General features: G+C 45.7%; 3 protein-coding genes and 1 long non-coding RNA gene across 7 annotated transcripts; 1 reads left to right on the top strand and 3 right to left on the bottom strand.

Annotated features, from left to right (window-relative positions):
* Positions 1-406: 406 nt before the first annotated feature.
* Positions 407-5,846, bottom strand: LOC122462764. The gene is made up of 2 exons (XR_006285511.1): positions 5,509-5,846; positions 407-1,349 (listed from the first exon to the last, which is right to left on the bottom strand). It is a non-coding gene; the product is annotated as an uncharacterized LOC122462764 (long non-coding RNA).
* Positions 5,847-10,821: 4,975 nt separating this feature from the next.
* On the top strand, positions 10,822-37,967 carry PKIG (cAMP-dependent protein kinase inhibitor gamma). Of its 2 annotated transcripts, none has more exons than XM_037915623.2 (4): positions 10,822-11,211; positions 16,541-16,611; positions 34,539-34,732; positions 37,018-37,967. In XM_037915623.2, the coding sequence occupies exons 3-4, from the start codon at positions 34,572-34,574 to the stop codon at positions 37,043-37,045; spliced, it is 189 nt and encodes a 62-aa protein (XP_037771551.1). In that variant the 5' UTR covers positions 10,822-11,211; positions 16,541-16,611; positions 34,539-34,571; the 3' UTR covers positions 37,046-37,967. The 2 variants fall into 2 exon arrangements, with proteins under 2 accessions (XP_037771551.1, XP_037771550.1); XM_037915622.2 differs by having other exon boundaries at positions 11,004-11,211; positions 34,539-34,719.
* Positions 37,968-40,458: 2,491 nt separating this feature from the next.
* On the bottom strand, positions 40,459-70,790 carry LOC102930882 (adenosine deaminase). Its single transcript, XM_037915620.2, has 11 exons — positions 70,651-70,790; positions 61,122-61,183; positions 57,320-57,442; positions 56,665-56,808; positions 55,358-55,473; positions 50,834-50,958; positions 46,704-46,775; positions 46,209-46,310; positions 44,052-44,119; positions 43,405-43,534; positions 40,459-42,215 (listed from the first exon to the last, which is right to left on the bottom strand). The coding sequence occupies exons 1-11, from the start codon at positions 70,696-70,698 to the stop codon at positions 42,111-42,113; spliced, it is 1,095 nt and encodes a 364-aa protein (XP_037771548.1). The 5' UTR covers positions 70,699-70,790; the 3' UTR covers positions 40,459-42,110.
* Positions 70,791-77,785: 6,995 nt separating this feature from the next.
* On the bottom strand, positions 77,786-117,882 carry LOC102931106 (adenosine deaminase). Of its 3 annotated transcripts, none has more exons than XM_043526680.1 (11): positions 117,684-117,779; positions 102,032-102,093; positions 97,321-97,443; positions 96,667-96,810; positions 93,356-93,471; positions 91,131-91,252; positions 86,857-86,928; positions 86,363-86,464; positions 84,535-84,602; positions 83,887-84,016; positions 77,786-77,871 (listed from the first exon to the last, which is right to left on the bottom strand). In XM_043526680.1, the coding sequence occupies exons 1-11, from the start codon at positions 117,729-117,731 to the stop codon at positions 77,860-77,862; spliced, it is 999 nt and encodes a 332-aa protein (XP_043382615.1). In that variant the 5' UTR covers positions 117,732-117,779; the 3' UTR covers positions 77,786-77,859. The 3 variants fall into 3 exon arrangements, with proteins under 3 accessions (XP_043382615.1, XP_037771549.1, XP_043382616.1); XM_037915621.2 differs by lacking the exon at positions 77,786-77,871 and adding an exon at positions 79,827-82,244 and having other exon boundaries at positions 117,684-117,882; XM_043526681.1 differs by lacking the exons at positions 77,786-77,871; positions 97,321-97,443 and adding an exon at positions 79,827-82,244.
* Between the last annotated feature and the right edge of the window lie 4,014 nt (positions 117,883-121,896).

The following is a 121,896-nucleotide window of genomic DNA, read 5'->3' on the forward strand; positions in this document are numbered from 1 at the left end:
CACTGGTAGTAACAGCCCTCAAGGACTGTTATTTTAGCCTGGGGTTATTGGAACACAGGGCACACCAGCCAGCCCTCTTCACATCCCAGCACATTCCCAATGCACACCAATGCCAGAGGTATTATGCTATTAGAAAGTAACATAAAGCCAGCTCTCCCACCTGGTGGTACTAATTAGAGCTGCTTTATGATCTCTTTGTGCTGCCAGAGCATTGTAAAGCATCTATGTGAGGACTGACCAGCCCTTAATTTAAAGTGACCACTTCAGACATGGGGTTGCCAATGGAATTTGGGGTCTTTAGTGTGTGCTTCTTTGTGTTCTGATATCCCTTTAGAATTAAACCAGACCAGGTAAGCTTTCAACCGGAGCAGTGTACACCCCCACCCATGAACATAACTCCAGTCACTGTTTCAAATGTTTTTCATCTTTTTTTCTGGACCTCTTTATTTTGGTTCAAATGAGGTTTTGCTGCCTCTCAGCCAATGCCCTCCCATTGGAGCCTGCACTGAAGTCATGCTGTTAAATCTATAACATCAATTATTCCTACAGCAATAGGAGAGGCAGCATGACCCTAGTGGAGTAATGTTGGGACTGGCAGACAGGAACTCCCAAGTTAATCCTGCTTCTGTAAGTGACCTGCTGTGTGGCCCTGGGTCAGTCCCTTAACCTGTTAACTGCTCTCTCATCTATAAAATGGAATAATAAAATTAATGCAGCCCAAAGGGGTGTTGGTAACCTTAATTAACTCCTCTTTGCATACAGTTTGGAAGATATAGATTACTATGCAAGTGTTTACTTTTGTATTTATTAATTGATTCTGCTGTTATATACTCACAATTATGAATGACTTTGCTCCAGGGTTTGGAAGAGGTAGCAGCAAGTCGGGGGAGGGGGGGGAGCGGGATCATAGGTCTTTATGTAAAACATAAACATACCTCAGCTGGTATCAACCGGTATAGCTATGAGAGCACTGCTGATTTACACTAGCTGGGGCCCTGGCTCAGATATCTTCAGTGATAGCATATATAACAATACAGAAAAATACAGAGCATGGCCATTTCTCTTTGTTCTTGACGTCCTCTCTCTTTCTTTCCATTGTGCTCTAGTCACAGGCTTCCGCTTTTCAAGAGGATGCTCTGAAGGCAGTGAAGGAGTTAATACTTCTCATAAGTCGTGTTAATCATGTAAATCCTCCTGGCCTCATCACTGACATTTTAGATGCTAGATTTTTGTCGCACTGCCAGGAAGTGTTTAACATGTTACAGTTGCTCATGTTGTTTTTGCAGTGGTTTAAAAAAAGAGGGGAAAACAGTCTCCTTGTGTTTCCAGTTAGGAGACTGAATACATTCCTAAAGGAAAAACACATGATCACACAGATGCCTGACATAAATCCCTGCCCACATTTTATATTTAAGTTGAATTATTATTGTGCCCAAATCTGATAGCTAGAACTGTTGCCTGGCTTGACTTTTCCAAACATCTTTCTCCTTCTGTTCAGAAACTTTAAGGGAAGAAAGCGAAAAATGAATTCCTTCAACTTCTTAAAAAGATTTACTTTCTTGACCACATTACCAACACAAACATTTCTCCCTGCAGTTTGTTTGTTTATTCAAAGCTGGCTGGAGACCCAGGCTGTAGGTTCCAGAAATATTTTCAAGATAACAAAAGTGGGCAGCAACCTCCAAAGAGGTTTCAAAAAGATTCGCATCTGTATTTAAACTCAAAAAATGCCATTTATCAGGGTTTGTAGAAGTTTGAGATTATCCAAGTCTCAGTTGATCCTGGTGCACAGTAATTATTAAAGGTGCTATGGCCAAGATCTTAATAAATGGGTGCCAAAATTAGGCTCCTAAATTCATATTCAGGCATCTAAGTAACTATATGTGCTGAGGAGCTGGCACCTTCTACTGACTTAAATAGTCAATCACTATATCTATCTACCTCAATTATGCTAGCAGAAGCACAAAAACAAAATACAAAACAAAAGAAAACAAACCCTTTCTCCCACAAACCACCAAACCAAACCATATATATATATATATTCAAACTAGCTGGTCTAGCTTTAAACTTCTAGGAGTGTTTTACAACCAGTCTTTTGCAAAGTGTCCTTGTAATTGTATTGTGCGCAGCCCACTAATTAACATAACCACAGTATTCTTGGTATACACATACATTTCAGAGTCTTTGACAGAGAACAGGATTGCAATGTTTACAGTTTTCCTTTCTATTTACTGGGAGGTTTGATCCCAAGTGAAGAGGGTTTGGCCTTTGGGACATTCTTCTTCGTGTGATGAGGATTTAGGAAACTGCTTTTCTGTCTCTCATTTCAAAACTACAGTTGGATTCTTTTTAGCACAGAAAACTCACACACAGTGTTGAGATGAGGCACTTAAGGATACAGGATGCTTCATAAATTACTATTAATAATTTGGTCTTTCTCTTCCAAGTCTTGTCGCTCAGGGTGTGTCACTGCATTCCAGCATGTGTGAGTGTTTTTTCCATCCTAGACTTTTTTTTTTTTTTTTAGTGCCCCTGGGAGTCTAATAACAAGATATCCAGCTCCAGGCCCCATCATCACCTTCAGTGGCGTCAGGAGATGCTGAATCAACTGTTCTCCCTTGGGTAATGTTGGGCAAGTTAAACGCAGATGTTTAGTGCTCATGAAATCAGTACACACTTTATGCAGAAACTGACCACAGTTTGCAATGTCTCAGGAGTGGGAAAGTGGGGGTGTTGTGACAGGCAGCTATAAAGAATAGCTGCTGCAGATCATGCCTGAGACCACTGGGCCAGTCCAGGAAATTCATTTGTTAAGACTTAAAGAATAACTTTTTTGCAGTCACATTTTTGCAGAGCTGAAAGAGCTCACTGAACACAAAAGCAGCACACCCTGCCAGATTTTGCCTTCATTAACATTTCAGTATCTGAAGTTAAGTATTTTTTCACTCGTATAAATAGCTCTATTATCAGTTTTCTGTTCTTGTGAAATACAGTCACACTTTGTTTTTCAGATTTCAGGGAAGAGTTTACATTTTTAATTAAAAGTGACCAAAATTTGCCCCTGATGTAACTATATTTGCTACTGCTTTTAGGTCACTTCACTGGGCTTTGGATCAGGCTGTAGTGGATGAACGATTTGGCACCATAAATGCTTCTAGTGGGTGTTCCTCTCCAAAGATGACGCTACTTCTTACAAACACACACTTTTCTGGGTTCTCTCATTTCTTGTGTAATTGTATGTATCACATACCATTGGAAGTCAGAATAGGGACTGATGGTACATGCATGGATTTCAGAAGTTTCCCGTTGTGCCACTAATGAAGAACTGGTTTATAGGCTGAAAAATACTAAGACTTTGCAAAAATACAGGATCCTTGGCTAGATGAAATGGTATCAAATAGACACTTTTAAAATCAAAATCTTGTTGGATTTAGCAGGGATCTCTAGGATTCTCAACTCAACTAAAAAGAAAATGGTGACCAAAATATGAAACCTCCTTGTCACGAATGGTAGCTGGCAGTGTAATCTGTGCTCAGTTACCTGTCAGCAGGTGGTGAAATTTGGTTGCCATTTTGTGCAAGGCACCTGACACTTTTAACATGAAGCTGAACAAGGGAGGATTATTGACTCAGGGTATGCCCTGAAGCATGAGGATTAAAGTTCTGTGACTCAATGACATTTTAGGAAACATGAGTTGGATGCTAAGGCCTGATTCCGATCTTGCACCAGTATACATCAGGAGTATTGCCTTTAAAGTCTGCGGCGTTACATTGTTGTGAAACCTGTCTAACAGGGAGCAGAAATCAGGACCTAAATCTCTACAGGGTTTCTTCAGATCCGCAGTGAGACTCATTATTTTAGCCATTAATAGGGAGGGGGGAGGGATCACGGCCTGTAGCCTTTAGCACCTGCTACACAGAGAGTGACGGACCTCATTTACTTGTGTTTTATTAGTGCTTCATTCCACTCTCCAAACCCGAGAAGCTCAAGTGACAATCTATCCTGCTATCTACTTTCCTGTAAGTAGCTCAGCTGGCTTTTAGGGAGGAAAGGGAAAATCAGAGCATAGCACCTGAAAGTCTCTCTGTTGTAAACAACTCAGAGCAACTCACTTACCAGATCTTCCCTGATACTACATTATGCAGGCTCTCATTTTCCGCTCCTGGTGTGTGCTTGGCCCCGGTTGGTAAACAGAAGCCTCCAATAGCTAATCCAACCTAACATTTCATAAATGCACCATATATTTTTTTCCCCGTTCTGAATTAGGCTGAGAGCTACCCATGGCAGATGCTGATACTCATGTCTGTGTCACTCAAACAAGACAGCTTTTGAAAGTAGGATTTTTTTTGATGAATAGGTAGCTGGGTGCATGACCTTTGTGGGCTTACACTGAAGAAACCTCTGGATCCCTTTGGACAAACAAACAAACAAGCAGGATTTATGCTTGTTCTCTCTGCTTTGCGCTGTTAAATGGTTGCTGCATTTCATCCCACAGGGTAAAGTGATTCCTATATCATAGATAGTATGTAAGTTAGTTTGTAACGTGCTTTGGGATCCATCTGATGAAAGGTGCTATATAGATGTATATCAGGATTCAAATTAATCCAAGATTAAAGGCTAAGAATAAAATTAATGTTAGTCACCGTGGGCTTATGGAAAATAAGTCGTTTCAAATAAACCTGACTTCATTCTTTGATGAGATTACAAGTTTGGTTGATAAAAGTCACTGAATAGATGTGATATACTTAGCTTTTCATATGGCATTTGACTTTGTACTGAATGACATTCTGATTTAAAAAATAGCACTGTACACTATCAATACAGCACACATTAAATGGATTTAGAATTGGGTAACTGACAGATTTGAAGAAGTAGTTGTCAGTAGGGAATCATCATTGAATGCGGGTTTTCTAGGAGGGTTCCATGGGGGTCAGTACTAGGCCTGACGCTATTCAATATTTTAATCATGATCTGGAAGAGTCACTGCTGATAAAATTTCTGGATGACAAAAAGATTGGTGGAATGGTAAATAATGATGAGGACAGGGCAGTCATACAAAGCGATCCGGATCACCTGGTAAACTAGGCCCATTCAAAAAAATGTGTTATAATGCAGCCAAATGCAAAGTTCTCCATCTAGGAACAAGGAATGCAGGCCATACCTACAGAATGGGGAACTGTATCCCAGAAAGCGGTGACTCCAAAAGGATCTAGGGGTCATTGTGGACAAGCAACTTAACATGAGCTCCCAGTGCAATGCTAGGGCAGGAAGGACGAATGTGATCCTTGGATGTATAAACAGGGGAGTAGTAAGTACAGCAGGGGGTGATTTTACCTCTGTACAAGAGCATTGGTGAGACCAATACTGGGAAACCGAATCTAGTTCTGGTGTCTGCATTTTAAAAAGGATATTGAAAAACTGGAGGAAAAAGCACCCCAAAAATGATTCAAGGGCTGGAGAAAATGCTGTATAGTGAGAGACTTAAAGAGCACAATCTGTTTAGCTTACCCAAAAGAAGACTGAGATGTTGGATGATAACAGTGTATAAGTACCATCATGGGGAGAAAATAGGGCACTAAAGGCCTCTTTCGTCTAGCAGAGAAAGAAAGGCATAATAAGACCCAGTAACTGGAAGCTGAAGCCAGACAAAGCCAAATTGGAAATAAGGAACAGTTTTTTAACAGTGAGGGTGACTAACCTCTGTAACAAAATCCTATCTTTTGAAGACTTCAGATCAAGAGTGGATGCCTTTCTGGGTGTGACAAGTTACTGGGCTCAATACAGGGGTAACTGGGTGAAATGTAATGGCCTATGTTACACAGGAGGACAGGCTAGATGATCTAATGCAGTGGTTCTCAACCAGGGATTTGGGGCCCCCCGGGGGGCTGCAAGCAGGTTTTGGGGGGGCGCCAAGCAGGGCCAGCATTAGACTCACTGGGGCCCAGGGCAGAAAGCTGAAGCCCCACCACGCAGGGCTGAAGCCCAGGTCCCTGAGCCCTGCCACTTGGGGCTGCAGCCAAAGCCTGAGCAACTTAGCTTCACGGCGGGGCCCTGTGGTGTGGGGCCCCAAGCAACTGCCCTGCTTGCTACCCCCTAACGCCGGCCCTGGGCTTTATAGGCATAAAATCAGTGGTTGTGGCACAGGTGGGCCATGGAGCTTTTATAGCATGCTGGGGGGGCCCCAGAAAGAAAATGGTTGAGAACCCCTGATCTAATGGATCCTTCTGCCCTTAAACTGTATGAATCATCATCATCAAGTGGTAGCATAGCTCACTATTAGATCTAAATCTGAGATCTGCTCACATATGCTGCCTCTCTCTACATACATAAAGAAAAGGAGTACTTGTGGCACCTTAGAGACTAACAAATTTATTTGAGCATAAGCTTTCGTGAGCTACAGCTCACTTCATCGGATGCATTCGAAAAGAAAAGCCTTTTTTATTTCTTAGAAAAATGCATATTCTCTGGAAAGAGGTTGCGATCAGACTCAAGCAACTAAATAGCTGGGACAAACATTTAAAGAAGTGTTTGGTTAAACAGCAGAGGAGACAAGATGCCGTGGGACCAGTGGCAGGGCTGGGGAACAGTATAACCTTGTGGAGTGAAATTGTCCAGAAGCAGCGCACCACCACTCACTTTGCAACAAAACACTTTTGTGTCTCCATGCAGATTACTGGCACTATAAATAGTTTCTGCTCAAAGTAAATATTTTTTGAGAGTACTCTGCCCTGCTGGCAATGAGATCCTCAGGCTGAGCAGCTCAGCAGCAGCTTCCCAAGTCTCTCTCTCTCTCTCTCTCTCTGCACGGCCACACATTCCCAGTGACACAAAGCTGCTAATGCCTCTCCCCTCACAAACGGCCATCAAACCCCAACCATTAATACAGACAATCCTGATGTGGCTTGTTAGTGGGTTAGGCTCTTTACAGATTCCTCAATTTCTGTATATTTCACAGCCTGGGGCTGAATATATCTGGTTTTATAACGGCTTTGAAATTGGCCTGGGAGCTCCGGGATGATTTGTATGGGGACATGTTGACGCTCCTGCATTATCTTAGGATACTGAGAAACAGGGTCCACTCTTTTAGATTTGGGGCAGAGAGAAAGAGGGTAATTTGTCACTAAAACTGCTTTCAGCCAATAGACTTTTTCTCATCTCAACACTGCCAGCTTTCAATGTTTTATTGGAAGGTTGCAGACTTCCCCACTTTCTTTAATGATCCCAGCAGCTTGTTGAAATGAGCTCTGCATTTTATAACCTAGTTTGTTTAAAGAGTGTGTGTGTATGGCGGTAGGAAGTCTGGCAAAAATCAGAGCTTGCCACATTTTTTCCAGGCCTATATTGTGCAACTCCATATTTCTTTGCCATGTTGGCCTCATGAAGTAACATTAATGGAGCCCTTACATACAGCTCAATGCTTGGGAAATGTAGTGGAAAACATAATTTATGCAAGAAACATAGATAATCCCATGTTCTTTGCAAGCCTGCTGTAAAAATGTCGGAGTTACCTTCTGTGGAGAACTAGATTCAGATGGCACTTAAGTCAGGTCAGAAGCAGGTCAGGTCTTTCTGAAAGGAGAGTCTATTTCCTTGCTGTGCAGGAATTCCTAACAGTCCTTTCTGCTGTTTGTTTTCCTTACTGGAACATTTAGTGGGTGCGCAGTTAAGCAGCACACAGCTGCTATGGCGATTGCGTCTCAGTGTTATCAGCTTTGAGGATGGGTTCACGCAGCCCCCTGAGAATGCCACTGTCCCAGTTCCCTTTGATCACATGCTAAAGACCAACAATCGGCCCCAGGACACCTCGGGGCTCCTCACTGTCACACGCTTTGTTATCCTTTGCTGCACCAGAGTCCAGTGAAGTCCATGGCTTCAAAATCACAGTCCCAGCTGCAAAGCATGAGAGTTCAGCTAATTCCTTGCAGGGCGGCTCTGAAGACTGTTCCCTGCCGCATAATACATGAGTCTCAAGAAAAAAATATTGCAATTCCTTGCAGGCCAGCTCTGGTGGCTCCATAGGAAACAACAGACATCAGCAGCATGATACAGCAAAACCAACATTCCTCTTGTCCAAAATGGCCATGTCACTTCCCACCTGGCCTGGGCCACACAGATCAAGAAGGCAAGAAACAGAAAAACAAACACTTTAGAAAGATGCAGTTGTGAACTGGTGTAAAAGTGACATGCAATGGGCCTTAAGGCTAGCTGTATCTTTTGCTGAACCAGTTTGCCCAACTTTGTGTTAATCTAGTCTATCAATTTCTTCCTGTCTCTCTAGGCATATTGATACATGTTCATCATTTTGGCCTGGAAGGTTTTTTTATTTTTTAACCCACTACTTCAGAAAGTCTGTGAACCAGAAAGTCTCTGCCCCAAAGATCTTACACTCAAATCCAATAGAACAGTGGTTTTCAACCTGTGGTCCCTGAATCCCTGGGGGTCCGCAGACTATGTCTAAGGGGTCCACAAAAGGTTGCCATTACCATAGAACCATGGTTTTCAACCTGGGGTCTGTGGACCCGTGTCTAAGATTTCCAAAGGAGTCCGTGCCTCCATCTGAAATTTTGTAGGGGTCTGCAAATGAAAAAAGGTTGAAAACCACTGGAATAGAAAAAGGCAGTACAAGGGGAGGTGGAGATGAGAACTATTAAGAAAATGGTGGGGGCAGGGGGGCGGGGGAAGTTTCCTTAGACATTTTTTTTACTTTATTCAAAATATCAAAAACTACCATTTTTTGGCCAAACCCCCAAAGTTTTCAGTTTTTGGCCACAAAGATTTGGGTTTCCAGTTTTCGATGAAAAGTCACCATTTTGCTGAATTGAAAACCCATTGAAAAAGAGCTTTGGTGGAGAATTTTTGACCAGCCCTGGTGGAGGCAGCATCGGTGAGGAGATGGCCTAGGTGTCCTCAGGGAACACGTGGGTTAGTGGGAGGAAAGGAAGAGGTTTAGGCGCGTGGGGTAGGGAGGGCTGTTCTAAACATTGGAGGCAGAGAGAAAGAAGAACCAAAGCAGAGAATGGGAGAAGGAGACAAAGGGAGCAGATAGGAGACAGGATTGGAGATCCCGAAGGAGTCATTTTATTTAAAGAGCAAATGTAGTGTGCCCATGCTCCTGCATCTCTATCATGCTTTATTATTATTATTTAATATTGGCACTGTGATGGTAGCTCGTAGGGGTCCCAGACAAGGAACCTAAAAGCCAGTCTCTGCCCCAAAGGCCTTACAATCTAACCATTTGTGTGAGGCCCCCTAGTTTTGTGGGTTTATTTAACATCCGAGTTGGAGCAAGTGCAGGAACTCCAGCCCTTGCTGGATCAGCAGAGCAATCTGTTGGTGCTGTTTCTGGATAATGTGTCTCTCAGCAGTCACGCTGCAGAGCCTCCCTCTGCCAATTATGTGTCTCTAATACAGGCATCGCTTTGTATTCAGTGGTGAATTCCTTTCAGTTATTTTCGGGTAAGTAATCGTGCGTGACTCAAAAGTACCATAGAGAGATTGGTTGATGTCAACTGATATGTCTTTGGAAATCAGACTCACTTCCTGAAGTTGGCCTCAGAACAGAAGAGAATTGAGTCAAGATGCTCAGGGATTCTAGGCTCTCCAGGTTGGTTTGGGCTCAGAAATCATAAAGAGAGAGGGAGCACCTGGCTTTGCTGACTGGCTTTTCTCCTTCTTCTATGACTTACTGGAATCACCATGGCAATTCTTTTGCTATCTGCTTTTTCTTCTGGGTACTGTTCTCTCTTCCGGCATGTGTGGCAGGGGCTAATGAGGGTCTATATCAGACTGAATGGTTTGTTCTTTTCTAATGAACATAAAAAGAGAGTCTCCCTGGAAGAGACAGAGTAAGACAGATTCACAGCGGACCCAGCTAAGCTGCCTTTTTTTGGTATGAGGGGATTTTCCCAGCTGGTGTGCAGGCTGCTAGTGAGGTTGAGGCCGGATGGCACCAATGTCCATCTGGTATCTTATGCAGGAAGCACAGGGTGGGAACATCTCCCAGCTACTAGTCTGATTTGGTTTCTATCATGTGTATCGCAAGATTGAAGCTGGAGAAACCAAGTTCACTCCTTTCTTGTTATTCTCGCCAAATTGCTCACCTTGGACCCAGTCCAAATCTATTAAAGTCAGTGGGAAAGCTCTCATTGTCTCTAGTGGGAATTGATCAGACTCTGTGAGTATGTAGCATATTTTCCATTTATGCCACACCCACTGATTATATTTTATCTTAAACTAGACTGTAAACTCTTTGGGGAGGGACTGTGGCTTGCTAATTTGTCTGTACAGAGTCTAGCACAATGGGGCCCCGATCCTGATTGCACTAATGTAATACAAATAAATAATAGTATTTATCTATCTATCTATCATATCTGGATTTTCACGCTGCTTGTCACTATGCTGTCTCTGTGCCGTCTGTCCTTAATTGTTGTATAGTGCTGTTAATAGTTGCTGCTTTTCACCCCAGAGTTGATTACATTTCAGTGGTGGTTGAAGTAAAGTGTACATGGACTTCAGATCATTTTTTAAAGTATTGTATACACTTTGGGATCTTTTGGAGCAAAAAGTGCTCTATAAAATGTACGGTTGTTACTCTATTGGGTTTTTCCTTTTGCTTTTACACCAGAACACTTAGGGAAAAGGAAAAACACCAAGGTGCAGCTGAGAAGTGAATCTGAACAATATACAAAGGGAACCTCGAACAGCTGTCCACACAAGGCACTAAACAGGTGGGATGTCTTTAGTGGTTGTTACAGTAAGTAGGAGACCTCTGTGACAAAGGCAACAGTGTTCAAAATTGAAGGAAGGATGTTAAGCCACACGCAGCTGCTGGGAGATGAGGTTTCAATGCAAATCTAAACAAAGCTTTTGCTAAAAGGAAATAGATCCTCCTGCGTGCAGGGAGGTTGAAACTGAGCAAGTAGCTGCTTGACATCATCAAGCTGAGCATTGGATTACAACAAACAGGGACTTGGAAAGAGAGGCAGGACACGCCCCCCAAACCCTTGAAGTGCAACTTCATTTAGCAGCTATTATTACAAAGAAACTGTAAGTCTGAAACTGACTGTGATAAGCTGGCCAGCTTGGCTGCTTGCCATACCAGGCAGGTATGCTGTGTGTGTGTGTTGGGGGGGGGGGGGGCATTAACTGAGCCTGGATTTGTTCATTAACGGCTTGATTTCTTAACTTGGAGAGCAGCTGGAGCTGTGTTCCGTAAGTACAGTTTTACATGCTGCTAAGAGAGAATGAGCTGCAGAGAATACAAATGTTAGCAATTTACGGTGCATCAGATATAGGAGTCGTTATTTTTACACAGTGATACGTATGCGATTACAAGGACGTGCTGATCTGGTCCAAAGCTCTCAGCATTGTTGTGTGGGAGCCAGAACTGTGACTCTGATTATTTGTCTAAAGATATATTAAGCTTTTGCCTAAACTACTGGGAATGGCAGAATCAAACTGCCCACAAACCGCAGACTAGATGGAATCCCATTTTTCTACATAGTGTTTGTAGGGTGGTTGGTAGGGATGTGGCTACCATTCCACTTGAAAGGAATGCCATTCAGTGCTTGCTCCATAGGGCAAGTGGGAGAGAGTGTATTCATTATTTAGCAATCAAAACGCAACGTGTCTCTGTGACACCAATGGGAACATCTAGTCTGATTTCTGTAGTCTGTCTGTTTATTTCCAGAAAGTGACCAGGCACTGGCACAGAATATCCTACAGCATTGCTTTAGCCTTTGGTTTACGCATGAAACAATAATACAAATCCACAAGCTGTCCTGAGGGACTCTGTGTATGGAGCATATACTGTACCAGGCACCTTGTGCTGCGATCAGGGTGGTCATGTTATAACATGAAATATCATTAAGTACTGCGAGGAATGGCATGTGTACTAACGGTTCAGTGTGCACCATTGATGTGAATGGGAGTTTTGTCACTAGCTTCAATGGAAGCAGAATCAGAGATGCTGTAGGGTCCAGCCTTATAAGCAAATGCAAAAAACTCACTGTTTTAAAATGAAGAGCCTTAAATAAAGCCACAGTGGGGAGGGATCAGCAAAACACTTTAGAAACTGGATTGAAAAATCCTCCCTTGTGGATCAGGGCTTTGTCCCCCTGAGCAACTGATATGGCTTATGGGGGCGCAGATCATATGAACCTCACAACAGGTGAAAAGGGATGAAGGAAGGGAAATGTTTCCATTTGCTCAGGAGGTGGTACTAGGTCCACAAAATGTGAACCAAATCCAGCTTGCCTTACTCACAGGAGCAGTCTCACTGGTGCCTAGATTCTCCTGGGATGGATGGATGGATGGATAGCTGAGTCTATTAAAGAGTACATCAAATAAGAGGTAGACCTAGACAGTATGTTGCACCAATGAAATAGCACTAAGGTGAGTCCTTTAGAGAGGGGAAAACTCCAAGCTCAGCCTGCAAGCCAGATGCAGCCCATGGAGTTCTGCACTAAGGATTGCCAGAACCCTCCTGTTTAATAAGGAGATGCAGCATGTAATGCAGTAAGCAGTCCATTCCACGGCTGCTGAATCCAGGCCAAGACAGACCCTGTGTGGTAACTGTGAAGCACAATCTGCATTTTCCAATCTGCGAGCTAGAGAGAGCTACAGAATTATGAGTAACCAGCATCCTGAAGACACTTCAAGCCTCTTGTTTCTAGTGAGGGACACTACGTTGGTGGCAAGGACATATGGATGGGTTGAGGCTCAACACCTGGTTTCATTACGCCGCAAATGCAGTTTCACTGAAGGTCTCTAGAGACACCAGTCATCTATCTCAGTAATACCCAGCCATCTCAACCACAACAGGAAACGCCAAGTCTCCCAGGCAAAGCTACACCTACTTCCTATACATCATTCCCAGCTACTCAGGATCATTTCTATACCTTGGTAGTAACATCATTCCAGAAATCAACCAGTCTAGGGCCAGTGATTTAAGTGTAGGGAAACTTTCCTCTACCGCCTTAAACTATTTATTCCTTGGCTGCAAACATTTCACTGTGTCTCACCCTGGGGGTGTGTATTTGTCCACTTCTCCCCCATACGGTTCCATGGCTTGTGCTATGATTTGCTAAATTCTTTATATCGCAACCCAGCATTTACATTGGAATGAGGCTTTGAGACCTTTGTGTGTCTTCTCTGTGCCCACTCTCCATTAGAAAGGTTACAAATCACAAGTCACTGCATGGGGGCATTCCCATAAGAGCTCTGTAATACTTGGATTTGTTGGTGATGGCAGTGCAGGCACAAATTATCCCTGGTGTAACTCCATTGACTTTGGCAAAGTTGCTTTTTACACAGACCATAACTAACCTGTGGAACTCATTGCCACAAGATATCACTGAGACTAAGAGTTTAGTAGATTTCAAAAACAGGTCAGGCATATGTATGGAGATGAATATTCACAGTTATAATGAATAGCATATACTTTTTGTTTCAGGACAACTACTAACTGAGGTGGGCGGGGGGATATTCTACAACTGTCCATTGCAGGATTTCTTGCACTTTTATCTAAAGCAGCTGGTGCTGACTATTGTTGGAGGCAGGATATAGGACTATCTGGGTCACTGGTCTGAGCTGATAAGGCAATTACTATGTGCCTCAGGCTGAATTCAGTCCATTGTTTGCCCATGAATCAAGAAGTGTGAGGCTGACCTTTTCCAAGCTGCTGTCACCTGGACTTAACCAAAAGGGATTTCCTCTCTAGATCAGAAGTGATACCAAAGCATCTGTTGTGCAGAATAATGCTGAATTATGCCAGAATAGTTCCAGGACTTTTGGAACATCTGTTCATTTTGAAACTGTGCTGGGATCACTGCATTAATTCCACGTGTTCAGCTACCACCCAGTAACGTCAGAGAATGGAGCACAAAAAAGATGTGTATTTGGCTGAAGGCAATGCTAGTGTGATTCATGCACAATCAGGTTCAGACAATCAGATACACTGCGATGGTCCTTCAGGTGTCCTGAAATAGTTGCCCATTAAAGTCACTAGATAAAGGTACCGGATAAAGATCTGAAATGCCAGTATTCCTGGATCAGTTACTCCAACGCCTCACACAAAGCCCAGAATGAGACTCCTATGGTTACAAGGGGAACCTACTGTGTGAAAGTCATCCCTGCCTGGAAGGCCTTTGCATCACATTAATCATAGAACTGGAAGGGACCTCAAGAAGTCATCTAGTCCCTTCCCTTGTACTCATGGCAGGACTAATTATCTAGACCATTCCTGCCAGATATTTGTCTAACTTGCTCTTAAAAATCTCCAATGATCGAGATTCCACAACCTCCTTAGGCAATTTATTCCAGTGCTTAACCACTCTGACCATTAGGAAGTTTTTAGTTTTTAGTTTCAACCTAAACCTCCCTTGCTGGAACTTTCGCCCATTGCTTCTTGTACTGTCATCAGAGGGTAAGAAGAACAATTTTTCGCCCTCCTCCTTGTAACAACCTTTTATTTACTTGAAAACTGTTATCATGTCCCCTCTCAGTCTTCTCTTTTGCAGACTAAACAAACCCAATTTTTTCAATCTTCTCTCATAGGTCATGTTTTTTAGATCGTTAATCATTTTTGTCACTCTTTTCTTCTAATCCAGCAATAGCCCTGGCTGGGAGGGTGCATGAGCCGCACAACCCCAACAGGAGGCATCTGTACTCCCACATGCTCCAGAGGGGTCTACATGCCAGGTCTATATGGCTCAGTGAGCCCTTGGGGACTGGCCCTTGCCAAACCTCACGTATGCACCTCCAATGGCCCAGAATCCTCATGTAGGGGATTGGGGTGGGACAGTGCTCACCGTTCCAGTCCACAGGCTGGAATCAAGGCTGTGGATGACTGTGGGTTGGAAAGTTGAATTCCACCCTCCAGCCAACCAATGAGTTGCCCTCTCAAAGTTGATTACTTTGGGGGGCAAAGGCAAATTTCACCCCAGAAGAGCAGGCCTGCACAATCCTACCTCTTTGCTTGCTAGTTCAGGCGAGCATGCCCTTATGGATCTTTGGTTTTAAGCTCCTCCTGGGGCAGAGCCACATCTGTATTTGCAGCAAATCTGAAGCACTGGGCTCTGGCTCTTTGGGCTGCACAGCCAGTGAGACATAGAAGAGCAGGAGGGCAAAGAAGCAAAATGGAAGAGCATGGACTTTCTAGGTGGGCATCCTTCCTTCCTAGATTCATGTGCCCGGGTGGTACCCTACTGGGGGCAATGTATTTGCCAGACATGTGGGAATGCTGATTCGTTTCCAGCCTGGCATGCCAGTGGAGCTCCTGATTGTCAAAGGAGGAAACAATGCAGTAAATGTGTGTGGTCAAATTTTCCCTTCTTTATCTGGACTCTAATAATAATGCTTAGTATTTTGCATTTATATAGCCCCTGTCATCTGACCATCTCAAAGTGCTTCCCAAACATTAAATAAGCAAGTCTCCCAACTCCCTCTGTGAGAAAAGCAAGAATTAATAATAGTGCCATTCTACTGATGAGGAAACTTAGGTACAAAGAAGCAAAGTGACTTGCCCAAGGTCGCACATGAATCAGTGGCAGAGCCAGCGATGGACCTCATGAGTCTTGCCTCCTGCTCCAATCACTCAATAATTCAGTGGAAAGCCAAAGAAAAAAAAGAAAGGGCCCAGATCTGTACGATGGTTGCAGCTGGGGAAGGATTATGCCTGTCGTAGCAGTACATTGGGCTAATGAATTAAACCAGTTAAAGTTGCTGCACCAGCTAGTTCTTGCTTTCCATTCTGCTAATATTTGCCCCTGGGACAAAAGGAAAAAACAGTCCATGATGTTCCAGTTGGTCTGAAAGCTCAAACAGCTGCTAAAATAAATAAGTGCCTTGGCTGAATTTTGCAGGACCAGCAGTTGTTAGGACTACAGAGGAAATTTATTTGACTGAGGTTCAGGGACATAGGGATAACATTCAGCTGCAGGCAATGGTGAGTAAACCTAAACAAGATAAACTAAACAAATCATCTAAAAGCAGAGTACCAAATTTCCCCTTTGGTCTTAAAGCATCTAATAGGGAAGTTTCACTGATTTAAACTCCAGTTTGGCTGGAAACTGAAATGTATTTACATTCTTGAGAGAGCCAGTGAATCCTCTGACCCTGCTGGGTTCAAGCTGTCAGAAGTGGGGTTGTTGCACTTCTCCACAGCATATGCAAATCAGTTTAAAAGAGAGAGAGAGAGAGAGAGAAACCACTTTTGGAAGCAGGGCCTCTTCCTAGGCTTTGTCTGCATTGGGGCTATAGCCAATGGGGTTGCTGCACTGTTGCAAACCCCTGATGTAGATATCGTGGTTCACACGAGCGGTTAAATCCCAATGTAGATGAGTTCCCTGCCTTCGTGTCCATCAAGCCAGGCCCTGGAAAGCCAGGTCCCCAGTCTGCCGGGTAAGGCCCTTTCAGCACGTGCATTTCCTTGGCAGCTGCGGTCACAGGTAGATTTAAAGAGGGGTCCGCACAGTGAAGTTACTAATTAAAGCATAGCCAATTTTCATGATAGTTATTTTTCCTTTCTCCTGTTCCTCAGAAACATTTGTCCTGATGTGTACGCAGCTGAACATCTGAAGACATGGATAATAGGAGGGTCAATTAAATAAGGTAAGATTTTACATTCTAATTGGTTATCTGGAAAGGCAGCTGAGGTGACTTGATTTTTTCATTTACAGGGTGACTTAAATTCACACAAACTGGAAGGATTTTTCCCCCCTCCATTTTGTAAAAAGATACATGACTGCTTGCTACGTTGAGAATAACTGCTAGAAGGTAGCTGAATGAAAGCTAAAAAGAAGCTTTAGGACACACCCATACATCCTACTGACTGGACTGTGTTGGCATCTAACATAGGTCTCCTCTAACTTCTATAAAGGGTTAATTAGATAGTGAGACCCAAGCAATGGGTTGAAGGTACAGCAGTCTGGGAGCTGACCAATGAAAGGAGATAACATATAAGCCTTAGGAACTCATTCTGAATAATATGCAGAAAACCTTTGTGGAGTGGCATAGCTGGGCCATGGAATTAAGGGGAATTGTTGCAAATTCCCCATTTGTTTGTATGTGATCCTGGTGTCTGTACACAACCCCAACTCATGTGTTATTAGCAAGGGTTTTGCCCCTGAAGGTCTGAACCTTAAAGTTTGCGTGATCCCTCCTAGACTCCAGACAGGACTCATTGCTGGATGTGTAGATATTGCACCCACCTTTATGGTTAACATCTACTGTACCGTTGTACATGACTTTCTTACAGTAGGCCTATACTTACAACATATGCCATGGTACGGTACTTTACCAAACCATGGTGAAATGCTGGCTGCCAGGGCACATGCTAATGCAAACCATGGTCTGCTGTCTCTCAGTTTGCATGGCATGGGTCACTTGCTGGAGAATTCTCTGCACCTTGAAGTCTTTAAACCACGAGTTGAGGACTTCAATAGCTCAGACATAGGTCAGGGGTTTGTTACAGGAGTGGGTGGGTGGGATTCTGTGGCCTGCGTTGCGCAGGAGGTCAGACTAGATGATCATAATGGTCCCTTCTGACCTTAAAGTCTATGAGTCGTTGATGTATTTTGTGCAGCATTTGGGGTATATTTTGAAAACATTGAGATACACACACCCTGCCCTTTGTTACACGTTGCACTTACACATTCATTAAACATTTCTTGCCTATACAAATGCATGTCAGAGACCCTAACTCTGTGTTTAGATTATATCTAAAAATCCCTGGTGAGCCCCAAATCCTCACCCTTTTGCAAAGCCTGAATAATGCACAAAGGGGTTAAGAGATCCAGTGGACAGAGTCCTCTGGCTCTGTAGCCACTGCTTCCCCATTGTGGAGGATAGGTGTTAACGGATAAATCCATGCAATCAGAGTGCCGCTGGCTATGCCCTCTAGGCTTCCCAGATTCAATCCCCCGCTCTCTGGGCGAGCGATTTAGGCATCAGCTATGCTGGGTTTTGGTACTATTGGCTGGTAATGTGGACCTCTCTGCCATCACAATTGCACTGTTTGTAACTTTGGTTATAAAGGACCATAATCCGAAAGGATTCTCTGGTGCATCCAGCCTCATTTTTCCTGCAAATCCTCTCAATGGTTTGCCATGCACCTGCTGTGCACAGCACTCTGCCCCTCAGGTGTTTGAGACAGTGTATGTACAGCCATCCCAGCCTAGTGGGAGATCGGGGGCGGAGGTGGAATCCCAGTGGAGGCATAAAATATGACTCTTCTACATGCTTGGGCGCTTTCTCTGTTTTGCTGATTAAATCAGTCAAGTCCACGTGGGGGAAGACTGCTGCCCCAACTCTGTAGCATCTGCATGTGTATCTGGCTCTAGTGCTGCAATTTACACAGAGCAGGATTTAACCTGTCTATAGAGAGAAGCTGCTGTTGCTTAATGCATGTCTGCGAAGGAATTCTCCACCTTTCTTTTCCTAAGCACACAGAGGAAGAGTTGTTTCAGCCCAGCCTGGCCATCTCACTTTGGGCGGGAAGTTTTAAGGCGTTTCAGTGAGTCAGCATAGCAGGTGAAGATGACAATTCTAGGCAGATAACAAAAGCATTTGGACTGGGCTTGTGAGTCCCCTTGCTCCACAGCAGGACTGATTCTATTATGCCTAAATTGTCTCTAATACATGGATGTCTAGTCTAGTCTTGCCTGAAAGCCACTGATGACAACTTTGCAACTGCCCCTGGGAGACTAATTCCACAGTCTCGGTTTTTCTTATAACCCCAAAGGTAGGGATTTTCCTTCATCATTCAAGGCAAACATTACAACTGCCCTATTATGGATCATATAAGATGTTTTCTTTTAATGGGAGGGAAGAATATATAAGATGCTACTTTGGGAGCAGACTGGAGCCAGTGTTGCTAATCAGACAGGCTTTTTCCTTAGTAACGTTCTCTAGCGTCATCTGCTTTCTTTTTGTGCTCTTACCGAGAGCTGCTGGGGACGTGACCCACGAGTCAGCTTGCTGCCTACTCCCCTGGGCCAGACCCTTCAGATCATTCCTATTCAAAAAGAAATATTTCTTTGGAAAGCTGAATGTGACTCTCCTAGGCTAGTGGAGGTTTGAATAGGAGGAGAACGATAGAGGTGCCCTGGGTTCTGTGCATGTTGTGCTCACATAGTCTACCTGAACTCTTTTAGGCTGAGAATTGTATACCCTAGCCTGCAAGACAGGTGTCTGGGCTCTCCCTTCTTAGTGAGAAAACCAGCATTCTCACAAAACAAGAGAACTCTAGTTTCTCCCCTTCTCAGGATATAAACAGAGGTCACATCAAATTCATTTCCTTTCCTCTCTGGGTACAAAGCACTTCCCCAAACAGCAGGGCCCTCAGTCTTCCTGAATTACTGCTTACTTCCCACTCCCATTACCCACACCTTATGTCTTCCTGCTTCCTTTTATACATGGCAACAGCCACTGGCCCTTGTTGAAAATGAGCCCCAGCTGTATCTGCTCCCCAGCCATTTAACCCTTCCATGCCTGGTTCCACACCCCTACAGCCCTGCCAGGGGACATGGAAGCACAGTCTTGAATGGAATGCCCTAAACCAGTGGGATTAGAAGAAGGGAACTGATGTAGTCCGTATCCTGACAGGTCACTCGGCATTCAGCAGCCTGGGGAGAATCGCATTGCCCTAATGCGCTGTGGGAGTATGGGGTAGTTTTCACCCTTTGAGTGGACACACACCAGTGATCAGAGTCTGTTTTCTGTAGACCCTCCTTTCAGTCTTTTCCATACTCATTGTTTTATTAATATCTTCCATACAAACAAATAAAAAATCCCAGGGAAAAATAAAAATAAAAAATATGCCACCATAATACTCCCTGCTGCTCAGTGATATTCCCCCCTTCCAGCGCTCTATGAAGGGCACACAGACATAGGTTAGAATCAGCAAGTAGGGGCTAACCGCCATGGAACAGCTCACCCCAGAAATACAAGGCTCCATGTGTTACATCTGTTTGGTGGGTAGCAAGTATAGTGCCCTGGATTCTTCTCTGCCCTGGTACAAAACCTGTCACAGGATGGAGAGCAGAGGCAATGTGTCTGCCCTAGTCTGAGGCTCTTGGAAGTCGGCTAGGCCCGAGGTGCGGGTCAGATCAGGCCTGAAGGCTGCTTTACATTGCGACTGCTACAATAGCCTTCCAGGGCCATTGCAGCTCTACAGAATAGCCAGGGGATAGGCATGTTCTGACCCTACCCTGTAAATCCCTGACACCTCCCTGATATGCTACCTGTGTCCATACCTGGCAGAAAGGTGCCCTACCACTGGGGTCTCCCCCGTAGGGCCTTGTGGCTGCTTGGGTTCGTATAACCAGGCCAAAAGGCACTGATGGTTTCCCTCCAGCAGAAGTATTTTTATCTTTATCACTAATGTACTCATGTGGGTGCTGGATCATCCCAGTTCTGTGGGTTCAGCTCTTGTTCTTTTTAAGCTAGATAGTTAACTTTAATGTGCCAAGTCTTCCCTTTCCTAGAGAGGGCTCATATGTAGACTCTGGTACCCTGCAGTACTCTGTCTGCACTGACCCCTGCTTTGCAAGTGGAGCCCAGCTCTTCAGTAATGTGCTCCTTCCCTAGAGGATGTAGAAAGAAAGACCCCTCATTTATTAGCACTTAGAAACTATGGGATGCGTAAAACAAATTCAGCATGGGAACAAAGCAAAAATACAAACACTGTCATGGCAACTGGCTTATGGCTGAGTGAAGGAACCAATTATTTCCATTAATCAACATGCTGAGAAGGTTTAAAATGCAACTTTGAAAAATCAGGCTAGATCTCAGAAAAAACTTTATAAAAGCTTGGTTGCCAAGGGAGACTGTGAATCACTGTCACGGGGGATTTTTAGGACAGACACTTGTTCCTAAGGCAGAATGAAATCAACCCTGCCCTCATGCAGGTAGACAGACTGGTATAGTGTCTCTTCCATCCCCAAGCAAGGGCCAGATCCTCAGCGGGTGTCAGTTGGCTTAACTCCATTGGACAGAGCTGCAGTGACTCACACCAACTGAGGAGCTGGCCTCCCAGCTGAAAGGGAAGCTTAGCTTGGTCTGAAACTGACCTTCACAGAAGTATTCATACCACAGTGAGGATAGGCAGAATAAATGCCTATCCAGACAGACAGGTGATATTAAGGACAGAGAGAAAATGAGGAGAGAAGAGGACTGTTATGTTCAGTTGGCCTTTTTCTTCCCTCTCCCTCAATCTACATTAGCTCAGACAGGAACCATGACAGTAACTTGGAGGGGCAGTTCTGTTCTGAATGGGATAACGGTGTACAAATGTCACCATGGTCTCTATGTTAATTATTTCTCTGACTCAGGTCCAAAATGCTCCCTTTTCAAGCCAAGAGAGCTTTTCCCCCTAGCTGCCCATGTCCCAAACTCAGCCTGGGTCTTGAAAGTCAAGCTGGGTTCATTCTGGGTCAGGCATCCTCATCATCAGTAATAGAGATTCACTGTCTTCCGAGGTGTTGCACAGGGCGGAATATGGAACTGAGTAACAAAGGTTGTTGGTGTTTTGTGAGTCAGAATAGACTCCAGCTCACAGCTCCCCCTACCATAGCTTGGTTTCAATCCCTTGAGTCAGCAGCTCTGACGCCGGATACTCAGAGGGAAGAGTTTAGTGGAATAAGGTGTCACATTACCTGTATTGCCAATCCCAAACATTCAAACTAATGATCCAGGCCCGCAAGACTCGTGAGATTTTTATAAATATATAAATCTGGAGTTATTTACTTTGCCTTCTGGTTTCTGAGCCTTTAGTGGGCACTTGGGTCAGGTTTTCAGACTTTTCCCTGCTCACATAGGGGCAATGAAAGCTGCGATTCTCACTTAATCCCTGACCCTAGAGCTGGGGCTGTAAGAAAAACATTATTGCGAGCAGTGTCCCATATCACACTGGGGAGCCGAAGCACACTGTCTGGCTTAAAGCTAGCTCAGGTATGTCTACACATGTTACAGTCACACCTCCCATTGCTGTGTAGACACACCCACTGTCTCATAGTCCAGTCTCCCTTCACAGGCTGGTGTGATGCTGGTTTGTGCCCCTTGAGGCTGCAGACAAGGGAGAACAGTAAGTAACTTACGCTAGCTCCCTTTCATCACTCGATTACTCAGACATGCTTTCTGCTGCATTTATTTATTGCCATTACATGGGATTAGCCTTTTATCACCACCATAAAGTGACACTCTGGTGCTGCCAGTAACAGGTGGCGCAGGATCAGAGCTGCTACTGGGGCGCAGAGGTTAAGGCTGGCTAATGCAAATGCTATTAAGGCTGTTACCACTGACAAAAGCAGAACAATACACTCCTGAAAGCCTCGCCACAATTCCCTCTTTCAAAGGCAATGAGGAGGCACAGCCACAAACGCAGTTGTTCTATTCAACTGTCTGGGGCCTTGTTTGTTACTTTGCCATCTTCCCTGAATAAGTTATGTCTGTTGGGATCTCTGCTGGTACAATGCCCCGGAGGAACGTAGAGTGTCTTGAGTAGCTGGAGTGGCAGGAGATGTGGTGGCTCAGGAATGAGGTCTGTTGGCAGACGTGTGAGGAGCCTGGGGGACTGGACAGTTGAAGGTGCTGCAGGCCAGAACTGAGATGCACTGACAGAGTTTCTGAGGCGCATAGAGCTGGAGCAGAAGGGGATGCTGCACGCTAGGCTTGAGGTGCATTGGGAAAGCTGTATGGGTGCCCCAGAACTGCGATAACAGGAGATGCAACAGCTCAAGTCAGGATTGAAATACATGGGCAGAGCAATGCAGGAGGAACCCATGAGTGGAGCAGTGAGGGATACTACCAGGTCAGTGCGGAGGTGCACTGGCAAAGCTATGTGGGGTCCTCAGAACTGGAGCAGCAGGACGTGCACGAGGGCAGCAGGTGGGCTGAGGTGCATTGGCAGAGCAGTGTGTGGGGCCCAAACTTGAAAGAGCAGGGAGTGCAAGAAAGCAGGTGAGGACTGAGATGTTTTGATGCTATGCAGGGGAAGTTCACCAGGCCCCTATGCACAGTCGGGTTAGCTCAGGCCATTTCAGATAGTTCTTTAATTCCATGAGCACGAAATGCATTTATATTTTAAAACAAATAAAATATAAAAGCATTAATCTGTTGATGAACACAGAGGGTTAGATCCTTAGATCTCCTTCATATGTTACTCCTTTATGCCCTGTCTTTTTGGCAAATCTTAAAGAACGCTTAAATCTTTCCTCCTCTTGCAATAACCAGAAAGCTGAAGGAGGTGGCTGTGTTTAACTTGGGGTGGCTGAGCTTACTGAACTTAGCGTGAGAGCCAGAGGGTGCAGTGTTATTTACAGTGACTTCCTTCCCAGAACAGCAGTGAGCTATATACCACAGTCCAGCCTGACATCTCATTTGTCTGGGCTGCTGCTGGGAGATCCCGGAAAAGCTAGTGGAGGTTCCTGGCAAGTCTTTCCCATTAGGTTCTAGTTAATAGGAGTCACATGCATGGACGGATCCAAGACTAGAGACCCTCCCTCCGATTACTTTATTCCTTTGCCAGCCAAGGAACGTGGAGCCTTTAAGATGCTGTGCTCCCTGCCTCCCACAACATAATGGGGGGAGGGATAGCTCAGTGGTTTGCTAAACCCAGGGTTTGAGTTCAATCCTTGAGGGGGCCATTTAGGGATCTGGGGGAAAATTGGGGATTAGTCCTGCTTTGAGCAGGGGGTTGGACTAGATGACCTCCTGAAGTCCCTTCCAACCCTGATATGCTATGATTTTAAGTGCTAATAAGAGCTGGGAACATTCAGCACTTTGCAGGAGCCAAGCGTACCAGCAAAGCACATTAAGACTGTGAGCTTTTTGGGGCAGGGACTGTCTTTGCTCTGTGTTTGTCCAGTGCCATGGAGTGCCATGATGGGGGCTCGTACATGTTACGGCAATACAAATAATAAGCAAGAAGAATGACAAGTTTGAGAGAGTTATATTAGGGGTGAGGAGGCAGTTTCTTGCTCCGACCTTGTTTTCAGGGGCTTATACCCCACTGAAAACCCCCTCGCTCTTTGGGTTGAAATTTCTTCTGCTCGTTCACAGGCACAATGTCATTGGAACGGCTGCTAAAATTCCAGCTGGCTGTTGCCAGAGTCCTGGTGAAAACCCCTTGACCCTTCGTGCTGGTTCATCCTTGTGGGCGAAGACTTGCTCCCCCTCTGGCTGAGGCTGTGCCGCAAGAGTTTTCCCTGCAGACCTGAAGGAAGCACAGAAATCCTGTTGCTCCCTTTTCTGTGCTCTAGCAAGCCCCTCAGAAAGAAACCACCTCACCCTATAAATATTTTAAGAGCTCAGCGGGGCTGGTGTATGTGCTTTGCTGTTGTTATGGATCTTGCCCCAAGAGGGGAGTTCTAATAATAGATCCTGTACTGTGGCATGAGAGGGCAAGGGGCTGATTCTTAGAAGAAAGCTGTTTGTCTATATAAGAGATTGTACAAATTCACTCATGTCCCCGCAGGGTATTAAAGGGGAAATGAAGCAGGATGTAATGTAATGTAAGAGCAGCCAGGTTCAAAGTATCTCCCTTTGTAAAGGAAGGTGAGTTTTTTTTGCCTACCTCTGTGGAGAAATCTAGCGTTGTGTTTAACTTTTGAACTTCCCTCCTTCCAGTCAGCCGAGGAGTGGCCACTTGATCTGGGTGGAATGTCTAAGCCCGAGAATAGAAAAGGGAACCCTCTCAAAAAATGCCTGAAGTGCCAGGTAGAGCTGGGCAGAGCCTCCTTCAGTATGCAGGGCCTATGTCCTCGCTGCAATGCCAAGGCAGGAGAGGACCAAGAGAATCAGAAAGGCAAGAGGTAAGGAAGCAAGCTTAACAAGGGGGAAGAACGCTTGAGTGCAGTGTAGCCATTTTATCCACTGCCATCTGGCAGTGGCACCTAGGGCTGTGTTTGTATCAGCAACATTGATGTAGCCTAGACATGTATGCGGCTGTTCCCTGCCCCAAAGAGCTTCCAGTTCAACTCCTGCAAAAACAGTATCCCCGTCCATAGGCCAGGGACAGAGGCAATGGCCAAAAGATTTGGAACACAGAGGCTTTGTGAAAGCAGGGAGATTTGAAGAGGGAGGTGAAGGCTGGCTCATGGAAATGGGAGTGTGTTTAGCTACTGGCGGGCAGCCTGGAGGCAAGGGCAAAGCAGAGAGAGGGATTTGGCAAAGGGAGCAGCTGGCTGAGGGAGGACTGCAGAGGTGTGAGATGGGGTGAAGGATGAAATAATAATGTAGATTGTCAGAGCACTGGATCAACATGAACTAATTTATCCTCCCATGCCCCTGCTACGCAATGTCCCCATTTACAGAGGGGGAAGCTCAGGCACAAGGGAAGTGACTTGCCTGAGGTCACACAGCAAACCACATCAATACTGGGAGTTCCTGTCTCCTAGGGCTGTGCTTAATCCACTGGACCACGCTGCTTGGGCAAATGAAAGCAGGGAGGCAGTCAGGGCTGGAGTTGTGAAGAGCCTTGAGAGGGATGTGTGTCCAAATCCAAAGGTGGAGTCTTGCTTCTGACCAGACTGAAGGAGATGAAACGCAGTCTACGTGGACGTGGGGAAGGGCTTGCTGAGAGTGGACACCTCTGTTTTACTTTAAAGGTGTATATTGGTACAAACCAGATTTTGCTGGAGGAATCTGTACATTACTCTGTGCTGTCATCTCTTTTGGCCTGAGCAGTTAGACAGCATTCAGGGTCTTACAGGTTGTCTCTGTTAGGAGAAGAAATCAGGGACAGTCAGGTATTTCTTTATGTACGCTCTTTGTAAATAAACTGGATTAAATTGCAGCAAGGGAGGCTTAGGTTGAACATTAGGAAAAACTTCCTTTCAGGGTGGTTAAGCCCTGGAATAAATTGCCTACAGAGGTTGTGGAATCTCCATCATTGGAGATTTTTAAGAGCCAGTTAGACAAACACCTGTCAGGAATGGTCTAGATAATATTTAGTCTTGCCATGAGTGCAGGGGATTGGACTAGATGACCTCTCGGGGTACCTTCCAGTCCTATGATTCTATGATTCCCTCAAGGTCCTATTTCCCTGAATACAGCAGGAATCAAACAGGAGGTTCACAGTTCTAAGTCTCTTTCCAGCTAGCACTCTACCCAAAAAGCTGTCCCTCTTGGCTTTTTCTCAGGGCCATAATACCACTGCTTCTCTTCCTGTCTGCTTGACTTTCCTGATGCCTTCTCTGTCTGCTTCTGCTCAGAGACACATCTACCTCCATCAAATAATACACAGGGAAACCTCTCTGCCCACAGAGCTCGGTTTCTGCCTAGCTTTGCATATGATCTGCGTTTTTGTTGGTGACCCCTATGGTTTCAGCTGCCTTACTTGAAAAAGGAGCTTAGCTGCTTCTTACGTTTATCCTGACTGAAGGGCAGCCGTTAAGTCCACCCGCTTCAGTGAGGTTTCACCCAATTTCCAAGACTCTGTCCAACCCTGCAGAACTACCAGGCTGGATTCCTCTCCTAGCCAAACATCCTGTCACGGGTGAAGGCTAAGTGATGCAGGGTTGTTTGAATGGTAATTGCTATGTAAAAATTCCCGCTTAGCCAGTTCTCCTCAGGATCCAGGGGAGGGTAGTGCAAACCCAGCAATTAAAAGGCAGCTTTTCCAGTCTCATGGGGAGGGAGCTCATCCTGGAAGGGTTAGCCCACATCACTGGCGGATTTCCTGAACAGCTCATCCTGGTGCCTGCCAGGAGCAGATGAGTTATTCTCCAAGGTCTGCTCTACACTTTCCAAGGGCAAAATTTGCCCTCTGCAGAGAGCCAGCACCAGTCCTAGACATCCAGTTGCACTTTGGCCCTCTGTACAAGGGTGAATAGCACACAGAAAGCACTTCCACCAGTGCTAGGATCAGCGAGGCTGCAACAGTGCTGGACCATTGTGGGGAGAATGTCTGAAAGCCCTCAATGAGGACTGATATGTAGCCCTAGGTAGCACCCATCCACAGGTGTTAGCTGCTCTTGTCTTGGGCCGAAAGTGGCTCCAGGCTAGGGCAGACAAGATCTGCTGCCTGATAGGACCAGGTCCATCGCTGAGCATAGCTCTATCGCTTGGATCAGGAAGGCGAGTTAGACCTGGTGTCCCGGTTCAGGTCAATCTCTGAGTGTTAGCTGGTTTTACATTTACTGTGCGGACTCCCAGACTTTATGCTGAGTTTAGCCATCCCCCGCACGTTCTGTTACATCTTAATAAAATTCATTATTTGTTTGTTCTATTACTCTCCCCTGCTTAGTCCCCCTGTTCTCCATGGGATTGTCATCCATCCGCAACCCCGGACAAAGGTAAGGGGCAAAAGGGAATTAACTGCTGAGTTGCTACTCTGACTCAGAGAAGGAGAGAGGGTCAGAGTGGATCTACCTAGCAGAAATTGCCCCATTTCAGCCAGAGAAGTGGGATGCCCAAAAGAACAGGTGAGTTTGGGGTAAGGGGCTGCAGGTTCTTAGGCTGCTGTTGAATTTAGGAGTGACACTGGCTGAGGCAGAGCAATGAAACTACTCAAAATGCAGAGGCCAAGTCAGTAAAGACAGGGAATTAATTATTACTCCAGCTCTGTTGTTTCATGAGCAAGGAATAATAAGCGCATGCCAGAGAGTGTGTTTGTCAAATCAAGATGATCTCCCCAGAGCAGGTGAGTGGCAAAGGTGGAGGTCTTCCCCTCAACCCTCTGCCATTGCAAAGCTTCTGCTGTCAGCAATGAAGCCAGATTCACAGGCAGGAAATGATGTCTCAGCTCTTCAGGCAAGGGACTCTCTCACTGGTGCCCATGTCCCCTGGTGGATAACATCATCATCCCCCCAGAGCTGAACTGAAGGACTCCTCTGTCCTGGGAAGGTAGAGAGGTTTGTGAGAGGTGTTGAATGCTTAGTCTGAGAATCATCCAGACCACTTTGAGCAGGGCCTCTGGTCTTAAATTACCCCAAAGCTCTGATTCCACTGGAAAGTCTTCTGCACACACTTCCCTGTGACACACTGGTGCAGCAGCTGTTTATATGTTACTGTAAATGGCAAATGGGGAAAGAGATGCAGGCAGTGACCCTCCTGGGGCAGTCAGAGACATCTCTCTCTCTCTCAAAAGCCCAGGGATTTCTATGCACTGATGTGGTTTAATAAACTGCTACACTGCATACACACTTCCTCATGGAGTTCTTGGCAAGAGTCTGCCTCGTTTATAAATTCCCTCCTCCCCCTCGACCTGAAATGAATATTAAAAACAGACAGTAAAAGGTCAGGTTATGATGTGAGACTAGATCCCAGTGTTCTCTAGATCTCTCTAGTGTGTTGTTGTTTTCCACGTTGGTGTTTTTTCCAATCTCTGCTAGGCAGGGAAGGGAAGACCGTTCCTTCTTACGACCGACAGACGTTAAGAGACATTTTCAGTGACTGAAATTTACCAATACACTAAGTTAGAGACTCATCTGCACCCGCCCGGAGATACAACATGCACAGTTACTATGCTGCCTTTTGAAAATCAGCCCCTAAGAACAAAATTAGGGTGATGTCTCATGGCTCCCCCCGGTTCTCTGTACAGAAACAGCTTCCCAATGAGAAGAGGGGCTCAGCCTGAGGCTTTTAAAGGGCTAGAAACCATGAAAAGTTTCCAGAGGAATCGCACAGCCTTAGCAGATCTACTGGAAGCTTTCCCCAATAGTCCGTTCCCAGTCGGATCCCAAGAAGCAAGCCCTGCCATGCAATAGAAAATGAGCCAAGTGAGCCACCTGCTGGTCAAGACGGGGCATGGCCAAGGGTTCTCATTCAGGAGACAGGTTTCAGAGTAGCAGCCGTGTTAGTCTGTATCCGTAAAAAGAAACGGATGACTTGTGGCACCTTAGAGACTAACAAATAATGCATCCGATGAAGTGAGCTGTAGCTCACAAAAGCTTTATGCTCTAATAAATTTGTTAGTCTCTAAGGTGCCACAAGTACTCCTTTTCTTAGTTCAGGAGAGCCTCATCAACCCAAGCCGATGCTGCCCATGATTTGCACAGTGTCTTCCCCTTTCCCAGAAATGCTCCAAGAGCAAAGTCTCCACATGCTGACCCATGACTTTTCCAAATCGGCAGGACATTCCGGTGTACGTTATGAAGCATTGCCCCGGATAATCAGAACTGTTCTGTCAGGCGCATCAACCAACTAACGCTACAGTCTCTCGGCCTTTTTTCTCACCAGCTCCTCGATTTGTGGAATCCAGCCATTCACAACGTGCCATGCAGCCGTCAGTGCAAATGCATGAGGTTCCATGCTAAGATCAGATTTGTCTTTAGTCTCACATCATGGGCAATTTGTTGAGATCAAGATCCTTCTGTGAAGATGTCCCATCCCACCCACAGGGCCAACCCTGCATCTCCTTCCAGGAACTACTGCATAGGGCATATGCACATGGAGAAGTTGTATTGGAAAAGAGCTAAGAAACATATGGAAATGCAAATGTTTGAATGCACTGTGAGGGTGTTGCATTAGGTCCCCCCCCGGCATCATTCTGTACCTGAGCTGTTTGCATCCTGTCCCTACATTTTGGACTTTCCATGTATTTATCTGCCTGCGTGCTCTCCCGCTGCTCTTATATCCCCTCCCCCCCCGGCCCCGGCACTTTGCAAGTTAGCCCAGGATGCCTATGTGTTTGCTTCCCCTCCCCCCTTCAATTTTGGTTTCATCTGCAGATATAGCTCAGGGTTGAATTTATGCCAAAAGAAATGTGCCTGCCAAGGAAAGAAGTGAAGCTGCTGCAGAGGGGGGCAAAACAGCCCTTGGAAACCCTTCAAGAATCCTTGCCGGGGCTGCAATCACTGCTTGAACAATGACAGATACTTCCCCATCTCAAGAGAAGCCATTCTGTGCTCACCGAGAACCACTGGTCTAATGCATTTGGACTCGGTGCCTTTACAATGTAAAGCCAATACTCTGACTAGGGGCGAGGGCAATAGCTGATCATGCTTTCCCAGCAACTCTAACTGCTGGAGGCTGAAGTGGTGGAAGGAGAAAGGAAAAGAAAGATGAGAAAAGCGGCAGCTGTGATCTCTTTCCGGGGGAGCAGGAATGCAGACCGCTAACTTTCCTCTCCCTGCCTGGAGCACTGTGTTAGAATCCTTGGAACGCTGATAGCCAGGGAAATCCTGAATGGCAAGGAAGTGAGGAATCCTGATAGGAATTGACAATTGGTTTTGTGAATAGCTCTTGAATCATGTGGTTTCTTTCCGGTGCCGCCCTCCAGCTACCTGTCAAACCCTGTTACTAATGCGCAGGGAGCTCTGCCAACGATCCTGCGCATTGCTGCACAGGACAGCAGGGCTTTGCACTGTGCACTAATGAGCAAGTCACTGGCTTCTGGGGAGGTGTCATTCTCATGGTGAGGCCTGCAAACTGATAGTTATGGGATAACATCATGGCAGCATGCTAGGGAAAAGGCCAGGACTTATTCTAGCCGGAGGAGGAACTTCCTTCCCCAAATACTGACTGCAGGGAAAGCGATGCTGCTGGCGCTGGGGAAACCAGGCAAGAGGTAGAGAATAACCAGAAGCATGAACACAGTGGTTGCAGAGGCTACATCGGCTGGAGGAAGGTAATGGTGGGGAGGTTAAGAAAAGTGAGGTGAAGTTACAGAAAATCCTATTTTCTTCTCTCCCTGGAGGTGGGGGGAGGCCGCCCTTTTGGCCTCAACTACAGGATCTCTCCGTCGATGTAGTTCCAGTGGTGCAGACCAGTTGCTGGTGCTTTTTTATCTAGACCTGCTGTGAGCAGGGCTGGATGACAGGAAAGTAAAAACACACAAGTCCAGTCTACACAAGCGTCCCCTCCATGGCTAGCACCAGTGCTGGAGCAAAGGGAGAAGAATTTCAGTCTTCAGCATAAAAGCCACCATAAACATACCACTTGCCATCTTCCCTCAGGGGAGTTTTCCTTGTCTAAGGCATATTGGGGTTATGAGATTAGCCACTGCACCTCCCGTTATAAGCCATATTCCAGGGCAGGGGCAGTGGTTGTTATTTAAGGAGTAGCAGAAGAGCACATATGCTTTAGAAACACGATTCTTGCCCTGAGGAGCTTACAACCTAACCTGACACAGGACAATTGCCAAGGGAAAGAGTGGGGCAATATGACAATCCCCCTCCCAGCCAGTCCCTCTGCCTTCTGGAGCTGATAGCTGAAGAGAGACTTCCATTAGCAGCGATTTCTGTGAAATGCACAGGGAAAGGTCTGACTCGTTTCATTCCCTTCACTCACTCTCTCCTTCCTTGAGGTATCAGTGCTGCACTCCTGACTCCATGCAAGCCAGTGGGAGTTTTGCCTGATCAGGTGACCAGGGTCAGGCCCTCCCCAAAGTCCTGAGCTGCTCGGAGGGCAGTAGCTTGCATTTCCTGTTTGGAATATTTGCAGAGTCTAGGATTTTGAGAAGCAGATTCCACTGTAAAGTGTGCAAAGGCCCTTCTTCAAATCCAACATCCAGCAACTGAGCCAACCCCAGCACTTCCTAAAACGACATTAACACTCGGAGTCACATCAGCAGCTGAAACGTACCAGTTTTATAAATATTTCCCTTGAGGCTGAGCCATCCGGTTAAAACTCAGGATGAAGGAGTATTTAACCTTAATCCTCCATTTCTTCTCCATCTCTCTACCCAACTCTCCCCACCAACCATCACCTTAGCCTCCTGAGGTCACATGATAATGATTTTTATTTCTCTGTGGGTCTGACTCTCAGGTGCGGCTGGCCTGTGTTCAGGGCAGGACCCAAAGAGAAAGGAAAAGTTGGCTTTTATGCTCTCTTGGTAGCTCTGCAATTCTTTGTTCAGCCCCTGGAGTCATTTAGAGCAGCTTAGAGCTCTCCTAACTTAGGTTGGGTCACCTATGGCCCCAAGCAACTGTTCTAGCACTTGGAAATAGTCAGAAAAGAGACACTCTCCTGCCAATCCTTTTCACTGGCCACTCCCCTTCTCAGCTGGCCAGGGCTGCTGAGTTTAAGGCTTGTTTGTCAGTGGAGCAGCACAAAGGGGCCGTACCATACTGAAGAAATAGGCCTTGCATTTCCACAGCCTGAGAAAGTCACTGCTGTGGGCCCTTGGAATGAGCTTAGCAGAGTTAAACCCAGCCCTAGAGTACATAGGAGGGCTCTATTTACTTCAGTGGGGAATTTGGCCCTCAGGGGCTCCTTCAGAGCAGGTCTGTCCATTGTGGCAGCAGGCCCTGCTTTGTTTATTACAAGCAATGGGGAGCTCAATAGCTGATGGGTATTTTTCTGCTGGCAGGATACATGGGTTGGAGAGAAGAATATATCTGTACTGCTGAAGGTGAAAGTCCTTTTTGGGGCAGTCAGTTTTTAGCCCTGACTGTGTCCCCTTAAACTCATCAGTCATGAGTGTTGCAGCTGCTTTTTGGGTCACATGCCCAGGAAATTCTGTTTCATTCCTTTCTGTGGCTGGTAAGAGCTGAGGAGGGACAGGAGTAAGCACGCTGCTGCTGCTGCCAAAGCCTCCTCGAGCGGCTCATTTGCTTTAGAACTTGATACCCTGCCGAGCAGGCTGGGCACAATCCACTGCATAGGCAGAGGTCAGCTCAGTCCCTGAGAGATGGCACTCCCGGGCTCTCTTCTGAGCCAAATGCAGAATAAACAAGACATGAATGGATTTCAGTATATGGCAACTGCCAAAAAGTGAGTTAGGAACAATGAGCAGTTGCATCAGGAGGCAGTTCCTTTTCCTGGATGTCATTTCCTGGCACGGGTCCATCTGAACGTGGCATCTTTGGCAGCTCAATGCTGAGCACAGTCTGTGAGGGAACTAAATCAGTCTCCACCTCACACGGAGCTTCACCTTAGGGGCATTTAACCACGTCGCAGAAACAGGTGGGTGCTGAGGAGTTGAATTTTAGCTTACGTCAGCAAGGCACTGGTAATCAGGACCCCGCTCAGAGCATTTCCAGCGTCATCTAGGTGAAAGCTACCGCTTTCAGTGGCTCAGAATCAGAGAGAGAAATAACTGATAGTCTCTTACTTGCACGCGGATAAACCAAACAAATGCCTAGTAAGCATGAACAGGAATCAAGAGTGGCAGATTTCCAGAGCAAAGGCAGAATTCCAAGTGAATTTCACAGCGAGCTCCATGCTTAAAGACAGTGTGTCTTTTCCATGGTCTCAGAGCCTGACAAAATCTCTGAACAGGGTGTGCTGTACAAACGCTGGCAAGCTACAGTCAACTTAAATGAAAAGGAGCAACTTAAATACAAACCACACCAGCGAAGGAGCTGGCTCAGGGAGTTATTGACATGGCTGAGAGGATCTGGCCATTCAAACAGTTCTCAGAAGTTGAGCACAGAAATAAGCCCCAGCGTCAGATGGCCCAGAAAGATCATAGAAGGTTTGAATTTCACACCTTTAATTCCTTATTGCCAAGCAGTTTAAATGAACACTTCATTATATACATTTCAAAATGAAACTGACAAAACGCCAGCTGAGATCAGTATGGACTCAACGACCTAGCACTGCTTGCTCCAAGGGCCTTTCAGAGGAGATAGAAAGCAGATACCTTGACCATTTGTGGGTCCAAATTCAGCCATGGCATACAGAGGCATAACTCCACTGAGTGCAAGAACTGAATCTGGCCCATGATCAAAGATCCCATGATGTTTTTTAGGAACAGAGGAAACTTAGGGACAGGGTTCGGTAACATTGGAGCTCAAGTCATTAAAAACCAAACCAGGTTCCATTCTCTCTGCAGACGCAGGATGAAACCTGCTGTTCTCACATGCCTTGTTCTGACATTAGATCAAATCCTATCAGGGCTTTCTCTTTGCAGCTATCTGTTCCATGCCCATCAAACACAGCCGAGTTGGAGGTCTTCTGTTGTGTGGTGCACACAGGCAGGTTGTTCAGGTGAAATTCACCCCCCAGCGTGATGACTGCTGCACCACTTCAGCCCTATAAGTGGTGCATGGGTGAAGCAGTCAGGTGGTGGAGGTGGGGACTCCAGACCTGTTCCAAATAGACTTGTGTGGAAAATAGCAGGGCAGCGGCACTGTAGTGAATTTCATCCAAGGGACATCTCTGTGCACAACCCATTGCAGAAGGTCCTCCCTTCCCCCCAGCCTCCACTGACTATCCCCATAAGAACATAACAGGAAACAGCAAAGATAAAGTTATTTCTGCAGAAAGGGCACAGCCATTTCTCATGTTAACTCCTAAAGGAGAAGGCTAAAAAGGGACAGTCAAGTGCCTCATCTTCTTTGCTTCCAACTGCAGAGGGTGTAATAAAGGCCAGACACACAGGGGTGCTGATAAGAGACAGATCTTTATTGTCTGGCCCCGCTCACCAGACACAGGTCAGTGTTACAAGCAATGCCCTGTCACACGACAAAGGTTGTTCTCCTGCAAATCTAGTGGCGCTATTAGACGGCCCAAAGCAAAATTAACCAGAACTGTTTTTTTCATGCTGCAGTGAAACTCCACGTGATCATTTAACCTGAGTAGAGCTCGGAAGAGGATGTAGCAAGATTTCTCTGAGGACACCTCACCTCAGGACTGTCTCTTCCCCACAGGGATTCCTATGCATTGGAAATGCAAGTGAAGTAATGGAGATTGAGCCCTCATACACTGACTTTATTTCCTGTGATCGCACTGGGCGGAGGAACGCTATCCACGACATCCAAGGAGACTCAACCACCATCAGCATGCGGAAGCTGGCAGGCGACATAGGCAAGCTCTCCATTGAAGGAGCAGGTAAGTGTGCAAGGTGAGGAAACTGACATGGGCTCCCTAGGCCTAGCCTGAAAGGCCAAGATATTCAACTCCATGCAAATTCAGGGAGTCAGGTGTGACCTGAAAAGCTCACAGCTGGAAAACCCAAGTACATTGAAGAGGAATGGTTCATTCTTTCCTAGTGTCACTGCCTTCTTATTTAATGGGTACATTTGTCTGAACTCGTCACTGTGAGCTCCTTACAGTGAGTCTGAGGGTGATTCAGGTTTTAATTCGTAACGGGTAAAACACTAACATGCTCCTGTCAAAGCTCTTTGTGTAAACCAGTTCAAGCGCTGATGTTTCTACTGCAGGGAACGTAATGGCAAAGGGCACCGGCAGGGCAAACTGACCCCCACTGTGCCAAAGGCTTTACAATAATAGGCTCTTTGAAAACCTAAACAGTAGTTATGTTTCTATGATTTTTAATAACAATAGAATTTTTTTTTGTAATCTTTCCCCTGCAGCCATTCTGCTGCTGCTGTCACACATGCTGACCAGCAGGGAGCACTAAGGCCGGGGAGCCTAAAAGTGAAACCAACTCAAAGCAGTTTCAGAGTAGTAGCCGGGTTAGTCTGTATCCGTAAAAAGAAAAGGAGGACTTGCGGCACCTTAGAGACTAACAAATTTATTAGAGCATAAGTTCACTTCATCGGATCCTCCTTTTCTTTTTTCAAAGCAAAGTGACACTGATCAGTCTACCTGCCTGTTGTGTAAAAAGCACAAATGGGGACAGTAAAGTTTTTGTTTTTAACATTCCTTCCATTTTTATCTTCTGAGCTTTGATTTGTAACAGGGATAAAAATGTGTTTTTAAACCCTTTTTACCCTGATAATACCCCTTTAAGCATGTTACTAGTGGATTCTAATGTGATCCAGCAGCCACAGAGCAAATATATTGGCAGCCAGCTACCAGGAGTTTCAGAAGACATCCGAAAGAACTCACGTTGCTTCCTTGTGTGACCCTGTAACTGCAATGTCCCCCGCTTAGAAAGCAATCGTTGCTCTACCACTGCCCTACCTAAGCATTCCAGTATGTCATCTCAACCCCTTAAAACCCACTTTCGCACCCAGCCTCCCTTGTTCTAGAATAGCCTTTTGAAGTTTGGTGCATGTTACAGGTTGCATTCAGCAGCATACAGCCTGCTGCTTTTAGGCCAATGGTTCTCAAACCTTTGTACTGGTGAAGCCTTTCAGATAGCAAACCTCTGAGTATAACCCCCCCTTATAAATTAAAAACACTTTTTTATATATTTAACACCATTATAAATGCTGGAGGCAAAGTGAGATTTGGGGTAGAGGCTGACAGCTCACGACACTCATGTAATAACCTCGCAACCCTCTGAGGGATCCCGACCCCTAGCTTGAGAACCCCTGTTTTAGGCCCAATATCTGGCCCCAGTGAAGTCAATGGTGGCTTTGCCACTGACTTCAGTGCGATCAAGATTTAGTCATTATTGGTCACTTCTTTGAGTTTGGGTACATGGCTGTGTGTACATAAAACACAGCTGGCTATACAAGCACAGCAGAAGTAGTTTGCTGGTGGTGGTTGGGAGTGTGAGGGAAGGGGTATAAGCTTCAACCTGACTGGTGGCTTCTCTTTTAGTGGAAGTCTTATCAATGCTCCTTTTCATTCGTTAGGAAGAATAAGGGCCACAGTCTCCTGTAGAGGGGCTAAATATACATCATGCTATTTTGGATCATGAAAGAGGGAGGCTAACATTTTGAGGCATTCCATCCCCTCCTCCCGAAATGGCTTCTGAAAACAACATGCTTAACTGAAAACCATGATAGAAAACCACTCTCATTCCCTCCAGTGAAGTTCCCAAGCTCTGCAGGAGGCAAGTACAGTGGGATCAGAGCATACAGCCTGCAGCCTCTTCTACTCTATCAACAGCCAGAGAGCAAGAGCCAGCCCTGCAGTGGTTCAAAATTGCTGGTCCAAGTCTCTCCTTGAAAATAACCCAGAGGCTTGCAAATTCCATCCACTTCTCCAGGACCTGCTCTGGCGTGAGCTTGGGCCACTAAACCCAGCCGGGGGGAATGGAGGTCTCACTGCCTGAGCTCCAGCCTGTGTGGGAATGTCTACACTGCTATTTTTAACTCAGTAGGGTGAGCCCCTCACACCAAGTCAGTTGATGCAGGCTCTGAGACTTGCTGCTGCGGGTTTTGTTCTGCAGTGTAGATGTACTCTAAAAGCAGTGGCGTTACAGATGGAGCGAGTAACCTTTTGTTCTCTTAGTCACAAATTTAATCCCCCTTGCTTCCTTTCGGTTTACAGGAAACCAAGCTGCTGCTTCTGCTTCTGAGACGGAACCTGAAGTGAGACTCAAGGGGCAAGATGGCACCCCCCCATCATGAGCATCGCAAGAGTGGGGGTGGGGAAGGAAGGGTGGGAGGAGGAAAGAACTGTAAACACTAAATGGGAACGTTCCATCAAATTTCTTGACAACTGAGAACCAAACCAGAACAATGTATTCTCCCTTTAAATGCTTCTGCTGCAACCATTCTGTTCAGATACCTGTAGGAAGCTCATCAGTGAGTGGTACATCCATGGAACTCTACTCCCATCTAGAACAGCTTAGAACAACACTCACGGGTGGTAGTCACATGACCCACTCTCAAAGTGCCTCAGTAGCAATTTTCCTCTACAGGACATTTAAAATCTGCACTTCAGCCTTTACTGTATAAGGTACATTTTCTACTCTGTACATTTAGACTATTTATTTATTTCCTGTTCCCATAGATTAGAGATTTCGGTGCTTCCCTTACTTCACCTTTCTTCTGTATCCAGCTTAGAGGTGAATGGATATTTAGCACTGCCTACACAGACACCTGGAGTCATGGGGATCAGCTGGGGAGGGGTGACGGGAGTTCCTGCTGCATTAATATTGAACACTATTAACCTGTGCTGCTACTTTTTGGGAATCACAAAAGGACCAAAGCTCACAGGTGCATGGACAAACTCCACCTGCAGGCTCAGCAGCACCACACATGGGCACCATTTGGCATTGTAGGGTTTTCAGATACTGTTACAAGAAGGGCAGAAGAGGCTTTTTTGTGTGTTGTGACAGTTGATAAAATTCAGATTAATCTCTTCCAGATTCCATCTAGCTCCAAGGTATTTATTTCTGGAAAAGTTTCACATGCTCTCACTTCGGAGACATTTTTCACGGTAAAAATTGTTTGATAAACTATAAGCTTGTTGTAATAAAGAACACACAACTCTCAGATAATAAAGCTGAGTGGGGTTTTTCTGCAATTGTCTGTTCCCCCCACTTCTATCTCCTGAAACGTGGAATCGCAAGCTCATCACACTAGATCACATCTATGTTGGGAACAGAGGGAAAGGAGCTATTTCAAATGACACCAGTGCTGTCCAGCTTCATATGCTCCCAAGTGCTGGAGCAACTTCCAGCTGAGAGTGGACTGGAAGCCGGGCTCAATAAATGCAAATTAATCCACTAGTTTGACACCAATGTCCTCCTATTTGCTGGAGGCCAATTCCCCTGGCAGTGGTTATTTGATGTCTCTAGAATTTTCATTTGAACTTTGGAGCACAGCTCCTTCAGGGTCCAACTTCATATGCGAAGCACGATTGGGCGGGCTCAGGACTTGGCTGAGAGACCAAGGTGCTAGAGGAAATGCTGCTGGTGACGTAAGGTGTCCTTTCCACTCAGAAGCACTGAGCCTCCCCCCAACACACAGCGAGTGCATGACCAGAAGTCCATGTGCACTATGAAAGAAAGAGTGATCCAGTTAGGGCTCCAGAAGAGGACAAGAGCCCAGCTGGAATACGATGCTGTGTTTTCCTCTCATGTCTCCTAAAGATTAATGAATGGACCCCATGCCACCTCCAAGAAAGGAACGAGCACGTTGCACCCCCACGCCACCCCAACCTTCCCTTCCTACAAAACAGGAGCTGTAATCACTGGGCCACACTAATCCACAATGGCCTTTCTCCCACTCGGTGGACCTTGGCACTAGCACTAAAGCAGCTGTAAAGAGTGCGACTAGGCTGAGGCAGAAAAGGAGAGAGAAACATTCCCGCATGGTGACCCAACACCAAAATCTCCTTCTTGGCCAGAGGGAAATTAGAGGGGAACAATGTTACGAGTTCAAATTTTATCAGACTAAACAAGGCCATAAACGAGGTCGGAATGTGCTGCCAGACAGACCAGACACCTCCAAGGAGCCTAAGAAATGAGATGACTGCGGAGCCAGGATAGAGACTTTTATGGCTCTGAAGCACCTAGAAAACAAGGATTTAGCAGCTAGCAGGTGCAGCTTCTGCCTTTTTTTTTTTTTCTTTGACAATCCAACAACCAACCTCAGGTCAATCAGCTTCTCTGGATCATGCTGCCAACTTTGCTCCGACATGGTATGTCAGAGCCCGCTCTTGTTCCCATTGAAGTCCGCGGCAAACTGGCCACATTCTCAGTGACTCCAGTAAGAGCACAGTTGGGCTTTAAATGTCCAAGTCTCCTGTTCTCTAAAGCTCTGGCTGAGTAGAATCCATGTCTCATCCAGCCTCCCACATGCTCATAAGAATGGAGCAACCAGGAAGAGCAGAGAACAGAATAATACACTATAAACTCAAGCACTACAAGGGATGGGCAAATCTTAGGTCTCTCAGCTCACAAGAGTGTGCATTTAAGGGTTATTTTTAGCCCAAATCACCTGTTTGCAAACTACAATTGGATAGGAAAGATGGGGGCATCAGATTTCCCCTGTGAGTAAAAGACCCGTGTCAGCTGCCATCCCCAATTGTGCTGAAAGAACAAACACATCATATTATTTAGTAACATCCTGGCTTTCAGAGATGCTAGGTCCACAGAGCTCCCACTGACTTCAGTGGGAAGTGGAAGTGAAACTCTGATCACGGACATAGTGGTAGAAGACCCTTGCAAAAGTGGGCCTCCAAAAGTGAGCTGACACTAGGATCTAACTGACTGCAGAGGGAACAGTTCCAAGTTCAGCGTTGCCTCACAGCTCTGATTAATTCTGCACAGCCCGGAAGGAAAAAAACTCCAAACAAAACATTGTTTTTGGACTACATGGCAGAAAAATCACAGCCCAATGCCCAGTAATAACACTGTCACTTCTGGCAGTGACAGGTCTCTTTCTTTGAGTATAATGGGGTAAATGATGTGTGAAATTGGAACAGTTTATATCAACAGCTCTGAGGAACTTGTGAGCCTCCAATGTCTGAACAAGAGACGCGTTTGCACTTCAAACAGGAGTCTCCTCCCACACCGTGTAACTCCACTGACTGAGAGAGTTACTCCTGATTTGTACCATTATGGGGGGGCGGGGGGGGAGTCAGGCCCCAAAGTTACTGAATAACAACATTTGCCATGTGTACACCCAGGGCCTGATTCTGATCCAAGATGCATCCATTCTATAATGGTGTAACTCCTGTGATTTCAGGGATGCTATTCCCAATTTACATGTCTGCTAAATGGGAGCACAGGTCCAACCTGGCCTCTGCTTCCATCCATCCCATCTCCAATTTTTCCCTTCAAGCAACCAGAGCCCAGCTTGTGGCACTCAGGGTAACTGCACAGATTCCACCACTGGTTGTGATTGACTGCAGAGGCCCTAGGGATATGGAGGTGAGAGGAAATTTCAAAGGTTACCCATAGAACTACAGTATGGAAAAATACACGTTACTTTTTTGTAGGTCCTGTCAAAACAGCAGCTAGTGATGGTGGTCAGTAGGTAGATGTTTTATCCTTTTTATTATGTTGGCAACATGCTATTAGATACTAGATATACGTTAGATATATATAAAATCCCAGAGTCAATTATCCCCCAGGTTCTAACAATGTGGGTCACATTTGGCTAGAACTATGGTGCAGAATTTGACAGTTTCCTTTTAACTCTTTAAGCAGAAATTAGAAATAAAATTAAACCAGAACAACATTTCACTCAGGGTCTCCAAAATGCGAACAGGTGCCCCCCCCAGTCCTCCCACTCCCGATTTCTCCTGCCTGGAGCAGGGTTTACTCTGCTCAGCCTGTGGGCGAGAGAGGCGGCTTGCTGGGTCCCACTCCCTCGCTGAGGCTGGCAGGACGCTGCCTCCTGTGTCCTAGTGCCCATCGTTGCCGTCTTGTGTGTGTGCTGGGTCCTGTTTCTATACAACTGGTGAGTGCCTGTGGAGGGGCAGGGCAAGGGGGTGGGGGTAAATAGGCAGTGGGGAAGGAAGAGGGATGATATAGGGTAGGGGGGAGAGAAGGGGATGGGGAAATGGGGCAGGGGGATAGTGTGGAGAAGAAAAGGGATGGAGTGAGGAGAGGAAGAGGGAGGGGATGGGACGGGGGAATAGATGGGGATGACAGAGTGCTGCCACCAGAGGGAGCACTGCCTACTTGCTTCGCAGAAATGGCGGTGGGGGGGTGCCCTCTCTCCCCCCCCCCCACCCCAGCTACATGTCACCTTTTGGAAGGATGTGCATGCTACAGGCTGCAGCAGACAGCAACTGCCTGCCCATCCACTGCTGGCCATTTCCAGACCCTTTTTTTCAATAAATAGATTGGACTACTTTGGGGCTTGTTTTTAAGTGGCTTTGGGCCAGTGGTTCTCAACCTGCGTCCCAATCAGCCCAGAGCTGTGCCCATGTGACATCCTCAGAGCCATACTGGTAGTATTGGATGCTACAATGGTAAATAGGTTGAGAACCATCTGGCTAAAGGCTGTAAACGGGAGGTCCTCCCTGGCCTCTGCACACTAGACAAATGGCCAAATTCAAAACATTTTGAGTTAGGTCACTGACATTTTCAGTTTGTACTCAGCAAATGCAAGAGAAATCCGCGAATGGCTCTGGGGTGACTAAAGCTGCATTTTTTGGCAAATAAACTATTTGCTGAAACAATTTCACCCAGTTTGAAGCACACGAGGAAGGTGAGGAAAATACTGTCTTCTACCATGGTTTGACCACAGCCGCAGCTCAACATGATTACTTCTGTAGTGCAAAGAGGGACTAAGGTAGATCAGCAAGGGAACTAGAGCACCAAAAAGTCACATCAAAATGTTACCACCACCACCACAAAGAAAGAGGGCCTTATTTTGCTCTCATTTACACCAGGATGTAAAACTGGCATAAGCACAATGGAATTATGCCAGAAAACTCCACCTGTACATTTGTGAGTCAGAAATCTAGGAAATCAGATATCTATTTAGTATGTGGGTGCTGTATGTAGGTATATACGGTAGGAACCATGGAAATACTGCTTTATAGTGTATGCCTCGGACTGTAAAGGTCAGCAAAGTAATACCATGGCACCTCCTCCCCAAATGCTCCCACTAAAATAAAGAGGAGTCGAGCACACATGGGGAGAGGTGAATGCAACCTGCCGGCTGGTAGAAGCAGGATTAGGGTGGGTTGTTTGGGACCATCCCGTAGGCTTCATACAGCTTACTGAGAAGCTCGTTCTTTTCTTTCTCAGGCAGGAAGCTGGACTTAGCTGCGTTGATGTTCTGGGAGGAAAAGAAGAAAAAAGACTGAGATAGCTGGGTAATACCCACAAGTGTGAGTGTGGGGTTCTGCGTGCACAAATCTTTGTGCATCAGTGAGTGAGAGCGAGTTGGTGCAAGTCAAATGACACTTTTGTTAGCACTGCTACTCTTGAGCTCTTTTCAGCAGCCTCAGTTTTCAAAGGAACCTGCCCCTACTCAGGATTTGTGATGGGCTTAAAAAAAAGCAGGAGATAAACAATGTGTCTTAAATTCCTTTATCGGGTTCCAGGATGTGCAGTTCAGGGGCCTGATCCAAAGCCTATTAAAGTCAAGGGAAAGACTCTCATTGACTTCAATGAGTTTTGGATCAGGCCCTGCCTGATATGCTGCTGTTGTAACAAAGTTCACTACTGGCTTCCCTTAACAATTTACAAAAACGTCTCTCTCCCCTTAATTTATAAGCTTCCTTTCATTAAACAGAAAGGAACAGCTCGTCTTCTGCAGGAGCCTGCAGCAAAACCGCCCATGGATTTAACGGTATAAAGATCAGAACTTTCTATAGCTGGAAGGAAGAACTAACGCATAAGTCTACTCTCCAGGAAGACAGACGCTTGCTCCTTAAATGAGTCCCCTGATACAGGCCCAGTGCTTTCTCCTGCACAGCTGCATTCTGCAAATTCATCTCCAACACACAGAAAGGAAATCAACTGGTCTCCAACATATGGTAGGATGCATGAATGCCTGGACAGTACATATCTCCTTTCAACCCAGTGCACATCTAACGGTGAAACAGGAAAGCATCAGAGGTTACCCACAGAGTTTCACTTGTTTATCAGACTATTTTTCTGTCCCTTTATCTTAGGTACAAGGCAGATGAAAAACAGAATTATTAGATTTTCAGGACACTGCACATGCCAATCTGCATAAAAAAATGCAATGACGGACACCATGTGACCCTATAAGTTATGGCAAAAGGAAATGGCCACGTTGTAGTCAATTGGTTTGCATATCAGTTACACTGGGCTAACTGCATGCTCGTGTTGGAAACTGCTATTGTGCCCCCACATAATTCAGCTTTTTCTCCCCATAGTTTTAACTCCGCTGAACTCTCTTCCAGTTTCATGTTTAAAAATGAGATTTATCTCAGAAACGATGGATCACGTTCGGCTCCAACACGCGGTTTTGCACAGAACATCCCAAGACAACTTACCACTCTCTTGAACTCCTCTTCAATGAAGCCCAGGAACCGCTTAGCTATTTTGTAATCAGTCTCAATTGTACAGTTCAAAATGAGTGGGCTATCAGAGTTCAGGGAGTAATTGGCTTTATCATTCATAAACCTGGGAAAACGGAATTTAAAGTGGGACAAATATTAGAGTTCGCATAGTTTGTGTTTTTCCAAGTGTAAAATACACTAAAAAACCCCACAGCTTGCCACCCAGTTTGGCTACTTTGTATCCAGCTAGATAAACAAATTCCTATGAAAGTTATAGTTTGCATTCCAAAAGGTCATGTTGCTATTCACCATCCTATTTTTGCAACAACAAACCATTTGTTGGATATATGTTCAAAGTGCTCGGCCCCACTATCCACTCCAGAGCCAGACAGCAATGCACTGCAATCAGGAGCTTAGCCTCCTGTTTGCTCAGGGCAGGGGCCTGAGGCTGGCAGAAAGCGCTCTCATAAAAAAAAAATCTAACAGTATATTTGTTACAGAGGCTCTGAACTGATCCCTTAGCCTATACACAATACTCTGACAAATGGTTAGAACTTGCTTCTCATGTGAAATAATAAGGTAGCTATACAAAAGTGAAGTCTGAATTAATTACTTGAAAATAATATATTTAAACGTCTTACTGAATTACTGGGTGTTTCCTAAAGTCTGGATCACATGCTCCAGTGAGAACACTGCACAAAAGACACGTCTATATGTGTAGGGGGGGAAAAAAGCAGAGTCAGTCTCTTCCATAATGCTGCACACAGAGACAAGTTCTGAAGCTCTCCAGGCAGGGCTGTGCCTGAAAAGCACCATATAGATTTACAGCTCTGTGAAAACAATAATGATCATCAACTCCCAGCTTCTGCAATGAGCATTTACCCCCATGCCTGCTGGATATAAACATTTTTGAACACTTGTTTTTTGGCTACTTGTTTCTGCCCATGCATAGAAGCCCCTTGTCATTCCCACCCCATCTCTCTCTCCCACCTTAGCCCAGCCATTCTGGTAAAACAGCCCCCATCGGAGTGAGCAGTGACCTATGATATTGCCATGTGTAAATGAAACCTTGGCTAGGAAAGTGATCACAGCCATCTGCTCAGGATGGTTTTGTTAGTTAGTTTACACTAAATACTCCTGGGGGAATTCTGCACCATTGTGCAATGCAAAATTTACACAGAAATTAATGTTGTGCATGCAGAATTTCCTTTCCCCTCCCCCATGACAGAAATGGGCTGCAGAGCTGCTGGCCACCAGTAGGGTCCTCTGAACTCAGCAGAGCCCAGCTCACAAATAGAAGACGCTGCTGTGGGGAGGGGAAGGGAGCTGGAGGGTTCCCCACAGCTGCAGTTCTCAGCGGGACCGGAAGGAAGGAGGCAGTGTACAGCATCAGGTGGTTTCTCCCTCTGGATCCTTGGGCTCTGAGGCTTCGGGGACAGGCTGAACAGATAGCAAGTGTCAAAAAATCAGGACAGGAGGTGGGGTGTAATAGGTGCCTATGTGAGAAAAAGACCCAAAAATCAGGACTGTTCCTATAAAATCGGGACATCTAGTAGGGGATGTGGGCTGGACCATGGGGACGGAGGAGTGCAGGTGACTCCACTAGGGGGGCCTCGCAGCTGGATTCTGGGGGGATGCCCCGTGACTGGGCTCTGGGGGTGAAGGGGCAAAGAAACAGGAACTGGGTTGTCGTACGGATTTCTTTAATTCTCTACTCCTCAGGGAATTTTTGTGTGTGTCTGTATTGTTACAGACATACATGCTGACAGGTATTTTGAAATAAATTACTAAAGTAATTGAAACTGGCATGATGATATAGTGTTATTTTGACAAATATAGCCAAAGCCCTGGGCCCTTTAAATTGCCGCTGAAGCCTGGGTGGTCTGGCCCCAACCCTGCCTCTTCCGCCCGAGGCCCTGCCCCTTCTGGGGGCCCAAAGCCGTCCCCGCCCAACCTTGCCCAGGACCCCAGCCACCCTGTGTACCGATAAGTCCATTAAGTTCCTTTCACCCCTGCCCAACACTCTGCCCCAGCCTGGAGCCCCCTCCTGCACCCAAACTCCCTCCCAGACAGAAACTAATATAACAGCTGTTCTAGGGTAAGAAGCAGCAGGCTATTTTGAATTACCTTAACTATATTCTACATGTTTTAAGACTGAAATGTAACCACAGAATGGCTTTATGTTAATTAAAAGGCAAGTTTAGTATAGGGTTAATAGCCTCGATGCCATAATTGTGATAATTTTGTTTCAAATTAGGAAAAATACTTGTATACAGGTACCCCACAAAATCTAATAGCCCCAGGCCCACAGGAGAGTTAATCCAGCCCTGGTGACTCCTGTGAGCCTAACACCATGACCACTCACCCTCTGGCTGGGAAGGGGTAAAGGCGTCTCTCTACTCAGAGAGCCGGTGCTGCTCCAAGCATCAGCTGAAGATGGACTAGATAATACAGGCTCCCTTTCCCCAAGGCTGAGCATGACTCGACCTCTGGCACTCAGCACAGAGAGGGATCCAAACGTGTATCCCCTCACCAGCCTAGTCAGTTAAACGCTGGAGCCTTGTATGTCTGGTTTCCACCAAGAGTCTCAGCTAAATTCAAACTGTGGTGTGGCGAGTGGATTTCACTCTAAACGCTGTTAGCACTTGGACTCCAGGTAGCAACAATTTCAGCCCTATAGTAAAGGCATTTACGTCCATGTTCATTATCTAAAGTGCTGACTTGTCATACAATGCAAATGAGGGCTGATCTCTCACTCTCAGACAGAACGATCCCCACCCCGCAGAATTAGTCATTACCTCAAAATGCATCTTCCTACCCAACAGCTCCCTATAAAGGGCTGGATCTTCCAGGACATGGTAGCCATGGCCAATCCGCTCGGCCTTCAGGACATTGATTGCCTGTAGAGAATAGAAAACATGTAAAGTCTCTCTTAGCTCTGTGCAAGGGCCTGACTCCTGCTCCCCAGAGGATCAGGCAAGCTCACAGGAGCTCCTGAGCCCTCCAAGCCCCAAACCAGGACTCCAATCCACGCCTGCATGCATGACATGGGGGCCCAGTTCCTAGGAGAGCCTGCTCCTTCCAAGCATTATATGAGGCTTGATATCCGGCTCCCTCTTTGTATGATGCACAGACTCTGCTCCCTTAGAGCAATGGGGGGATTTGGCTCCAAGGGGCTACTGAGTGATGGGCCAGGATTTGGCCCTAGCTACCTTTGTCCCCTGCATTACAATACAGAGTATTTTGCAGCTCTGCTGTAACTTATTCCACTGCCTTTGGCTGGGGTTTCTTACCTCCTTGATGACAGACGGTGCCCCAGCCTCCCCAGCGTGGACAGTGCGATGAATGCCACATCTTTCAGCTTCCTGGAAAAGCCCACATGAAGCAAAGAGTGAAAACGCTGCTGTGGGTTTGGGGAGGCACAGAGGCCGGGGGGTGGGGGTGGGGAAGGGATGTGAACAAACTATCAGGACAGCAGCCCCACCACTGACTTCTCTCTCTGCCTTTAAGACAGAACGAATGCTTTCAACAGACCATTAAGCTGAGAGCTCCAACCCCAGGAGTAACGACTGTGGAGCAACACAATCAAAACAAGAAGAAAATCAATTATCAATCTCAGACAGTGTAGGAGCTGGGTAGGTGAGTGTCTGGGAAGCCCAGCCAGCACTAGGGAATGAAAGCAGTCACCAGCTGGCAGTTATTCATAGCCCACATGCAGCAAGTTCGGTGAGTCTCAGTCCAGTCCCTGGTGTCCACATCACACAAACACCCCCACAACTACAGTACAACTGTCTCTCTTGCTGGCAGTCTCAGCAGACAGGCCAAGGACTAACTGAGCCATGGAGACCGACCTGTCCTCTCCTCCCCTTGAGGCACGCTGGCTGAGGTGATGGGGCAAGGGGGAAGTTCCCACTGCTGTGGCCTCTGCCGTACCTGTTCTAGAGAGGAGGGCCTGCTGTCTCAGGAGCTCTTAGCTTGGCACCTTTCACCAGTCTCACACACACACACAGGTTGCTGCAGCTGTTTTGTATTACTGAATTTTTCAGGTGCTTTGTGAATTTTCCACTTGGTTTGCAACCACTGCATATCCAGGCTCCGCTCTAAACTACTGGGTAAGACACGGCTCCGCTTGGTATGTTAATAAGAAAAGCCCTAGATGCGTCCACTTGAAATTAAACCGAGACTCCCTGTGTCTGCAGTGATAGCTTTGTTTTAACACACTCTTGTCATATGTCCTGCACAGAACAGGGACTCAGACAGTTACCCCGAAGGCTGACCATTCAGTCAGGGCTAAGCTTACCAGTCTTTCCCTTCACACTGGCCTTTCACTCATGTGAGAAAATGCTAATTTGGGGAGTTCTGAGGATGAACAGATTAATCCAACCCCCGCTGAAATCTATGGAATGACTCCAGCGTGTTTTGGATTGGCCTCTGAACTATCAGAGCGAAATGCTTCTCCTACTGATCCCTATGATTGATTAAGTAAGAGTGAACGAAAGTTTTGCCATTGACTTTAATGAAGCATGACAGGGCCTTCAGGGCTCTGAGCAATGTGTTTCAGAGAACTCAGAGGCAACAATTTAAGACAAAGATTCTGTGCTCAGGCAAAACTCCTCCCATTCCATCAGTTCCAGTTACCTGCTCTTTCATTAAGAACCAATGTGTCTGCTCACTTTTATTGTTTATTTACTTATCCCCCTTTGGTGCCCTACGCAGATTAGAAAACAGCAAGATGGGCAGGAATTTCTGTGGGGTTGTGCACGGGGGAGGAGGGAAGCCAGGAATCTCTCTCCCACCTCCACTCTTAGAGTATGTCTACACCGCAATCACAGGCACGACTGGAGCTCGGGCAGACATATGGGAGTAGATTTAATCGAGCTAGCTCTGGTTCCAGAGCAGCGAAGCTGCAGTAGCGCACACTTCAGTGTGGGGTAGCTGCCCAAGAATGACACAGGGCTACAGATAGGTCTGTACAGTCCACACCGAAGCACGTGCACTCACACCTTCACTGCTCCACGATCTGAGATAGCTGGATTAAAGCTTAGCTCAGGTATGTCTGCATGAACTGCAATCACACCCCTCGATTGTCCCCTCCAAACAGCATCCTCTGACTCTAAATAATCCAGAACTTCCCAACCAAGGTGACTGTCCATTCCTCTCTGCATGCTTCTTTGATTTATAACATCACTTACCTTGGACTTTAGCACAAGCTAATTATCTAAAGTCACAGCTTCAAGATCTTTACATGGCTTCCCTCCATGATCTCCCCACAACCTACTGCAGGCAAGTCACTAACAGAACTCTCCCTACTACCCCCAATTGTAGTGACAGTCATTGACTTCTCCCAGCCAGAGTTTAAACGGCAACACAACTGAAAACTGGGAACATGGGTCCAAAGGCAGACATCGGATCCCTTCATCATAAGCCTCTCATTTCATAAGTCATATTATCCATGCTACTGTTGATACGTGAAGCTCCAATGTGAGGGCAATTTAGAAAAGGATGTGGCAAATTGCCGGCACGACTATGATGGGTCCCACGCTTCCTCTTCTTGGGGGGGGTTCAGGGCGCAGTTTCCTGCCCTTGAACTAGGGTATCTACTGTCCCACTAGTAACCCAGAGAAGGGTAGTGGAGAGGGAGGGACCCGGGCCCGCCCTCTACTCCGGGTCCCAGCCCAGGGGCCCTAGGGATAATGGTAAACCACTTGAACTAGTGCTTCCTTCCTCTGGACTACTTCCCTCTCCTGCTCTTCAGCTTGTGGGGCTTCCCGCCCTCTCTCTCTCTGCACAAGCCAGGTGTATCTTTACCTAGAGTCTTGGTCTTCTAGCCAGCCACGGCACTTCTCCAAATTGCTCTCTGCTCCAACTCCTTCCCCTGGCTGATTGAAGCAGGGGGGTGTTATCAGGTGACTAGCTTCAGGTGCTGTAATTGGCTTCAGGTGCTTTTAATTAATCTATAGAAACCTTTCTTCCCTCTACAGGGAATAAGGCTTCTCCTCATCCTGGGACTTACATATCTCTCCTATATCACTCTCCTGCTGCCTTGTGGCCATGCTGTAATCACAGGGAGCATTCTACTTTAATGCCGGCTGAGAAAGCCTGACAAATTGGAACTTTTGTTCCTTCCGTGTTTCTCTGAGTCTGAATGAGATGCTGGCTTTCAGACAAGAACACGTCAAATCCTTCAGGTTGAGACATTTGGACTTTGAGACTCCACGCATAGGCAAGCTAGATATCAACTGATAAACTGTTACTTTCCATCCTGTTTTATCAGCCTTTAAACTACCTGGATGTAGCATGATAAGCAACTAATTGATTCATCTTGTATAAAGCAGGTAAAACAATTGCACAAGATGAAGGTATAGTGGCTTGATTAGTGCTCATGACAAGGAACTTCAGCATGTTAGAAAGGATAAGAAACTGCTACGTAAGTAATATCTTATCAATAAGTGCTCAATGGAAAGATGATAGCAAGTGAGAAACTGCATGGATTTCAAAAATGGCACTGGGCATTTATGCAAGGAGACATCGATTGTGAAAGTACAGGTGCTCAAGGCCATGCAAAACAAAGGTATATTTCTTCCATACTCTTCCCCTCGTCCTCAAGTTTTTGCTTTCACATTAGGACATTTGTAATGATTCCCATGACAACCACAGATGGCAGTCGGACTGTTAACTATAACAGTATACCCCTGAGATATCCCTGATTCTACCTCAACCAATCACCTGACACCCACACTATTTTTAAAGCCAGTGTCCTCTCAGGCTGGGTTCCTGAGCACCCTCATTTCCCACTGACCTATGCCAATCATGTAACTTTTTAAAATACAATCACCCCTAGAGTCCTAAAATCCTGAAATATAGATGGGCGATATTTGTATGGGGCTTCCTTTTTAAGCTACAGCAACATCTAGTTAACTTTGAGGAAAGAAATCTCCTCCAATACCATCATCGTAGTTTATTACAATGGAAAAAACTTTGATTTAGTTTCTGCATTTTACTCAGCTGGAGGCAGTGAAGATGCACTAGCCGATTTCATGTTTGGTATGGAGTTCTGATCCTGCAAATCAACGTAAGCAGGCAGCCCTATGCAGTCCTTGGAGCAGTCATGCAGATTTGAATGCATGATCATTTTACCACCAATTTCACTTTGTGGTTCTGTGCACCAGCTCAACGCTGAAGAACCAAAATTGTAAATGCAGCTGGAACACATTGAAATAAACACATCTCTTTATACTTAAATCCTGTATATACTCTATAATTAATTTAAAAACCAAATTAAAAGTAATATTTCTACTATGCCAATAAAACACTTCTAGTAATTTTAAGACATGATTTTTAAGCCCTACAGGCCATTTTTGGTCTGAACTACTTGCCAGAAAGAAACTGATACAAGATTTTTCAAGAAGCTAATTGAACAAACCTCATAAGCCTTCCTATGCTCTGGGAAGGTCTCAGCCACCAACAACTCATCCCCAGCCAGGTCTATGGCTACCACCGTATTGTTCTGGTATTTCTTACACAGCTCCACCACCTCCAATGACCAGCCTGGAAAGAAGAGCAGCAGGATTCAGGAAAAACATTCCACCAGGGTCACCCCTGAGCTCTTGTCCAAACCGATGTGGTTGTTCACCAGGCATTGGACAGTATTGGAAGACAGGATTTTGGCTGGATGGACCATTGGTCTGACTCAGTATGGCCGTTCTTATGTTTTTATGAATAGAAAAATTAAGTTCATTTCCAGGATTTCCCCCAAGTTTGAAGCCCTATAAAAAGCAACAAAACCCTAGAGCCAGATTTACAGACCAGAGCCAGAGAGGAAGAACCCCACCAACAAGTGAGCTCACTGCCTGTAAAGTTGGTAGACATGACAGGTTTTAGCCCTGGTTATTAGGCCTTCCAAGGGAGAGCCCTTCGTTATCATTACAGCCCTTGACAAGAGCAAAACTCCATGAGTCAACCCCAGTAGATTGTATTATGTTGTGACTTTGCACTTTAGAATGTATGTGCCTGACTATATAGTGTGGGAAGAACTGCAAACCCCTGCTTTCTCATTATCACAGGTCAGACAAAAGGGTTGGGGATGGGGTGGGCAGAGAGATCCTGTTTAAAATGGAAGGGTCATGCACTAGATGGATCTACACCCATACTACCATCATCTGGAGTTACACTCTGGGCATTAAGTGCAATGGCAGAAACATAATAATCCTAAGAGTTAACTGCTATTTCACTCTTTTCATCCATAGATCCGATAGCGCTAAGTCTAAAAGAAGGTAAAAGTATTATCCCTGTTTTATCGATGAAAAGACCAAGGCACAGAGGAGTGAAGTGATTTGCCCAAGGTCACAGAGCAGGTCAGGACAAAAGCCAGGATTAGAACCCAGCGCTCCTGATCCCCAGTTGGGTGTGCTAGTTATTTATGTACTGAGGTTTGTACTAACGACGCAAACAAGCACCCATCCCAAGCTCTAGACACCATTTGCAAACCCTCAGAAGAACGATCCATACATTGCACTCTAGTTTTCAACTCACTGAGGGCATTAACCTGGCAGCAACGTGAACAAAAAAAAAATCAACCCAACTAAACCATTCCTCCTATACGCAGCTGGGAAGACCAAGACCTACATAAAAAACAAAACAGCATTTAGCTGGGCACAGGGCAATCATTGCTCAGAGCAGCAGGGGCATTGTGTCTTAACATGTGTAGAGAAAATGATATTTTCCATACAAAGAAGCAGCATAAGAAAAAGAGCATCAAGGGACAGGATTCTATTCCCAAGGCCACATTTGACTATGGAGGGGGGTGAGGAAGGCCTTTTCTTCCACAGCAGTGCATCTGGAGGTGCCAGATGAGATCCCTGCTTACCCCTTTGTAAATATTCCTCTCCAAGTCTAGATTTATAGGAAGCAATTAAAAAAAGATTCATCTAAACCACTTTCTAAGGACTACACAACCATCCAGATTCCCTGAGTGAAAGTGTAAGCCTATGGACAGCCTGCTGTGAGGATAAGCAAGTTTCAATGATGCCAATGGATGGAAACAAGCGGTTCTGCTTTGGAGATGGAAGAAAATGCCACTCTCTCTTAGGAGATAATGAAGGAAAAGATGAAAAGTCCAGAGGTGAAGAATTCAGGTGCTCCAGGCTCCACTGGCAGATTTAATTTGGGAATGCTGCCAACAGCATGAGGAGCACAGCAGTTCCCTCTTAAAGCCCTTACTCACTGCCCTTTGGGTTTGTTTAATTTTTCTTGGGGGAAGGGAGAAATCAGAGAAAACTTCTAAAAATATTAAACTAAAACGGGCAGAGGAGGGCAGACACAAAGGTGTGGTCAGCTCCAAGATTAAATTCAACACAGCTCAGAAACACAGAGGGTGGCAGCAACAGGAGGGCAGAAGTTATGAAAAACTATTCTAAAAAGAGAGAAGTAAAAGCAGTAACTGACTAGGAAACATGAGGCTTTTCTAGATGTGTCTCATCTCATTTAGTCTTTCTGAAGGACCTTCAGACTTAAGACAGCAGGGGACACACTTGCTGAAGGCCCCTAACAATGCACCTGCAGTACTGCCTGGCTTTCAGGGACAAGGGCTCTGTGGCATAGACACTATAGAGTTTGCATGTGGGCAAACAGATGAGCTGGCAAACCTAGTGGGCGCACATTCATTGGCCATTTAAAAGCACAGCCTGGAATGGCACCTGAAAGGTTTTTCTGTAACTATATGTGCTTCGTGGCTTGGAAGTGATGGGCTGATCACAGTTACAGGAGGGAAAAATAGAGAACGACTGCATCTGCCCAAGTAACAGCAATCCACGCTTTAACTGCTCAGAGAAGAGTCTACACACTACCACACTGAGCATGAGGTCTATGATGATAGCCAGAGGAAATTATGGAAGTGACCACTCAATACAGAAACACCTGCCGCTAGTTTGGATCTGCAAAAAGAAAAGGAATACTTGTGGCACCTTAGAGACTAACAAATTTATTTGAGCATAAGCTTTCATGAGCTACAGCTCACTTCATTGGATCACTTCATATAGGATCATTTCCCACCTTTTTAGATATAGACCTGCTAGACATTACTAGTATGCCTTTTCACCACCCATCTACTAAGTATCCCGAGGCAACTGTTCAGCAAGGATTTCAAAATGTCAGTACATGCCTTTGTTTATGAAGGGTTAAGTTACTGCAAAATTGTTTCCTAGTCTTCCTGATTGTGCTATTTCTAGAATGCAGCAGGTCAAGATAATATAGAAAATTGGCTGACTTACCATATAACCCCTGTTTTAGATAACGGTATCGGCTGTGGATAAGTATTTTATTTATAGAAGTCAATGAGTTTAAGGCCAGATTTTAAAAGATATTTAGATGCATTAAAATGCAGATAGGCACCTGGTGGGATTTTCAAAAATGTTTAGACACCTTTCGAAATCCCACTAGGCGCCAGGCTGCATTTTCAGGCACCTACATACATTTAAAATTTTGGCCTTTAGTGAACGTGGCTTAGTGTATTTCACCTGTTTTTTGGACCTGGTCCTGCATAGAGTATGGAAACAACAGGTTATTTAGTTAGCCCTCATCATAACCAGACAACGGAAGTGCAGTCATTATATAATTGTTCTCCTTGCCCATGGAATGTTTCCAACTTGAGCATCTACTCTGCAGCTTTACCTGAAGTACTGCCAGGTATCTTTGTTACTGCTTTTAAGTACTGATCATTTTTGTTCTACACTGTGCTTTGGGATGCTGGGAACAGCACTATCTGATACACATTTCCAACCCAAAGGAGTCCAGAAATTTGTTTCATTTTCAACTAGGAGCTCAAGTTTCCCCATCTTTCTCATGGAAGGGCATAATACTGAACAAGGTTCCAGTATGGACTGAAGCAGTGTATTTCAAGGGTTTGGTTTGTTTAATACCAGAATTAGAAGAAGGCATATTATACATGGTATTTCAATACATAACTAATAGTCTCTTCACAAGGAACCTGTCTGCCCTGAATCCCAGTTATAAAGAGCAATCTCCTTGAACCCCAGCTGGAGCTGTCCTGTGTCAGTCTACCCAGCTCTTGGTTTTTATTTTAAAGCTAGCTGCAGGAAATGGAAATGAATGACATCCACTCCACTTAACCTCTATTTTGCATCCACAAATTCATCTCTGCAAGGCAGGCCCAATGTTTCTCCCTTTTTCACCTTGTATCTTGTCCTAAGGGGTACTAAACACCAGGAGAGAACAGAGCCAGAGGCAGCCATGCAGTGAGCCTGAAAGGCCCCGATGGAACATTTCTCCAAGTCCACACAGCCACCACCTGCACATGGGGTCCACCGTAGACACTGCTTCCCTCCTGAGGGGCCCTCTCAACAACACACTAACAAAAGAGTGACATTCAAAGCTTCCCAATGGGAGGAGTGGGGCCATAGAACTAGAACACATTGCTCTCTTGGGTTCAAACACCTGACATGGATTGTGTGTATTTGTAAAGAGACAGAAATGCCACAAAGCATTCTTTGCTGCTCTAAGAGCTGCTGCTTCCAACTGATACGCCAGAGCATGTACCCTACCCCACAAAGTGACTTTGACTAACCTGGGCACAACTCTAAGCTGGTCAGAAATTGCTTTTTGCAGAAATAGGAAAAACTGAGCTGGCATCCTTCAATCTTGAGAGTGGGGAGATGTCAGATTTACCCCCTCCCCAGAGAGAAAAGACCTGGAAATCACTGAGTGGGTATGAAGAGTGTCTTCTCCTCCCTCCGTCTCTCTCTTCCACCAGCACCTACATGGGAAATAGCCATCACCTTCCCACGGCACTGAGACAACATTCAAACCAGAACTGAGCAACTGATGCTTCCCTAACATTTCCCCAAAGGATCGCAATTCAAGGCATTTCACACACCCTTCAAAGGGTCAGGAAAGGAGGGAGCAGAGCAGCAGGTGAACTGTAATACATTACTTGGCATATGGCGCATGCAGCACAGAATAGACCTGGCTTTGATGTTGAAATTCCTTTCTCCATCCTGTAATCCCTGATTAACAAGGTGAACCACTTCATCCGGAGTGAGGTCGCCCCTGTGGGAAGAAAACTTAGAAGTTAGCTAGCAAGCTTGTGAGGTTCGACACCCCAGCAATCCCAGAGGAAGAGAAACTGCTTCCCTAATGTAACATCACTGAGCTGGCTGTATTATTGCTGTATGCTGTAAAATACAGGAGAATCCGAACACTGCCCAACCAATGTGACCACACTGGCAAAATGCCAGAAAGCTAAGGGCCAGATTTATATAAAAAAAAGGAGTACACTGCACCCCCTCAGAGCAAGAGGGAGCACGGTCTGCCAGGAACTGTAGTTTCAGGGCCAGATTTATAAAGGTATTTAGGCCCTTAGTAGCATTTATAAAAGTGTCTAAGCAGGTTAGGCCTCTGACTCCCTTAGGTGCATCTGTGAATCTCCCTTTGCACCTATATGCAGCACTAGCCTCCTTTGTAACTGAGGTCCTCAGTGACCCACATCTGTTTGGAGGATGAGGAAGGCAGCACTGCAGAGCTGCGTGGGATGCAAGTTGGCCTGAGAGATGCACTTTCGCAAACCCCGCGCTAGATCACCGCATTTCTTTAAATAAATGAACCAGTTTGCCAGCTGGGGAAGAGGAACTTTTTTCCTTTTGGCCAAAAAGTCTTAAGATGCAGAGCTTTGCACTATCCTGGCAGCAGTGAGTGGTGTGACACAAAAAGCAGCAGACGCCTCAAACCATGTTTTGTGAGAAATCCCAGAGCTCTTCTTGCAAAGCTCGGTGCTGGTTTACTTAGCGACATGCTGTTCTAAAGAGCACAGATGACATAGAAAGATAGACTGAGAGCTACAAGGGCTGCTCCCAAAGGCTCAGCCCACTAACTTTGCTGATAGAAAAGGTTACATTGTGGTTGGGGTCGGGATGTGTATCTGAACTGTGGTGACTTCTTGAAGGGGGAGCAGCTTAAGCCAAAAATCTAACAGCTGTTTCCCACAGGCAAGACAATGCCCCTGGGGCAATTTGTCCTCAGAAGAGGGCAGCAGATGGAGCAGTTACCAGAGGAAGAACATTTTTAGGGGGGAAGGAAAAGCGTACACATAACTATTACTGAATTCCAGATAGAAATAAAAGGTGTGCTGCCTCCCTCCTGTCCTGGGAGCAAAACTGTATTCTCCATTTGCTGGTCAGTGGCTTTCGCGCAGATCTCAGCGTGCGGTGTTGACACAGTCTTACACTTTATGGATTCACTTACTCTTCTTGGCCCCATGGAACAGGATGAACTTTGCAGTTGGCTAGGAGGTGAGGGCTGTACCTGACCTCAACATAGATGACACCTTCTTTTGCTTTCATTTCTACAAACTCATAGGCTATTCTTCTCACAGCATCGCGGTCCCCCCTGTAAGGAAAAGAACAGGATTAGTCTGATTTATGAGTTCTCAGCAACTTACGGGCTGCTGATCAACAAGATAGGGGAGAGTGGACCTGCTGAGGGTCTGAATGCTTCCCAAGAGGCATCCCCGTCTCACCAGCACATGAAAATTCATCACACACTTAGAGAAATTAGAATGCAAGAGTCCTTTGGCTTGGAAGCGACCTATCTAGTGAGTCATTTAGCTTCTCTCCCTGCATGGTGCCAGGACTGACAGCATCATCTCTAAACCAGCTGGGCAAAAGCCTACTCCCCCACTTCCCAGGAACCAGTGATTTTTTTCAGATAAGCAAATAAAATACCATGATGTTATCAATCATCATTATCATAGTAAAGGGAAATGAATACATTTTGTAGCTTAGAGTCTCCCAAGCAAGCATTCTCAGGACCATTCAAGCCCCAAATTGGCAATTCTAGCTTGCAGACGCCCGAGACCGATAAGAAACTTGCAGCGGTTACCAGGCAATAAGTTACTTACGCAATGGCAGGCATGTAGAGAGCAAACTTTTCTAGAAACTGGGTGAGAGTGAGTGGCTCCATGTAACTGACATGCTGCAAGAGGTCTTCAACAGTGTCGCCAGGAAGCGGAATTCCTCTTTTCCTAGAAATAAATACACATTTCATTGACAAGGATTTGGGTTACACCTTTAAATAGAAACATAGTCCATACTGCTGAAGCCTGCTTTGAGTCTATTTCTCCACAGAACAGATACAGCACAGGCAAAAGATAGCTCAGTCTTTTAAAAAATGCCTCAAAAATATGCCTCAGGAGCCCCACCCGGATAAGAGAGGAGACTGAACTCTATCAACAATGCAGCAACAACAGACCCAGAACTATCCAAAGAAATAGAACCAAAACAGAACCTCTCTTTTCCTGGTGCCTTGGTACTTCCTGGTCCCGGAAGCATAAATGCCTAATTATTTCACGAAAGTAATTTCCCACCCCAATTATACATAGTCAAGAGCTGCCAACAAACATCGGATTACATGTCTAAACTGAGCCACGGAACCTTCTCAGGATTGCCGATTGCTAGTCTCCAAGAGCTGGTCAATCCTTAACCTTTCCGCTGAGGCTGCCAACAATAGACAACAATTGTGATGTGGTTTCTCAGATGTGGAAATCTTTACACTGTGAACCAAGGCTGACACCCAAGCCCCTTCTCAGAGAAGCCATCAAAGAGCATCCAGATAGGAAAGCCCTTCCATTGCTACCAAAAGCGGGCTGTCTCTGAGCTTGTGAGCTGGAGGGGAAAAACTCCAGATCTCATTACCGAGGACTTGGCCTTCTCCAGTTCCAACAGCCAACTACACAACCTATCTGCAGGAAAATAGCGTGACTGATATTGCTCCTCTGCTCAATGTACACACATGTTTTATTGCTCTGTGGTGTAGGAAATCTATGTTATGTTCAGAGTTCAATGGCAAAGGCAGTTACCACAGATTAAAACCCTGGCACTCAGCATACATCATTCATTACCGTTAAGGATTACTCTTTCCACATTGCCCTTTCCACTCTGATGACACATCGTTTGTCCAGTTTAAATGACAGACACCTCCAAGCCACGCCCTACATTGAACACTGCCTTTCCTGAGCCCGTGAACAGGCCCTTATCCTATCCTCATTCAAATCCTTCCTGCAGGCCTTTCTCTGTCTATGGTACACTTAACTACAGTGGGCTGGATGCAGGGTAATTTGGGATCGTCTACACATATAAAGATATAAGACTTAGACACATTAGACTGTGTGGAAGTCAACGTATGCACCATAAAAGGTGGATGAGTGCAGTCAAGCCTGACAGAATTCAAACCTGTGCTTTTAGGGAGTCTAGGCAGGGATTGCAAACACAAGACTTAGAGCACCAATGCAGAGTCTCTCTCACGTGTCACTACAACGTTGCATTATTTGGATGTAGTCAAATTGAGTCAATCACCGCCCAGGAATTTTACTTATTTGCTGTTTGATCTGTACCAAGCAGTTTTCGTGTCATGATCACAAGCAGCATTCTATGCTTGGGGCCAGATTTTCAAAGCAGACTCCTAGACTGCCCCCACAAAATGCTGTCCCTGCACAAAAACCAGCATGCATTTTTGCTCTACCCTGAACTGAGCACTATATGTTGGGAGTGGTAGTTTTTGTAGGCTCCAGCTTTACAGTAGATATAAAAATAGCTCCAGTCACCTCCATTTATACAAGCATGGGGCAGCCCTGGGCTCCTGCCAAGTTGCAAGCACAGTTCCCTCAGGTGGGTGAAGTACGGACACTCCCATTTACAAGAGTCAAGAGAATCGCCCAGGTAACCATACAACCCAATCACCCACATTGCCATAAGGAAGTAGAAGAGCTCCAGAGAGTCAGATGTGTCAATGAATCCCTCACATGCACAGGATACCTATCCATACACTGAAATCTTTAACCCACTCCTTTGATCCTACAATATGTATAGATGGGTGAAATCAAGGGGAATTCTTACACAACATACCAAAGGGGCATCCAGCAATTAATGAGAAGGATTTTCTTGATGCACCTTCTGAATATTTATCTTGGCTGCATCGCAGAAACTATTGCAAGTTCTGAAGGCACCTTAGTCCTGGCCTGAGAAGTAATTTTTTTCCCCCACACAAAAATATTTTATCAAATCCTCCAATCCATCCATTTTAGATGATGCCACATCTGTTCCATTTTTACTGGAAATTGCTTTAATGGCTAAAGCCCCCACAACTATGTTGAAGTGTTATTTGTTGGCACATGGGCAAGAACCTGCAAAGGCTGGTTGTTAGATTCAACCTAATCATGACGTTCTTGATAACAGGGATTTCCGCCATACTTTAGAAATCTGGCATTGTTTGCCAATGTCCTTTATCTTTAAATGAAACTTCTTCCAGGTGTGAAAGTTTATGTTTATCTTGTTTAAAATTATAGAGCCAGGTCCTCAAGTTGTTAATTATTTACCTTGCCACTCATCAAGTGTATGTGTCAATTAACCAGAGTTTGCCTCCCCTACAGAGCCCATCTGCTCCTTCTTGCTTAAGCCAGCAATGAAGCCATAGCACTGAAGATTTTTCTTGGCAATGGGTTACATCTAGAGTGAGGCAATTTTTTTTTGCACAGAACCCTTTTTTTCCACTCCAAAACAAAAACAAAAAACAACCCCACAGAGTCAGGTCGAATTTGGTGTTCTGGAGGAAAAAGTTTCAACTTTTCTTCATTTTGGAATTTCCCTCAAATTTAAACAGATTATAAAATTTTCAAAATCAAAACCAAATGTTATGGCTGACATGACACAAACCGTTTTTTCCAACATTTCAGTTTGGCAAAAATTTCAAAACATTTTCTTGTCAGGTCAACCCAAAACTATTTTTTTTCAGGTCTGCTCCTGAACTGAATATCCAATTATTTACACAGCCCTAATTATACCATCAGGTTTTGAGATGGCAATGCAGGATCAAACAGAAAATTTACACTGAGTGCTAAGAGAAAAAAACCCCTGCTGAAAACACAAACACTAGCATTAGTAGTGTGGCAAGTACAACTGACCCAGCCAATTGCTTTCTGCAGACCAGGGACTGGCAGTCAACTACAAGGGACAGCTGGTGGCAATGCTGGTGAGCTAGGGTTGTTTGCACTTTGCAAAACTCTATTAATGAGACAGAACACTGCGCTGTTTTATGTATATATTTAGAAATGGACTCATAACTCATTCTTTCTAAATTTGTTTGAAAGCCTGACCACAAAATCTGTTTCCTCATCTAACCTGTTCACGTTGTTGTTTATAGCTCTGTTTGGTTTGTGGCTTATGAGCATAAGGAGACGGGCACTAGGTCACTGTTTGGTTACATATTTGACACCAATTCAATCCAGTTTCCCTACTACACTACTAGAAAGTGGTCAGCTCTGTGCATCATGCACTCAGTCACAGTGCTGGTTTACACTCCGACTAGGACATGCTAGTGACAGCCATTTGTTGTTTGCACATTTCAAGCAGAGTTTCCTGGACGGATATGGACAGTGAACTTTTGAGAACTGGGTGGAGACATACAGTGCTCTATAGGACAGTTTGGCTGGCAGGGCTCAGTAAAAAAAAATCCTTATCTTTGTCAGGTAAAATCATGCTAATGGAAAGTATTATAATTGTAACTAACACATGACTAATCAGCAAGGACAGGGCCAAATTCTAGGAATTTTCTTTTTTAAACAGAGGTGCCTCTGTCCAGGAAATCTTTACAAATCAAAGCACCCAGCTAAACACACTGAAGCAAACTGATATTTTTAAACAACTCACTTGCCAAAATATAAGATTGTTTCTGGCTTAATGGCTCCATCCAGGTGGACATGAAGGTCTACCTGTAATAATAATAATAATAAAAAAAAAGACAAAGAACAATGACACATTCATAAAAGTGTGAAAGTAATCTCTGGATCAGAATATGCTACAAATATAGCCAGTGTGGTGGAGTCACAAGATGGGAGCTAAAAGAGAGAACATAGAAAGCTACTGAATATAGAAAAGAAACTAGTAAGTGTATGGGGGGTTTTTTGTTGTTTTTTTTTTTTTTAAATGTCTGAAAATTCACAGAATTGGATTCATTGTTCTTCCCAGAGGTCACATTTTTAACATTCCTTCACAAGCAAACTATTTACAGGAACCTTAACACTGCTCAGGAAATTGTCCTACTCATATTTGGTCCCATAATGAATTGGGGTGGAGGGGGGAGATTTTGTTTCTAACTTGCTCCAGCTTGATATTCATAACCTCTTAAACCAGTGGCTCTCAGCCTTTCCAAATTACTGTACTCTTTCAGGAGTATGATTTGTCTTATATACCCTCAAGTTTCTCCTCACTTGAGAACTACTTACTTACAAAATCAGATATAAAAATACAAAAAAGTGTCACAGCAGACTATTACTGAAAAATTGCTGACTTTCTCATTTTTACCATATAATTATAAAATAAATCAATTGGAATATAAATATTGTACTTACATTTCAATGTACGGTATATAGAGCAGTATAAACAAGTCATTGTATGAAATTTTAGTTTGTACTGACTTCGCTAGTGCTTTTTATGTAACCTGTTGTAAAACTAGGCAAATATCTAGATGAGTTGATGTACCCCCTGGAAGACCTCTGCGCACCCCCAGGGGTACGTGTACATTGACTTGAGAACCACTGTCTTAAATGCTGACTAATCCTGATTTCTGCTTGCTGAGAATGCCATTCCATAAGCACCTCAGTTTCTCAACCAAAAGCTACTCTTGCTTTGATCATGTTTCAAAATGTCGCTTTAGTTTAGACCCATTACACTTGAGACAATAGCCCAAATCACCTTTAATTCTAAACCTCTGCTTGCCACACACTTTCAGAGATAAATAATTTCTGCTAGGAGCAAGACCTCTTGGAAGATAAAAGACTGGTACCTTTTCAACACGCGGTGGATGTTGCAGATTATTTGCACTTGTCCTTGTTGAACCTCATCAGATTTCTTTTGGCCCAAACCTCCAATTTGTCTAGGTCACTCTGGACCTTAACCCTACCCTTCAGCGTATCTACCTCTCCCCGCATCTTAATGTCATCTGCGAACTTGTGAGGGTGCAATTAATCCCATCATCCAGATCATTAATAAGGAAGTTGAACAAAACTGGCCCCAGGACCAACCCCCGGGGCTCTCCACTTGATACGAGCTGCCAACTAGACATCGAGCCATTGATCACTACCCATTGAGCCCAACAATCTAGCCAGCTTTCTATCCACCTTACAGTCCATTCATTGAATCCATACTTTTTTAACTTGCTGGCAAGAATACTGTGGGAGACCGTTATCAAAAGCTTTGCTAAATCAAGATATATCACATCCACCGCTTTCCCCATATCCACAGAGCCAGTTATCTCATCATAGAAGGCAATCAAGTTGGTCAGGCATGACTTGCCCTTAGTGAATCCATGTTGACTGTTCCTGATCACCTTCCTCTCATCCAAGTGCTTCAAAATGGATTCTTTGAGGACCTGCTCCAGGATTTTGCCAGGGACTGAAGTGAGGCTGACTGGTCTTTAGTTCTCCAGGTTCTCTTTCTTCCTTTTTTAAATATGGGCACTGTATTTGCCTTTTTCCAATTGTCCGGGACCTCCCCCGACACGAATTTTCAAAGATAATGGCCAATGGCTCTGCAATCATATCAGCCAACTCCCTCAACACCCTCGGATGCATCAGATCTGGACCTATGGACTTATGCATGTCCAGCTTTTCTAAATAGTCCTTAACCTATTCTTTCACCACTGAGGGCTGCTCACCTCCTCCCCACACTGTGTTGCCCAGTGCAGCAGTCTGGGAGCTGACCTTGTCTGTGAAGACCGAGGCAAAAAAAGCAGTGAGTATTTCAGCTTCTTCCACATCATCTGTCACTATGTTGCCTCCCCAGTTTAGTAAGGGTCCCACACTTTCCCTGACCTTCTTGTTGCTAACATACCTGTAGAAACCCTTCTTGTTACCCTTCACATCTCTTGCTAGCTGCAACTCCAATTGTGCCTTGTCCTTCCTGATTACATCCCTGCATGCTCTAGCAATATTTTTATACTCCTCACTAGTCATCTGTCCAAATTTTCACTTCTTGTAAGCTTCCTTTTTGAGTTTAAGATCACTGAAGATTTCACTGTTAAGCCAAGCTGGTCGCCTGCCATATTTGCTATTCTTTCTGCACTTTGGGATGGTTTGTTCCTGCGCCCTCAATAAGGCTTCTTTAAAATACAGCCAGCTCTCTTGGATTCCTTGCCCCCCCATATTAGCTTCCCAGGGGATGGTGCCCATCAGTTCCCTAAGGGAGTCAAAGTCTGCTTTTCTGAAGTCGAGGGTCCATATTTTGCTACTCGCCTTTCTTCCTTTTGTCAGGATCCTGAACTCAACCGTCTCATGGTCACTGCTGCCTAGGCTGCCACCCACTTCTACTTCCCCTACCAATTCTTCCCTGTTTGTAAGTAGCAGGTCAAGAGGAGCACGGCCCCTAGTTGGTTCCTCCAGCACTTGTACCAGGCAGTTGTCCCCAACACTCTCCAAAAACTTCCTGGATTGTCTGTGCATTGCTGTATTGCTCTCCCAGCAGATGTCAGGATGATTGAAGTCCCCCATTAGAACCAGGGCCTGTGATCTGGAAACTTCAGTTAGTTGTCCGAAGAAAGCCTTGTCTACCTCATCCTTCTGATCCGGTGGTCTATAGCACACGCCCAGCATGACATCATCCTTGTTGCTCTCACCTCTAAGCTTAACCCAAAGACTCAACAGGCTTTTCTCCAGTTTCAAACTGGAGCTCTGAGCAATCATACCACTCTCTTACATACAATGCAACTCTTCCACCTTTCCTCCCGTACCTGTCCTTCCTGAACAGTTTATACTCATCCATGACAGTGCCCCAGTCATGTGAACTGCCCCACCAGGTTTCTGTTATTCCAGTCACATCATAGTTCCTTGATTGTGCCAGGACTTCCAATTCTTCCTGCTTGTTTCCCAGGCTTCTTGCGTTCGTGTACATGCACCTAAGATAACTAGCAAATTGCCCTACTTTCTCAGTATGAATCAGGAGACTTCCCAACTTGTACCCTCCTCTTTGTGTTTCCTCCCGGTATCCCACTTCCCCACTTACTTCTGGGCTTAGGTCACCATCCCCCGGTGAACCTAGTTTAAAGCCCTCCTCACTAGGTTAGCAAGCCTGCCTGCGAAGATGCTTTTCCCTCTCTTCGTTAGGTGGATCCCATCTCTTCCTAGCAATCCTCCTTCCCGGAACAGCATCCCATGGTCGAAGAATCCAAAGCCCTCTCTCAGACACCACCTGGGTAACCACGCATTCACCTCCACAATTCGACGGTCCCTACCTGGGCCTTTTCTTTTAACAGGGAGGATGGACGAGAACATGACTTTCACCTCAAAGTCCTTTATCCTTCTTCCCAGAGCCACGTAGTCTGCGGTGATCCGCTCAAGGTCATTCTTGGCAGTATCATTGGTGCCCACGTGGAGAAGTAGGAAGGGCAACTAAAATGATTCGGGGTTTGGAACGGGTCCCATATGAGGAGAGATTAAAGAGGCTAGGACTTTTCAGCTTGGAAAAGAGGAGACTAAAGGGGGATATGATAAAGGTATATAAATCATGAGTGGTGTGGAGAAAGTGAATAAGGAAAAGTTATTTACTTGTTCCCATAATATAAGAACTAGGGGCCACCAAATGAAATTAATGGGCAGCAGGTTTAAAACAAATAAAAGGAAGTTCTTCTTCACTCAGCACACAGTCAACCTGTGGAACTCCTTGCCTGAGGAGGTTGTGAAGGCTAGGACATAACAGGGTTTAAAAGAGAACTGGATAAATTCATGGAAGTTAAGTCCATTAACGGCTATTAGCCAGGATGGGTAAGGAATGGTGTCCCTAGCCTCTGTTTGTCAGAGGGTGGAGATGGATGGCAGGAGACTGATCACTTGATCATTACCTGTTAGGTTCACTCCCTCTGGGGCATCTGGCATTGGCCATTGTCAGCAGACAGGATACTGGGCTGGATGGGCCTTTGATCTGACCCAGTATGGCCATTCTTATGTTCTTATGGGTAGTGGTCGAGGTCTTCATCAGTCTTGGCAAACACTCCGTCACATCCTGGATTCTAGCTCCAGGCAAGCAGCACACTTCTCGAGTCTCCCAGTCTGGTCAGAAGATGGATGACTCCGTCCCCCTTAGAAAGGAGTCCCCGACCATCATCACCCTTGGGAGTGGTGGTCATGGAACCTCCACCCCTAGGACAATGCATCCCATGCCTTCTGGCCGATGGGGGTCTCCTTCTGATATCTTCCCTCAGAGGGCTCTTCCAAATCCTTCTCCGCAGTAGTACCTGTGCAGAGAGCCTGAAAATGGTTTCACACCTCTAGCTGCATTGGAGGTACATAGGTTCTCCTCTTTCTTCCTCTGGCGGTCACATGCTGCCAATATTCTTCCTCGCTCTGCACTGCACTCTCTGATTCTTCAGCATGTTTTGCTTCCAGAACCAAACACTGACTTTTAGCCAGAAAATCTTCATTTTCTCTGATGCAATGCAGGGTTGATACCTGGTTCTCAAGTCCTCTAACCTTCTTTTCCAATATGCATACCAGCTTGCACTTCGTACAGACGAAGTCGCCTCTGTCCTCTGGGAGAAAGACAAACATGGCACATTCTGAGCAGGTCACAACAGCTGATCACTCGCTATCTATGTCTTCCTTCGAAGAGGCTCCTCATATGTTGTATGTACTCTCTCAGGAGCCTGAAAGGCAGAAACACTCTGTGCAAACTCCCCACAGGCAAACTCCCTCTGTTTGCCTGTCCTCGGGTCACTGCTCACTTGGTTCGCAACTGGCTGCCTTTTTATAAGGCTGCTGGCTCGAAGCAGGTGGCCCGGCTCAAAGCCTTCCCTCCAATCAACCACTCAAGGCCCACCTGGAACAAAGCACTCCGAATTCACACTTTTCAATCAAACACCCACAGGGTCAAACTGTCACACTATTCAAACAAACAAGCACATGGTCAAACAAATGGTCACAGCAGACAGACACTTGAATATTCACCCCACCAGCTCACCCCACTAGCTTCACAACATTCAGGTCTAAATACAGTACAAATTATTTTTCTTCGACTGAGCTTTCCAGCAATAGGTCTCTCGTATTCTGGCACTCATGTTTCGTTCATTTACTTTTAAAAACACATACAGACAACCTCTGCCAGCGGGCTTTATTGTTTTTTATTCTAGGGAGGCATTCAGTTTCTAGGGAGATGGATGCAATACAAGAACCCAGACAGACAAGGTCAAAACCTGGTCATTCACAGGCATGAGATTTCTACCCATACATAATTATATGGTTCTAATAATTAGGACAAGGACCAGAATAGAATGAGCTGTGGGGGGCAAGATGGGGAGCAGAGGACAGGGGCAACAATAGAAGGAGAGAGGTGGCAGTAGGGAAGGAGGGATGGGAGTCAAGGTGGAAGAAGCTAGCAAGAGGGACAGGAGTGAAGGATGTGAATGGAAGAAAGTGCAGCAACAGGAGGGAGCTGTAGACCATGCAGAGCACAAAGTGATACAGATCCTGGATCCGTCCTCCTCAAAATGTAAACACCTGGCAAGTTTTGAATTATTGGGCTCCAATTCCATTCAATGACTGAGGCTTCACAGAGGCATCACTCCTTGAGCGTTTTGGTGGCCGCACAACCCTTTGATGAAATTATAGGCTTGAGGCTCACGATCCATATTTATTCCATATTGTGCCATGTACAAAATTCTAGCAACATGCATCTACATGTTCCTAGCTCATCTCAAACATTTCCTGCAAATGCAACCCACAAGTGCAGTACTTTCATGGAAGTGACAGCAACATTAAGTAACTTCCTTTAAATTGTGGGCTATCTGCCCCTACCCTCTGTTGCTATTGTAAACAAGACACTTGTAAACTGCAGCAGGAAAGTAACAAGGTTCCACTCCATGTCTCCGGAGAGGGTTCTCTGCCCCTCAAATACCTTGCAATAAAACAGGGTTAATGAAATTGGGTGAGGAGCATCTGAGCAACTCCACCCAAAGTAGCGTGCAACTTGGAAGAAAAAAGCCCAGCACCATCAGGTTCCCAGGGCTGTAAGAACTACCCAAAGCTAACTGGAGCCTTGTCTCTCCAAATGAAATGGACAAGTGGGGAACTGGATAAGCGCAGGACTTTTCTTATTGTTTATAATGGCGGGTTACTTCTTTGTTTCACTCTGCCTCCTTGGGACTGGGGAAATGTACAGGGGTTTTATTTTGGGGGATACCATTCCCTTTCCCAGAAACTCTTCTGCCAGATGCTGTTGGTTCTTGAGGAAGTGGATGACTGTTACAAAGATCTAGCTCTTCTTCCACCCTATGCAGTCCAGACATCCAGTGATGCCTCATCCACCTTCACCACTGCTGGGGAACCTGGCCCTCATCCACTGGGTCCATTGTTGGCTCTCACTCATTACCCTGAGCAGGGACCCTTATCAGGTACTACTTCAAAGTCTCCATTGTTAGGCAAAGGGGTGCACACACTGACCCCATCTGGCACCACCTGCAGGGCCACTCCAAAAATGTGTGAATTTACAGCATTGAGCCACATCTGGGAACTTTGCTACACGATGCCTGGTGCGACATCATGAACCATGACACTCTGGTTGGCACAGTGGTCCTCAGTAGACTATGTGTGTTTGATGATTTTCCCAATGTATATAGGGGACATGACCTTTCTAACCATCAGGAACATTTCTGGAACAGTGGATTGTCCCAATAGGAGTGGTGGAGGCAAACAACTTAATTAGTTTTGAGAGAGAGCTGGACAAATTTATGAGTGTGACTGTATGACGGGGTTGCTTGTGATGGTAGGAGGCAGGGCTCAACAGCCCTGGAGCTCTCTCCAGTTTATGCCACTAAATGGTCATACTTCAGGGTTTCAGCTGGCTACCTGAAGGGGTCAGGAAGGGATTCCAATTGTATTCTGAGGTGGAGGGGGGGTTAAATCTTCTTCCTTGGAAGCATCAGGGATGGCCACAACTGGAATGGGACATTGGACAGAATGGGCCGGGGCTTTGAGGTGGCACCAAGCATTCTCTCTCTGAGGTGCTTGACTACTTGGTTCTTGCTCACATGCTCAGGGTCTAACTGGTCACCACATGTGTAGACTGGAAGGAGTTTATGTTAATATAAATCATCAGTATTAGACATGTGAGATCTTAACAGCAAGTGTACAGAAAATGCTGTTGCTGAGACAGAAGCCACATACTGCAGTCTCATCTCTCCTCTGTTACTTCGTGTTGGGTGTCTGTCACCATTTAAAAAAGGTCCCTGTCTCACACGTTGAACTTTGGAGGGTTCGGAGTAACGCCCGCCCTACATTAGATGTGCCTGGGATTTATTAGGGAATGATAACTCAACTGCAATGCTACATGTCTATTGGACAGCATCTGTACTCCTGTTCCCTCCTCACATTTCTCCCCTGGATCCACCCCTGGCCACGCTGCTTGCGACTGCGAGCGCCCTGTCTGCTGTGCAGGGGGTGGGAGGGGAGCTGATGTCAGGTGTCCCCTCCCCCTGCCCAAGTACCTGGTCTCCGCTGAGCCAGGGTAACAGGTCAGAGGGGAATCTGTGCTGCTGCCTCTTTGGGTCCAGAATTGCCAGCAGCTGCTAGTGTCTGAACAAGCCTTCAGACTCCTGATCCTGAATGCTTTCTTAAAGAGACAGCTTGCTCATAAAAAGAAAAGGAGTACTTGTGGCACCTTAAAGAGACTAACAAATTTATTTGAGCATAAGCTTTCGTGAGCTACAGCTCACTTCATCGGATGCACCTGAAGTGAGCTGTAGCTCACGAAAGCTTATGCTCAAATAAATGTGTTAGTCTCTCAGGTGCCACAAGTACTCCTTTTCTTTTTGCGAATACAGACTAACACAGCTGCTACTCTGAAGCTTGCTCATATACTCACTTAGGCCCATACCCTTTCTTAATGATTTCCATCATTCTGTTCGCTTTTTTGACTGCCACAGCACATTGGGTGGATGTTTTCAGAAAACTACCCACAATGACTCCAAGATCTCTTTCTTGAGCTAATTTAGACCCCATCAGTTTATATGTATAGTTGGGATTATGTTTTCCAATGTGCATTACTTTGTGTTTCTCACACACTCTGTGACACACTCCCCTTAACATACACATACACACACTCTCTCTCACACTCCCCACACACATTGTCTCTCACACACTACCCCAAGAACCAACATGCACACTGTCTTTCACTTACACACAATCTTTCACACACATGCATTCACTCACACACGCTCTCTGCCCCAACACACACACTCTCTCTCACACACACAACGTCCCTCACACAGTCCCCCCAACACACACAAAACCAGCGCTCCCTGCATCCAGGTCATTTTCCCCACCTGGGCTGGGCTGTGAGGTGAGGAACAGGAACTGCTGCTCTCTTGCCTTCTCCTTATGCAGCCCAGGTAGGGAAAGTGACCTGGATGCAGGGAGCCCTGATGTCATTCCTCGCTCTCCGCCCTCACAGCCTCTTAGGGGTGCACGGGGCAGAGGAGCAGCAGTTGCAGGGGGAGCGAGCAACCATGCCAGCTGCTCCATGGATCCAGGTCAGTTTCCCCACGTGGGTGTAGGAGGAGGATGAAGGGATCACAATGCAGGGGTTAGGGGCGCAGAAGGGGAGGACAGGGGTTGGGATGAAGGGGGTACAGTGCAAGGGTTAGGGGCACAGGAGTTAGGCCAAAGGGGGTGTAGGGATTGGGGGCACAGGAAGGGAGTGGAGAGATTAGGGGCACAGTGTAGGGGTTAGGGCACAGGAGGGGGCAGGGGTTAGGGGTGCAGGGACTGGAGCGCAGGAGGGGGGCAGGCATAAGAGGCACAGTGCAGGGTTAGGGGTGAAGGGAGAGTGGTGAGACTGAGGAGCCCATGGAGGCCCGGGGCAATGGGGGCGCCACGCCCACGGGGGCCAGGGGCACCAAAATGCAAGTTCGCCCAGGGTGCCATTTCCCCCAAGGCCGACCCTGGGGGTGGCGGCGGCGGCCACGAATCCGGCTCCAGGCAGAGGTGCGAGGAGCAGGGGGAGAGAGAGAGCCCCCCACTGTCCCCGGGGGGGCAGGCACGTGCCGGGTGTGGGGGGCTGCCCCACCGCGGAGTCGCCCGCCCACGGAAGGGACGCAGCCCCCGGCTCGGACCCAGGAGCACCCAGCACGGGGGAGGCGCCCGGCTCAGAGCCGCAGCTCGCTGCCCGGCCCGGCGGCGCTGACCCGCTCGCTCACCTTAGGCAGGTCGAAGACGGGCGCCCCCTGCCCCGCGCCCCGCTCCATGCTGCAGCCGCGGCTCCCCTCCAGCCCGCTCTGGCGGGACAGCAGGGCTGCCCGGAGCTTGGAGCCCGGCCCCGCCCAGCGCTCGGGCCGGCCCCGCCTCGCGGACACCCGGCCGCGCCCTTTCCTGAGGCCCACCGCCCCCTGGGTGCTCCGCTAGGCGGGGAATCCCAGCAGCCTGGCCCGGCCCCCAGACCCCGCTCCCCTCTGCAGCCCGGAGGTCCCCCACGCACCTCCCTGGCAAGCAGCTTCCTCCTCTCTCCCCCAAACACCCGGGTCCCTCAGATCCCCTACAACTCCCCCGCCCGCCTCCCCGCTCCCTACTGGAGGCTTTGCGGAGGTGCCCGCTGTCCGGAGAAGCCCTGAGGTGGGCTGCAGTGAGTGAGGCTGGGGGCTGCTGGGTTGAAGGAGAGGAGATGACGCCTGCAGCCAGGGGCCACGGTGCCACCATCGCCAACCCTGTCAGACCCGTCGCACCCTGGCACAAAGCAGGGAAGAGAGAGAAAACCAGGGGTCCATTGCAGCCCAACCTCCAACAGCAGCCCGGGGAGGGTAGCCGGTCCTGGGAGACCTGTGTGCAGGTGCCAAACCACTGTGCAGAAGGAACCAGCACCATTGCAGCTACAGGAGAGCGGGAGCGTTGTGACATTTGCTGCCAACACATTATTCACTCTGTTTGTGTATTAAACTCCTTTCCCCTCCCTTTGTCTTTCCTATCTGTTTATAGTGTAAGCTCTTGGGCACAGGGCCTGGCTACTGCTCTGTACAGTGCCTAGCACAATGGGGGACACAATTTTGTTGGGCTCTAGGCTCTACTGTAATAAATGTGAATAATTTATGCATGTTCTCCATCAGAATGTTAGGAACCATTAGGAAAAGGATAGGCAATAAGACAGTAAATATAATGCCACTATAGAAATCAGTGGTACACCCAACCCTTGAATACTGCATGCAGCGCTGGTCATCCCATCTAAAAAATATGTATTAGCAATGGAAACAGTACAGAGAAGGGCAACAAAAATGGCAAAGGATATGCAACAGCTTGTATATGAGGAGAGATTAAAAAACTGGGACTACTCAGCTTGGAAAAGAGATGCCTAAGGAGGGATATGATTGAGGTCTGTAAAATCATGCATAGTGTGGAGAAAGTGAACAAGGAACTGTTATTTATCCAGGGGTCACCCAATGAAATTAATAGGCAGCAGGTTAAAACAAACATAAGAAAGTACTTCTTCACACAATGCACTGACAACCTGTGGAACTTGTTACCAGGGCTATTGTGAAGGCCAGAAGTATAACTGGATTCAAACAAGAATTAGTTAAGTTCTTGGTGGATAGGTCTATCAATGGCTATTAGCCAAGATGGTCAGTGATGCAACCGCCATGCTCTGGATGTTTCTGACAGTCAGATGCTGGAGTGGATGACGGGATGGATAACTTGATGATTGTCCTTTTCTGTCCATTCCCTTTGAAGCATCTGGCACTGGTCGCTGCCGGAAGATAGGATACTGAGTTAGATGGACCATTGGTCTGACCCAGTATGGCCGTTTTTATGTTCTTAGTAAATAACACACCAAATGTTCTGAAATCTCTCGTGCACAAGACCAGCAGTCCCGTGCTACAAACTGATCCATGTGGGTGGACCTCTGTGCTGGCACAGATTTCCACGGGTCAGTGGGGTTCCCCTACAGATGCAGAGGGCTGCTAATGTTCTAAAAACAGCAGTGTCGCGGAGGCTGCACGAGCCAGCCGGAGAGGCTAGCTTTCCCGAGTATCTACCTAAGGTTATGGAAGGGATCATATTCGGGCTGGCTAGCTAGCCCTCCTTGGCTACACTTCTATTTTTAGTGCTCAAGCTCGACCAGAGCTGGCACAAGTATGTCTCCCTTAGCTGGAAATTACATCTTCCAGCTCCAGGGTAGACTTATCCTCTGCTTTGTCTCATGGCCCTTTCAGTCCTGGGCTTCTCTGTTGGGAGACTGCTCACAAGAGAGCCCACTGTTTTCTTGCACTCTCACCATTCTCTTGTGCTCATCTGTCACCTATGTCATTAGATTTTTCCAGCTCTGCAAATCCAACACCCAGCCACTGAGTCATCCCCAGCACTAACTAAAATGACATTAACACTCGGAGTCACATCAGCAGCTAAAACATACCAGTTTTATAAATGTTTCCCCTGAGGCTGTTGCGGCTGAGCCGTCTGGTTAAAACTCAGGATGAAGGAGTATTTAACCTTTATCCTCAGTTTCTTCTCCATCTCTCTACCCAACCCACCCCACCAACCATCACCTTAGCCTCCTGAGGTCACATGATAATGATTTTGATTTCTCAGGTGTGTGGCTGGCCTGTATTCAGGACAGGACCCAAAGAGAAAGGAAAAGTTGGCTTTTATCCTCTCTTGGTAGCTCTGCAATTCTTTGTTTAGCCCCTGGAATCACTTACAGCAACCTTAGAGCTCTCCTAACTTACACTAGCTCTTCTAGCACTTGGAAATAGTCAGAGCAGAGAGATCCTCCAGCCAATCCTTTTCACTGGCCACTCCCCATTTCAGCTGGCCTGGGCTGCTGAGTTTAAGGCCTATTTGTCAGTGGAGCAGCACAAAGGGGCCGTACCATACTGAAGAAATAGGCCTTGCATTTCCACAGCTTGAGAATGTTACTGCTGTGGGCCCTTGGAATGAGCTTGGCAGAGCTAAACCCAGCCCTAGAGTACATAGGAGGGCTCCATTTACTTCAGTGGGGAATTTGGCCCTCTGCGGCTCCTTCAGAGCGGATCTGTCCATTATGGCAGAAGGCCCTGCTCTGTTTATTACAAATAAAGGCTCTCGATTAATCGCAGCGATTAACTCAAAAAAATTAATCGTGATAAAAAAATTAATCACGATTAATCGCAGTTTTAATTGCATTGTTAAACAACAGAATACCAATTGAAATTTATTAAATATTTTTGGATGTTTTTCTACATTTTCAAATATATTGATTTCAATTACAACACAGAATACAAAGTGTACAGTGCTTACTTTATCTTATTTTTATTACAAATATTTGCAGTGTAAAAATGATAAACAAAAGAAATAGTATTTTTCAATTCACCTCATACAAGTACCATAATGCAATCTCTTTTTTGTGAAAGTGCAACTTACAAATGTAGATTTTTTTTGTTATGTAACTGCACTCAAAAACAAAACAGTGTAAAACTTTAGAGCCTACAAGTCCACTCAGTCCTACTTCTTGGTCAGTCAATCACTAAGACAAACAAGTATGTTTACATTTACGGGAGATAATGCTGCCAGCTTTTTAATTATAATGTCACCTGAATGTGAGAACAGGCATTCACATGGCATTTTTGTAGTTGGCAGCACAAGGTATTTATGTGCCAGAGATGCTAAACTTTCGTATGCCCCTTCATTGTTCGGCCACCATTCCAGAGGACATGCTTCCATGCTGATGATGCTCGTTAAAAAAATAATGCATTAATTAGATTTGCGACTGAACTCCTTGGGGGAGAATAGTATGTCTCCTGCTCTGTTTTACCCACATTCTGACATATATTTTTATGTTATAGCATATCTCAGATGATGACCCAGCACATGTTGTTCATTTTAAGAACACTTTCACTGCAGATTTGACAAAACACAAAGAAAGGCACCAATGTGAGATTTCTAAAGATAGCTACAGCACTCGACCCAAGGTTAAAGAATCTAAAGTGCCTTCCAAAATCTGAGGTGTGGAGCATGCTTTCAAAAGTCTTAAAAGAGCAACACTCCAATGCGGAAACTACAGAACCCGAACCACCAAAAAAGAAAATCAACCTTCTGCTAGTGGCATCTGACTCAGCTGATGAAAGTGAACATGTGTCGGTCTGCACTGCTTTGGATTGTTATCAAGCAGAACCCCTCATCAGCACGGACACATGTCCTCTGGAATGGTGGTTGAAACGTGAAGGGACATATGAATCTTTAGTGCATCTGGCACATAAATATCTTGCAACACCGACTAAAACAGTGCCATGCGAACGCCTGTTCTCACTTTCAGGTGACATTGTAAACAAGAAGTGGGCAGCATTATCTCCTGCAAATGTAAACAAACTTGTTTGTCTAAGTGACGGGCTGAACAAGAAGTAAGACTGAGTGAACTTGTAGGCTCTAAAGTTTTACATATTTTTTTTGTATTTTTGAATGCAGTCTTTTTGTACATAATTCTACATTTGTAAGTTCAACTTTCATGATAAAGAGATTGCATTATAGTACTGATATGAGGTGAAGTGAAAAATACTATTTCATTTGTTTTTATAGCACAAATATTTGTAATAAAAATAAATATAAAGTGTGCACTGTACACTTTGTGTTCTGTGTTGTAATTGAAATCAATATATTTGACAATGTAGGAAACAGCTAAAATATTTAAATAAATGGTATTCTATTATTAACTGTGCGAGTAATCACAATTAATTTTTTTAATTGCTTGACAGCCCTGCTGTAGACACTAAAAATGGGACCATTCCATCAAATCTGCTGACAATTGAGAGCCAAACCAGAACAATGAATTCTCCCCTTAAATGCCTCTGCTGCGACCATTCTGTTCAGATACGTGAACATTCTGTTCTGTAGGAAGCTCATCAGTGAGTGGTACATCCATGGAACTCTACTCCCATCTAGAACAGCTCAGAACAACACTGCATGGGTGGTAGTCACATGACCCACTCTCAAAGTGCCTCAGTAGCAATTTTCCTCTACAGGACATTTAAAATCTACACTTCAGCCTTTACTGTATAAGGTACATTTTCTACTCTGTACATTTAGACTATTTATTTATTTCCTGTTCCCATAGATTAGAGATTTCGGTGCTTCCCTTAATTCACCTTCCTTCTGTATCCAGCTTAGAAATGAATGGATATTTAGTGCTGCCGACGGAGACATCTGGAGTCATTGGGATCAGCTGGGGAGGGGTGACGGGAGTTCCTGCTGCATTAATATTGAACACTATTAACCTGTGCTGCTACTTTTTGGGAATCACAAAAGGACCAAAGCTCACAGGTGCATGGACAAACTCCACCTGCAGGCTCAGCAGCACCACACATGGGCACCATTTGGCATTGTAGGGTTTTCAGATACTGTTACAAGAAGGGCAGAAGAGGCTTTTTTGTATGTTTTGACAGTTGATAAAATTCAGACTAATCTCTTCCAGAATCCATCTAGCTCCAAGGTATTTATTTCTGGAAAAGTTTCACACACTCTCTCTTCAGAGACATGTGTGTGTTAAAAATTGTTTGATAAACTATAAGCTTGTTGTAATAAAGAACACACAACTCTCAGATAATAAAGTTGAGTGGGGTTTTTCTGCAATTGTCTGTTCCCCCCACTTCTATCTCCTGAAACGTGGAATTGCAAGCTCATCACACTAGATTACATCTATGTTGGGAACAGAGGGAAAGGAGCTATTTCAAATGACACCAGTGCTGTCCAGCTTCATATGCTCCCAAGTGCTGGAGCAAGGAGCCCAAGAAATGAGAAAAGGAGTACTTGTGGCACAAGTACTCTTTTTTTTTTTTTTTTTTTTTTACGGATACAGACTAACACAGCTGCTACTCTGAAAGAAATGAGATGACTGCGGAGCCAGGGTAGAGATATTTATGGCTCTGAAGCGCCTAGAAAACAAGCATTTGGCAGCTAGGCAGAAGCTGCACCTGTTGTTTGTTTGTTTTTACAATCCAACAACTAACCTAGCTCAATCAGCTTCTGCTGGATCATGCTGCCAACTTTGCTCCAACATAGCATGTAAGAGCCCACTCTTGTTCCCACTGAAGTCCGCGGCAAACTGGCCATGTTCTCAGTGACTCCAGTAAGACCAGAGTTGGGCTTTAAATCTCCAAGTCTCCTGTTCTTTAAAGCTCCGGCTGAGTAGAATCCATCTCTCATCCAGCCTCCCACATGCTCACAAGAATGGAGCCGCCAGGCAGAGCAGGGGACAGAATAATACACATCTATAAACTCAAGCTCTGCCAGGGTCAGTCAAATATTAGGTCTCTCAACTCACAGGAGTGAGCATTCAAGTTTTATTTTTAGCCAAAATCAGCTGTTTGCAAACTACAATTGGACAGGAAGGACAGGGGGCATCAGGTTTCCCCTGTGAGAATAAGACCCATGTCAGTAGGGTGACCAGATGTCCCATTTTTAAAGGGACAGTCCCGTATTTAAGCCCTCCTGCAAGTGTCCCAACTTTTTCTTTAAAATGGGCAAATTGTCCCATATTTTCTGTCTCCTCCCACCCCCATCAGTAGTGGTGGGTCCACTCCTGCTGGTGGCCGGATTCTTGCTCGCCAGCCACCCATCCACGAGTGGTGAGTGGGAGGGTCCCGTGGCCGACTATGGGGATGGGTGTGCAAGGCTAATGGCGGGGTGATGATGCAGGCCGCAGGGCCAGGTGCTCCCGCACTGGTCTGTCAGCGCAGCCCCCGTAGGTGCTCCCCCACTGGTCTGTCAGCACAGCCCCGTTGTGTGCCAGCTCTCGATCAGCAGGGCCCCATCCCATTTCCAGCCGACACTGGCTGTGGGCTGCAAGCTGCGGTGGCTGGTGAGTGCAGGTGGGGTAGGCACCAGACGGGTGTGCGTGTGTGTGACTTCTCCCCCTGTATGCGTGTGGGGGGGTAGGGGTGTATGTATCTTCCCTCCTCATGTGAATTAGGGATGTAAAATATTGCTTACCAGTTAACCGGAAAGCAACAGTCTTACTGGTTAACCAACCTTAAATGTTAACCCTGTGCCAATCCCAGCAGCCCTGCGTCGGCAGGAGCAGATCCAGCCCTAGCTGGAGGGGCCACAGCCAAGCCGGCGGGATCAGCCCCCGCCCCGCCAGTGGAGTCTGCCCCAACCGCTTAATCAGTTAACCCTTTAAATGACAAATTTTAATAGTTTAAATGGTTAACTTTTAAAATGGTATTTACATCCCTAGTGTGAACCCTAAAGCCTTAAAGATAAGAAGTAAAAGAATCCAACTATACAGTATTATCTTTTTAACAGGGGCTCAGTCAACTTGATGTTAATCTGAATGTTTGTACTGCATAGTTCTGATTGATTGCCATTGAACTCACTGGAGTACGAGTAATTTTACCAGGTGTCCCATATTCAGCATTGGGAAATATGGTCACTTGACATGTCAGCTGCCATCACCAATTGTGCTGAAAGAACAAGCACATCATATTATTTAGTAACATCCTGGCTTTCAGAGATGCTAGGCCCACAGAGCTCCCACGGACTTCAATGGGAAGTGGAAGTGAAACTCTGATCACGGACACATAGTGGTAGAAGACCCTTGCAAAAGTGGGCCTCCAAAAGTGAGCTGACACTAGGATCTCACTGACTGCAGAGGGAACAGTTCCAAGTTCAGCATTGCCTCACAGCTCTGATTAATTCTGCACAGCTCAGAAGGGAAAACACACCAAACAAAACATTGTTTTCGGACTACATGGCAGAAAAATCACAGCCCAATGCCCAGTAATAACACTGTCATGTCTGGCAGTGACAGGTCTCTTTCTTTGAGCATAATGGGGTAAATGATGTGTGAAATTGGAACAGCTTATATCAACAGCTCTGAGGAACTTGTGAGCCTCCAATGTCTGAACAAGAGACGCGTTTGCACTTCAAACAGGAGTCTCCTCCCACACCGTGTAACTCCACTGACTGAGAGAGTTACTCCTGATTTGTACCATTATGGGGGGGGGGGGGAAGAGTCAGGCCCCAAAGTTACTGAATAACAACATTTGCCATGTGTACACCCAGGGCCTGATTCTGATCCAAGATGCATCCATTCTATAATGGTGTAACTCCTGTGATTTCAGGGATGCTATTCCTAATTTACATGTCTGCTAAATGAGAGAACAGGTCCAACCTGGCCTCTGCTTCCATCCATCCCATCTCCAATTTTTCCCTTCAAGCAACCAGAGCCCAGCTTGTGGCACTCAGGGTAACTGCACAGATTCCACCACTGGCTGTGATTGACTGCAGAGGCCCTAGGGATATGGAGGTGAGAGGAAATTTCAAAAGTTACCCATAGAACTACAGTAAGGAAGAATTCACAACATGTTACTTTTTTGTAGGTCCTGTCAAAATAGCAGCTTGGGATGGTGGCCAGAAGGTAGATGTTTTATCTTTAATATTTTGGCAACATGCTATTAGATACTTATATAAAAAAAAAATGCAGAGCGCATTATCCCCCAGGTTCTAACAATGTGGGTCACATTTGGCTAGAATTATGGTGCAGAATTTGACATTTTCCCTTTAGCTCTTAAGGCAGAAATTAGAAATACAATTATTTTTTTAAATATAAAGTTATTTTATTAAACCAGAACAACACTTCACTTAGAGTCTCCAGAATGCAAACAGCTGTTCCTCACAAGCTATTTCTGAAGAAAGATTTCCAAACAAAAGAAGATTGTGGATGACAATGTTAGAACCATTCTTAAAACTGACAACTTATCATTAGCTTTAAAAAAATAAAATAATTCATTTATATATTTGTGTATACACACACAAAGTATTTAAGAGAAGAGCATTTTGTATTCATTTATAAAAAAAAATAAAAAAAAAATCAAGCCCATCACTGGCTTGCTGATGTCTGAAATCAAAGGAGGAAATCCCAGCCGTCTTCCAATGTCTAGGAGAATGGTGAATGTAGCCCTTTATCAAAGGCAACTTTTTGGTGTTGGTAGCTTTGGGGTCCGGGTCTCTGCAACCCCTTGTGATACTGGAGTTCTCCCTACTCCCTGCCCCCCAGTTTCCTCAGCTCTGTTTACAAACTCTTAGGTAAAAGTATCTGAAACCTACTGTCAATCAAATATGTAATCATTTCTTTGCATAAAAAGGACAACAGTGTCATAATGCACCAAAATGGCACTGGAATTATGTTAATATTTTCTTTGTAAATTCTCAAACATACTAAAGACAGGACTTCCAGCAAGAATTCTGCTAAGTACCTTCTGAAACACTTGTGGCACCCGGGACATTTAACAATATATTGGACCTTAGCTCATTAGTTTATTCTCTTAATTCTACTAATAGTATCTGAAGGTTTCCTTAGGTCAGAAAGATTGAACATAGAAGTTAACCACATTTTAAAGAATCTTTTAAAAAAAAAAATAGACTAAAGTAAGAACAAAATTCAGCCCCTGGGAGTTTGACTCACTTGCAAAGTGCAGAATGCTGGAGGGGAGAATCTGAGAGGAGAATTTTGTCCTGAAATTGTAAAGATGTGCACTAACTTTATATGTACATGCAGCAAACCTCTGGAGGTCTCTGGGCTCCCCAAACAGACCCCCAGCTGTCCTGAAGCCGAGCTATATGCTCTCATCTGCAGTGACATTTTGAGGATTTAAGGTTTTGCGACACAGGTTTTTTTGTTTTTTAAATAAATGAAAAAAAGTACAAAATAATTGTTAAATTAAAAAAAAAAAGTTCCTATATTTCTGCAACCAGAAAGCCTAAGTGCAACCACGGCTGCATTTTCCATCTTGTTATTAGTCCCCATTCACAATACAAAATAAATTTTGTTTACATACAGTTATGGCCAAACTGTGTTTTAACGCTAGCCATACAAACAAGAATAAACTAGTTATTTAGGTATCTACCAGTGTCAGAAGCAGGTTCTCTCGTATGATTATAACATGCACACTACAACTAGGTGAATAATGGATTTTTCAGTTCACTGGCCATTCTGAGAAAATTCAAAAAAAAATTCATTTTGGGTTGAACTGAACACAAATATTTTTAAAAAAAATTTGGTGAATCAAAAAGTTGAAAAGTCAAGTTGAAGCAAAAGGTTTAATTCCAACATGACATTTTTGAATTTGGGGAATCTGTCAAAAGCAAAGAAGAAATCATGAAATGCCGGGTGGAGGTTGGGGGGAGGATGACCACCTCAATTATCTTTAGCCCAGTGGTGTGAGACCTGAGTTCAGTTCCCCCTCTGTCAAATGTGGAAAAGGAATTTGAATAGGTCTCCCTGCACTGCAGCAAAGTGCCCTACCCATCCGGATATAGAGTCATTCTCACTTACATTCAATGTCTTTATGAATGACTATGAACTGCCACTTTGAATGTCAATGAAGAGTCACTGGACTAGGAATAAAGTGAAAATGACTTGATAGTCTGGTTGTTAGTGCGCTCACCTAGCATGTTGACCCAAGCTGAAGTCCCAGCTCTAACAACTATTTAATTATTTATATACAGAACAGCTTTCACAGGCAAAACAGAGAAAGCCCCACACCAGAATATCCCCTAGCCCAGTGGGTAGGGCCGTCTCCTGCAATGTGTGAGACCCATGTTCAATTCTTTCTTCCTCATCAGGCAGAGAGCGGAACTGAACTGGAGCCTCCCATATCCCAGAAGAGTAGGTGTGTCAGGGCCAGATCTGAAAAAACCTGACCCTCTGGGTTGAGCATGCTGACAAGTTGCAATACCTCCCACTTTGCAGCACACTCAGAGCAGCGAGGTGGGGGCAGCTGGCAGAGTGGGACACGCAGGCACCACCATGGGCACGAGGTGGCCAGAGAGGAGGAGTCGGGAGTGGGAAACTCCTACCAGGCCGAGCCCTAAGAACAAGGTGGTGGCGGTGATGATGCAGGTGGGGATTGGTTCAGGAGGTCCGTTCTGAAAAAGACTTGACACTTTCAGGTCAGCTGTGCTCAGCTTGGGTTCTGGTCCAGTCAGGTCTTATCAGTAGGCCTGAGCAGCCCTCCCCAGGACAGTACCCTAACTAATGGGCTAAAGCCTGTAAAAGGGAGGTCCTCCCCGGCCTCTGCACACTAGACAAATGGCCAAATTCAAAACATTTTGAGTTAGGTCACTGGCATTTTCAGATTGTATTCAGCAAATGCAAGAGAAATTCGTGAATGGCTCTGGGGTGATTAAAGCTGCATTTTTCAGCAAATAAACTATTTGCTGAAACAATTTCACCCAGTTTGAAGCACACGAGCAAGGTGGGGAAAAAACTGTCTTCTACCATGGTTTGACCACAGCCGCAGCTCAACATGATTACTTCTGTAGTGCAAAGAGGGACTTAAGGTAGATCAGCAAGGGAACTAGAGCACCAAAAAGTCACATCAAAATGTTACCACCACCACCACAAAGAAAGAGGGCCTTATTTTGCTCTCATTTACACCAGGATGTAAAACTGGCATAAGCCACAATGGAATTATGCCAGAAAACTCCACCTGGACATTTGTGAGTCAGAAATCTAGGAAATCAGATATCTATTTAGTATGTGGGTGCTGTATGTAGGTATATAAGGTAGGAACCATGGAAATACTGCTTTATAGTGTATGCCTTGGACTGTAAAGGTCAGCAAAGTAATACCATGGCACCTCCTCCCCAAATGCTCCCACTAAAACAAAGAGGAGTCGAGCACACATGGGGAGAGGTGAACGCAACCTGCCGGCTGGTAGAAGCAGGATTAGGATGGGTTGTTTGGGACCATCCCGTAGGCTTCATACAGCTTACTGAGAAGCTCGTTCTTTTCTTTCTCAGGCAGGAAGCTGGACTTAGCTGCGTTGATGTTCTGGGAAGAAAAGAAGAAAGACTGAGATAGCTGGGTAATACCCACAAGTGTGAGTGTGGGGTTGTACGTGCACAAATCTTTGTGCATCAGTGAGTGAGAGCGAGTTGGTGTAAGTCAAATGACACTTTTGTTAGCACTGCTACTCTTGAGCTCTTTTCAGCAGCCTCAGTTTTCAAAGGAACCTGCTCCTACTCAGGATTTGTGATGGGCTTAAAAAAAAGCAGGAGATAAACAATGTGTCTTAAATTCCTTTATCGGGTTCCAGGATGTGCAGTTCAGGGGCCTGATCCAAAGCCTATTAAAGTCAAGGGAAAGACTCTCATTGACTTCAATGAGTTTTGGATCAGGCCCTGCCTGATATGCTGCTGTTGTAACAAAGTTCACTACTGGCTTCCCTTAACAATTTACAAAAACGTCTCTCTCCCCTTAATTTATAAGCTTCCTTTCATTAAACAGAAAGGAACAGCTCGTCTTCTGCAGGAGCCTGCAGCAAAACCGCCCATGGATTTAACGGTATAAAGATCAGAACTTTCTACAGCTGGAAGGAAGAACTAACGCATAAGTCTACTCTCCAGGAAGACAGACGCTTGCTCCTTAAATGAGTCCCCTGATACAGGCCCAGTGCTTTCTCCTGCACAGCTGCATTCTGCAAATTCATCTTCGACACACAGAAAGGAAATCAACTGGTTTCCAAGATATGGTAGGATGCATGAATGCCTGGACAGTACATATCTCCTTTCAACCCAGTGCACATCTAACGGTGAAACAGGAAAGCATCAGAGGTTACCCATAAAGAAGTGAAACTCTATCAGACTAGTTTCAGAGTGGTAGCCGTGTTAGTCTGTATCAGCAAAAACAATAAGGAGTCCTTAGTCTATAAGGTGCCACAAGGACCCCTCACTGTTTTTGTTCTATCAGACTATTTTTCTGTCCCTTTATCTTAGGTACAAGGCAGATGAAAAACAGAATTAGCAGCTTTTCAGGACACTGCTCATGCCAATCTGCATGCAAATATGACAGACACCATGTGACCCTATAAGTAATGGCAAAAGCAAATGGCCCCTTTGTAACCAAATGGTTTGCTGCATAACAGTTACATTGGGCTAACTGCAGGCTCCCATTGAACACACACATGTACACATTTTTGCACATGTGATCACAGTCAAATACACAGGGAAGGGCAGCGAGCGACCTGCGACCAGCATCCCCACCTTCTGTTGCTCAATTCCAGTCTGAGGAACTATTCAGGGAACAAATTTTCATCTTGACTCATCCTTAGTAAAGTTCCATGCAGCAAGCTAGTCAAGTGTGCCGCATCTTTGCAGATCATCCTGGTCTAAACACCCATAGAACTTATACTCTGTTTTCGGCATTCATTCCAGATGGCCATTTGTATGCGTCATGATGACTCAGTGCTGGCCAGCGCCCCTCCACCCCCACCAGCTGACGCGGACTCAGAAAAAACCCTATCTTCACACTGCTGTTGTGCCCCCACATAATTCAGCTTTTTCTCCCCACAGTTTTAACTCCGCTGAACTCTCTTCCGGTTTCATGTTTAAAAATGAGATTTATCTGAGAAAAAAAATGGATCATGTTAGGCTCCAACACGTGGCTTTGCACAGAACATCCCAAGACAACTTACCACTCTCTTGAACTCCTCTTCAGTGAAGTCCAGGAACTGCTTAGCTATTTTGTAATCAGTCTCAATTGCAGAATGAAAAATGAGCGGGTCATCAGAGTTCAGGGAGTAATTGGCTTTATCATTCATAAACCTGGGAAAACAGAATTTAAAGTGGGACAAATATTAGAGTTCGCATAGTTTGTGTTTTTCCAAGTGTAAAATACACTAAAAACCCCACAGCTTTCCACCAAGTTTGGCTATTTGTATCCAGCTAAATAAACAAATTCCTATCAAAGCTGTAGTTTGCATTGCAAACTTCACATTGCTATTCCCACCCTACTTTTTAAATGCAACAACAAATCATTTGTTGGACGGATGTTCAAAGTGTCTGACCCCTCTACCCACTCCAGAGCCAGACAGCAATGCACTGCAATCCAGGGCTTAGCCCCTTGTCAGCTCAAAGCAGGGGCCTGAGGCGGGCAGAAAGCTCTCTCTAAGGATAAAAATCTATCAGCATATTTGTTACAGTGCCTCTGAACTGGTCCCTTAGCTGATGCACAATACTCTGACAAGTGGTTAGGACTTGCTTCTCACGTGAAGTAATAAAGCAGTTATACATAAGTGAAGTCTGAGTTAGTTACTTGAAAATAATATATTTAAACGTCTTACTGAATTACTGGGTGTTTCCCAAAATCTGGATCACATGCTCCGGTGAGGATACTGGACCAAGGACAGGCCTATATGTGTACGGAAAAAAAAGGCAGAGTCAGTCTCTTCCATAATACTGCTGCACACAGATTCCAAAGCTCTCCAGGCAGGAGCTGGGCCTGAAAAGCACCATTTACATTTACAGCTCTGTGAAAACAATAATGATCATTAAATCTCAGTCTCCGCAACAAGTATTTACCCCCATGCCTGCTGGATATAAACATTTTTGAGCTCTTTTATTTTCCGGCTATGTGTTTCTGCCCGAGCACAGAAGCCCCTGTCATTCCCATCCCACCTCTCCCTTCCACCCCACCGCAGCCATTCTCGTAGAACAGCTCACATCAGAGGGAGCAGTGACCTATGACTGCCATATATAAAGAAAAGCCTGGCTAGGAAAGTGACCACAGCCATCTGCTCAGGACGCTTTTACAGCAGACCCTCGGAGTTACAGACACCTCAGGAATGGAGATTACCTGTAACTCTGAAATGTCCATAACTCTGAACAAGACCTTAGGGACTTCAACCACTGGTGGGGTTGGGGCTGCAGCCTCAAGGAAGGGGGTTTTAAGGCTCTGTGTGTGTGTGTGTGGGGGGGATTTGAAGGGTCAGGGCTTCTGACCCTTGGGAGCACCAGGGCTCAGAACTTTAGATTTGGGGAGAACGCTGGGGCTCCAGTTCCCTGGCTCCGCTCCCGGTTTCAGCCTTGCAGGGGGTGCCTGGGCTCAGGGCTTCAGCCCTGCAGCTCTGTTCCCGGCTTCTGCCCTGCAGGGGGTGCCAGGGCTCCCCATGGCTCCGTTCCCCATTTCAGCAGGGCAGCGGGCGCTGGGGCTCTAGCTCCAGGGGGAGTGCTGGGGCTGATGCCAGGAAAGGAGCCATGGGGCTGAAGCCCTGAGCCCTGGTGCTCCCAAGAGTCAGAAGCCCTGATACCCACCCCCTGCCTGGAGCCCTGACCCCCCCTCACCCTGCGGCTGCAGCCCTAATCATCCGCCCCCGGGCTGAAGCCCCGAGTCCTAGGGCTAAAGTGAGTCAGTAAAGTATTTGCTTTTTGTGCATGCGTGTCTCTGCTGCTGCCTGATTACTTCCGGTTCCAAAGGGTGTCCGGTTGGCCAGTGAGCCCGTAACTCTGCTGTTTGTATCTTTGAGGTTCTACTGTACTAGTTAGTATACACTAAGGGCCCAGACTGGGTTTTGTTCTTTTGCACATCTGAGGAAGACATGCTCCCAAAGCTGGGACCTTTTAGAACCACCAGGTTCTTCAACATCTCACCTGCCACCACTCTCCCGCCTGTGACTCCTGTGAGCCTAACACCATGGCCACTCATCCTCTGCCTGGGAAGGGGTAAAGGCATCCTTCTACTCAGAGAGCCGGTGCTGTTCCAAGCACCCACTGAAGATGGACTAAATAATACAGGCTCCTTTTCCCCAAGGCTGAGCATGACGTGACCTCTGGCACTCAGCACAAAGAAGGATCCAGACTTGTATCCCCTTGGTGACATCGCATTTCTGCTCAACAGCCCAGTTAGCAACATGCTGGAGCCTTGTATGTCTGGTTTCCACGAAGCACCTCAGCTAAATTCAAACTGTGGTGTGGAGAGCGGATTTCACTCTAAACGCTGTTAGCACTTGGACTCCAGGTGGCAGCAATTTCACCCCTATAGTAAAGGCATTTAAGTCCATGTTCATTGTTCAAAATGCTGACTTGTCATGCAACCCAAGAGCTGATCCCTCACTCTCAGACGGAACAAGATGATCGTTACACAACTGCCACCCCTGCAGAATTAGTCATTACCTCAAAATGCATCTTCCTACCCAACAGCTCCCTATAAAGGGCTGGGTCTTCCAGGACATGGTAGCCGTGGCCAATCCGCTCGGTCTTCAGAACATTGATTGCCTGTAGAGAATAGAAAACATGTAAAGTCTCTCTTAGCTCTGTGCAAGGGCCTGACTCCTACTCCCCAGAGGATCAGGCAAGCTCACAGGAGCTCCTGAGCCCTCCAAGCCCCAAACCAGGACTCCAATCCACTCCTGCATGCAGGACATGGGGGCCCTGTCCTAGGAGAGCCTGCTCCTTCCAAGTGCTATATGAGGCTCAATCTCTGGCTCCCTCTTTGTATGATGCACAGACTCTGCTCCCTTAGAGCAATGGGGGGATTTGGCTCCAAGGGGCTACTGAGTGATGGGCCAGGATTTGGCGCTAGCTACCTTTGTCCCCTGCATTACAATACAGAGTATTTTGCAGCTCTGCTGTAACTTATTCCACTGCCCTGCGCTGGGGTTTCTTACCTCCTTGATGACAGACGGTGCCCCAACCTCCCCAGCGTGGACAGTGCGATGAATGCCACATCTTTCAGCTTCCTGGAAAAGCCCACATGAAGCAAAGAGTGAAAACGCTGCTGTGGGTTTGGGGAGGCACAGAGGCGGGGCAGGTGGGGGAAGGGATGTGAACAAACTATTAGGACAGCAACCACACCACTGACTACTCTCTGCCTTCAAGCCAGAGCGAATGCTTTCAACAGACCATTAGGCTGAGAGCTCCAACCCCAGGAGTAACGACTGTGGAGCAACACAATCAAAATAAGAAGAAAATCAATTATCAATCTCAGACAGCGTAGGAGCTGGGTAGGTGAGTGTCTGGGAAGCCCAGCCAGCACACTAGGGAATGAAAGCAAATTCATTCCCTAGTGCTGGGTATGTGTAGCTATGAATGATGTTCTCAAATAACATTTTTTTTTTTTTTTTAAAAACAGATCATTGACTCTGAGAAGGCAACGATGTAGGAGTTAAGGCTGGGCTAGCAGGCCAGCTGCCAGTTATTCATAGCCCACATGCAGCGAGTTCGGTGAGTCTCAGTCCAGTCCCTGATGTCCACATCACACAAACACCCCAACAACTACCGTACAACTGTCTCTCTTGCTGGCAGTCTCAGCAGACAGGCCAAGGACTCACTGAGCCATGGAGATGGTCCTCCCCGCGAGGCACGCTGGCTAAGGTGACATGGCGGGGGGGGGGGGAGTTCTCACTGCTGTGACCTGTGCCTTACCTGTTCAGGGCCTGCTGTCTAGGGGGGCTCTCAGCCTGGCACCTTTCATCCGTGACAAAACAGGATTCTATGAATCTGGGAAATCCCAAACCCCAAAGTCCTGGGCATGTGAATGGGCACTGAGCAGATGTTATAGGGATCTTACCAGAGGCAGCATGCACGTGCACACACCCCCTTCAGGAGGTTGCTGTTTTGTATTACTGAATTTTTCAGGTGCTTTGTGAATTTTCCACTTAGTTTGCAGCCACTGCATATCCAGGCTCTGCTCTGAACTACTGGGTAAGACACGGTTCCGCTTGGTATGTTAATACGAAAAGCCCTAGATGAGTCTACTAAAAACTAAATCGAGACTCCCTGTGTCTGCACTGATAGCTTTGTTTTAACACACACTTGTCACATGTCCTGCACAGAATAGGGACTCAGACAGTTACCCCGAAGGCTGACCATTCAGTCAGGGCTAAGCTTACCAGTCTTTCCCTTCACACTGGCCTTTCATTTGTGTCAGAAACTGCTAATCTGGGGAGTTCCGAGGATGAACAGATTAATCCAACCCCCCTCTCCCCCCAATATCTATGGAATGATCCAGAGGGCTTTGGATTGGGCTTTGAACTGTCAGAGTGCAACTCTTCTCCTACTGATCCCGAAGACTGATTAAGTAAGAGTTAATGAGAGTTTTGCCATTGACTTCAATGAAGCATGACAAGGCCTTCAGGTTAGGGCTCCGAGCAACGAGTTTGACAGAACCCAGAGTCAACAATTTAAAAGACAGAAGATTCCAAGCTCTGGCAAAACTCCTGCTGAAGTCTATGGGAGCTTTGACTGTGTCAGAACTGCAGGAGGTGGCTCTGAAGCCAGAGGTCTTAAAGATAAACAAAGATTTGATTTAAACACTATTTTGTTTCCAACGTGTGTTAAATGCACAGGCCAGCTCTTGGGGCACTCACGCCCAGAGCGAGTCTCTCTGCCTGCCCAATTCCCATCATTTTGCCAGCTCGCTTTACCAAGGTCACGTGCATGAAGCAAATTAACCTGATCTGCAGCTTGCAGGAGGATTTTTCAGAGAAAACAACTATGTTTATTTCCTCTAACGTCTGTGATCAAAGAGTGGCACGGTATGGGGGTCAGGGGTGGCGTACTGCACAGAGACAATAGCAGAGCAACTGGTTCTGCTGCTTTCCAAGATTCTACCTCCAACCCCACATGGCACCTTCCATTCCATCAGTTCCAGTTACTAGCTCTTAATGAAAGAGCAGATGTGTCTGCTTGCTTTTATTGTTCATTTATGTATCCTTCTTTGGTGCACTATACAGATTAGAAAACAGCGAGATGGGCAGGAATTTCTGTGGGTGTGGGGGTGTGCAATGGGGAAGCCAGAAATCTCTCCCACACCTCCATTCTCAGGGTATGTCTACACCACAATCACAGGTGCAACTGGAGCTTGGGTAGACATACGGGAGTAGATTTAATCTAGCTAGCTCTGGTTCCAGAGCAGTGAAGCTGCAGCAGTGCATGCTTCAGTGTGGGGTAGCTGCCCAAGAATTACACAGGGTTACAGACAGGTCTGCACAGAAGCACGTGCTCTCACACCTTCACTGCTCTACGATCAGAGATAGCTGGATTAAAGCTTAGCTCAGGTATGTCTACATGAACTGCAATCACACCCCTCGATTGTCCCCTCCAAACAGCCTCCTCTGACTCTAAATAACCCAGAACTTCCCAACCAAGGAGATAATTCATTCCTCTCTGCATACTTCTTTGGTTTATAACATCACTCACCTAGGACTTTAGCATGAGCTAATTATCTAGAGTCACAGCTTCAAGATCTTTACATGGCTTCCCATGATCTCCCCACAACCTACTGCAGGCAAGTCACATACAGAACTCTCCCTACTACCCCCAATTGTAGTGAGAGTCATTGACTTCTCCCAGCCAGAGCTTAAATGGCAACACAACTGAAAACTGGGAACACCAGTGCAAAGGCAGACATCGAATCCCTTCATCATAAGCCTCTCATTTCATAAGTCATATTATCCATGTTACTGTTGATGTGTGAAGCTCCAGTATGAGGGCAATTTAGAAAGAGAGCATTCTACTTTCATGCTGGCTGAGAAAGCCTGACAAATTGGAGCTTTTGTTCCTTCCGTGTTTCTCTGAGTCTGAATGAGACGCTGGCTTTCAGACAAGAACAATTCAAATCCTTTTGGTTGAGAAATTTGGACTTTGAGACCCCACGCATAGGCAAGCTAGATATTAATTGGTTTTCCATCTCGTTTTATTTGCCTTTAAACTACCTGGGACGTGTAGTTTAACGTGAAAAGCAACTAATTGATTCATCTTGTATAATGCAAGTATAACAGTTGCACAAGATGAAGGTACAGCTGCTTGATTAGTGCTCATGACAAGGAACTTCAGCATGTTAGAAAGGATAAGAAACTGCTACGCAAGTAATATCTTATCAATAAGTGCTCAATGGAAAGATGATAGCAAGTGAGATACTGCATGGATTTCAAAAATGGCACTGGGCATTTATGCAAGGAGACACCGATTATGAAAGTACAGAAGTTCAGGGCCATGCAAAACAAAGTATATTTCTTCCATACTCTTCCCCTTGCTCTCAAGTTTTTGCTTTCACATTAGGACATTTGTAATGATTCCCATGACAACCACAGATGGCAGTCGGACTGTTAACTACAACAGTATACCCCTGAGATATCCCTGATTCTACCTCAACCAATCACCTGACACCCAGCACGATTTTTAAATCCAGTGTCCTCTGAGGCTGGGTTCCTGAGCACCCTCAGCTCCCACTGACCTATGCCAATCACGTAACTTCTTAAAATACAAACACCCCTAGAGTCCTAAAATCCTTATATACAGATGGGAGATATTTGCATGGGGCTTCCTTTTTAAGCTACAGTAAAGTAACACTGTCTAGTTAAAAAGAATACATTTCAGGAAAGAAATCTCCTCCAATACCATCATCTTAGTTTATTACAATGGAAAAAAAATTTGAACATATGTTTACACTGTTTATCTGATTGATTTAGTTTTTGCATTTTACTCAGCTGGAGACAGTGAAGAGGGACTAGCCAGTTTCATGTCTGGTATGGAGTTCTGATCCTGTAAAACAACGTAAGCAGGTAGCCCTATGCAGTCCTTGGAGCAGTCATGCAGATTTGAATGCATGATCATTTTACCACCAATTTCACTTTGTGGCTCTGTGCACTAGCTCAGTGCTGCAGAACCAAGGCTGTGAACGCAGCTGGGACACATTTAAATAAAAACATCTCTTTATACTTAAATTATGTATATGCTCTATTAGCAATTTAAAAACCAAATTAAAAGTAATATTTCTACTATGCCAATAAAACACTTCTAGTAATTTTAAGACATGTATAAGTCTTACAGGCCACTTTGGATCTGAACTACTTGCCAGATCCCCTTTGTACTGTGCGGTTTTCTGCACTAACCAGAAAGAATTTGATACAAGATTTTTCGAGAAGCTCATTGAACAAACCTCATAAGCCTTCCTATGCTCTGGGAAGGTCTCAGACACCAACTCATCCCCAGCCAGGTCTATGGCTACCACCGTATTGTTCTGGTATTTCTTACACAGCTCTACCACCTCCAATGACCAGCCTGGAAAGAAGAGCAGCAGGATTTAAGAAAAACATCCCTGAGCTCTTGTCTAAACAGATGTGGTTGTTCACATGAATATAAAAATTTAGTTCATTTGCCTTCTGGGATTTTTCCCTGAGTTTGAAGCCCTAAAAAAGCAACAAAACCCTAGAGCCAGATTTACAGACCAGAGTCACAGCCCCACTAACAAGTGAGCTCACTGCCTGTAAAGTTGGTAGGCATGACAGGTTTTAGCCCTGGTTATTAGGCCTTCCAAGGGGGAGCCCTTCATTATCATTACAGCCCTTGACAAGAGCAAAACTCCATGAGTCAGTCCCAGTAGATTGTATTACGTTGTGACTTTGCACTTTAGAATGTATGTGCCTGACTACATGGTATGGGAAGAACTCCCAGCTCCAAGCCCCTGCTTTCTCATTATCACAGTATCCATAGAATGCTTCGCTTCGCAGGGCAATGCTTTGTGCAGAGCTGAAAGCAGAAGGGGCTTTTCTAGTAACAGGAATCAAGAGGGGACCATGGCTGGGCTGTGGGGAGGAGGGGGTTCGGGCTGGGGGCACGGCTGGGCTCTGGATGGTGGGAGGGATTGTAGGTGTCTGGTACTCTTGATTGGGCTCTGGGGGCGGGGGGAAGGGAGCAGAGAAACAGGAACTGGGTGTCATAGGGTTTTCTTTAACTCTCTAATCCTGGGGGAATTTTTGTGTTTGTCTGTATTGTTACAGACATACTTGCTGACAGGTATTTTGAAATAAGTTACCAAAATAATTGAAACTGGTATGATTATGTAGTGTTATTTTGACAAATAAAATTTGCAGAATTTTAAAATATTGTGCACAGAATTTAATTTTTTAGTGCAGAGTGCCCCCAGGAGTATAAAATGCAGACAGGCACCTAGTGGGATTTTCAAAAATGTTCAGGCACCTTTCGAAATCCCACTAGGCACCAGGCTGCATTTTCAGGCACCTACATACATTTAAAATTTTGGCTTTTAGTGAACGTGGCTTAGCGTATTTCACCTGTTTTTTGGACCTGGTCCTGCATAGAGTATGGAAACAACAGGTTATTTAGTTAGCCCTCATCATAACCAGACAACGGAAGTGCAGTCATTATATAATTGTTCTCCTTGCCCATGGAATGTTTCCAACTTGAGCATCTACTCTGCAGCTTTACCTGAAGTACTGGCAGGTACCTTTGTTACTGCTTTTAACTGCTGATCATTTTTGTTCTGCACTGTGCTTTGGGATGCTGGGAACAGCACTAGAGGATAAACATTTCCAACGCCACCCTCCAACGGAGTCCAGAAATTAGTTTCATTCTCAACTAGGAGTTCAAGTTTCCCCGTCTTTATCATGGAAGGGAATAATACTGAATGAGGTTCTAGCATGGACTGAAGCAGTGTATTTCAAGGGTTTGGTTTGTTTAATACCAGAATTAGAAGAAGACATATTATATATGGTCTTTCAATTCATAACTAATAGTCTCTTCACAAGGAACCTGTCTGCCCTGAATCCCAGTTATAAAGAGCAATCTCTGAACCAGACCACATCTCCTCGAACCCCAGCTGGAGCTGTCCTGTGTCAGTCTACCCAGCTCTTGGTTTTTATTTTAAAGCTAGCTGCAGGAAATGGAAATGAACAACGCACACTCCACTTAACCTCTATTTTGCACCTCTAGGAGATGCTGCTATTCATCTGATACGCCAGAGCATGTACCCTACCCCATAAAGTGGCTTAGACTAACCTGAGCACAACTCTAAGCTGGTTAGAAACTGCTTTCTGCAGAAATAGGGAAAACTGAGCTGGTACCTTTCAATCTTGAGACTGGGGAGATGTCAGATTTACCCCCTCCCCAGAGAGAAAAGACCTGGAAATCACTGAGTGGGTATGAAGAGTGTCTTCTCCTCCCTCTGTCTCTCTCTTCCACCAGCACCTACATGGGAAATAGCCATCACCTTCCCACGGCACTGAGACAACATTCAAACCAGAACTGAGCAACTGATGCTTCCCTAACATTTCCCCAAAGGATCGCAATTCAAGGCATTTCACACACCCTTCAAAGGGTCAGGAAAGGAGGGAGCAGAGCAGCAGGTGAACTGTAATACATTACTTGGCATATGGCGCATGCAGCATAGAATAGACCTGGCTTTGATGTTGAAATTCCTTTCTCCATCCTGTAATCCCTGATTAACAAGGTGAACCACTTCATCCGGAGTGAGGTCGCCCCTGTGGGAAGAAAACTTAGAAGTTAGCTAGCAAGCTTGTGAGGTTCGACACCCCAGCAATCCCAGAGGAAGAGAAACTGCTTCCCTAATGTAACATCACTGAGCTGGCTGTATTATTGCTGTATGCTGTAAAATACAGGAGAATCCAAACACTGCCCAACCAATGTGACCACACTGGCAAAATGCCAGAAAGCTAAGGGCCACATTTATATATATAAAAAGGAGTACACTGCACCCCCTCAGAGCAAGAGGGAGCACGGTCTGCCAGGAACTGTAGTTTCAGGGCCAGATTTACAAAGATTTAGGCCCTTAGTAGCATTTACAAAAGTATCTAAGCAGGTTAGGCCTCTGACTCCCTTAGGTGCATCTGTGAATCTTCCTTTGCACCTACATGCAGCACTAGCCTCCTTTGTAACTGAGGTCCTCAGTGACCCACATCTGTTTGGAGGATGAGGGAGGTGGCACGGCAGGGTTGCGTGGGATGCATGTTGGTCTGAGAGATGCACTTTCAAACCACCACCACCACCCCCCACCCCCCCCCGCGCTAGAGTACCGTATTTCTTCGAGTAAATGAACCAGTTTGCCAGCTGGGGAAGAGGAACTTTTTTTTCCCTTTTCTATTTTTTGGCCAGAAAGTCTGATTAAGATGCAGAGCTTTGCACTATCCTGGCAGTAGTGAGTGGTGTGACACAAAAAGCAGCAGAAGCCTCAAACCATGTTTTGTGAGAAATCCCAGAAGTCTCCTTGCAAAGCTCAGTGCTGGTTTACTTAGTGACACACTGTTCTAAAGAGCACAGATGACATAGAAAGATAGACTGAGAGCTACTAGGGCTGCTCCCAAAGGCTCAGCCCACTAACTTTGCTGGCAGAAAATGTTACATTTTGGATGGGGGGTTGGGGAGGGGATGTGTATCTGAACTCCGGTGACTTCTTTAAGGGGGAGCAGCTTAAGCCAAAAATCTAACAGCTATTTCCCCACACAAAGACAAGACAATGCCCCTGGGGCAAGTTGTCCTCAGGAGAGGGCAGCAGATGGAGCGGTTACCAAAAGAACAACATTTTTAGGGGGGGGGCGGGGGAAGGAAAAGCGTATACATGACTATTACTGCATTCCAGATAGAAATAAAAGGTGTGCTGCCCCCCTCTGGTCCTATATAAACAGGGATTGGATTATACATTAACTAACTGAGGTCCGTGCTAGGCTTCTCCTTGCCTGAGCTGAAAACAAAAGTGGGACCTCACTGATTTGTACAGATGGGGAGATTCATTGCAAATTTCAATGAACTCAGTAAGAAAAGGAGTACTTGTGGCACCTTAGAGACTAACCAATTTATCTGAGCATAAGCTTTCGTGAGCTACAGCTCACTTCATCGGATGCATACTGTGGAAAGTATAGAAGATCTTTTATACACACAAAGCATGAAAAAATGGGTGTTTACTACTACAAAAGGTTTTCTCTCCGCCCACTCCACTCTCCTGCTGGTAATAGCTTACCTAAAGTGATCACCCTCCTTACAATGTGTATGATAATCAAGGTGGGCCATTTCCAGCACAAATCCAGGATTTAACAAGAACGTCTGGGGAGGGAGAGGGGAGGGGTAGGAAAAAACAAGGGGAAATAGGTTACCTTGCATGACCCAACACTCTCACAAATCTTGGGAGACAGGCCAGTCCTTGCCTACAGACAGCCCCCCAACCTGAAGCGAATATTCACCAGCAACCACATACCACACAACAGAACCACTAACCCAGGAACCTATCCTTGCAACAAAGCCCGTTGCCAACTGTGCCCACATATCTATTCAGGGGACACCATCACAGGGCCTAATAACATCAGCCACACTATCAGAGGATCGTTCATCTGCACATCCACCAATGTGATATATGCCATCATGTGCCAGCAATGCCCCTCTGCCACGTACATTGGTCAAACTGGACAGTCTCTACGTAAAAGAATAAATGGACACAAATCAGATGTCAAGAATTATAACATTCATAAACCAGTCGGAGAACACTTCAATCTCTCTGGTCACGCGATTACAGACATGAAAGTTGCGATATTACAACAAAAAAACTTCAAAACCAGAGTCCAGCGAGAGACTGTTGAATTGGAATTCATTTGCAAATTGGACACAATTAACTTAAGCTTGAATAGAGACTGGGAGTAGCTAAGTCATTATGCAAGGTAACCTATTTCCCCTTGTTTTTTCCTACCCCCCTCCCCCCAGACGTTCTTGTTAAACCCTGGATTTGTGCTGGAAATGGCCCACCTTGATTATCATACACATTGTAAGGAGAGTGATCACTTTAGATAAGCTATTACCAGCAGGAGAGTGGGATGGGAGGAGAGAAAACCTTTTGTAGTGGTAAACACCCATTTTTTCATGCTTTGTGTGTATAAAAAGATCTTCTATACTTTCCACAGTATGCAGCCGATGAAGTGAGCTGTAGCTCACGAAAGCTTATGCTCAAATAAATTGGTTAGTCTCTAAGGCGCCACAAGTACTCCTTTTCTTTTTGCGAATACAGACTAACACGGCTGTTACTCTGAAACCAGTGAACTCAGTGATTACCAAGTGGTGAATGATCAAAAAAAAAAAAAAATTATACACACACACACGGCATCTCAAAATTTACTTGGTTCATCTACTTCAACAACAGCAGTTTAGTTTTGCTTGTAACCCTCAATAGTTAGCATGCGGAAGCATGTTCTGGAAAAAGATAATCGAGACGTCACTACAGCACTCTGCTATTAAGCCTTTGAGGAAGTGGGAAGACAGGAGAAGGAGCAGTTACCAAAGCACAGATGAAACAGCTACTAGTGTATATCTTTGTTAAGGCATACTAAATTGTGCTTTCCAATGCACCTGTATGGATTCAGCTCTACATTTTGTTTAGGAGCAGAACTGCACACACTAATTTCTATGCACAATTATCAAAATTGTGCTTGCTCACTGGGTAATTACCAGCAAGTGTGTCCAATTAGTTACGTGCCTATACAAACTACTGTAATTGCACATGTAAATTAGGCACAAAATTATGCATATAAAACCATGAAAATCTGGCTCTCAAGTTATAGATCCTCTTTATTGTCTGCCGGGAGCAAAACTGTGTTCTCCATTTGCTGGTCAGTGGCTTTCGCGCAGATCTCAGCGTGCTGTGTTGACACAGTCTTACACTTTATGGATTCACTTACTCTTCTTGGCCCCATGGAACAGGATGAACTTTGCAGTTGGCTAGGAGGTGAGGGCTGTACCTGACCTCAACATAGATGACACCTTCTTTCGCTTTCATTTCTACAAACTCATAGGCTATTCTTCTCACAGCATCGCGGTCCCCCCTGTAAGGAAAAGAACAGGATTAGTCTGATTTATGAGTTCTCAGCAACTTACGGGCTGCTGTTCAACAAGATAGGGGAGAGTGGACCCGCTGAGGGTCTGAATGCTTCCCAAGAGGCATCCCCGTCTCACCAGCACATGAAAATTCATCACACACTTAGAGAAATTAGAATGCAAGAGTCCTTTGGCTTGGAAGCGACCTATCTAGTGAGTCATTTAGCTTCTCTCCCTGCATGGTGCCAGGACTGACTGCATCATCTCTAAACCAGCTGGGCAAAAGCCTACTCCCCCACTTCCCAGGAACCAGTGATTTTTTTCAGATAAGCAAATAAAATACCATGATGTTATCAATCATCCTTATCATAGTAAAGGGAAATGAATACATTTTGTAGCTTAGAGTCTCCCAAGCAAGCATTCTCAGGACCATTCAAGCCCCAAATTGGCAATTCTAGCTTGCAGACGCCTGAGACCGATAAGAACTTGCAGCGGTTACCAGGCAATAAGTTACTTACGCAATGGCAGGCATGTAGAGAGCAAACTTTTCTAGAAACTGGGTGAGAGTGAGTGGCTCCGTGTAACTGACATGCTGCAAGAGGTCTTCAACAGTGTCACCAGGGAGCGGAATTCCTCTTTTCCTAGAAATCGATAAACATTTCACTTTTCTATTTCTCCACAGAACGGATACAGCACAGAAAAAAGGTACCTCACATATGTGCCTCTGGAGCCCCACCCAGATAAGAGAGGACTCTGATCTCTATCACCAACAACAGACCCAGAACTATCCAAAGAAACTGAGCCAAACAGAACCTCTCTTTTCCTGATGCCTTGGTACTTCCTAGTCCTGGAAGCATAAATGACAAATTATTTCAAGAAAGAAATTTCCAGCCCCATTTATATAGGCTCAAGAGCTGCCAAACATCGGATTGCTTTTATCTGAACTGAGCCACGGAACCGTCTCAGGTTTGCCTGTTACTAGTCTCCAAGAGCCAGTCAATCCTTGACCTTTCTGCTGAGGCTGCGAACAATTGTGATGTCGTTTCTCTGAAATCTTTACACTGTGAACCAAAGCTGACACCCACAAGCCCCTTCACAGAGAAGCCACCAAAGAGCATCCAGATAGGAAAGCCCTTCCATTGCTACCAAAAGTGGGCTGTATCTGAGCTTGTGAGCTGGAGGGGAAAGGCTCCAGATCTCAATACCAAGGCCTTTGTTGTACCAATAAAATAAAAACCAGCAGGATCTTATTAAAGGGAAAAAGGCAAAATACCACATTTATTGTGAATACAGAAAGAATCATAGTAAGCAGTTAGTTACAGCTGTAACATTCCATTCAATCTCATCTTTATTCACACATTCATTCATACACACACACACAGGTTCTGCAAGGTTGTTATTATAGTAAGCAGTTAGTTATAGCTATAACATTCCATTCAATCTCATATTTATTCACACATTCATTCATACACACACACACAGGTTCTGCAAAGTTGTTATCATAGTTACCAGCCTTAGAGTTGCTCATGCCAAGCCACTGGCCAGGTGGCCTGGACATGAGGAGGGAGCAGGGCCTTGTCAGATGCTCATCTGATGCTCCTGGAAGTTGGTTTGCAGAATCAGACCCCAAAGTTCTCACTTTTTAGAGTCTATTTTTATAGGAATTTCTTCCTATGCCAGTCTATGGGAATTGCTTCATCATGCTGTTGCTGAATCAATCAGCAGATAGCACATTCCTGACGGCTCCAAGATGTTATCTTGTTCTTTGGTTCTCCCATTCTTGAGGCTGTTGGGTGGATTCCAGTCTGCCCTCCGGGGGTCCTCTGGTTATTTCCACTTGACGCCTTCTTCAGCCGATGGACACTGGATTCTTAGGCTGGCACCTCCCTGATCATTCAGTTATTATCCACACCAAGCATCCATCCACATACATCCTCTATCTCTATTTTAATCACAATTGTTAATACAACAAAAGGGCGGGGAGTCTCTGGGTGCTGTTTCTGTTGTTAGAGTATTGCTTTGAGCCTCTGTGAATTGCTTTGAGAACAGACTCTGTCTTAGAATGTACTAACACAATTAGCAGCTTGCAAGTTTCACACACAGAGGGAGAGAAACAGTACCAAAACCCAAGAGACCTCTTAATTAGTAATACCCTGGAATTTAAACTATGGGGAATCAAACTCATTTGTGATTTTAATATAGAACTTCTTTAATATGATCCAACACCTTGGCCTTCTCCAGTTCCAACAGCCAACTACACAACCTATCTGCAGGAAAATAGCGTGACTGATATTGCTCCTCTGCTCAATGTACACACATGTTTTATTGCTCTGTGGTGTAGGAAATCTACACTACATTCAGAGTTCAAAGGCAGTTACCACAGATTAAGACCCTGGCACTCAGCATACATCATTCATTACTGTTAAGGATTACTCTTTCCACATTGCCCTTTCCACTCTGATGACACATCGTTTGTCCAGTTTAAATGACAGACACCTCCAAGCCATGCCCTACATTGAACACTGCCTTTCCTGAGCCCGTGAACAGGCCCTTATCCTATTCTCATTCAAATCCTTCCTGCAGGCCTTTCTCTGTCTATGGTACACTTAACTACAGTGGGCTGGATGCAGGGTAATTTGGGATCGTCTACACATATAAAGATATAAGACTTAGACACATTAGACTGTGTGGAAGTCAACGTATGCACCATAAAAGGTGGATGAGTGCAGTCAAGCCTGACAGAATTCAAACCTGTGCTTTTAGGGAGTCTAGGCAGGGATTGCAAACACAAGACTTAGAGCACCAATGCAGAGTCTCTCTCACGTGTCACTACAACGTTGCATTATTTGGATGTAGTCAAATTGAGTCAATCACCGCCCAGGAATTTTACTTATTTGCTGTTTGATCTGTACCAAGCAGTTTTCGTGTCATGATCACAAGCAGCATTCTATGCTTGGGGCCAGATTTTCAAAGCAGACTCCTAGACTGCCCCCACAAAATGCTGTCCCTGCACAAAAACCAGCATGCATTTTTGCTCTACCCTGAACTGAGCACTATCTGCTGGGAGGCGCCAACTTTATAGCAGACATGAAAATAGCTCCAGTCACCTCCATTTTATACAAGCATGGGGCAGCCCTGAGCTCCTGCCAAGTTGCCAGCACAGTTCCCTCTGGTGGTTGAAGTATGGAAACTCCAATCTACAGGAGTCAAGAGAATCCCCCAGCTAACCATACAACCCAATCACGCACGTTGCCATAAGGAAGTAGAAGAGCTCCAGAGAGTCAGATGTGTCAATGAATCCCTCACATGCACAGGATACCTATCCATACACTGAAATCTTTAACCCACTCCTTTGATCCTACAATATGTATAGATGGGTGAAATCAAGGGGAATTCTTACACAACATACCAAAGGGGCATCCAGCAATTAATGAGAAGGATTTTCTTGATGCACCTTCTGAATATTTATCTTGGCTGCATCGCAGAAACTATTGCATGTTCTGAAGGCACCTTAGCCATGGCCTGAGAAGTAATTTTTTTCCCATACAAAAATATTTTATCAAATCCATCCATCTTAGATCATGCCACTTCTATTCCATTTTTACTGGAAATTGCTTTCATGGCTAAAGCCTCCTCAACTACGTTGAAGTGTTATTTGTTGGGACATGGGAAAGAACCTGCAAAGGCTGGTTGTTAAATTCAACCTAATCATGACGTTCTTGATCAGAGGGGTTTCTGCCATACTTAAGAAATCTGGCATTGTTTGCCAATGTCCTTTACGTTTAAATAAACGTTCACTCCTGGAAGAAGATTCATGTTTATCTTGTTTCAAATTATAGAGCCAGGTCCTCAAGTTGTTAATTATTTATCTAGCCACTCATCAAGTGTATACGTCAATTAACCAGAGTTTGCCTCCCCGACAGAGCACATCTGCTCCTTCTTGCTTAAACCAGCAATGAAGCCATAGCACTGAAGACTTTCCCTGGCAATGTGTTACAACTAGAACGAGACAATTGTTTTTCTGCAGAACCAATTTTTCCCTCCTCCAAAAAGCCAAAAAAAACCCTGACCCCATAGATTTGGTTTGAATTTGGCATGCTGAGAATAAAAGTTTCAACTTTTCTTCATTTTGGAATGTCCCTCAATTTTAAGAAGTTTAAAAATTTCAAAATGAAAACCAAATATTATGGTTGACATGACAAACCATTTTTTCCAACATTTCAGTCTGGCAAAAATTTCAGCACATTTTCATTTCAGGTCAACCAAAAAAACAATTTTTTTTCCAGACGTGCCCCTGAACCAAATATCTGGTTATCCACACAGCCTGAATTATACCATCTGCCTGGTTTTGAGCTGGCAAGGCAGGATCAAACAGAAAATTTACACTGAGTGCTGAGAGAGAAAACCTCTGTTGAAAACACAAATACTAGCATTAATAGTGTGGCAAGTACAACTGACCCAGCCAATTGCTTTCTGCAGACCCGGGACTGGCAGTCAACTACAAGGGACAGCCGGTGGCAATGCTGGTGCACTAAGGTTGTTTGCACTTTGCAGAACTCTTGCAGTTATTAATGGGACAGAACACCGTGCTGTTTAATGGATATATTTAGAAATGGGCTAATAACTCATTCTTTCTAAATTTGTTCGGAAGCCTGACCACAAAATCTGTTTCCTCATCTAACCTGCTCATGTTGTTGTCTATAGCTCTGTGGCTTGTGAGCATAAGGAGAGGGGCACTAGGTCACTGTTTGGTTACATATTTGACACCAATTCAGTCCAGGTTCCCTACTACACTATTAGAAAGTGGTCAGCTCTGTGCATCATGCACTCAGTCACAGCACTGGTCTACACTCCGACTAGGACATGCTAGCGACAGCCGTTTGTTGTTTGCACATTTCAAGCAGAGTTTCCCTGATGGGCATGGACAGAGAACTTTTTGTCTGAGAATTGGGATGTCAGAATCAGGGGTGGGGATATACAGTGATCTATAGGATAGACTGTTGGCAGGGCTTAGTAAACAAAAAATCCTTGTCTTTGTCAGCTAGAATCTTGCTAATGGAAAGGATGTATAAACATAATTCTAGCTAACACGGGCCTAATCAGCAAGGCCAGGGCCAAATTCTAGGAGCTTTCCTTTTTACATGGAGGCGCCTCTGTTCAGGAAATCTTTAAAAATCAAAGCACCCAGCTAAACACACTGAAGCAAATTGTTATTTTTAAACAACTCACTTGCCAAAGTATAAGATTGTTTCTGGCTTAATGGCTCCATCCAGGTGGACATGAAGTTCTACCTGTAATAAAAATGAGTTAGTTTAATAAATAAATAAATAAAATTTGAAAAAAAGACAAAGAACAATGACACATTCATATAACTGTGAAAGTAGTCTCTGGATCAGAAGATGCTACAAATACAACCAGTGTGGTGGAGTCACAAGATGGGAGCTAAGAGAGAGAACATAGAAAGCTACAGGATATAGAAAAGATACTTGATAAGTGTAAGTTATTTATTGAATGCCTGAAAATTGACAGAATTGGATTCACTGTTCTTCCTGGAGGTCACATTTTTAACATTCCTTTACAAGCAAACTCTGTTTCCAGGAACGTTTACACTGCTCAGGAAGTTGTCCTACTCATATTTGGTCCCCCAATAAGTAGGGGCGGGGGAGTGACATTTGCTTCTATCCTGCTCCATCTTGATATTCATAATCTCTTAAACCAGTAGCCCTCATCTGTTCCAGACCACTGTACCCCTTTCAGGAGTCGAATTGGTCTTGTGTACCCTCAAGTTTCACCTCACTTAAAAAACTACTTGCTTACAAAATCAGATATAAAAATATAAGTGTCACAGCACATTAATACTGAAAAATTGCTGACTCATTTTTACCACAATTATAAAATAAATCAAATGGAATATAAATATTGTACTTACATTTCAGTGTACAGTGTATAGAGAGTGGTATAAACAAGTCATTCTCTGTATGAAATTTTAGTTTGTACTGACTTTGCCAGTGCTTTTTATGTAGCCTGTTGAAAAACTAAGCAAATATCTAGATGAGTTGATGTACCCCCTGTCACGGAGTCCCCCGGGCGATGCTTTGGGACTGCTCCCTACGAAGCCAGGCAGGACTCTGGTGAAGTCTCCTATCTGTGAGCAGACTGTCTGCAGGGCAAAAAGCTCACACAGCTTCCACCTTCCTGGGTCTGACCTTCGAGCATTCAGCATCCTCTGCCCCTCCATGCGCTTCCCACAGCGAGTCCACCCAGGTGGGGTCCTGGGGAAGCCAGAGGGTCCTGCACCCCAACTTCGCAGTCAGACGTGACTCTTAGCCAGCCAGTAAAACAGAGGTTTATTAGATGACACGAACATGGTCTAAAACAGAGCTTATAGGTACAGAGAACAGGACCCCTCAGCCGGGTCCATTTTGGGGGGCAGTGAGCCAGACAACCACGTCTGCACTTCACTCCGCCTCCCCAGCCAGTCCCAAACTGAAACTCTCTACAGCCCCTCCTCCTCTGGGCTTTGTCTCTTTCCCGGGCCAGGAGGTCACCTGATCTCTTCGTCTTCAACCCTTTAGCTATCACCTTGCAGGGGGGAAGGGCCAGGCCATCAGTTGCCAGGAAACAGGGTGTCGGCCATTCTCTGTGTCCAGACACCTGCCCTCTAGGGCTCTGCAAAGATCATACGCCCTTATCCCACCACCTAGATACTTAAGAACTGATTAGGGGAAACTGAGGCACCCCCACAATATTCAGAGAAAATATTAAGAACAGTCCCACTTCGTCACACCCCCATCAGACCTCTGTGTACCCCTGCTTGAGAACCATGGTCTTAAAGGCTGACTAATCCTGATTTCTGCTTGCCGAGAATGCCATTCCACAAGCACGTCAATTTCTCAACCAAAAGCTACTCCTGCTTTGATCATGTTTCAAAATGGTGCTTTAGTTTTGCGCTATTGTCTCATGTGTAATGGGCCTAATCACCTTTAATTCTAAACCTGCTGCCACACACTTTCAAAGATAAATAATTTGTGCTAGGAGCAAGACCTCTTGGAAGATGGAAGACTGGTACCTTTTCAACATTTGGTGGATGTTGCAAATTATTTAGGAGAAAGTTGATAAAAATGATTTGGAAAGCACAAAATTAAGGGGAAAAAACCTTGATGATAAGATGTTTAAGCAATATTTTGTGTGTGCAAATACAATTGTTCTGGGAACACTGGGAGAGAATGAGACTTGCAAAACAAAATGTGAAGAAGTTCTCAAGTCCATCACAATAACAGAGGAAGAATGGGATGAGATATTGTAATTAATTCCAGGCATGTGGAGAGGAGAGAGGCACGGCTTACATCTTTCTTTATAATAAATGTTCAGTGTCAACTTACCAGTGCTTGGAAGCACATGTAAACAAATGCTCTTCTGTACCATGGGCCTCCCACAGAGGCTGTTTCTGATATCTCCTGGGATCATGTTCACCAAAACTGACTTTTTGGAAAGCGAAAAGCATTGAACAGATTCATTTTATTGAAGTTTTTGCCACATTACTAAGCCGTTAAGGGAAATTTCTCGTCTTGTTGACTTGCACTAAGGGGAGCTGTGCACATAATTCTCTGCAATCTCAAGGAGAAAACGCCCCTCAGTTGTTTTTAAAATGTTATCAAGACCAAATGAAACATTTTTTAAAATCACAACAGGCATTCAGCGGAGAGATGAGTGAGGATAGTCATACTATGAAGAGCACAAGACCTTGGTTATTACATGTCTATTGTGTCCAAGTCTTTCTGACAACTGCATGGATTGCAATGTACCTACCTTGAAACAAAGAGACTATCCTATGAATAGACACTTAAGAGATCTGGACTGTTCAGTTTAGAGAAAAGATGAATAAGTATGAATTAAGAAAGACAAAGTAATGAATGGGACAGAGGAGGTAAATGAGGCACACCTGTTTGCTTGTTAATAGGAGAGATGAGGACATTCAAAGAAATTTTCAAGGCAATAAATTTAAGACTGAGAATAAAAAAAATGTAACACAATGCAAATTTAACCTGTCGAACTCATTGCTACAAGATATTGAACTCAGGAACTTAATAGGATTCAGTAAAAGACTGGACATTTACGTTGATAATGAGAATACCCACAGTTACATTAAATACTATTAAAAAAAAAGGAAGAGGTATAAATCCTCTTGGCATCAGAGCATACGCCAACCAATAACTGACAGGGGTTAGAAAGAAACTACCCCTACTGACACGTTATTCCTTAACGGTCCCCTTCAGGGTTTACCTCTGACACAGTTGCTACTGAGCAAAGTAAAAAACAAGAACTGAACTAGCTGGGCTACTGGTCCGATTTGGTAATTCCTGCTACTCTGTGTCGAAGTAGTGGGTTTTGGAGTTTGCTCTGCTCATGCCCATCCTGCTGTCTTTCAGGAGTTCCAGACTTTTGGGCCAGTCACTGAGAAAGCTGTCTCCTGCATATAGGGGTTGCCACCCGTCCAGGTTTTCCCAAGATCGTCCCTTTTTCGAGGTAGCTATCCATCTTTATTCCACATTGTGCCATGTACAAAATCCTAGCAACGTGCATCTACAAGTTCCTAGCTCATCTCAAACGCTTCCTGCAAAAGCGACCCACAAGTGACAGCAACATTAAGTAGCTTCCTTTAAATTGTGGGCCATCTGCCTCTACCCTCTGTTGCTATTGTAAACAAGACACTGGTAAACTGCAGCAGGAAAGTAACAAGGTTCCACTCCATGTCCCCGGGAGAGGGTTCTCTCCCCCTCAAATAGCTTGCAATAAAACAGGGATAATAAAGTTGGGTGAGGCGCATCTGAGCAAAGTAGCGTGCAGCTTGCAAGGAAAATGCGCAGCACCCTCAGATTCCCTGGGCTACTAGGAACTAGCAAAATCTGACAAAAGCCTTGTCTATCCAAATGAAATGGACAAGTAGGGAACTGGATAAGCACAGAACTTTTTGCATTGTTTATCATGGCTGATCGACTCTGTTTCACTCTGCCTCCTTGGGACTGGGGAACACCATTCCCTTTCCCAGAAACTCTGCCAGGTGCTATTGGTTCTTGAGGACGTGGATGACCGTTACAAAGATCTAGCTCTTCTTCTACCCTATGCAGTCCAAACATCCAGTGATGTCTCATCCAGCTTCACCACTGCTGGGGAACTTGGCCCTCATCCACTGGTCCATCGTTGGCTCTCGCTCATTACTCTGAGTGGGGCCCTTATCAGGTACTACTTCAAACTTTCCATTGAAGGGCAAAGGGGTGCACACTGACCCCACCTGGCGCCACCTGCAGGGCCACTCCAGAGACTGGTGGATTCACAGGATTGAGCCAGATCTGGGAACTTCGCTACATGATGCCTGGTGTGACACGATCAACCACGGTCATTCTGGCTGGCACACTGGTCCTCAGTAGACTAGGCATGTTTGGGAAAATCATCAACGTATTCAAAGGACATGACCTTATTTTAGATCAATGAGTTCTCCAACAACTAAGGACTTAGATAAATCAGCTTTCACTGAACCACATCTCTACACAGAGAAGTGCAAATAAGCTAAAGCAAGCAGAGAACTAAGGAACATTTATATTATACCCTTATAGTGGCCAGAACAGTGAGAGATGGAAGAGGCTATGCTCTCAAATACATTGCCCTGCATGACAGGACAGAGGAAACAGCTATAGTATATACAAAATGATATAGTACTAGTAAGGCCTTGCAGTTTGGACTAAGTTATAAATGTGCTGCAGATCAACTAACTCTCGGTCAGGGTTTTGCCTGTTGCGCAATGTTCCCCCTGAAAGATCCCCTCCAGCTGGTGCCCTCACATAGTACTGCCAAATAGGCTAAGCCTCCCTTGGCTAGAAGCAGGCTACATCTGCACTGGCAGAGGACAATGGAAGGGATGACTGTGCTTGTTGGTTTATAAAACTAACTCCACAGTGGGCCAAATCAGATAAAGCTGTCTCTTGAATTTCTTTGAGTGTTAACTCTTTCAGGGCTGCTTGACAAATGATGACCTATTGCTCAGTCCATGGGTCTTCATCAGTATTGCGACCAGCAACATGTTCTTCAAGCCATCTTTAAAGATGGCTGGGTAGATGGGACATGATGTGCAATTGCTTCCCTTCTGGAGATCTGGCTTCAAATCCTATTTGTGCCCTAGCTGAGAGTGAGCTTGTTGATCATCAGCTGGTTGGTCCATGTCAAAAATCCACTTTGCAAACTGTCACAATATTCAAGCCTGGTTGAGAAGACTGGATTAGCTGAGGCAATACTGAAGGTCAAGAGGGGTAAGCATGCACAGAAAGTGCAGGTACCCAGCATACCTGGCTCTCAACAGGGCCATTTGCCCTTCACATACATAATCAGTAAATTCACAGATGGCTTTTAAAAAAAGGCCATCAGATACGGTGACCCAGAAAAGTAGCCTTTGAGCCAGGTGACATATAGAGTGTTTACTCATTCTGTTTTAAGGCCTGATTTTCCTTTTCACTTACACCAAAGTTAGGGAAAGGTCCATGGAAGTTAATATGTAGGGGGGTAAATACCTGGGAGGGTGAAGAGCTATTTAAGCTAAAGAATAGCGTCGGCACAAGAACAAATGGATATGAACTGGCCATGAACAAAGTCAGGCTGGAAAGTACAGCATGGTTTCTAATCAGAGGGATGAGGTTCTGGAACTATGTCCCAATAGGAATGGTGGGGGCAAACAACTTAATCAGTTTTGAGAGAGAGCTGGACAAATTTATAAGTGTGACTGTATGATGGGATTGCTTGTGATGGTAGGAAGCAGGGCTTAACAGCCCTGGGGCTCACTTCCAGTTTATATCGCTAAATGCTCATGCTCCAGGGTTTCAGCTGGCCAGCTGCATGGGTCAGGAAAGGATTCCAAGTGTATTCTGGGGTGGTGGGTGGGGTTCAAATCTCCCTCCTTAGAAGCGTCAAGGATGGCCACAACTGGAATGGGACATTGGACAGAGTGGGTCAGGGCTTTCAGGTGGCACCAAGCAGTCTCTCTCAGAGATGCTTAGCTGCTTGGATCTTGCTCACACGCTCAGGGTCTAACTGATCACCACATGTGTAGTCTGGAAGGAGTTCCCCCCCCACGTCCAACAGGCACTGACTGTGGTGCGGGGGTTCGCCTTCCTCTGTATCATATGGGTGCAGGTCACTTGTCAGGATTATCTTGGTATATCTCACTTAATTTCCCTGCCACTGCAGAGGCCTCAGCCCCTCCTCTTGTCTGCCTGTGGCCATGGGCGGCAGGTATAATAGGCCAGAGAAGGCAAGGCTGCCGCCGACCCGCTGCTGGACACCTGGGCCGCGGTGGCCCCGGCCCTTCCTCGAGACCCCCACCGCCTCCTCCACTCTACACTCCACCCCCACACAGGTCCCCACTGCTCACCATGTCCCTCGTCCTCCAGACAGGGGAGTGAGGAGAGATGTGGAGAGCCGGCAGACTGAGGAGGCTCAGCCAGGTGCTGGGGTCAGCAGCTTGGCTGGGGTCCACTTCAGGGACCCAAGGAGCTAGCACTAAGGGGCCAGCAGCTTGGCCTTGGCCCAACTCTGGGGGGCGCGTGGGGGCAGCTCGGCCCGGCAGGCACTTGGGGGCCAGCAGCTCGGCCCAGTGCTCAGGGAGACCAGCAGCTTGGCCCGGAGCTGGGGCAGGCCTGACTCTGGCAGGGGGTGCCTGGTGGCTGGAGGGGAGATGGCGGGGGGGGGGGGGGGTGGCAGCTTGGCCCAATGTGGCTGGGGCGGCCAGCCCGGCCGTGGCTCCTCCAGTCATGGGGGCCCCCTCAGAGTCAGGGCTTCTCCTTTTATGGGGTGGGATGGGGGTTTTGGGGCTCCAGTGTGCAGGGCCTTGGGTGGAAGGGGCAGGGCTGGCAGGCTAGCCTCCCCAAAGTGGGGTTCACCTGCCACCCATGCCTGTGGCATATAATAGTAGTCTCTCTTCCGGGCTACAATGCTTTGATCTAACGTTGGTTGTTGGGTTTGGTGTGCAGGTGCTGGGTGGTGTCGGTGGCCTGTGATATCTATGAAGGAGGCTGAAGTAAATGATCTAGTGGTCCCTTCTAGCCTTAAGATCTATTACTCTAATACTGATTTTTACTAACTGTGTAAATGAAATGGGAATGAGGCGCTGTCAACCTTTCCCCTAACAATTTGACTTTCAGGGTTTCCTAAATTCAATCAGTGGTTGATTTGATCAAAACCTAAGGATCCAAATAATTTGTATTAATGAGCACACAACTCCACACATTATGCTGATCAATTGAGGTGGGTATTAATGGATAACCCAGTCAATGACTGTTTAATAATTAAAAAGGCCTTTAATCATTAGTCACTTTGCTCAGGTGTATGTATCAGCACATCATCAGCATTTTCTAAACCACCATATATTAACATGAACTGGAAACTACAGTCATTGCATGCTGTATCCGTTGACTCATTCAGTTACTGAATAACTTTGAAAACTTCAAGTAGAAAAAATTTAAAAAGGTCAAAACTCAGCATGTGGTAGGAGGAAGGAGGACCTGTACACGTGAATATCCACTGTCTGAAGCCAAGGTAGTGATCTGAAAAGCAAAATCAAACTTTGACGCTGCATGATAGCATCATCCACCCATTCTTGTTTTTTTCCCAGTAAACTGTACTTTGTCCCTATGTCAAAAGTCTTTCAGCAAATGAGAAAATTCTGGGAAGTCACAAAAATCTTTCTGTCATAGAAAATACCCATCCAGCTTGCAGCCTGTTGCTTCCTGGGCAGTGACTGAGCATGTGCAATATCTAGCATTAAACTGTCAATTCCATTCCCAAAAAGCAATTCCACTCTTTAGCATATCACACACACACACACAGGGAGAAAACAGTCATCTTGTTTGGATACTACTATTTATAAATGGAAGCTCACCCAAAACTCCCTGATACTAAGACAGTGGTGAAATGGTTGTGGAAATGGCATCTAGATGTAGTCTCTAGAAGAAAGCTTCCTGTTAGGGGTTTTTAATGTAAGTCATCGGTATTAGAAATGTGAGATCTTTACAGCAAGGTTACAGAAAACGCTGTTGATTAGACAGATGCCACATATTGCTTTCTCATCTCTCCTCTGTTACTTCGTGTTGGGCGTTTGTCACCATTAAAAAAAGGCCCATCACACACATTGAACCTTGGAGGGTTTGGAGTAACACCTGCCCTACATTAGAAGTTCCTGGGATTTATTAGGGTTTGATAACTCAACAGCAATGCTACACAGTCTGTTGGACAGCATATGCATGTCGCACGCCAGCCTATGTTCTCATCCCACTGTCCTGTCTGCTACCGCTGTTCTTTTGAATGGACAAAGTACTGAAAGTGCGGAGATTCCTGCTCTCAGAAGCACCTTGCTCAGCTGGTTCAGATGCATGCTGTCAATTAGGAACTAGTCACGCCTTATGTCTCAGGGAAGTTATAACAGCTATGATGAAAAGCAGGCACCTTGACGCTAATTAGAGACAACTCATGAAATGAGGTCCTTGTCAGAGTACTTATGCTGGTCATAAGGTTGACAGCAAGGGACAACATTTTTCTACTAAGACACTGGGCCAGAAATTCTAATTTTCTACTATAGGTAGTATCTGTCCCCTCCCAAGGACTCTGAGTAACAGGAGAAAGTCATCCACTAAAGCAACAAGGGCTGTATCCATACCACATCCTAGACTGTAGCCTGACAGAGGAATCCAGAATACTACTAGTTTTTACAGACTGCTTTTTTCTAGCTTCTCAATTTGCTTGCTTAGGAAAAACAGGTTAGACATCCAAGCAGTTGTTAGTACAGTCTCAATGTCAAAAGACAGTTTCTTCGGTACTGTCTATTGCATGTTTCAGAGCGAGTGACAGATCCTTCTTGTCAAAACAGGGGTTGACCATATCTGCTCAGAGGAGTCTCAGATGTTCTGTACTCTTTTAGAATCCAGAAAGAGAAGGGGTCAGAGTCACAGGTGCTTTCTATGCTTCTTATGATGTCTTACGTGAATAGGCTGAATTCCTGGAAAAAGGCATTATGTTTCTGGTCCTGACCTGTGCTTAGCTTGTTCTTGGTGGCCCATGAAGCCAGCCAAGTGATCAGCGAATGTCTCTATGAAATAAGATGATAGTTCTTGGCACCAAACGGTGCTACAACTGAAAAGAGGCAATCTGGGCTCACAAACGGATTCAGGATCTGGAAAAGTTATGCAAAGCATGACTTGGCTACCTATCAGATTCCAAATTACACAGCATTTTTTTCCCCTGGATCATATCTTGTCTTTACTGGCTCCTGCTACTCCACTATTTTAACAGTCAGTGAGATGCATAAATGAGAGAAGCAGTCATTTATGCTTCAGATGGCAAAAAATTAAAGTAATCACTGTGGGTCAATTTCTGCTCTTAATGGCACTGACAAAATGTACTGATTCTCTGGAGTTCCATCACTGTAACTCCAAGTAGGATTTGGTGTCTAATGTCTAAGGATGGCTGGGGTTTGATGGCATGACTGTAGAGAGGCATCTCCCACCAGAGATGGCACACACATTACTGGAATAAAACATGCATAAGAATACCTGTGTACATACTTTTCTAAGTAGCTGTATTTTTCTGATGTCAGCTCAAGCTCAGAGGAGAAAAAACTCAGAATGAAAGAACATGAACCTTACAAGCATCTAGAGGATAATGGGATGATAAATAATGACCACCATGGATTTATCAAAAACAAATCAGGTAAACACCTTTAAATCCCTCCTGGCCAGAGGAAAACTCCTTTCACTTGTAAAGGGTTAAGAAGCTAAAATAACCTCACTGGCACCTGACCAAAATGACCAATGAGGAGACAAGATGCTTTCAAAGCTGGGGGGGGGATGGGGGACGGGGACAAAGGGCTCTCTCTGTCTGTATGATGCTTTTGCCGGGACCAGAGCAGGAATGCAGATCAGAACTCCTGTAAAAAGTCAGTAAGTAATCTAGCTAGATATGCATTAGATTCTGTTTTGTTTAAATGGCTGATAAAATAAGTTGTGCTAAATGGAATGTATATTCCTGTTTTTGTACCTTTTTGTAACTTAAGGTTTTGCCTAGAGGGATTCTCTATGTTTTGAATCTGATTACCCTGTAAGGTATTTTCCATCCTGATTTTACAGAGGTGTTTCTTTTACTTTTTCTTTAATTAAAATTCTTCTTTTAAGAATCTGATTGCTTCTCATTGTTCTTAAGATCCAAGGGTTTGGGTCTGTGTTCACCTATGCAAATTGGTGAGGATTTTTATCAAGCCTTCCCCAGGAAAGGGGGTGTAATGCTTGGGGGGGATTTTTTTTTGGGGGGGGGGGGAGATGTTTCCAAGTGGGCACTTCCCCTGTTCTTTGTGTAACACTTTGGTGGTGGCAGCGTTTAACCTAAGCTGGTAAGAATAAGCTTAGGGGGTCTTTCATGCAGGTCCCCACATCTGTACTCTAGAGTTCAGAGTGGGGAAGGAACCTTGACACCTTCTTTCACAGGATTACAGGCCTAGTGGATGGGAGGAAGCAGCAGATGTGATAGATCTTGATTTTAGTAAGGCTTTTGACATAGTTCCACATGTTACTCTCATCAACAAACTAGGGAAATGTGGTCTAGATGAAATTACTATAATATGGGTGCACAACTGATTGAAAAACAGTACTCAAAAAGTAGTTCGTGCAGGGGTCTGTATTAGGTCTGGTACTATTCAACATTTTTATTAATGACTTGGATAACAGAGTGAAGAGTAGCCTTATAAAATTTGTGGATGACACCAAGATGGCAGGGGTTGCTAGGAAACTAGAAGGCAGGATTCGAATTCAAAATGACCTTGAAAAATTGGAGAACTGATCTGAAATCAAAAAGATGAAATTCGATAAAGGCAAGCGCAAAGCACCACACTTAGGGAGGAAAAAATCAAATGGAGAACAACAACTGACCAAGTGCTGAAAAGGATCTGGAGATTATAATGGATCGCAAATTGAATACGAGATATGTGATGCCGTTGCAAAAAAGGCTAATAGAATTCTGGGGCGTATTACCAGGAGTGTCGCATGTAAAATATCGGAGATAATTGGCTCGCTCTATTCGGCACTGGCGAGGCCTAAGTTGAGTAGCGTGTCCAGTTTTAGACACCAATTTTAAGAAAGACATGGACAAATCAGAGAGTGTTGACAGGAGAGCAACAAAAATGACAAAAGATTTAGAAAGCCTGACTTATGAGGAAAGGTTAAAAAAATTGGGCATGTTTAGTCTTGAGAAAAGAAGGGGGGAGGGACACACACACCTGATAACAGTCTTCAAACCTGTTAAGGGCCGTTATAAAGAGATCAGTGATCCATTGTCCTCCATGTCCTCTGAAAGTAGGACAAGAAGTAATCGGTTTAACCTGAACCAAAGGAGATTTAGGGTAGATATTAGGAAAAGCTTTCTAACTATACGGATAATTAAGTACTGGAATAGGCTTCCAAGGGAGGTTGTTGAATCACCATCACTGGTGATTTTTAAGAACGTGTTGATAAACCTCTGCAATGGGTGCATATACTCGGTCCTGCCTCAGGGTAAGGGACTGGACTAGACCTCTTGAGCTCCCTTCCAGTCCTACATTTCTATGATTTCTGACTTCTGAGGAACTGAAAGAATAGAGGCATTTTCAGCTGTTTGAAATTTTAATGAGCTGTGCAGATGTTTATCTTTTACTTAATCTCTCACCCTGCAGAAAAACCAGGAAGATCGCTCAACAATGTGATGTCTCACATCCACTCTCTTTCTTCCTCCTTTCAGTTGAGGATAACTAACCATAGATTGAGAATTAGCTGCCACCCATTTGGATAAAGTGCCTGTTGAAAGCTGAATTCTGTCCTACCAGCAGCAACCAAAGTAAACCAAAGATTGAAGCGAGTCGAAGATTCAAAGAGAGAGCCAGATTCTGATATCATTTATGCCAGGTTTGTACCACAATAACCGAGATCAGAAGCTAGCCAAGAGGCGGCTTCTTTGGTGATGTTCTCTGCAAGAGACCAAAGATATGAAACTAAGCATCTATTTTCTATTCTTCCCTCTCTCCTTCTTTATGTTTTCTGTCCAAGTATAAACACAATGAACACCATGATTTGTATAAGTAAAGTGTAACCTATGACCTTGCTTCAGATGTATTTGTACTGCAAATGGCTAAGTGAAATATCAGAGTACATTTTACAGCTGTGATCTGCGTGATGTCTTTGGGCAGACAGAAATTGTCACCAGCAAAGAACTGAACAAAACATACCCCCAAAAATAAAAAAAATCTGAAACAGAAAGCCTGTTACAACAATGAGGGTTCTAAGAGAACAAAAACCACTCTATAACCCAAAGCCAGAGCATCCTTAGTACATATCCCAAAATCCTATCAACATGTGATTATCAGCACACTGTCACTGAAGCTTATATATATATAAAAATGTAAGCTCCAAGTTTGATTTTTTCTAACAATGGACTACTCAGCCACTAGAGGTTCTCCAGAAAGCCTAAGTTTTAAATAATAAGCTATTAAAGAAAGTGGTGTGTGTCGTGACCTTTATTTTTCATTAAATGAGACACACTGAGACCAGCTTAGACCCTATGCTTATTTCTGAACAGTTTAATGTCAAACATACTGCACATTACACAAAAGATGTATTTATCTAAATTCAATAAGACCAAGAAAACTTTTTGGTCTATGTTCATCTAACACAGAGTGTAAATTATTCTTTCAATGTGCTGCAAGCAGAACATTCTCAAATATCCTTTGTTTTAAATGGTGGTTGTAAAGGTGATGGGAAGCTGGATGACTCAGGGAATTGAGAATATACACAGCATTTCACCTACAGATCAATGGCTCTGATGGAACTCATACTGATAGTGACTGAAAGGGATCATCTAACAGTAATTTTGTGGCCTCCATCCAGATCAAAGCAGACAGGTATCCACCCAAAAATACTACCACTAGTTTCCCCCTTTGTTGGCAGTAGCAACCAGGAGGCAAAGGACCACATGCATCATGTAGACTGAACTCTCCTCTGATCCTAATGGGGGAATTCCAGCTCAGCATTGAGCTACAATAGCAGGATAGCTTGGAGGAATCTTGCACTGCTGCTTCCCATGCTGTGCCCCTGGTCTGCCCAATAAACAGGACTTCATACTCCATGTTCTGGTCTAGGCCCGGGAGGCCTGACAGGGGTGCTCCGAAAAAGCGAGGCTCAAACGCGGCAAAGCAGCGAATTATTGGCTTTATTGAACGTAAGTGACACACCTGCAACGGGGACTCCAAGCGTTGCTGTCACGGAGGCGGAGAGCCCAGCGCACCGGAGCAATGCCTGGGACAGAGTCCAATGAAGGGGCGGGTAGCAGGCATTAATATACACTTAACGTTATCAGCTCATGTATAATTACTACAGGGTTGTGCTCCTTTACTCGCAAGGGGCCGGTTGAGGACCGGTTCCTCATGTCCGACACTGACCGATAGTAACCATCTGCACGAGAAAGCGTTCTTCCCTAGCTAGGCCATCACAGAGTCTTCCGCAGTCCCTTACGCTCCATGACCATAAATTTGACACCTTTTTCCTGCACTGATTTCACTAGGAGGCTTAATGGGTATATCATAAGCTTGGGTAGTCAATAAAGAATCTTCTAGGTCATTCCTAGAAAGTCATCTCTTGCCTGCTTTTCCTGCTTGCTCACATTAACAAAAAGTTTAAATCTCAGTGTTAGACCTTTTTTCAATATGGAAATTAGTTCTAAAATGGCAAAATTTACAATCAGTATTTTGTGATTTTTAGTTGTCTGGAGTGAGTCTGAAAAAACATCCTTTGCCCTCCTGTCTTGGATGATGGGGAGGGGACAAAAGTGTGGGGGGGGGGGGGCGGGGGGAGAAGACAGGATGGATGGATATAACAGACCATGAGCTAAACTTTCAACATCTTATCCCTTACACCATTTTCTTTATAGGCTTGCTTGTGCTGCTAGATACTTTTCACTTCACTGCTTGTACTGTTATCAACTCTATATACTGACAGTACTGCTGGGATATATTTGCTGGTGACTGTTGTGAAAGGATTCCATCAATCTCTAGCTCATTTAATGCTTGGTGCTTAGTTTAAATTATTTTTGCATTAACAATCTTTTTATATGTTGCTTATTTTCCTGAACGTTGGCTACCCACAATCATCACTCACTGCCAGGGGCGGTGAGTTGTATGGGCCCGTGGTGCCCGGGCTCCAGCAATATTCAGGGCCCAGGGGCCCAGCTCCACCAATGTTCAGGGCCAGATCTCTCCCCAGGCCCCGTCTGACGTCCCCACGCGCCTCCCCCGAATGTCCCCCGGTCCCTACTTAATACCCCTGCGCGCCTCCCCAGGGCCCTGGAGCAGAGTCTCTCCCCTGCAGCTCCATGCTGCCTCCTGGCATCAACAGCCGCCGCAGGGTCCTAGTGACCCCCATGCACTACTGCCAGGGCAAGCTGACCCTGAGCCTGCCCTTCCCGCTCAGACCCTTTCATTTTCCAGCAGGACCCTTCACCAGCACAGGGGGCCTCCTGTCCGCAGTCACCGCTCCTGCCCCATGCTGGACAAGGGGAAGCCCCACCCCCAGTGAGGCTACAGTGAGGGGCAGCAGCAGGGGAGGAGGCGCACATGGGATGGCAGCCCCCCGGGCACCCACCACAGGGGAGGCGAAGGGGCTTCCTGTACCTGAGAGGGGCCCTAGGAGCATGTGCACTGACAGTGGTGCGAGGTGAGTGTGGTGCAGGGGGGAAGTGGGGGCCCCTCCCCTGGAGCTCGCTGCTGCCTGCAGGGAGAGGGCTGGGGAGAATCCTCCTCGCAATCCCTTGCCCCGGGGCAGCCTGTCTGCACCCCAAACTCCTCATCCTGAGCCCTGTCCCACCTCAGAGCCCGCACCCCTGGCCAGAGCCCACACCCCTAGCCAGAGCCCACACCCCAACCCCCTGCCCCAGCCCTGAGCCCCCTCTCACACCCCAAACCCCTCATCACCAGCCCCACCCCAGAGCCCTCACATTTTTACATTATTTTTAAAAATATACAGTATATTGGCTTACCAGGCCAGGGGGCCGGACTTGGACCTGTTCTGGGCACCACCAAAAATTATACAAACCTGCCGCCCCTGCTCACTGCTATCAAAAGGCAGCAACAACTGGTGCAGCTGTAGTTGGAAACTACAAACACTTGCCGCTACACGGTGTCAGTGCTGTGTCAGCGACTCTCTCAGCAGCAACAGGTATTGCAGTTCTGCTGTCAGACCAGGCTTCCTACTACAGTCCCTTTAGGGCGAGAACCGGACAGCATCTTCCCGCGTGCATAGACAGCGCCTAGCCCAATGTGGGTGCTGCTAACCACAGTACAAATAAGTCAGCAGGATGAGCAAGAAAGAAAGTGGAAGCAGCAGAACACAAACGCTTACTAGCAAAACGGGTGGCGACAGATTCTGGTTGGCAAAGCCACTCAAGATAAATACAAGCCCGGCTCCGCGCAATGGCCCTTCCCGTGCGGTGCAGGCGCCTCTGACGGGAGAGGAACAGCTGGGTCTCCCCGCGTTCCGCGTGTCCCCGGGAGACCTAGGTGGGCTCGCGCCGCCCACCAGCCCCAGGGGTTCGGGGCTGGCCCGGCTCGCGTGGTGGCCACGAATCTGGCTCTAGGCAGTGCCCCCCACTGCCCCGGGGGGCAGGCACGTGCCGGGTGTGGGGGGCTGCCCCACCGCGGAGCCGCCCGCCCACGGAAGGGACGCAGCCCCCGGCTCGGACCCAGGAGCACCCAGCACGGGGGAGGCGGCCGGCGCCCGGCTCAGAGCCGCAGCTCGCTGCCCGGCCCGGCGGCGCTGACCCGCTCGCTCACCTTAGGCAGGTCGAAGACGGGCGCCCTCTGCCCCGTGCTCCGCTCCATGCTGCAGCCGCGGCTCCCCTCCAGCCCGCTCTGGCAGGACAGCGGGGCTGCCGGGAGCTTGGAGCCCGGCCCCGCCCAGCGCTCGGGCCGGCCCCGCCTCGCGGACACCCGCCCGCGCCCTTTCCGCGGGACAGAGCTCGCGGCTCTCGGTGCTCCCAGCTGCTTGGGATCCGCCGGCCCCTGGCTGCTCTCTGCAGCCTGGCCCTGCCCCAGACCCCGCTCCCCTCTGCAGCCCGGGGCTCCCGCACGAATCTCCCTGGCGAGCAGCTTCCTCCTCTCTCCCCCAAACACCCGGGTCCCTCAGATCCCCTACAACTTCCATGCAACCCCCCACGCCCCCTACTGGAGGCTTTGCGGAGGTGCCCGCTGTCCGGAGAAGCCCTGAGGTGGGCTGCAGTGAGTGAGGCTGGGGGCTGCTGGGTTGAAGGAGAGGAGATGACGCCTGCAGCCAGGGGCCACGGTGCCACCATCGCCAACCCTGTCAGACCCGTCGCACCCTGGCACAAAGCAGGGAAGAGAGAGAAAACCAGGGGTCCATTGCAGCCCAACCTCCAACAGCAGCCCGGGGAGGGTAGCCGGTCCTGGGAGACCTGTGTGCAGGTGCCAAACCACTGTGCAGAAGGAACCAGCACCATTGCAGCTACAGGAGAGCGGGAGCGTTGTGACATTTGCTGCCAACACACTATTCACTCTGTTTGTGTATTAAACTCATTTCCCCTCCCTTTGTCTTTCCTATCTGCTTAATGGGATCCAGCTCTAAAAACAAAGGTATCTACCACTTGGGCTGAAGGTGAAGCTCCATCTGCTGCCATGTGACCATTCATTTAACTCTGAGTTACAGAGACGATGTTTAAAATTGAAGTTCCTTGTCCCTCAGTCGATAGAGTTGCCTGGCTCAGTTATCATCAACTGGTATTGATGTGTTTCCAGTTGCTACGGAAAACCTCAAACTGGTTGCCCCTCGTGTGTTTTTGCCTTTTAGCCCATAACATCAAGGGCAGGGACCTTGTCAGGCACTTACTATTAATAGTAATAATGAGGTTGCAGCCTGAACAGGGTTTTTTTTCAGTCCTGGAGTTGCTGTGTGTCTCTTAGTAGAAGATGGTGAGGTCTCTGTTGGCCTGGCATCTTGTTCCGTGCCAGCCATGCTTTACTGCTAAATAAACATAACTCTAGACTCTTCAAGCCAGATTTTTAAAGATATTTAGGCACCTAAAATAAGCACCCAGGAGGATTTGGAATCAATGGGTATTAGGTATCTAGGCCAGTGGTTCTCAAACTGTGGGTCAGGACCCCAAAGTGGATCACAGCCCTGTTTTAATGGGGTCATGAGAGCTGGCTTAGACTTGCTGGGGCCTGGAGCCAAAGCCAGAGCCCCACCGCCCAGGGCCGAAGCCCGAGGGCTCCAGCTCTGGGTGGCTGGACTCAGGTTACAGGCACCCTGTTTGGGGCTGAAGCCCTTGAGCTTCAGCTTTGGCCCTCCTCTCCCCACCCAGGGTGGTGGGGCTCGGGTTTTGGCTCCCACACCTCAGGGTGTGGGGGAGAGGAGGCTCAGGCTTTGGCTCCACCCTCCTGGGGTCATGTAGTAATTTCTGTTCTCAGAAGGGGGTCGTGATGCAATTAAGTTTGAGAACCCCTGATCTTGGCAATTCTGAAAATCCCAATGGGTGCCTAACTATTTTTAAAGATCTGGCACTTCATAACAACACTAACCCTTAAAGCCAAACTAAAATCAGACTCTGCATCTCCCTTCAAAATGAACCCTCTAGTCTCAGCTTCTCTTTATGGCTAACCCTCGCCCTTCCCTCTCCAATACTGTACCAGCAACATCAAATATTATTATAGCTCAGACGTCCCCTCTTCCTTTTTGCTATCTTTTTTCCTAACTCTGGGCGGGGATAATTTTTCCTCAAACCCTCTCCCTACAGTCACCAGGAAGCCCAGCACCTGGTCAGGAACATGGCAGCCTACCTTTGTCACCATATCACTCTGTTTTCTATGGTGAGGCTTTGAAAGGTGCTCTCACAGGCAGCAAGTTATAGGGGCCCATGGTGCCCATGCTCCACCAATATTCAGGAACGTGGGCCTGGCTCCACCAATGTTTCGGCTTATATTTAATCAGAGTTGTCCTGTCCATGGGACGGACCAGGGCAACCGCCCCGGGCCCTGAGCTTTGGGAGGCCCTATGCTTCAGGGGGACGCAGGGTCCACGGCAGCCTGGGGGGTTAACAGGGGGCCTAGCACCAGCAACAGCAAGCACCCCAGCCCCAGCCCACCCCCCTCTGCCCCACCCCCACGCCAACCCTTCCCCCAAACCCCCACCCTGCCTCTTCCCGCCCCTGCTCTGGCTCATTCCACCCCTTCCCCCAAGCACCCGCTCCTGTCCTGCCTCTTTCCCGCTTCCACCTCCCTCCCCTGAGAGACGCCAGGAGCCGGTGGGGCGGATTGGGCTGGGGCTGGATTGCTTGCTGCTGCTGGCACCAGGCACCCTGCTAACCCCCCAGGCTGCCCTGGACCCCCATCCCCCTGAAGTGTGGAGCCCCCCAAAGCACAGGGCCCGGGGGGGTTGCCCCAGTCAGTCCTATGGATGGGATGGCTCTGCTTGGACCCGTTCTGGGCACCATCAAAAATTATACAAACCTAGCACCCAGGTATGTGGCTCCCCCCCTCAGAAAGCAGATATTGACCTGCCCACACATGTGACAGGATCAGGTATTAGACTGAATGGAGCCATTTAGAGGGCAGGACTGAGTTTCTCTTTGTCAATATTGGGACACCATTTAAACTGGCATTGAAGAAACACCAAGGAATTTTCTTCTGATTCTGCTTTATTAATTTAATAAGTCTGCATATCCAAACATGCAGACACTGACCTGCCCACATATATGACAGGTAAGTACACACAGGTTCTCAGACCCTTTTCCTTTCTTTCTCTTTATTAATCCTTTCACAGGCCTCTAATCCTTATTCGTGCGTTACAGTTTTTAGACACTGCAGGCACAGAAACATTACTATTGCTTTGGCCCGAGTCAATCACAGGAAAGAGTTTCATTTCTTACTATCTTTCTTTACGTGACAAATTTTAAATGAATATAATACATTTGTAGATTTTAGCCCTTGTGAAAGGTGCTGGATTGAAAGCCCTGGATACTGAAGTAGTCTGTTTATCTGCAAGCCAGATATAACATGGCAACAGTACTGCGAGCTTCCTCACAATGGACACTATATCCACAGCATGTGTCAGGCCTAACACATCGAAATCCTTCAGTGGGTACATCTACTTCAGCTGGAAGGTGTAATTTCCATCTTGAGGAAACAGATCTGCGCTAACTCTGATAGAGCTAATGTGCTAAAAACAGCAGAATCGCTGAGGCTGCGCAAGCAGCTGGAGAGGCTAGCTTTGCCGAGTATCTACCTAAGGTTTCAGAAGGAATCACAGTTGGTAGCCCATCCTGCCTTGGCCACACTTCTATTTTTAGTGCACAAGCTCGATCAGAGCTGGCACAAGTACGACTCCCTGAGCTGGAAATTACAACAGAGATGCCACAAGCTTTTTTAAACCATATTTGTGCCTGTTTATACATGCATTGTAAACCCAGCTAGGACAGGGAGAATAGTTTAACTTAAGGAAGCTTTATTTTTCCAAACATTTGTGGTAGCATACATGTGTACACTGTTAACCTCTTTCTTTGCTTACATACCATAGCAAGTAATAATATTTTACATGTATATAGCACCTTTCTTTCCTATGTATCCCAAAGCTCTTTACAAACTAAGGCATCCATTAGCAGGGGACCTACAATATCTATACATCTTATTCAAAAGACCCCTACACAGGAAACTGCATGTATATTACGCACAAAAACCTATGTTAAAAAACTTTATTAAGTTTGCAAAGTCAAGCATTCAAAAGTTAAGAAATGCAAATATTAAGATTGCCTGTGCAACCTTAATTTGGAGCCCTTGTGCGTATGCATTGATAGTCTTTAATTACATGATCATTTAGTGTTTTTTCCATGGCTGAAATGTTTTGGCTGACAATTTCCAGAAAAATTCAGCCTAAGGCAGGCATCTGGCATGCAAAATTTCAGCCCAAATGGTTAAAGTTTCATAAATTTAAAAACAATTGAAAATAGGATCTTCTAATGGGAAGTGTTCAGCAGCC

Source organism: Chelonia mydas, chromosome 13 (genome assembly GCF_015237465.2).
Source record: "Chelonia mydas isolate rCheMyd1 chromosome 13, rCheMyd1.pri.v2, whole genome shotgun sequence".
Classification (NCBI taxonomy): domain Eukaryota; kingdom Metazoa; phylum Chordata; order Testudines; family Cheloniidae; genus Chelonia; species Chelonia mydas.

Excerpts from the sequence above, each read along its gene's own strand:
- PKIG (XM_037915622.2), top strand. The coding sequence starts at position 34,572 with ATGGAGATTGAGCCCTCATACACTGACTTTATTTCCTGTGATCGCACT. Across the intron at positions 34,720-37,017 it reads GCTCTCCATTGAAGGAGCAG|GAAACCAAGCTGCTGCTTCT; the intron begins GTAAGTGTGCAA and ends TTCGGTTTACAG.
- LOC102930882 (XM_037915620.2), bottom strand. The coding sequence starts at position 70,698 with ATGGAGCGGGGCGCGGGGCAGGGGGCGCCCGTCTTCGACCTGCCTAAG. Across the intron at positions 61,184-70,650 it reads CCGTCTTCGACCTGCCTAAG|GTAGACCTTCATGTCCACCT; the intron begins GTGAGCGAGCGG and ends TTATTATTACAG. Across the intron at positions 46,776-50,833 it reads AGCATAGGAAGGCTTATGAG|GAAGCTGAAAGATGTGGCAT; the intron begins GTTTGTTCAATT and ends GGGCTTTTCCAG.
- LOC102931106 (XM_037915621.2), bottom strand. The coding sequence starts at position 117,731 with ATGGAGCGGAGCACGGGGCAGAGGGCGCCCGTCTTCGACCTGCCTAAG. Across the intron at positions 86,929-91,130 it reads AGCATAGGAAGGCTTATGAG|GAAGCTGAAAGATGTGGCAT; the intron begins GTTTGTTCAATG and ends GGGCTTTTCCAG. Across the intron at positions 84,603-86,362 it reads GTAGGAAGATGCATTTTGAG|GCCTGTCCTTGGTCCAGTAT; the intron begins GTAATGACTAAT and ends GTACACATATAG.